This window comes from Pogona vitticeps, chromosome 3, assembly GCF_051106095.1.
Source record: "Pogona vitticeps strain Pit_001003342236 chromosome 3, PviZW2.1, whole genome shotgun sequence".
In the NCBI taxonomy this organism is placed as follows: Eukaryota; Metazoa; Chordata; class Lepidosauria; order Squamata; family Agamidae; genus Pogona; species Pogona vitticeps.
The window spans coordinates 238819542-238959873 of NC_135785.1; the positions used below are offsets into that span (position 1 = coordinate 238819542).

The 140332-nt window shown below is 40.3% G+C and overlaps 1 protein-coding gene across 1 annotated transcript; it reads right to left on the bottom strand.

The window, feature by feature from the left end:
- Positions 1–15596: 15596 nt before the first annotated feature.
- B3GLCT (beta 3-glucosyltransferase) lies at positions 15597–120848 on the bottom strand. The gene is made up of 15 exons (XM_072993761.2): positions 120623–120848; positions 105958–106016; positions 97380–97419; positions 92823–92932; positions 74706–74782; positions 72786–72897; positions 71062–71198; positions 68900–68963; positions 64359–64490; positions 55159–55228; positions 43943–44056; positions 38240–38339; positions 30305–30424; positions 28884–29028; positions 15597–16074 (listed from the first exon to the last, which is right to left on the bottom strand). Exons 1-15 carry the CDS (start codon positions 120705–120707, stop codon positions 15913–15915), a joined length of 1527 nt encoding a protein of 508 aa, XP_072849862.2. The 5' UTR covers positions 120708–120848; the 3' UTR covers positions 15597–15912.
- Positions 120849–140332: the final 19484 nt, after the last annotated feature.

The window sequence follows — 140332 nt, forward strand, 5'->3', positions numbered from 1 at the left end:
CGTGGCCAGAATGGGGCCACCAGGATGGCTGAGGCTTTGTGTTGAATTAGCCTGACTATGGTCCTTTGAATTAGAGGAATCAGCGGGAACAGGTAAATGAGATGTTTCTTCCAGGGAATCATGAAGGCGTCCCCCAGGGATGAGGGATCCTTCCCTGCTCTTGAGGCATAAGCGTGACATTTTCTGTTTTCGCTCGAAGCAAACATGTCTATGTGAGGATGGCCCCATCTGTGGCATAACTCTTGAAACATGAGTTGGTTTAGTTCCCACTCGTGGGACTGACCTTTTTGACGGCTTAGAGTGTCTGCTAGAGAGTTCTCTGTTGTCGCTATGTGAATGGCCATGGGATACACATGATGGACACAACACCATTCCCAGAGTAGTACAGCTAGGTAAAGTAAGGACAGAGACTTTGTTCCTCCCTGCTTGTTTATATAAAACAGGGTCGTGGTATTGTCTGTTACAACTTGCACACCACGACCCTGTATTATGGGGAGAAAAGCTTTGAAGGCCTTTATTACTGCTATCAGCTCTAGATGGTTTATGTGGAGGCCCTTTTGACGAGAGGTCCACAAGGCATTCACGGTATGGCCGTCGCAATGAGCCCCCCAACCCGTGGGGCTCGCATCCGTTGTAACTTGAGCCGATAGTCGTAGCGGTAGAAAAGGGCGCCCCATGAGAAGATGTGGCCGGAAGCCCCACCATAACAGTTGCCTCGCCAACTCTGGGGTGACTCTCAACTGCTTCTTTGGGTGGTCGTACAACGGGTTGAAGTGATGAAGGAGACATGCCTGTAGTGATCTCATTCTGAGCCTGGCGTGAGGCAAGGCAGCCATCGTTGATGCCATGAGGCCTAGCAGATGTTCGGCCTGATGTGCTGACACTAGGGCATGGGGTAGGAACCCCTGCAGGGCTATTTGAAGCTTTTGTATGCGGTCCACAGGCAGAAAAAGCCTTGCCTTTTTTGAGTCCAGAGTGGCTCCTATGTACGACATCACTTGAGAAGGAGTTAGCGTTGACTTGTCCCAGTTTATGGTGAGACCTAAACTTTGTAAAGTGTGTATGGTGAAGTTTGTGTCCTGAACTGCCCTTCTTCTGGAAGGTGACACCACTAGCCAGTCGTCGATGTAAGGAAAAATCTTTACACCTTGCAGACGGAGGAAGGCAGCAACCGGAGCCATACATTTTGTAAAAGTGCGTGGAGCCGTTGCTAAACCGAAGGGTAAGGCCATATACTGTAGAGCGGTTTTGTTTGTGATGAACCTGAGGTATTTTCTGTGACTGTGATGAATTGTAATATGAAAATATGCATCCTTTAGGTCTATGACTGTAAACCAATCTCCTTTCCTCAATAGGTGGACAATGGACTCCAGCGTTACCATCCGGAACCGACGAGGACGCAGGTAAGTGTTTAATTTTCTTAGATCTAGGATTGGGCGAAGTCCTCCGTCCTTCTTGGGGACGGTGAAATACCTGGAATAAAACCCTCTTGGGATTTTGTGATACGGGACCTGTTGGATGGCTTTCTTTTGGATCAGAGCCTGCACTTCCTCCTCCAGGACAGGGTTGGTAGCTGTGACTTTGAGGTATCCTAGGGGAGGAAGTTTGATGAACTCTAGACGGTATCCGAATTGTATGATGCTTAGGACCCAAGAGTCCTGAGTTATGAGTTGCCAATTTGACAGAAACGGGGAGAGTTGGGTTTGATGGTAAGAGCCGGTGATTGTCAGGAAGTCAAAGAAACTGTCTGGACTTCTTAGAAGGAGGACGGAAGGACTGGCGTTTAGTCTGCTGTTGTTGTCTGTATGCAGGTGTGAAAGAAGACTGCTGTGTGGATCTAGTACCAGATGTTCTGAACTGGCGGAAAGATTGCGATCCCTGTTGCTGGTATTGCGACTGAGGATACTGACGTTGCCATTGATGCTTTTGGAAACGTGGCTGCTGATGGATAGTGTATGCCTTGGCAGTTTTCTTACTTTCATGAATGGACTTTAAGGATTCATCAGTCTTTTCGTTAAATAAACCCTTTGTGTCAAATGGTTGGTCTTCTATTTGTTTTCTTACGTCCTCAACAATACCTGAGGCTCTAAGCCAAGCATGCCTCCTCAGCGTAATAGCAGAATTAAGAGATTTAGCTGCCACATCGGTGGCATGTCTGGCTGAAAGAGTCTGATGCTTTGAAAGAGTCATGGCCTCAGCATGTGCATTAAGACAATCCTGTCTTATATCAGGAGAAGCTGATTGTAGGGCTGGAAGAATCTTGTCCCATAAGTGCTTCTGATATGCACCCATCATGGCCTGATAGTTAAAAATCTTAAGCAAGAGAGACTGGAACGAATAAAGCTTCCTTCCCAAAACGTCCAGTTTCCTGCCTTCCTTGTTAGGAGGGGTCACATGAGGCCTCCCCGAGGCTTTGGATGCATTAGCATGAACTATAACGGAATTGGGGGCTGGATGTTTAGACAAAAAATTCACCTCCTCCCCATGAACTCTGTACATGTTCTCAGTCCTGCGTGTGACAGCAACCGGGTTGGCAGGTTGAGAACAGGCATCCATAAGCAAAGCGTAAAGTTTAGCAACAAAATTGACACTTAGAGGTTGAGCAGAATCCTTATCAATCTCACCAAAAATGGGATCTGCAGTAGGAGCAGGTGGAATGTTTGCCTGCATTGAAAGAGCCTTTGTCATTCTCTCTATCATTTGAGAATAAGAGGAGAAATCCTCAGTAGGGGATGATGGGTGAGGATTCCCAGTATCAGAATCAAACGAATCAGCTTCTATAGGAGACTGTCCTTGCGGAATCGCAAAATCCACTGCTTCTCCATTGGAGGACAGTTCCCCAACTTCCTCATCCTCCTCAGAAGGAATAGCGTGAACAGAGACCTCAGCGAGGGAAGGTTGAGGGCAAGTACCCTTTGCCTTCGACGTCGAAGAAGGAGGAACCTTCTTAGCAATATCAGCAGCCTGAGCAACATGGGTAGAATGAGGCTTACGACGTCGTACAGGCGAAGGAGAGGACGACGTCGAGGACGAGGAGGAGCAATGCCTCTTCCTGTGCCTGCAACAACTCGATGATGAAGTAGAAGTGTCATCCACGTCATAGTAACGACGTCGGTGCTTGACACGACCCCGTCGGGAGTGGGAGTGCTTAGTCTTCATATGCTTATGTCTTTTACGACGTGAGTCCTCCTCCACGTCGGAGCCACCATCGGGATCGGTGGAGAGATGTTTCTTCTTTGAGGTCCGTTTATGAGGGACCTCTGCCTCTTGAAACAGAGGAGGAGACTTCGACGTCTCAATCGCCCGGCCGGCAGGAGCAAGGCCAATAGGGGCAGAGTGAGGGCTGGATAATGCAGCCTCTTCAAGCCTAACTGGGCTCGGAGAATGCCCATGTCGACCGTCGTCTTCTCCACGTTGGGAAGGAGGCAATGAAGGGGCTGCCTCCGATAGGGAATCTCTATCCCTAGATGAATCCTCCAATATAGGGGAAGGAAGAGAGGCAGAGACAGGCTGCAAAGCCACAGTATCCTTAGTTTTTGCCTTTTTAGAGTGAGTAGGCTTCTTGGGCTTAGAGACCTCCTTCCCTGCGGTCGACGTGGAAGGCTTTTTGGCGGGAAAGGCAGTTGCCTTCTTTGAAGTTTTAACAGATTTAGAAGTGCCCGCCAGAGGAATTGAGCCTGTCGCCTCAGATCGAAGGGTGCTAGAAGGCTCAGAAACAGATTCCATAGCTGATGAATGGGTTGATGATAGGGATCTCTCCAAAAGGTGAAGTTTAAGCCTTTGCTGGCGCGTTTTAAGAGCCGCCTTAGTGAACTCTTTACAAAAAGAACAAACAGTCGTATTGTGCCCCTCTCCGAGACAAAAAAGACATTTAGAGTGCTTATCATAAAAGGGAATTTTCTTATTACATCCCTGGCATTGTTTAAAGGGACCGGATATTGGCATAAACACAATAATAAAGGGCTAGAAGCCCTAGTTCCCAGGACTATTAAGGTTAAGTGGATAATGAGCCTCCTGCTGAGGCGATAATAGGCCTCCCCGCTGAGGCGGGAAGCCTCCAATTAAGGTCGTAAAGACCTGTACCAAGCGACAAAACGAAGCCAAAGTCCGAAAAACAGAAGAATAGTCAACAGTCCGTGGTCAGGGGCAATAGAAAATCAGCAAGAAATACCGTATACCAATAGCCAAAGAGGAGCAAGCCGAAAACGTTCCGTGAGCGATGGCGGATGAAAAGGAACTGGAGGGAAAGGGAGGTTGCTCATGCGCAATAGGGGCAATGTATCTTTTTGATCTTTCAGATAAAGAGCTCTAGAATATTCCGAACGTTCCACGCAAGCGCGGACAAGACCCAAATGTGTGATTCACAGAGTTCACTTGGGAGAATAATTATTATTAGTGGAAAATAGGGCTCTATAGATTTGTGGTCTTGGACAACTGTCACAAATCCACAGCTAGTATGGCTGCTAGCAGTGGTGCCTGGGAAATTATGGGCATTATACTGCAAAAAACACGGACCTGCCTTGCATACCACTAGTGAAAACCAAGACATATCAGCACAGTTTTCACATATGGCGGGTGGATATGAGTATGTATTAACAGGCACAGACTGCCATGTTGGTAACAAGCTCTGAGATTCCTACCTCCAGTCTCCTACCAGTGTTGGTGAACATTTTGGGTTTACAGACATGCATATGTACAGGTTCTGTGGTAGTAATCTCCAGAACAGGTATCTTTTTGCCCGCAGTGGAAAAACCAGTCACTGGCATGCTCACTTATGTCAGGAGGCAGAGGATGCCCCTGAACCATGCAGTAGAAGCAGCCCACCCCATAGTACCATTGGAGACCATAGCAGGCAAGTGACCTAGTCCACAGAGCAAGTTGAGGAGAGGCAGCCAGCTAAGCAGAAAAGACACAGCTTTGAAGAGCATGGTGAGCACTTCCAGTATGGTACAGAATACGTGCTAGTACACAATGCAGCTAGTATGTGTGTGTATAATTATAACATTAATCAGTGACACCAAGGAGCATATTGTCTCTTTTCTCCAGTGCCCCTTTTTTGTCGTTGGATGTTACAATGGAATCATCCCATGTGCTAGGTGCCAAGAAAGTCACTAAAACTTCACCATCAGTCTTTCATCATTACTGTAGTTTCTTTCTTGCTTTCTTATTAGAGATAAATAAACTACAAAAGAAAAATCAGTAAGCAATTATTTGTAAATAAATTCCAATATAATAATGGAAAGTAATAAAGGACACAATAATAACTAATAATTAAGTTATCCACAATTAATGAATAATTAAAAATTGACAGATCCACACTGGCCGAGACACAGTTGCTAAAACCAGCTTCTCAGAACCAGCTTCTGATGTCTCCTGAGTGCATGGAATTTAGTGACACAGGAACAGGAAGTCACAATGTATTGGCTGAGGGCTTGGGGGTCAGGTGTGGGCAGATGTGGTATACTGGCACAGAGAACAAGAACCCTTACTATACCTATACTCCTAGTTACTTCTAGAAGAGTAAAATATGGGCAACTCCTACAGGGCATTTCCATAACTTCTGTTGTTGGAGTACCTCACTTCATAACCTGCTCCTGAGGCTCAGGGATTTTCCAGAAGAGCACTTACTGTGGGTACAGGGATCTGGGGTTGTGGTAAAGAGGCCAGTACCTCCCATTTGATTTAGACAAATGTTGTTTCCAAGCCTCAGTGCTAGATTTTTCTTGTATTTACACCTTCTGCCCCAAATCCTGTTGCTCTGCCTGCACAATGGGAATGCCATAATCAGCGGAAGATCGCCACTAATTAAATACTTTTTTCAACATCAGGGTACCTGTAATTTGGTCTCATTGTGTGTGAGGTATGTGCATCCTGAAATAGAAAAAGGACATCTTTAACCAGCAGCACTCTGCTGCTGATGATGTCATTCCTATTGCGCAGACACAACCTGCCCAACAAAATTTCCATTTCTGTTTCCACTTTTATGTAAGCTACTTGTGACTTTTTAAAAATCTGCCTGTAGGTTTGGTGGGGCAGCAGGTTTTAAAGCTATTATTTAAATAAAGTATATGTTCAGAATCTTTGAATGATGTATTTCTACGTTCCATACATGGGACTGTATTAGGTAGGTATAGGACTAGATATTTCTTTTGGACAAACCTTAATAGTACAGAATGTGAACAATGTTACTGTATTTAGTGATTAAAGCAACTTTTCTAATTTTCATAACTATTTCAATCCATACCCTGAATGAACAAAAGTATGTATTTGTTAATGTAATCTTTCTGCTAAAACTTCAATACATGTATTTTTAAAATCCGAATAGGAAAGAAAAATCTATGAAGTATCCAGCTGATCTTCATTTTTTGATTTTAGCATATAATTGTATGTACAAATAACAAGGGTAATACATGGCTGACTTGATCTAGCACTCATATCTGCACAAATAATTTGTATGCACATCAGGTCTCCCACTATATTATTCCCATCCATTCAAGCCGCTGTTTCCTACATAACGCCTTTTGAATTGTAGCTCTGTCCAGTTTCTATGCCCACTTGAAAGCACAGCAGTGAGATGTTGTATATGAACAACTAACACATTTCAGCTGTAATACAGGGAACTGAAAGGTCACTGGGCATTGCAGACCTCATTCTCTGCAGGAGCACCTTTTTGTCTGTAGGCAAAAAAGGGAATCTGCTGACAGAGATGTCCTCATATCCTCGGCGCTAGGAAGAAAGAAGGCGATGGGGGAAACAGGGAGTCTTTGGATCAGTTGGATTCAAAGCTCACTTGTTTCCCCAGTATGCTCTGAGAAAGGGAGGTAGAAGGAGAACACCAGCCCTGGAACTGATACACTTGTTTATCCTTCTACTGAACTTCATTATAGAGAGGGGAGAGGAGGGAGAAATGGCAGTAAAAGATAAGAAAAACTGAGGTAGAGTCTATTTCTGTTCTTGTCCACAAAGGCTTAGAGAATGGTGGCGTTCCACTATGGACTATGCATCCCACCTTATAGGATTTCTCTGTCAGCGATATGTGGGGGGGGGGGAACCCATATTATTTGGGGAATGGACATTGATCAAAATCCTATTGAGTTTTTGTACCAGTATAACACAAGTGGTGTAAATCTTGTTGGCAAGTTGTCACAAGTTAAGAAGTTAGTCTATGGTTGTTGTGGGTTTTTCGGGCTCTTTGGCCGTGTTCTGAAGGTTGTTCTTAACGTTTCGCTAGTCTCTGTGGCCGGCATCTTCAGAGGACAGGAGTAGCATTCTGTGCTCTGGACTTGAGTTAGTCTATGCGTTTGTTGTTGTGTGTCAGGTTCTGTAGTGAGCTACAAACAGCTACTTTGATTTCTTAGCTTATGACATTTCACCAACAACATGTACATCAAGTGCATTATGCCGGCAGGCATAACTAATAGGATTTTGGCCTTCTGCACTCGGACAAGGGCAAGTACAGAGTCTACTTTTACACAGGGTAGCTTTTAGAAATATATTCCTTCAATGCTGTGACTTGCCTGTGCATGGCTGTTACCTTTCATAAGTAAATAAGGACACCATGACAGCTGTGCTGAATCAGATCTAACATCTACTTAGGCCAATATTTTGTTCCCATAATGGCCAGCCAGATTATTTCAAAAAGGAAGACTTGAGTCACGTACATTCCTTCAGTCCCAGCAAATAGTATACACTGGTGGGATTATAGACACTGGTATCCAGTGTGGTGTTGTGGATAGAATAATGGACTACGGCAAGGTGTTGGAGCAGGTGGTGGCCGGGCAACTCCAGGCGCTGCTGGATGAAAATAGATTTTCTAGATCCATTTCAATCGGGTTTCAGGCTGGGTTTCAGCACAGAGACTGCCTTGGTCACCCTGTATGATGACCTTTGCCGGGAGAGAGACAGGGGGAGTGTGACCCTGTTGATACTCCTGGACCTCTCAGCGGTGTTCAACACCATCAACCATGCTGTCCTTCTGGATAGATTAGCTGGGTTGGGAGTTGGGGGCACTGTTTTATGGTGGTTCTGCTCCTTTCTGGCTGACTGTGGTGCTGGGGGACAATGGCTCAGCCCCATAGTAGTTATGCCATGGGGTTCCGCAGGGCTCAATATTGTCCCCCATGCTGTTTAACATCTACATGAAACTGCTGGGACAAGTCATCAGGAGGTTTGGGCTGAGGAGTCAGCAATATGCTGATGACACTCAGCTCTACCTCTCTTTCTCCACCAATCCAGGTGAGGCAGTCTCTAAGCTGAACTAGTGTCTCGACCTGTTAATGGACTGGCTGAGGATTAATAAATTCAAGCTTAATCCAGACAACATGGAAGTGCTGTTAGTGGGTGTTTCGCCAGACAGGTTAAAGGGCCCTTTCCCTGCCCTGAATGGGGTTATACTCCCCCTGAGGGACAGGGTCCATAGTCTGAGGGTGCTCCTGGAAGCCCAGGTGGACTCGGTGGCCAGGGATGCCTTCCTGCAACTGTGGAAACTGTTCCAGCTAAACGGCTTGAGCCCTGGATACCTGAAGGACCACCTCCTTCCATACGAAACTATCCAGCAACTGAGATCTAGCCAGAAAGCCCTCATGAAAGAGCCGTCCCTCAGTGAGGCGAGGGGGATGGCCTATAGGAGGAGGGCCTTTTCGACAGCAGCCCCCGGTCTTTGGAATGCCCTCCCAAACAACATCCGACTGGCGCCAATGTTACTGACATTTTGGCGCCAGGTTAAAACCTTCCTGTTCCGGAAGATTTTTAATTTAAGGTTTTAATTTTAATTGGTAGTTATGGATCTAGATTGTTTTTGTCTATTGGTTTTTAGTGTGTCTGTTTTAATTGAATTGTTTAAAATTGATGTTGGAAGCCGCCCGGAGACTCTTGCAGAGTGCGCGCAGCATACAAGTCAAATGGATAAATAAATAAGTGCTCAGGAGCCCTGGGTTTGAATCCCTCCTCAGTCATAGAAACTAACTGGTAGTGTGTAACTGGTAAAACACTCCTTAAATGTCTCACTTACCTTGAAAGCCCTATTAGGGTTGCTATAAGTTGGTTGCAACTGGACGGCACATAACAACAACTGAAGACATGATATAGCCAACAAAATTGATAGATATTGATAATCTTTGTGAATTTGTCTGATTCTTCTTAAAAGCTATCCAAATTAGTCAATTTGGTAGTGAATTTCTCAATTTAAATATGCATTATGTGAAGAAATACTTATTCTTTTACAATTTGCTGCCCTTTCATAAGGCCAATAATTGGTTGCCACTGGCATTACCTCATTCTGGTCATGGATGGCTCCTTTGTTAAAGGCATTTCAGGAGCAGAATAGGCTTTATATCACTAATGAGTACTTTTGGATCCAAACCAATGTTTGCAACAAAAAGCAAGGCAAATGCATGTAATAGGAATGCTCCTTGTTTTATAGTTAAATAATGTATATTCTTACTGTTCTTGGTTGCACACCTCTTCGCCAGGAACAGCTTTCAGATGTAGTAACTTAGACAGGACAATGCCAGCTTTCATGTTGCCAGATCCAACAGTTTTGCTGGAATATTTTGAGATTTGAAGCTTTGAAAATTTAAAACACCTGGGAGCCAGAGTTGTTTGATACATTAAACAATGCATGGGCCATTTTACCAAAATATGCTGATGTGTGAATTATTAAAGGCAGAGGTTTACAATACATGGTTTCTTTTTAATTCTAAGTAGTCTGTACTCAGTATAACACCTAGCATTTTCAAACTTGCAAAAATTGGAGGAGAGAGGGTCATTTTACTATAATTTCATTTCCTGATCATTTGTGTCTTTGGTACATCTTGAATGTATCATCTGAAGCTATTGGATGTTTAATAGTGCCTCCATCAATGTGACAGTAAATTTATAGATAGCTCAGCACATTGCATTCCCAATTAGATATTTATTTCTTAATGAGACTAAACTGCTTCTGCTAATTATTCTGTATACTGTTTATACAACAGCCAACATTGAAACACAATTGACAAACTAAGTGGCTGCATAGCGTTTATTCTCTGGCAGTATATACCAAATTCTGAATCATTAAATCACATCTTCCTTCCCTACACCTGCTTAATCAGATGTGTAGTATAATTTCAAATTTTGTGCTATTTATGTATTGGTTTGTTCCTTTATAATGATTTGTATGTAGAGTTGACCTTTCAGAAATAAAAGGACTTTAGCAGAGGTGGGGGAAAGCCAATTTTCACTGAGACCTTTTTTCCCCTACAGCCCTCTGAGATAGCTTCCACAGTTTTATGGGTCACAAAATGAATGCATAAACACTTCCCATCACTCCCCCTCCAATAAATCTTATCAAGTAAAGTTCCACAGATGGAAAATTTAGATTCCTGATCATTTGTGGCTGAATGCATGGTTTAAAAGTTATTGCATGTTTGTTTAATAGTGCCTGCCAACAGTGTGGCAGCAAAGACTGAATACCGCTCAGCCAATTACTTTATCCAATTGGATATTTATTTCTTAACAAGAGTAAACTACTTCTGGTGTTCAGTTTCATGAGGGGAAAGTGTTGTCCAAGACAAATAAAAGCTTTTACAACTTATGAGCCAGTAACATGTCACTCAAGTAAATGTTCTGAAGATTCTGTCCACAATCAGTAGTTCACAAGATTGGATCATTATTGTCATCACCTTTGAAGTGCAGAGCTGGAAGAGACCCTCATCGAGTCCATCCCCTGTCAAGGAAGCACACTGAGGCACTGAACGCCCATCCTCTGGCTCTGCAGCCAGATGCCTAAGCCACTGAATTATCCAGCTGTCCGTTGAAAGATAGCTGGTATACTGTGAGAACCATAGTGGGTCCAATGATTTAACTATTCAAAGTGAGTCCCACCTTAACATCAGCAATTTTTCTATTTTAAAAAAAGGTCACACAGATTATTGTCATGTTCACTCAATCACACTAGTATGCACCCACAGGAATTTGCTCAGAAAGGTATTTGCAAACCTGTAACATAATGGAAGATGTAACAGGTTACTTTCTAAAGTGCCTTTGACCCCAGACATGAGGAAGTGCTTTGCTTTTCATTACATTGCCATATCTTTTTAAATTGACACTTCTCTGGCATCCACAAGTTTTCTACACATCAGAGCAGCAGCCAAATGACTCTGCTTGGAAATTTTCAACAGGTAAATTAGCACCTGGTGGGCTGTGTCAGAGCTCAAAATGTTTCCCAACCCTCCAGACTCCGTTTTAGGGGCACACGTGGGCCTGCACTGAGGATGGGGTATTATATTGTTTGGCTACCAGAATGCCACCACGAGATAGTGTTCATCATTTGCAGAGGGAAGAGACCTTCAAAATAAATTTAGACTATCAAGATTATATATAACTTTGCCATTAGCAGTCAAAGCTGCTTGTAAAAAGAATACTGATTATACTATTGTTGAATATTAACACTTTAATATGCAATTACCAAATTAAATGAGTAATTTAACTGATCTATTTAAATCACTGATGATTAATGATGCTAAATTACACTGGTTAAAACAATGAGTGTTTTTTCCTCTACAGAAAAAACAGCATTATTTCTTACAATATTTCACATAGGGAAAAGGAGGATATAATCTTATTTAAAGGTTTTTATTGCTGTCCCAGCATTTGTTAATTGTCTGTTTTTGAAGAAAACTATCAGTTAGCAAGAGTGGATGCAGAATAAATTAATGCTCTTCCAGAAAGCAAATACTGTATACAACCATTATATGCAGAGAAATAGAAAGGCAAGCTGGCCTCAAACTGATATTCCAAATTTTGAAGACTGATGAAAATCACAAAATAATTGTTTTCAGTACATAAATTCTAAATTACTTATTAGTAGTCTAGATAAACTTAGAAAAGGGTTTCTCAGATGAAATTATGGGAAGTATCCCATGGAGTGGTCTGAGTACAGGATGTAGCCACCTAAATGAAACTAGCTAAGCATGGCTGACCCAGAACTGCATAAATGAATTAAAATACATTATTTCTGTTTATTTATTTCCAATAATTTTACCGACCTCGGAACAATAGAAGGCTGAGTCAACCCTGAGCTGGCTTCCTGAGATTGAACCCTAGGTCATGAGAACAGGTTTGACTGCAGTACAGCAGTTTTAACCACTGTGCCATGAGGCTCTCTAGAGACTGAAAACACATCCATTAGGGTTCTATGAGTCAAAACAATGCAACCTCTGTGAAGAAGAGGCAAATGGTGAATCCTGGCCATGGTCATCCTTCTGCAAGACTAGAATGTCTTTCCCGTGCCCAGGGAGTCTCCTTAAATGTGCAGAACACCTTAAATTTTCCACCCGGTTTCTTCATATAGTGAGATACAATGAGATTTAGTAATATCTGCAATGAATTACCATAGTCTAAATTGAAGATGAAAGCGAAATAAGGATTTTTGCCACTTACTTGGTTATTTTTTAACAAGCATATCCAGAATTTAATAAAAAAAGGGCAGATATAAAATTCAGCTGCATTAGCTGGGCCTATTATACTTGTCTCCACTTTGGTGAAAAACAGTTTGATAGAACTGTGAAGACTGCAGCAAAGATGAGTCTCTCCCGTCGTTCATCATCGCTGTCAGATGTTGCAAACATCAGGTTGTGTGAGGAGACTCTATATGAATACAGCTACAATTTACTTCATTTTAAAAGTTAAAAATTGATTACATTTAGGAGGCAGAGTATAGTTCTTTTCATAAAGTAGAGTCAACAGAATCTTTGCTGGCCTTGTAAGTGGGTTACAGGGGGCTGCCCATGCCTAACCTTTGGCTTTGTTAATACATACAGGAATAAACATCAAAGCAAGACACAATACCTGTATGTGTGTCAGGAGATGCACAAGCACATATATCATCAAGAAGTATTTTTAGTCTCAGTGCAGTAAAGGGGGGGGATAGGGTGATCACAGCCTCACCCTGTCACATAGCTTATCAAGTGACCCTGGGCCCATTATGATCTCTCAGCCTAGTTTAACCTGCAGGGTCATCCTCAGAGTGAACTGGGTTAGGGAGGGGAAAACATATGCCACCCTTGCCACAATGGAAAAGCATCATTTTAATTTAAAATAATTTCTAAGACAGCCCTCAATTTGAGTTTTTCTAGAATCATTGCTAGAAAATCTCCCTAAGAGAGTTTGGTAAAGATCAGCATGCTCTCCTGTTCCTAATCAGGATGTGAGGCAGATATTCTATGTTTACAAGATGTAAACATCAGATTCTCCTTGTGATATATTTAGAGGATGCTCTGAGGACACAGAGGGAACAACAGGAGGAGGGTTGGTAATGATTTAGTTATATATTTGGTAATGATTTAGTTATATATTTGCACACACCTGGCAATTTTAATAAAATATAACAGCAACAGAAGTTGGAAGATTGCAAAACATAAACTTTTTTTTTTCAGTTTGCGATAAAAAGCTGTCTTGTTTTTACATACAGAATATCCTCCTCACCTCTGTTCCGGCAACATCCAGTTCTCAATCCAAATCCTTCAGCAAAACCACCCTTTCCAGACCCCATTAGGTCTGCAATGCTAAGCATGTTTGGAAGGAAACCTTGTCAATTGCAGTGGTATTTAAATCTGTGTAAACAGGCACTGGATCAGATTGTAAAACTCAGCAATGGCTCCTGTTCAGTTGAAAACACAGAATAGCTGCAGGAGCTTCTTTGTTCATCACACTGGTACTAAAGAAAGCCCTACTGTGACACATAGTAGCATTTTAGGAAACTGTTTTATTTCACTTTTGATTTACAGGTTTAAACCAGTAACATAAATAATAACACACCATACAAAAACATAGAAGATCTGGGATCAGTAGAAATATTTATAGTTTAAGGCACTGAGAAAGGGAACAAGAGAAAAGCCTGTTAAGATGCTGTCTCCTCCGTTTCAAACGTTTGTCCACCCTAAATGTGCTTACTCACCACACACTTTAAAAATACTTGTTACATTCACTAGGGTGTGTGTGCACAACTCTACTTCAACAATTCCTGACAGAGGGATTCCATTCCCATTTTGTCCAAGGGTGAAAACTATATTACTTTGGAACACAATGATGTGCTCTACTGTAGAAAACAGCGTTGAAACATATATGGAGACAATTATGCCACATGGCTTTAAGATCTTATATAGTATAGTATGAGAATACTAACTAGACTCTTGTCAGCCTTCAATGGAATAAATTTTGTTTAAAGCTTCACAATGTAATGCTGATTTCTACACAATTCTATATTTGGGCCATGTTGATTTTTCACCCCCCAAGACTTGGAGGAGGAAAGCGAGAGTTTGAATTGATGGTGGTATTAAAAATTTCACCGTTTGCCTCTTTATGTGCAATGACACAATTTTTGCTTGAGCTGTAACTTCAGTACTATTCAGTGGTTTCTTCCTGATGCAATCTCAGCAGGAGTTCATGTGGGCCTTGTGCTAACACCATGTTATCACAGAGGCAATACATTTGGATACATTATGATGACATGAAGCCAAATCAGAAGGAGGGCAATGGTTTCCATTGTCACTCTAAATGGGCTGGCATTTTCTATCCATTTTACAGTTCCTACCTCAAACAAATGTTCAACAGGCTTTGTGTATGTTATTTTGCAGAGTGTGATTTTTTTTTTAAATGTGAAATGTTCCTTTGCCTTTGTGTCTCACTTTTACCCTTTAAGAAACTGAATTGCACAAAGGATGGTGGAGCAGAAAAATCAAATAGTTTTCAAAACATAGCATTTAAATGTATAGTATTGCCTTGGATAATAAAGACATAGCAGATGACTTTCAATTTGGGGTGTACACAAGATTGCAGTTTTGCAAAAGCATACACATTAACAGGCACACAAAGCAGATAAGCATCTCAATGGTAAGTTCCCTAGATTGATTAAGAGACATTTGTAAACCTAAAGGTAACAATGTTTTCCGAGTATCAGTAGTCAGTGACATCTTATAGCTGGTTTAATAACACCGAGTCCTTATGCTTTCAATATCTATACTTTCTTTTAAAAATGTGCAAGCTGATAAAGATAACACACAAATGCTCAAAGTATACACTCACACTAAGCTCCTTTCTCTTCACAAGACCAGATATCAAAAGATAGAAAACCACAAAATCCTTAACAATTCAAAGGAGCTCAACACACTTTATCTTTAGGCTCCTAAAATGCCACGAATAACCAGGGGAAGGAGTATGGAGAGAGACAAAGAAAGACCAGTTGCTGATGCTTGAGAACTGAGAAAGTAGGAGTTTATGACAGATGGCTGCAAATTCCAAAACCATTGTACAAACTCTAAAGTAATGTATATATATATATATATATATATATATATATATATATATATATATATATATATATATATATATATATATATATATATATATATATATATATATATATATATATATATATATATATATATATATATATATATATATATATATATATATATATACATACACACATGTACATACATACATGTACATAAGACACTGAAGGCATGAACCAGTACCACTCTTTCTGTGTATGTGATTGATTGATTGATTGATTGATTGATTGATTGATTGATTGAGAGAGAGAGAGAGTCCCATAAGGCTTGGTTTAAGTCTCTCTCACCCTTCCACTGGCTTATGCATGCAGTATGCAAAATGCATAATGACAGAGTGATATGGGGAGTAACAGATCTGTCCACATTTCCAATATCCCCATCCAGCTGTTACTAATTATGTAACACATGGTACTAGGGCTCTGGATAGAGAAAACAAGACAGTATCCAAAAGTGATACTAGAGGATGGCTTTAGTGTTCTGTACAATATGAATGGGATATGACTATAAATACAACAATAACATTCCATAGCTATTGTAATGGGAAGGTACACCAATAGTTAAATATTTATATCTTTATAGATTACAAGTCCTCCTTAACATGCTTACTTCCATCTTGCAAATGTGTCGCTTCTGGTGCTAGCCACTTGTAGTAGACTTTTACTGGATCAACATTCCAGTGTTTGTGAAAGGATATTGGAACCTGATGGGAAAGATATTCCTTTGGGTAGTCCATTGGCCGAGCCTAAATAACAAGAAGAGAGATGATGTGTTCCATGTGGCGTAAAAGCTTTTATGGCCTTAATATTTATTTATTTATTTATTTAAAATATTTTACCCTACCTTTCTCCTAAGAAAGGACCCACGGCAGCTTATATTATTAAAACACAATGCTAAAGCTAAAATCTGAATTATTCAAACATTAAATGAATTAGTAACATTATATTAAGAATGTTAGGTAAAGCATTATTGAAGCAGATTTAGAAGCAACATTATGGAAACCATCTCATTTTAAAACGTCTCCTAGACAGTTTGTCCCTAAGGAAAAGCCTGCCTGAGGAGAAAGGACAGGAACTGCTTGTAGAAGGACAACAACATTGGGGTCTGCCTGGCCTAAAGTGGAAGGGAGTTCCAGAGTCTGGGAGTAGCAACAGAGAAGGCCCTTCCCTGTGTACCCAAAAAACACACCTGTTAAGGAGGTGGGACCAAAAAAAAGCCTTCAATGATGATCTTAACAACTGGACAGATTCATAAAGAATAAGATTAAGTCATTGAGATAGCTTGGACCTAAGCTGTTTAGGGTTTCATAGGTTAACCTCCATAGGTTAAAGCCAGCACTTTCAAGTGCAGCTGGAAACAAATGGGTACCCAGTGGAGCTGCTACAACAGAGGGCTTATGTGATCCCTGTAACCAGTCCTAGTTGACAATCTGGCTGCAGCTTTTGGGGCTCACTGAGGTTTCCAAGCACTTTCCAAAGGAAGCCCTATGTAGAGCATGTCATAGTAATCCAGCTAGATATAACTAACGCATGTGCCACTGTGGCCAGATGAGACCTCTCCAGGAACATGTACAGCTGGCGTACTAGTTTTAATTGTGCAAAGGCACTCCTAGCCACAGCTGACATCTGGGCTCAGAGATGAATCCAGGAGTATGCATACAATTAAAAAAAGACAATCAATGAAAAAAGAATCTCAAATAACACTTCCATTGTTTGAGAAGGCTGAATATTCTCTTTCAATCTGTTATCACATGTAGGATGTGAATGACTGCATAAAACTAATGAAACTGCAATATCATTTCTTCTTTCTTGCATACCTGTCAAACCGTGCTTCGTGTACTCAGTGTATACACCACAATTTCTAGGATTGCAGTTACTAAATCCTAGTCATAAAATCATAAAACAAGGATTTTCACTGTCCTAAAAAAACGTTATGGTCTGAAATATAATGCGGGAAACAGCTAAGCACATTTGATAGCCAATGAGTAAAGTTAACACAACATAGATTTCTTTGCTGTTTAGAGAGGCCGAGAGTTGTGAAGCAGTGAAATTGCAAACACAATGAATGTAATTTTCCTTGCCTGAAACATACTTGATCTTGTCTGATTTTTGAAGCTAAAGAGGGTCAAGACTAGGTTAGTATTTCGGTGGAGGCCACTAAGTAATACCACTAAGCTCTCCAGGATGGGCAAGGAATATCATCTGTCTGAAACCGTAGAGAGTGGCTGCCAGTCAAAGTGGATACTTCTGGGTTAGACAGACCAATGGTCTCACTTGGTATAAGATAGTCTCCTATGTTCCTTTGTTCAAATAAGCAATGACTCTAACTAGATTAAATTGTTAGATTACTGGTTAAAAGAATACCCCAGACATAAAACGTCAGGTTTCCCTATTGGCTGAAATCCAGTAATAAGTTGCAACTAGAGTAGGCCCATTGAATCAGTGTGGATTTGCTGAGTCAACTCCTCCATAAGTTCCATTAATTATGTAGGCCTTCTCTAGTTGTGATTTACTATTGAAGCTAAACGAATTAGTAGAGTTCTTCTCCCCAGATTTTGGGGTTACAAAAAAACTAAGTTCTAGCTCCATGGTAAGCCCTATTACTAAGCCTCAGGGCTCCCTAGATATCAAATGATTTAGGAAGAATGGTAACACAGGGCATATTGCCAATGTTCACATGGTTAGACTTCCCATGCAATATATTCAAAATATGGTACCCCATGGACAGACTGGAATCTGTCTGAGAAGATACAGCTCACCAGTGTGTAAACAATTTCATTGGTTTCCAGACAATTTCTGATTACCCTTAAAGTTCTATGTGACTTTGGACCCACTTATTTGAACATAAGAATGTAAAATCAAAAGAAGAGCTATGGAGGATCAGATCGAAGGCTAATATAGCCTGGAATTTTGTTCAAAGAGTGGCCAACCAAGGGGAGCCCAGCAAGAAGAATGTGAGTGAAACAGCACCCTCCACATCATGTTCTTGATAAAATGCTTCTAATACTGGAGGTGCAGAAATGCCTGTTCTGAAAGCAAACTGTAGCAGGCTAGATTTGATTTAATTTAAATCATGATATACATTTTAAAAATCTTTTTTTTTACAATTTAAATTTAAAAATAATTTTTAATTTTAAATTCTGATTTAAATCAATTTGATTTTATAAAATCATTGATTTTTATCCACACAGCTATGTAGTAAGGTCATACGCAGAGACTGTCCTCCACGTACGCTCACAATCTGAACTAAGGAGGGCAGCAACAAGAAAACACGAAAATGTTTTTATTTTCCCAGGCTTTTTGGTGTATATATATTTTTTCTTTCAACAATACTTTATTACATTTTCATTTATGTACTTTATCTTACTTTTGTAAACAGTTCTGGAATCTCTGCTGAGGGGTACTATCTTCATCCTTTGAATAATTTCTTAGAAAATTAGCACTTTCCCAATTCTGCTCTGTTCAACTAGGAACTGGAGTTGCTGAAGAATAATTTTTTCTTATGTATATCTTTGCTTGAACTTCGTGAAATGATATTAACAGCCATTTGGGTTTTGCAGAGTATACTCTGCTTGCTAAAATCATTAATGGTGCTGAATGATCCAATAAGAGAAATTATTATCCATAGTGTAAGATCCTTGCAGATGTGCAAGCTCTATTGAGGATGAGGCTGACAGAATGAGACAATCAAAAACATTTTGTATATGAAAGTCTTATTCTAACAATAACACCAGGATTTACTTTTCATTGTCTCAGTACTCAACCATGCACATTAGTGAAGTATTTAAGCAGAAGAAAACATGTTTACACACAGTGGTTGCCATTAAATATTTAAATCTGCCTCTGAAAGTAGGTTTTAGTGAAGGAATTAGGAGGGAGTTTAAAGAACAGAAGAATTAATTATTCCTGAGCCATACTTTAGTACTGAAGTGGAATGTTCTCCTCTCGTCCCCTGGTTTTGTGTCTTATACATTTGAAACTTAAATAATTAATTTAACCCCAGGAAAGAAAAGTAAATGGGATTGGATAAAAATGAACAGGCTATTATTTCAGGCTGATATGCATTGTCATTTCATTAGAGAGAAACAGCTAGGGAATGCCTTTTTTCAACCTTATTATCAACTGAACAAGTGTCATTTGTGCTATGTCCTTGAGGCTGAAATCAGAATTCAAAGGGTCCTCATAATGACATTTCTAACCTGAACCTGACCTTACAGTAAGCACTTTGTTATATCCTAGCACCAATGTCTAAGATCAAATTTAGTTTTAGCTAGCAGTTGCATTTTTCCCCAGTGCCCAATGCTGTTTTGTTTGCTCATTTTTCTGTTATACATTGTGCTATAGCCAGCAATTCTAATGGTTGAGGCATGAGACTGGACTAACTCACACAGAACACCAAGAAGGGAGGGAGTTGGTCATCTTTGTGCATTTTGAAGGTTCTAAGTTCTATTATCACCTCTCCGGCTTGTTTTTTTAAGTAGCAGGTGATGTGAACAATATCTATTAGGGTCTTTATAACACTGTGCTGGATGGACTCCTTGATTTGGAATAATGCAGATTAATGTGTCTTGTTCTAATTTTCCCCCATGCCTCCATGAAACCTTAAAAATTACTGTGACCTTTTGTGCTTTCTGGAAATGACACTGTAGTACAGGAGGGAGGGAGGGTGCTGAGAAAATCTTAGATGGCTTCTGTTTCTAAGGAGGACAATTTCCCCCCCTAGCTGGTGCACTTCCCCTATTCATCCAATAATTAGAGGTAAAACACTTTAGTGTTGGAGGTCTGAAAGTTGAGTCATGGCAACAGAAGCCAAGAAGAGGGAAGATGGACATCTGAAGATAGCCCTTAAGGCCTGTGGATGTCCAAAATCGGCCTTTAATAAGGCAATGTCTCAACCCAGCAGGACAGTGGAACAGTCCAAGATCCAGAGCCGACGGAAGAACCTGGACATTCCTTACATGGCAGGACTGTCTGAAAAGCTCAAAAGGATTTTTGGAGAACACCACATACCCGTGCACTTCAAACTCACAAACATATTAAGGCAGAGACTCATCCACCGAAAAGACTGGACATCAAAACACAAAAGGAGCAATATAGTATATGAAGTCCAAGAGGAGAGTTTGGAGCTCTACATTGGAGAAACCAAACAGCCACTAAACAGGAGAATGGCTCAACACAGGGGGGGGGGGGCAATGACTCAGGACCACAATCAGCAGTGTTCCTTCAGTTGAAGGACAAAGGACACTCATTTGATGACCAAGATGTACTCTTTTTGGACGGAGAAGACAGGTGGTTTGAGAGAGGGGTCAGGGAGGCCATACATGTGTATATAGAAAATTCCTCAGTCAACAGGGATGGAGGCCTTAGATACAATCTGTCTCCTGTTTATCATGCTGCCCTTTCAGCCATTCCCAGGAAAATTAGGACCAGAAACAACCACTAATGACCCATGACAATGGGTGAAGCACTGCAAAAGTGGCATTTTCATTCACCCCCAGTCCTTGTCCTTATAAGGAGCCTATTCAGACCAGGGAGAAGTGAAACCAATGTGGAGGATATACTGTATCAGGAATCTCCTACCAACTCTCCTCAGACTGAAGAAGCTACTTGGATGACTAGCAAAATGTTTCAACCTAATAAGAAAGAAGCCCAATTGCCATGACTCAGCTTCCAGATAACTTCACATGGATTACTGAGAATCTTCACAGATATTAGAACAGTATTTGAGAGAGCTGATTAAGGCAGTCTTTCAGGTTTGCAAAACTAGACTTCAAGAGTCCCACACTTCAGTCCTAACAACCATGTAACAAACAGAGCATGCTGATTTGTATATTCCAGAACAGACGTTTCTGCTGTGACATGCAGAATGCTTTTATTATGTAAAGCCCTAAATGGTTTAGGACCTTGGAACCTATCAGAATGCCTGCTCCCAGCCAGATCTGTCCACAATAGTTATTCACAGCCAGGGTGGTTGAGGGCCTTGACCCTGAAGGAGGCCCGGAGGGAAAGAACAAGAAACTGGCCCTTCTCTGCGACCCCCCCCCCCCGTGGAACAATCTACCCATGGACACTGTCCAACCATCTTGTCCTCTGTTGTCCCCTTCTCCTCCTGCCTTCACACTTTCCCAACATCAGTGTATTTTCCAAGGAGTCTTCTCATGAGCTGGCCAAAGTATTGAAGCCTCAGCTTCAGGATCTGGCCTTCCAGTGAGCACTCAGGGTTGATTTCCTTTAGAATGAATAGGTTTGATCTGCTTGCAGTCCAGGGGGCTATCAAGAGTCTCCTCCAGCACCACAATTCAAGAACATCAGTTCTTCAGCGGCCATCCTTCTTTATGGTCCAGCTCTTACTTCCATACATTACTAGTGGAAAAACCATAGCTTTGACTATGCGGACCGTTGTCGGCAAGGTGATGTCTCTGCTTTTTAATATGATGTCTAGGTTTCTCCTCACTTTCCTCCCAAGAAGCAGGCATCTTTTAATTTTGTGGCTGTTGTCACCATCTGCAGTGATCATGAAGCCCAAGAAAGTAAAATCTGTCACTGCCACCATATCTTCCCCTTTTATTTGCTAGGAGGTGATGGGACCAGTGGCCATGATCTTAGTTTTTTTGATGTTGAACTTCAGACCATTTTTGGTGCTCTCCTCTTCCACCCTCATTAAGAGGTTCTTTAATTCCTCCTCACTTTCTGCCATCAGAGTGAGAGAGTGGTATCATCTGCATATCTGAGGTTGTTGATATTTCTTCCGGCAATCTTAATTCCAAACTTGCTGGCATATTGAGTGTAGTACCTTAAGAGTGTCATCTTTTAATATTTTAAATAGTTCAACTGGAATGCCATCACCTCCACTGGCCTTGTTGTTAGCCATGTTTTCTAAAGCCCACTTGACTTCACTTTCCAGGATGTCTGGCTCAAGGTCTGCAACCACATTATCTGGGTTGTCTGGGATATCCAAATCTTTCTGGTATAATTCCTTTGTGTATTCTTGCCACCTCTTCTTGATGTCTTCTGCTTCTGTTAGGTCCCTCCCATTTTTGTCCTTTATCATGTCCATCTTTGCACAAAAGGTTCCTTTAATATCTCCTATTTTATTGAACAGATCTCTGGTTTTTCCCTTTCTATTATTTTCATCTGTTTCTTTGCACTGTTTGTCTAAGAAGGCCCTCTTGTCTCTCCGTGCTATTCTTTGGAAGTCTGCATTCAATTTTCTGTTACTTTCCCTATCTCCCTTGCATTTTGTTTCCCTTCTCCTCTCTGCTATTTCTAAGGCTTCGTTGGACAGCCACTTTGCTTTCTTGCATTTCCTTTTCTTTGGAATGTTTTTGCTGCTGCCTCCTGTACAATGTTACGAGCTTCCATCCATAGTTCTTCGGGCACTCTGTCCACCAAATCGAGTTCCTTAAATCTGTTCTTCACTTCCACTGTGTATTTATAAGGGATTTGGTTTAGATTATACCTGACTAGCCCAGTGGTTTTCATACTTACTTCAGTTTAAGCTTAAGTTTTGCTATAAGAAGCTGATGATCAGAGCCACAATGAGCTCCAGGTCTTGTTTTTGCTGACTATATAGAGCTTCTCTATCTTTGGCTGCAGAGAATATAATCAATCTGATTTCAGTATTGCCCATCTGGTGATGTCCATGTGTAGAGTCACTTCTTGTGTTGTTGGAAAAGAGTGTTAGTGATGATCAGCTTGTTCTCTTGACAAAACTCTATTAGCCTTTGCCCTGCTTCGTTTTGAACTCCAAGGCCAAAATTACCTGTTGTTACTTTTATCTCTTGACTCCCTACTGTAGCATTCCAATGCCCTAGAATGAGAAGAACATCTTTCTTTGGTGTCAGTTCTAGAAGGTGTTGTAAGTCTTCATAGAACTGGTGAATTTCAGCGTCTTCAGCATTGATGCTTATTGCATAAACGTGGATTACTGTGATGTTGAAAGGTCTGCCTTGGATTCATATTGAAATCATTCTATCATTTTTGAGATTGTATCCCAGCACAGTTTTTCCCACTCTTTTGTTGACTATGAGGGCTACTCCATTTCTTCTATGGGATTTGTGTCCACAATAGTAGATATGACAGTCTAAATTGAATTCACTCATTCCCATCCATTTTAGTTCACTGATGCCCAGGATGTCAATGTTTATTTTTGCCATCTCCTATTTGACCACATCCAGCTTCCCAAGGTTCATAGATCTTACATTCCATGTTCCTATGCAGTACTTTTCTCTGCAGCATCGGACTTTCCTTTCACTTCCATCTTCATAGCCATCTGTTTTAATTTATCCCGCTGGTTATTGTATTTGTTTGAATGTATGTATTATTTTACTTTTATCATGTTTTGATATTGTGTTGTTTATCTTAATTTTATTTATTTATTTATTTATTATTTATTTATTTGATTTATATCCCACCCATCCAGAGTGGCCTGGTTGCCAGATGGTGCGGGATATAAATCTAATTAATTAATTAAAGATTTTCCTCTCCTAAAAACAGGGTATCCATAATGTCAGGTTTTGACCTATGAATATATGCGAATTCTTGAAAACCTCTCTCTCTTTCTCAAGGAAATATAAATTTAAATATTAATGGATCTCAGATGGTGTCTTACTTAGTCAATGGGATTAAACACATTTTACAAAACAGAAACGATGGCAAGTATGCTGGTACAGAAATAGAATTTTAAATATTATAAAAATTTTTATTTACAGCTTTAATTCTGTTGTTAGTCAATTTAAGATTTTTTTTTTTTAGGAAAGGCAAAATATGAATGTTTTCAGTAAGTAAATGAACATGCCCTTTGCCTTCATATTGCATTTACAATTCTGGTTCTAAATGTTTACAAATCTGTATTTAACCTGGAGAAGTACATCAATGTTTTCTTCATTCTGACAGGGCAATTTTTTTTCTGAGCAATTTTTTGTTGTTGAAGATGAGAAATCCATAAATATTTGTCACGTCTTTAGCTCAAATAGGCACATATTGTATTATCTTGGAGGTCTTACCTTTTATGAGATAACAAATACAGTTATTACCTGTTATGAGACAATAGTGGCCATAAAGAATAGTTTGGGAGAAAAAATTAAATGAGTCAATACAAATAGCAGCTAATCAAAGCAAGATATTAAAAGTATAACACTGTGAGTAGAAAATTTCTCTTATTTTTAAGCCATAATGTATGAAGCATTTTTATAACAACAATCTGAAAAGCAAGTAAACACCTTTGAAAAAGGAAAATTAAAAATTAAATCAAATTGGTTTACATGTCAATTTATATATAAGTGAAGGAAAGAAAGCCTAATGCATGGTGTTATATTATTAGTGTTATTTTAAAAGCAAGTGCTTGTGAAACAACCAGAATTTGAATCCAATTAGTTCATGTAACTAGCCACTTTTTGATGGTGATAACATAATGAAGTTACACCTGAAATGTAATGCAATGAAGAGGAACAATATTTTGTTGATGTAATGAGTAATGGTTGTTGTGGGTTTTTCGGGCTTCTTGGCCGTGTTCTGAAAGTGGTTCTTCCTAACGTTTCGCCAGTCTCTGTGGTCGGCATCTTCAGAGGACAGCAAACTGTGTGTCCTCTGAAGATGCCGGCCACAGAGACTGGCAAAACGTTAGGAAGAACCACTTTCAGAACATGGCCAAGAAGCCCGAAAAACCCACAACAACCATTAGATCCCGGCCGTGAAAGCCTTCGCGAATACGTAATGAGTAATGTTTACTAATTATTTTGAAACTTTATTTTTAGAGGCATTTTGACATAAATGTTCCAGTGCTATACTGCTATAGGTTATAAATGAATATATATACTATATTCTTATCAGTCTTCAGGCCTTCCCTTGCAATGGAGATTAACAACTACAACAAGATGTGCAACAAACTGCTTCTTCAATACTGTAAAGAGGAATGTGAAGCATCTAAAGAAACTGTGCTGGCTACATAAGAAGCTTTCAGATGAATAGAGAGGAAACCATAGGAAATGGAAGAAGGAATAAATAACCAAGGAAGAGTATAAAAGAACAATCAAAATGTTTAGGGGGATGTTCAAGAGGGCTAATGCTTAGAATGGGATTAGACTTAAAAAAAGAGGCTAAAAATAAAAAAAAAAAGAGGGGGGAGACTTCCTCTATGATACAAGCAAAGGTGCCTTGTCACTATCAGAGAAGTACTCCCAGAAGGACAAATACTCCAGAACCTAACAGAGAAGAATAACTGCCCATCCCTGCAGACCTTGGAGGCTCAGGAAGCCCAAGGCACAGGGCGTCTGTAAACGGCAAGAGCATAGAGGCTGAGTCAGAAGAGGAAGTGGAACACTTGCCCACTCAATGGGGATTGAAAAAGCTGAATGCACGATACTGGCTTGTAGTTTTAAAGCGAAGACTTCTTGGGAGAAAGAGCCTTCTCAGAAGTAGTGGGTCTCCTCAGGAAGAGGTTTTTTCCCCCCCTTCAAGGGAGCATCAAGGACCAAACATCTGCAGCTAAGTGCCAGTTGACATGCGAGAAGTCCATCTACAGAAAGAACTCAGGATTGCAAGCTCCTGGAGACAACATCTCTACTAGTTCCTGTATGTGTTTCCTATGTGTCTGGACCCCTGCTTCAAATTCCAGAACTGTGCCTGACTCCTGCAGTGCTTGGACTAGACCTCTGGATCTTCCTCCTGGATTGAGACGGATCTCTCACTTTTATACTGATACTCTGGCTTTGGATCTCCTTCCCTGGTTGACTTCCTTGGTGAGCTTTTCAGTACTTGCCCTCTTTGCCTTGCCTTTTCTGGATTTCTTTGGCTGGGAACCACACCTATCTTGCCCAGCACAGAACAAGATAAAAAAGAAAAATCAGGAAGTGGTAAGCCTGCTGCACAGAAAGGATGGGGAAATTCCAATGGATGATACAGAAAAGTCAGAATACAACATCTAGTTTGCCTCTATCTACTCCCCAAAACAAAACAAACTGATGAAAATTTAATCAGTACTGCCATGAAGGGAGTGCAGCTTCAGGGCGGTGGTAAAGGAACAGCCAGCTACTTTAAATGAACTCAGGTCTGCAGATTTAAAAGAGCTGCATCCAAAGGTATCAAAGGAACTTTTAGATGCAGTCTTAGAGCCTGGGCTTCTAATCTTTTAGAATTTTTGGTGAACAAGGGAGGTTTCCTGGAGGCTAGAAATGGGCAAATGTTGAAAAGAGTAACTATCAAGTCAATTCTGACTTATGGCAAGCCTTTCCAGAGGCTTTCTAGGTTTACCATGCTCTTCTGTAGGTAGTCTGGGACCATGTCACTTGCCCTGGATACATAGTAGCTCTTCTCCCAGGAAACACAATGGGAACCAAACTCCCAATCTCTGGATTCACAGCTAGCTACCCAGATTACTCAGCTATACGGCCAACTTGTCCTTATCTTTATAAAGAAAAAATACAGAATATAAGCAACTTTTGATTGGTCCCTGCCATCAGCTCTTAGAAAATAAGAGATTACTTTAAGCCAAGATAGGTTTTGCAGAAATAACTAATGCCTAACAAATGTTATGTTTAAAAAAACAAAAAACAAAGCCACAAGGTTTGGTAGATGAGTGGAATGTTGTATGTCTTAATTTTAGCAAGGTTATTGACTATGACAGTCTGGAAGCCAAGCTGGTAAAACAGGGGCTAGATGGATCTTTCTGCTAGGTGGATCTGCATCTGCAAGCATGATGGGCCAAAGCCAGAGAAGGCTCGTCAGTGGTTCTTCATCACAGTGTAGAGAAATGATAAGCTATGTTGTTCAACATGTTTATCAAACACACGTCGGGAAAAGAGAGAATGTTCACGAAATTTGCTGATGTCAAACTTGGACAAAATCAGCATTCAAGATGACAACAGATTGTGAAATTGGCCAAAACAAATGAGTTCCAACAGGGAAAACTGCAAAGTTATATACTTACGCAGAAAATTCAGAGGCAAATATACAGGATGGGCAACAACTGGCTTGACAGGAATACATGTGAAAAGGATCTAAAGATTTTAACAGATTGCAAGCTAAACATGAGTTAACGTTGTGATGTGGTTGTAAAACAAGTTAATGCAACACTAGGCGGCATCAGCAGAAGACTAAGGTTCCTAACGGGGATGGGTTAAAGGATTTGGGTAAATTTAACCTGCCGTGTGGAAGACAGAGAAAACTTGTTTTCTGCCACTCCAGTGGGTAGGACCAAAAGAAACAGATTCAAATTACAAGAAAGAAGATTCTGACTAAACATTAGGAAGAACTTCCAGGAAGTAAATCTATTTGATAATGGACTGGACTATGAGTAAAGGTGGTGCGCTCTCCTTCATTTGAAGTTTTTAAACAGAGGATGGTGTTTTTAGGGGTGTTTTAGCTGTGGATTTTGTGCATAAGCAGGGCTTAGACTCAATGAATCTTAGTATCTCTTTGAACTCAATGGATTGTATGAGATGACAATATTGAAATAGCAACCCTGTTATAAATTTTCCATTTGTCACATCGTCTATGTATTTATTTATTTATTTATTTATTTGATTTATACCCCGCCCATCTGGTCTGGTCGACCACTCTGGACGGCTTACAATAAAATATACAAAAAACCATAGAATATACAGGAAAAAAATACAATATACCATAAAGATTTAACAAACAAACTGTGGCACATACAATAATAAAACAAAAAATAAATAAGAAGAAAAAGAAATTAAGTATTGACAGGAGGGAAGGCCTGAACGTACAACCATGTCTTTAGTTGGCTCTTAAAGGTGCCCAGTGTAGGGGCCGCACGAATTGCCGGAGGAAGGCTATTCCAGAGGCGAGGAGCTACCGCTGAGAAGGCCCGGTTTCGTGTTCTTTCCTTCCGGGCCTCCCTTGGTGTTAGGCTCCTCAGCCTCACCTCCTAGCTCGTGCAGGTGATCCGAGTAGATCTCGGTGGGAGCAGGCGTTCCGCCAAGTATCGAGGCCCTAAACCGTTTAGGGCCTTATATGTAAGCATTAACACTTTGAAGTCAATGTGGAAATGGATGGGCAGCCAGTGCAGCATGGCCAGAGTAGGAGAAATATCATGGTACTTTCTCACTCCAGTAAGGAGTCTGGCCGCTGCATTCTGCACCACCTGAAGTTTCTGCATCAACCTCAAAGGAAGCCCCACGTAGAGCGCGTTACAGTGATCTAATCTAGAGATTACGAGCGCATGTACTAAGGTGGTGAGCGCCCCTGTGTCGAGGTAAGGTCGCAGCCGGGCAATCCGCCAAAGATGGAAAAAGGCGGTGCGGACTACCGACGCCACCTGCGTTTCCATGGTGAGCGTCGGGTCCAGGTGTACCCCTAGGCTGTGGACCCCACTCTTCGCGGCCAGGGCCGCCCCCCCAAACATGAGGGGGCCGCCGAAGCCACCATCCACAGGGCCGCCCACCCTCAGAACTTCCGTCTTGTCCGGGTTCAGCCTCAGCCCGTTCTCCCGCATCCATTGCAGTACGGCCTCCAGGCAGCACTATTTGTAGTATAAGACCTTTTAGCAGAAACAGAAACTATATAACATTTATTTTACACACTTCTCAGTACTCACTTGATGGAATAGAGGACTGTGCGTTACTGGAATTCCTAAACCACTGAAACACATTCCAATGACCATATCATCTGGAGCATCATTGCTATAACACCGGCATTTACTAGCAAATAATCTTTGGACTGCTTCTCTGCTGAAGACCATCCTTAAGTGAAAAAAATCAACAAGACATACTGTTTCACTACAAAAAAAAAAAAAAAAAAAAAATGACCTGGGCAATTATAAAGTTAAAGCGCTGAATACATTATATTGCTCCAAAATTCTCTAAATAATACTCAATGCCATAACGCAACTTGAAAAAAGGCTGATGGTGGACACATTTCCATACTGCTAGTGGTATAACATCATTAGCATTTATTTTACTTTATTAAAATATTATTAGTTACTTTATCTCATTCTATGCTTAAAACAAGTTACCAGAGTGAAGGCTTTATCTTATAACTATTCACAAATTCTGAAGGACTGCATTTATCAAAATCCAGTGATGTTCTGAAGAACATGTACCACAAAAGTTCAATGTGGATCGATGATCCATGAAGATCCTTTGGGATATAATTTTACATGTTTGTCTGCCTTTCCTGTAACTGCAAAACAATGCTCCAATATGAACAGCTACCACAACCACCACTGCTGCTGGGAATGCCACCTTTTCTTGGGAAGAGAGCACCCACACTAGACTGCTAGAGTTTGAAGGAGGTGCTAAGCCTTAGGGCACATTTCCAGCAAAAGGAAGTAGCAGCCTTGCAGCACTAGTAATGGAGGGAGCAGGTGAAGGAAGCATCTCTTTCCATCTGTATACAATATTTATCTACTGAAACTTTGCTCCATCTATCAGCAGAAGTTGGCTAAAAGGCCATGAAAGCTTATACCTAAGAAAGGTTTATGGTTTACAGTGCCATAAGCTTCTTTGCTGTTTTTATGTCTTTACATCATTTTTTCTTTCCCTCCTCTTCAAGAAACTTGTTCACTGTTTCCACAGTGGTATCCTCCTGCTATGCCTTGAAGAGAACTGACTGCAACCATAGCCTCCCTGTCTTAGGGAGGAGACTCCTCAGGACGCAGAGGGGGAAGCAACAGAGCAATCTCTGAAGCACCTGTAGCACAGCAGCTGAAAAGTGATCCCAAATTGCCTTCATGGCCCATTAAATCCCATTGTGATGCCGTTCTGTTATGTACCCAAATCACTGTATTAGCTTTTGAAAACAGAGTTAGCACATTTTTCCTCCTTTCAGACAGTGTGACTATATGAAATGTGTACCCTACAACTCTTTGTTTAATTTGTGAAACATAGCCATCTTCAAGACAAAAAGCTTGCCTACTGTTAACCGACACAACAGATTGCCTAATCCTGAGTTGTAATCCTGGGCTGTAGCTTTCAAATGTATTTTACCTGTCTGAAAAATCCAAATTAAATGACTTACCCTCCTCCACCAGTGATGTAACTATAGCCTCCTGACCCCAAGCCATAGCCATACCGTTCTCCAAGAATCACTGGTTCACTTGGATCATAGCAACTGAGCAATTTCTGGAGCCTAGATATGCTAAATTATAAAACAACACATTCAAATATGATTTGATACATTTAATTCATTTAAACAATTCTAAAGCCTTTAAGCTGTCAGCCTAATCAAACACATGTAGATTAACTGTTGACACTGAACATTAAACTGGATGTCTTTTGATTATTCTATGAATTTAAGTTTTCTTTCTTTTGTCTCTTCTTGAAAGCTTTCTGGTTTACTTCAAAGAAGGCTCAACACTAAACTATAGATTTCATGAAATATTACTTTAAAAGGAATATGTAAGTTAAAAAAATAAACTTCTATAGTTTTCTCCAGACTATTCCCTAAAGCTGGCAGATAAGAATTATTTCACAGTTTGAAAGTAAACACATTTTTATACAAATTGATTTCTTATGTTAGGCTTCATCATGTTCTCTATTTATATATTATGAATTAAGCAGGTGCAGGGCATTATAATGTTTGATATTTCAGTATTTATAACTATATTGCACCATTCTACCCTAGAAGCTGCTGTGCTAGCAAATCAAGGAGATGCTGTTTCTTCAGCAGCTGGAACAATTATCATAGAGGCAATAAATGACCATTATCCCACACAGCTGTAAAGCATGTTCAGTATTTTCAGAAACCTCCATCTGAGTCTCCCTAAACATGCAGGGATATTAAAATTTCAGGCATCATGTTGCTCCCAGGTTAGAGTGTAAAACACTTGAAGACTGTATCTGTGAATGTGTGCTATGGGTTAAAATAGATTACTCCAATTTATGTTTTAGATTGGGTTTATTAAAGCTACTTGGGCTGTAAACTGTACTGTTAATTTGATCCAAAAGGATGGAAGCCATAAAAAGTGCTTTAATAATGTAATGTTCAGAAAATCTGCAGTACTATTTAACACTGAATTCAGATGAATCAAGAAATCTCAAATGTTGCAGATGGAGAGTGGAAGGCTTTAATGTATATTTAGGTAATCAAGGTCTTTCTTCCTTGCCCATTCTTTTTTGCTCACCTGTAAGAATCCCTATGGTGCAATACATGACTAAATGCAAATTTAAAATGACTGTGCTTTCACTTTTTCATTCATTGCACAAGAGATGTTCTTATCTTATTTCCTACAGCTTTTATCATTTCTGTTTTTCATAGACATCAACTAGATGTTTTCCATATAGCGTTCAGGAAAAATATGTATCTAGCAAGTAATTACTATGGAAATAATGATTGGTTGTTTTTTAAAGATATATTAGGGCATTCACTTTTTCAGCAGATGCAAATTTTTATCATAAAATAAATGCAAAACAGGTATAAGAGTCCGCCTCCCCCCAAAAAGCCACCCTAAAGTCCTCTGGTGGTATAAATGTCTTTGAACTTTTGTGGTACATGTATCAGTTCTCTAGATGTGCAATGGAAAGGCTGAGAGTTTCAAGTCTATTTAAAACTCAGTTAATTTCATACTAATGACCAGAATCCCTAGTGGTATTTACATAATGTGTCTATAGCTTGCCACTGCTAACTGATGTGGTGGCAGGGTGAAGCCTGGTTGCACAAATGAGCTCTAGCATTTTGTCAATTACCCGCAGGAAGTTATGTAAACTTTACACAAACACTAACAGGATTCTGGGCATTATATCTATATTCAGAAAGACATAGTAAGGATGGTGTCAGAAAAGCTAAGTCCAGAATAAATTAATGACAAGCTGGGAAAAAACCCAAAAGGCTTCTTTGGTTGTATGTGTAGCTGAAAGAACAAGAAAGGTATGTTCCTTAGAAAGTTGATGAAACATTAGAAGTTATGGAGAAAATATAGAACAAGGCATTTCCTTTTTTACTTTGGTTTTCTCTTGCAAGATAAATGTATTTGACCAAGGAAAAGAAGAACAAATGATATTGCACTTGTAGCTGAGGAAAACACTTAGCTATTCTAAATGAGTTTAGGTCTGGAGGGCTACATCAGTTGCATCCTAGGATGATAAATGATCCTAAATACACTCTTCTAGAGCCAATGGCTGTAATCTTGGGAAATTCTTAGGGGGAAAAAATCTAAATATCTGAAGTCTGGGTACAGGCAAATATGGTTGAGATCCTCCAAAAATGGAAAAAGACAAATTTCACCACAGAACAATCAACCTGAAAGTGATACCTCATGAAATTATAAACAGCTCAGTCTGTCAGCAGAATTCATAGATTTCTAGATGCCAGCACAGATTTATCAAGAATAAATCCAAACTAGACCAGTGTATTTTCATGATGCTGATTGTGTTTTCCTGGGTGGTTTTGGAATTTTCTAGTCTGACGTCTCTTTAGTAGTAAGATCACCAGTAGTAAACAAACTTGTCACAGCTTCTTTTAATCCCCTTACAGTTTGAATAATCACAGAACACAGCAGTTTGCGTAAATCTGCTAATTGTTGATGATGCAATACATGCGATACAGTTCTAAAAGATATACTATGACTATAGCCAGTCAGTGTCTTTCTGGGGAGACATTATTACACATATTAAGTCTTGTATTGGAGCAATCTTTGAATTTTGTAGATGTGTATATTTTGTTAAACCATGGAAATTAACCAATGGTCAAAGAAGTGGATCCTTTGCACCTTTACAATGGCAAAACTGGAAGGACAAATGTCTTGCCTCCATTAATCAATGGACTGAGGACTATATATCTTGATTTTGAGAAAGCATTTGACGAACTCACCAATGTTATCCTTGCTGGCAAACTAGCAAAACATAGGTTTTCTATAATAATGCATGCACTTGTAAATTCAGGGAGTGCACATTCAAGATTTTGCATTCATGTGGAAGGGGCTTTCATGTGAAGTGCAACAAGGTCATCTTTGGTCCTTTCTTGGATGAAGGTGAAGAATGGATGCTTACCATATTTGCACGTGACAGGAAATTAGAAATATCTCCTAACACCAAAAAGGCAGAATTAAAATTTAAAATAATATTGATAAGACTAGAATCCTGGGCCAAAACCAACAAGAAGAAATTGAACAGATATAAATGGGGTGTGTGGGAGGAAATCTTATATTTAGTTGCCAAGGGAGAGAAAGGCACAGGTATAGAATGGCAACAGCATACAGGAGAAAAATCTAGATGTCTTAGTTAGTAAAGGTAAATGTTCCCCTTGACAAATGTCTAGTCATGTCTGACTCTAGGGGGCAGTGCTCATCCCCGTTTCCAAGCTGTAGAGCACGTGTTTTGTCCGTAGACAGTTTCCGTGGTCACGTGGTCAGCGCGACTAGACATGGAATGCCGTTACCTTCCCACCAAAGTGGTACCTATTTATCTACTCACATTTTTTCATGCTTTTGAACTGCTACATTGGTAGGAGCTGGGACAAGTGACGGGAGCTCACTCTGTCGCGTGGATTAGAACTGCTGATCTTTCGACCTTGCAGCCCAGAGGCTTTGTGGCACCACGTCCCTTATTTAACCACAAGCCAAATTTCAGGTAGAAGTGCGAGATAGCTACTTTTTAAAAAGGCAATGAATTAGGATGAATAAACAGAAGAAGTTTTCAGATCTTGAGTTTTGCTCTGGTCTGTCTTGGTCAAGGCACATTTTAAAAAATATACTGACTTCTTAAGCAAAAAATAAAATAAAATAAAATAAAAAAGGAATTTTAAAAAAATCAACTTCTATGATGAAAGGACTGGAATCCAAGTCCTAGCTTGGAGAAGATAAGATGTAAGGGAGATATTATAGTTGTCTTCAAATAATCAAGGTTGTTATGCACACTAGACTTGTTCTCAGTGAATCCCAAGAGCACGGCGAAAGAAATGGGAGGAAATGTTAGGGGCACAGATTTCAACCCAATATTGGGAAAAATGTCTAACTTGGGCCATTTGACAATAGAACAGATTGTCACTGGAGATGATAAGAACCTAAGAAGAGCACTGCTGGATCAGGCCAAGGGCCCATCTAGTCCAGCTTCCTGTATCTTACAGTGGCCCCACCAGATGCCTCTGGGAGCACACAAGACAACTAGATACGCATCTCCTGATACCCCTCCCCTGCACCTGGCATTTTGAAGTACCTTCCTTTTAAGCCTGGAGATTTTACATCCCCATCATGGCTTGTAACCTTCAATGGACTTTTCCTCCAGAAATCTGTCCAATCCCCTTTTAAAGGCATCTAGGCCAGATGCCATCACCACATCCTGTGGCAAGGAGTTCCACAGACTAACAACACAATGGGCAAAGAAATATTTTCTTTCATCTGTTCTCACTCTCCCAACACTCCATTGGAGTGGGTGTCCCTGGGTTCTGGTATTGTGTGAGAAGGAAAAGGAAAAGAGCTTCTCTCTATCCACTTTATCCATCCCCAGCATAATTTTATATGTCTCAATCATGTCCCCCCTCAGGTGCCTTTTCTCTAAACTAAAGAGTCCCAAACACTGTAGCCTTTCCTCATAATAGAGGTGCCCCAGCTCAGTCATCATTTTAATCACTCTCTCTTGCAGTGGCCCCACCAGATGCCTCTGGGAGCACACGAGACAACTAGATACCTGTCTCCTGCTACCAGTCCCCTGCATCTGGCATTTTGATGAGCTGTCCTTTGCTAGATGTATGTAAACTGATCCTGTGATGAGTAATGTCTTGTATGTACCAGATAACTGCCAGGTTCCAATCCAACTGAAAGGTTGGAATTTATCTGGACTCAAATACGATGCAAACCACAGTTTGGAAACGTAAAAAGTATCAAAAGTGGTAGCTACTCCTGATTTCTTAGAACTCGGGAATCCAGAATCTTTTTGGGGTGGGGGTGGGAGGATAGGAGGACAGAGATGGGGGTATTCATACTTGAATATGAATATCTCTCTGCAGGTGGAAATAACGAGGGTCCGGCCCCATGGAACTGGACCATCCATCCACTCACCATTTGGCCGCTGCTGCGGGAGCAGCAGGATCTTCCTATCGTGCTGTACTCTGCAGTGGATTAGCCACTCCTGGCTGGAGGTGGGATGACAAGCCTCTCTGCCAGGTCGCATAGTAGCTAATCCATTGTGGACAATAGCGCAATAGGAAGACACTCCTGTGCCCGCGGCAGTGGCCAAACGGGGAGTGGACGGTCCAGCTCTATGGGGCCAGACCTTCATTATTTCCACCTGAGGGGAGATATTCATATTCATCTACAAATATGAATACCCCCATCTCTAGTCATTAGAAATGGCTCCAGAATCTCTCTCAACTCCCATTTGACTTCTTTTTGTCGTTGCAATTGTTTTCCATAGAAGTGCTTGTTCTGTGACTAACTTCCAAGCGGCCATGCTGACACTATGAAGCATGGCCTATGAACTGTCACAATCTGACAGACAGCTATGTATGTCAACCACTGGGGGGGGGGAATTATGTTCTGATGTAATGCTGATTTCTAAGCCATCCCTCCGGCAGTAGCTAATGCCTCAATACACACTTGTGAGTAACATAATGCTGTTGTCTCCAGTGCTCATACTGGCAAATGCACATCTTTGATGCCAGAAAATCGTTCAGTGCTCTCTACAGTTCAACAAATGTGAGGTATGAAAGTAATGTATGCCTAGACAGGCAACTACTGTTGGCAACTGTAATACGTGTCCTGCTTCCTATGTCACATCCCATGTTAAGCACTCTTTCATAACAGCCTTTAAAGGCCAAGAAATAAAGCTATTAAAATAAAAAATGAACTAAAGAGGTAGAGATTATTTGATCTTTTTTCAGTAACAGTTTTCAAAGAGTGAGCATGATTTTTTCAGATGTACAACAGAGATGAGATAGGATAATATGTTGACATTTCTATAATACATCAAGTAGATTATATAAAAATAGCTCCTTGCACTAGAAGTGGATTAAATTAATAGCCACTAAAGAGTCTCACAGTAACTAGCCTACCAGGTATATCTTTTTGTGCTGCAATTTGTCCTTCATAGGCCATTGCTTCTGTTGTGAAGACTAACATTACTGAAAATGGAATCTTCAGTCTCAGTGTTTAGTGAATGTTAAAAAAGGGATTTGCATGTTAAAAATATATCACATATTTTCTGTTCACTGCTGTAATTCATTATTTATTTACATGAGAGGATGGAATAGAGAGCACAGAGTAAAACCAATAAATAAGAGGCAGTGTTGGTGGCTGGTTTCTTGGTTTAGATTAGTGGAATTCAACTTATTCGGAAGGTCACTGTATTTTTTACATTGAGATAGAGGCTGGCCCCTTTCAACTCCATTAATCTATGATTCCATGAAGTACGGTTTGTAACTTGAGAGTATTCTTGGGTCTATTAGTGGTTTAAATGGACTCTGTGCGATAGAATGCCTCTTTCTAATTTAGGCTGCTATAATGGCTACAATTATCTGTTGAGGGATTATTTAGTTGCAGGAATTAATGCTCTTCCAATCTCTCATCTGGATTCCTGTAATGTGTCGTACCTCAGACTGCTCAAAACGTTTATTACAAATGCTGATTCCAGCCTCTGAAGTTTTTCCTGGCCATGGAATTCAGTAGCTAATGGAAAACCTCTTCCCCTACCTGTGCCCTGATCTCAACTACAGAGGCTCCCAAAGTGCCTACTCATGTTGAAGCTTGGAGGGTGGCTGCTAGCAAAAGGGCATTCTCAATCTTGGCTCCCAGATCTTTAATGATCTCTCTTGGGAAAACTGACTGGCATCATCAGCATTTTCTTCCTCTCACAAGACTAAGACACTTTCATTTCTTAAATCTTTGCTATTTTAATTCTTATACAATGGGAGTTTTATTTCCTACCTGGTTTTATCTCCTCACACTTTATTATACTTTGGGTTTGTATTTTTATCATGTTGACTCTGTACTTTCCTCTAAAGTTTTATCATTTTATTTTCCTAATGTGTTTTTACATTTGCATTGCATTATTGATCTATTTTGAAGCTGTACAATGCCTAGAGAATTTGTTTTACATTTGGCTTATTGATGTACTGGCTGAAATTCTGTTGGAATAACTACACCTGTGGAAGGCTAATAATATCACCAGCACAGGTGATTTTTAAAGAAATTAAACACCTCCTACTTCTGTCCTGCAGCTCTCATGTAATCCCTTTTGCCACTGGGAAGCTGTGACAGCTGCAGGACAAGAGGGGCAAGTCTTTAATTACTAAAAATTGCAGCTGCCAGGAGGACAATACAAAATTAACAAACAAAAATACAAAGCAAAAGTCAATGTAAGAAAAAGTCAGTGGTTTGTACCCAAACTTTCAAGTAAACGTGTTTATGCCACATCATGCATTGTTCCTCTGATCACCGCTTGGAAAGGCTTGGGGTATCAAAGAAGGAGAGGAGAGGAGCAAGATGTTGCTTGAGCAGTCTTCCATTTGTACATTTATAGAGTTCACCCATTGGCAACAAGCCTATTTCTTGCATACAGCAGTGTAAATCCAATGGCATGAATCTCAGTGGCAAATTGCTACCACTTAAAAACTGAAAGTTCATATTACTTGTCATGCACCAAGTCACACGACTGGTATGTCACAAGAAATACAAGCACAGACTTCTTAAATGACAGTAATTCACCATTTAGATAGATCTTCTGTGTACCTTCTCTTGCCCAAATGATGCTACTAGTTTTCCAGCTTTCAAGATTCTGTTTAATTTCCTGCCACAGCATCCAACTTTATATTTAATTTAACATATGAGGTGTGCTTTTAATTTGCTGTAAATTCCTTTGAGTTTCTGTCTGATGAGAAAAATTGAACTGGATCATAAATTTCCATATTTCACACTTCACTTGGGATTGCATTATTGCATGTTAGTTCTGCAATAATGGTTTCCAAATAAACTGTTCTTAAGGCTATATGTGATTTAACTTCACCTGATTCAGAAATTCATACCTTATTAAAGTGTCATCATCCACAATGACTAACCAAGGTGTTCTAGCGGGACCACGGTTTAAAAATCTTTCCAAAATGGCAAAAGTCTTTCCACAGTGACCTGGATATGGAGCAAAAGTAAGTAATGGAATCCATTGAGATTTTCAGTTCAATGATGGTTTAAAAATTCTCAATACTTTTCCAAATAATGCACGTCTACCAATCACACGTGTTCAGACTGGGGGGTGTAAGTGGAACTTCTCATTCAGATCTATAATCATTTGGATTCGCTGGATCAATAACAACAGGACATGAAGGTACAGTGGTGCCTCGCATTACAAAGTTAATTCGTTCCAGCGAAATCGCTGTAGAACAAAAACGTCGTAATGCGATTTTTAAAAGCCCATAGAAACGCATTAAAACCAGATTAATGTGTTCCTAGGGGCTTGAAACTCACCGCCCAGCGAAGATCCTCCATAGCACGGCCATTTTTGCTGCTTGTGCAGCGAGGAATCCGTGCGAAAACACGGCGGGCGGCCATTTTGTTTGCCCGGTGGCCATTTTGAAGCCGCCAATCAGCTGTTAAAAAATCATCGCTTTGCGATGATCAGTTCCCGAAACAAGGAACCGATCATCGCAAAGCGAAATTCCCCCATAGGGAACATTGTTTTGCGATCGCTTTTGCGATTGCAAAAACATCAACGTCAAGCGATTTCATCATTAAACGGAGCGCCCGTCTTGCGGGGCACCACTGTATTCTGGCCTGCACAATGTTCACAGCTTAGGTCATGGCCTGAACTTTTAGTAGAGATTAACAAAAACAGTGAAGTATTTAAGATGGAAAACAATCAGACTATTGGTCAGGTTTTTTTTGTAAAGTAACTTGCCAGGCTCACAATTCTCAAGAGATTGTTATTTATTTTATTGCATTTTTAAGCCTAAATGTAAGTGAAAGATATGACTGAAGATGGGATTAACATGAGTTCCAAAGGCTGCAGAATCACAACACAAGTAAATATGTCTAAAACCTCAAGCTCTGCAATTCTCATGAGACATTTCAAATCTGATTCAAGTAAACGATTCCAGCACATGCTGTAAAATTAAAGCAGCACATTTGTTCCCCCATGATCTAGTAAGTGATTATAACATTGAAGCAATTACGCAAAACTCATGATCAATGTACCTACACTCTGAAGTATTGTAATGCAATGGGTCTTCTTTTCAAATTAATGTGTAAAAGATTGCACCAGGAACAGAAGGAAGCTGCTTAGCCATCCCAAATCTACAATCTATATTGCTAACTTGGCAATAATATCTAGGATGCCTTGAACCAGCTATGCCAACAGCCTTAAATCAATTGAAAGTAATAACAATTAAGAATATAACTCTCCTTACAAAATGTAAACTGAAAGATACCACTGAGGTTGAAATTGTGGTGAAAGTGGTATCAGGCTGTGCAGAATTTATAACTTCCCACTTGGGAAAAAAATCCCTTGTAATACCCCTTCCCATTTGGGAAAACAAAGGAAGGCTAAGAATCCAGGCTTCTGTGACTCTGTGGGATTAGCTGTCAATACTCAAGTGCAGAAATAGGCAGTAGTTTGAGATAAGGTGGAAGAGGAGTCAGCAGACAAGAAGTAGAAGGCTCTGAGGAAGGAAGAAGCTAGTACTAAGGAAACATGTTTGAAAAAGATTTTAGTAAAGAGGATGATTTGGAGGACATGGGAAGTGTTTAGGCAGATAAAGAGATAGCTATATTCATATTATAGTGGCTCAGGAGGAGTACAAAAGCAAAAGCAGACTGAGATGAACAGATTGCTTATCTATAACTGTAGTTCTTTGAGTAATCATCTGTGAATTCACATACTGTATATGTTTTTGCGCTTGCACAGAAGCCAGCCTCAGAACTTTCCAGAGCTTCAGGAAAAACGTCCCCCTCTCCAAGTGCTACTGTGCATATGACCAGACACACTCTAACAGTTCTCCCTCAATTCTCCTCCATTTGCCACCCATGACAGAGGTTGAGCATGACAGAGGGGAGGAGGGAGGGATGTGTGCACTTACAGATGACCCCTTGAAGAAATAGTTACAGGTAAGCAACTTGTCCTTCTTTATCATGGTCTCTGTGAATCACACATATGGGTGACTAGCAAGTTGACTTACTAGCAGTGGGATGTCCCATCATGAGAGAAGAAAGCACTGCCCAAACGAAGGAAGCATCTTGTTGGGCTCAAACATCTAGCCAACAATGTTTCATAAAGGTGAATGGCTGCAATCATGTGGCAACTCTATAGATGTCAGGCAAGGTTAGACATCTGTGGAAAGCAGTAGAGGCTGCAATATTTCCTGTAGAATGGCTCTTGACACCATCACATTAAGGTTGGTTGGCCATCTCATATGCTAGCCGGATGGTCTCTACAACCCACTGGGCTTACTTCTACGAATTCTATTGTACTGTATTGTATTATAATTTTACCCTCACTTTACTTTATGATTTTTGATTTTCACACCTATGTATTAATGTTGCTATTTGCTTTTTTGTTACTCTGTTGCTTTTTTATTTGTTGCCAAGAGATATGAAATTCAGAAACAACTTTAGGCCAAAAGGTCGTGTCTGGGTACAAAGTAACTTTGCCCTTGTGAAACTGCAGGAACAGAGTATTGAATGCAGTACACACAGATGACTCGGAAATCTTGCTGACATGACTGCGACAAGAAAGACAGTCTTCAGCATGAGAAGGCAAATGTTGGTTGTTGCTGTGGGCTCAAAGGAAGGTTTCATCGACTGCACAAGAACTAAAGAAAGAACCCATGATGTCGGTGCTTGCTGCACATCAGGATAAGTACGAATCCTTTCAAAAATTTCTTGACTGATCTGTGAACAGCCAAGCAGAAGGATGTCTGTGAGGTAGCCATGAAACTATTGTTTTTAGGCAGACACACAAGGAAGAATGGGCAAGTCCTTTCTGTTTTAAAGGTAACAAAAATGCATCACTGTCTCCTTGGTGACAGGTATGCTTGGTTCTCGAATTCAGCAAATTCACGCAATCTGGTCCACATGTATTTATTTCTGTGTAGACAGTTTAGTTGATGCTGCCAAGATCTGTGCTATTTGAGGCAAACTCTCCACACCATCAGTCTGGGAATATCTGGATGCCTGACTTTTATCTGTATTGTGAGTTAATAAATCTGCTGTGTGTGGTAGGTTGATTGTTTCTGTTGTCATCAGCAACATGGTGGCCAACTAAATTTGCCTTGGCCACCATGGGGCTATTAAGATCACATATGTTTCATCCTGTTTGACCTTAATGATTGCCCTGTGAACCAATGGATAAGAGAGAGAGGGAACACTGTCCAGTGCAAAGTGAATATTGTACATCTCCTAGAGACTTGTCACCCTGCCTTGCCCAGGAACATAACCTCTGGCATTTGCAATTGTTTCTGGTGGCAAAAAGGTCTTTGTGGAAGGTACCTCTGCATTCCATTATAAGAATGAAAAATGCTTGAAACAGCTCCCATTTGTATAGCTGGTTGTTCTCTTCTGAAGTATGAATTGCTGTCAGGTAAATGTGGCGTAGTATGCACCACTCCCAGAAGTGATTAATAAGTAGGAGTGAAAGAGAATGGTCATTCCCTCTGTTTGTTTATATAATACATTGCTGTTGTGTTGTTGGTGGCTATCTAGACAACATGACACATCAGCTGTGGTTCAAATGCTCTGAAAGCATTAGGAGCCCCATGGCGCTGTGTTTAAAGTGCTGTATAGCCAAAGTCTGCTCACAAACTGGAGATCAATCCTGGTAAGCCAGCTCAAGATTTACTCAGCCTTCCATCCTTCTGAGGTCAGTAAAATGGGTACTCAGCTTGCTGTGGGAGACAATATATAGCCTGCTTAATTAAATTGTAAACCATCCAGAGAATGGTTTAAGCACTATGAGGTGGTATATAAGCAACACACTTTGCTTTTTTCGGTGCAGTGCACTAGATTGGTAATTCTGATACCAAGGAATGCTGCAGAACAGATTTTTGTGTCCCAAAAAGTCTAACTTGTCATCGTCCTTGTTGAAGGGGTAGAGACCGACCAAGATCTAGCCTTCAACTGAGTGGTCTCTACAATTATTGAGTTAGTTGAGGGTGCCGAAAAAGGAAATTCACACCTACCTCCTGCACCTTGTATAGAGTCTCGAGACATCTGGAAGTGGATAGAATGCAGGACGATTTGTTTCATTAACATTTCATAAGTTCCATAAATGTAGGTAGGAAGGAGAGCTGCACTGGAATGGTTTCATTTCTACTAATGCTGTAAAAGACCAGGCCTGCCACTAGCCATGGAAGCTTTTGAACCCCAATGTGTAGATTCTGAGCCATGTGGATAATTAGATCAGCATAGGCCCTGAGATCCTCCAAGGGAGAAAGGACATGTCTACAACTGAATCAGGAATAGACAAAGTTTGAGAAGGAGACAGCTAAGATGATCGATGAATGTCCTCCAAATAAGAATCAGATGCCTCTACTTGTGGAGAATGCAACCCTTCAGAAGTCTGTTCCAAGAGAAGTGCTTGTTTTGATGTATAGGATGATTTGGCAGGTGAATAGGTCAGTTTTGGCACCTGCTTTGTCTTGCTTATGTAAAGTGGCAGTAGACTACTTTATTTTCATTGGAATCAATGCCAAAGGAGGCTTTGATAGCAATGTTGAGACCAGTGTTGAAACTGAGGTGGAAACCGAGGCTAGAATATGTAAGTCTGAGTTGGAGGTTTCAAAGTTTTTCACAGGCTCCATGGTTTCTTTGGGTGTCAGTGGAGTTTTGTGCACTGCTTGTGGGTTAATAGGAGACCAAGGAACAGAGTCTAATGATTTTGCTGATTTCTCCTAAAGGTAGGACTGAAGCCTTGTTAGGTGTTTTTTCAGGGCTACCCAAGTAAAGCCTTTACAAATCCTACATTTTTGAGTGGTATATTCCTTGCCAAGGCAAAAATAGTCAATTTTTGGGTCCATCAGGATGCAGCATTTTACCCTTACAAACAACACACTTTTTGAAGACAGTCCCAGAGGCCATAAACAACTAGGTGGGAAGAATGAAAGTTAGATGATAGTGCTAAGCACTTCTCCACCCCAAAGAAAATGATGGATAGAGGAATAAAAATGAAGAAAAGCGAAGAATCAATTATTTACAGTTAGAAGAAATAGAAATCCAGGTTAAGAAAAACTCCAATGTTCTCTCAAGAAACTGTTTGTACAGCAAACAAAAGGGAGCTGAGGGAGAACTGTTAGGGTGCATCTCTAGTCAAGCACAGTAGCACAGGAGAAGGGGAACATTTCTCCTGAAGTTCTCGAAGGCTTCTGTGCGGGCACAGAACCTTTATGTGTGATTCACAGAGACCATGATATGTTATCCTCTGCTGAAGGAAACCAAAATATGGAGCAGCTGCTCATGCCTCCAAGTTCAGCCAGCTACAAAAGAGCGCTCACTGACAGCTCTGCAACTGTATTACAGGAAACAGACAAACAACTCTCAAGTCCACCAGTACTGGCAAAAGGAAGGATATGCTGCTTCTCTTCTTTGACACTGAGTCTACTCTCCAAACCCAAACTTGGAGGCAGGAGCAAGAAAAGCCCCCAACCTAGAGCTGAGCTAGTCTATGTCATCTCATCATCACACATTTTGGTACAAGACTTCTCTATTACTCATGCAAAATAATACCAGAGAATATTAGAACTCACCTCTCTCAGTATTTGGCACTCCTAAATCAACAGTGGGTATGGAACTTTCTGCAGAATCACTATAGTACTCAATAAGAGTGGCTTCTCTTTCCCAAGTCTGTTTAACAATGGGTACTGAAAAATAAGACAGCACATTGAGATGCAGGTGTGACAATGTCCATTCAAATATCTGAGACACTGTTGGCCTTAAGCCCACACATTCGTATGCCATCTCTTCACACCTCGGCATGCCACAGCTGAGGAAGTCCTGATGTACTTATAGTTTCTGCCCGTATTTGAACAAGAAAATCAGATAGGGATCTGAAACCAGAGTCAAAGTTCAAATGTAATAAGATGGATATAACAGGAGATGATGTTTACACAACCTAGAGAGTCTTCAACTGTAGCACTTCTAAAGGAAAGGAGGGAACAGGCAACACATACACACAAAATGTGTGAGCCTAACACATATATCTTATTTTAATAAGCTATTATATATATTTGTCCCAACTAGATTGCGAAAAAAAGAAATGGGACTATAGTTAGAACTGGTGGTGGTGGGATTCTGGAAGTAGTTCAAAAAATAGTAATAACACTGCAAAGCTGTACTTCATATAGTGTATGAAAGGAGAAAAGAAAAGCTGTCATCCTAAATAATCAAACATATAGAGTTACTGTATTATTTCTTCCTACAAGGTGACATTTCCTTGTAATCCTCTGCTGAAAGGGAACAAGCTGATGTTCCTGAGACATTTTTATTTTCAGGATTCTAATCTTTTCTTCCTACCTAACTATATACCATGCATTTCTGCTCAAGAAGACCTAGGTAGCTTACAATATTAAAACATATTTAAAAACTTTTGTTTAAAAGCAGCAGCCCCAGTTTTAGGAACCCCTTCTCAGGCAGCCAGTTACTGAAAAAAGGCTGCATGAAGAGAAAAGTCTTTGTCTGCTTGCAGAAGGACAGCAAAGAGGGGTCTGGCCTGAACTTCTCTGGGAGTGAGTTCCATAGCTTGAGAGTGATAGAGAAGGCCCTCTTTCATGTCTCCACCAAATGCTACTGAGCATGTGGTAGGACCAAGAGAAAGGTCTCCACTGGTGATTTTAAAACCTGGGCAGCCTCATAGCGGTTTCTGGATGAGATGGATTATCTAGATTAGAGGTTCCCAACCTGGGGTGCCCAGATGTTCTTGGACTATAACTCCCAGAAAGACGTCTAAGAATTTTAGTCCAAGAACATCTGGGGACCTAAGATTGGGAACCACTGATCTAGATTAATTTCAATCTGACTTCAGGCCTGTTTATGAGATGGAGACTTTCTTGGTGGATGATCTATGGCAGGAATTGGACAGGAGACTGTGTCCCTATTGGTACTGCTGGACCTCTAAGGGCTTTCCATACTGTTGACCATACTATCCTTCTGGGCCATTTCTCTGGGATGGGACTTGGAGGTACTGTTTTATGGTGGCTCCAGTCCTTCCTGGAAGGAAAAACTCAGAAGGTGGAGGTTGGGGGACTCATTTGCTGTTGGCCTAAGGTGTTCCTCAGGGTTCTGTTTTGCCCCCCAAGTTATTGAACATCTACATGAAACCACTAGGAGAGGCTATTTTGGGATTTGGTGTCACCAGTATGTGGTTGACACCCAGCTCTATCTTTGCTTTCCATCTAAATCCAAGGAAGTTGTTTCAGTTCTAGATATGTGTGTAGTGTTCAGTAGTGTTCAGTAATGGAGAGTAAATGAACTGAAACTTAATTCAGACAAGACAGAGATGCTCCTGGTCAGTTGAAAAGCAAATCAAGCAAGAGATGCAGCTTGTGCTGGATCTCTCTAAAAGCACAGATATGCAGATTGGGTGTGTGTCTCAATTTGTCTCTGAGCCTGGCTTTTGGCATTGGCAAAGAGTGCCTTTGCACAAGTAAACTAGTGCACCAGCTCTCCCTGTCCCTGGAGAGGTCTGATCTGGCCACGGTGACACATGCCTTAGTTACAAGTACATTCTGGTTGGATTACTGTAACACGCTCTATGTGAGGCTGCCTTTGGAAAATGTTTGAAAACTTAAATGAGTCCAAAATGTAGATGCCTGATTGTTAACTGGGGTTGGTCACATCATCACATAATTCCTCCCTCTCCCTGTTACAGTGGTTCCACTGGCTGCCATTCCGTTTCCAAACACAATCCAAAGTGCTGGTTTTAGTCTATAAAGCACTAAATGGCTTGGGTCAAAGTTATCTTAAAGACTGTATCGCCCTTTATGAGCTGCCTGGGTGTTAAGATAATCAGGAAAGGTCTTTCTCTTAGTTCCACCACCTCCACAGGTGCACTTGGTGGGGGCAGGGGAGAGCACCCTCTCTGTCACTATACCCAGACTTTGGAACTCCCTCCCACTGTATGCGAGGCTGACCCCACTATTGCTGTCCTTTCTCTTCAGGCAGTGATTAGCTGTCTAAAGGGGGTTTTGAAATTGGGATGGTTAGCATTTTGTTGCTTTTAATCATGCTTTTATTTAATACTTTTAACGTTTATTTAATTCTTTTAAAACATTTGAATAATTTATTGTTTTTAGCTTTCTATTTTAATGATGTAAGTCACCCTGAGTCTTTTTATGCAGAAAGATGTGATAAAATGTTTTAAACAAACAAATAAATAAAGGAAAATTGAATCTGTCAGATAGCTTGGATTCAAATTGTTTATTAGGTCCAATACTATAGTATTGCAAGTTGAAGAAAGGAGGAGGAGAATATGAAAATCAAGGCAGCACTGTAAAGACAAAGCCAGATGTTACAACATGGATGGCTGCTTCTGAAAACTACAGTTCTCCTTTCCTTTTGTCTTACATAACATTTTAGGAATACAAACTGTGAGATATGTTGCAACCATATCACAAGCTATGGTTACAGGAGATAGAAAACTGCAATGCAATCATCACATCATGCATTTTGTACTGCTGTGTCACAGAGGAAAGAAAAGGAGGAGATAAGGTTTGGGTTGCAGCCAGTCTTGTGCTGTAATGTGCAATTCCAGTCTTAGGCAATGAAAATGGGCCATACTCCATCTTCTCTGTCCCTAAAGGCTTGTTTTTTCTTCTTCTAGGAAGCTGTTGAAAAGTGATACTAAGGACATGAGCTAGTTTAATTACTGTGAAACAAATGTTTAAAGTTTTTTTTAAAACTTTCTTTTTTCCTCTAAACCGAGACTCTAAACACTTAAGATTCCAATGCCACATTAAGATCTTTGAACATATTTCTTCTACTTTTGGGGGGATGGTAGAGCAACAGTAATAAATGGTTCTGGCAAATATGTTCTTACCAATTATCTTTCAAATTATACAAAAATTGCACTTGATTTTAAGTAATTTATTTTTGGAAGCATCATAATGGACATACTGTACATATTTTTTTTACATAAGAACCAGGTACAAACAATGTGGCCTCTTACTTTCTTTCTCAGCCTTAATTGAATCAAAACTGCTGGAATCCATGAAATATTGGAACACTGGACATCCTCCTGGCTACCAAGCTGTCACTTCAACAAAACAACCAAACAAAATACCGTTAAATGTACCAATGTAGCTGTTTGGTAGGAAACACAGATCAGTTCTAAAGAGCTTCCACAAAGCAGCAAATTTGAACTACTTTCCCTGGCACTCTCAGATTGACTTCTATAATGTTTAATCATCATAGGCATCCTTCAGGATAAAGCAGCATGGTTGTAGCAGGAAAATACTATACAACTCTCCTCTTCCAAGATGAGTTATATGTTCAAAATATATTTCATGAGACACCGTGATCACACTTGTGTGATCATCTAAACATGGTGATCATAAATGTCCACCTTACCCCCCATTAATGAAGACTATAAATCACATCAACTGTCAAAAATTTAAGGTGAAACACACTATGTTCAATAAAAAGTGCGTCAGTAGATAACAAGCTGTTATATCAAACCAGATAACTAACTAGGGAAGGTCAAGGTTAAGTGGTCAAAATCAAATCCTATGTCCTTCAACAAATCCTTCCTACAGTTAGATTTAGGCATCCTCCAGTCTCGAGAGACTATGGTAACGAGCTCTGTATGGAGGGCTTGGAACGGAGTCTAGTGTTTTGACGCTGTACGCGAAGCTGGAGTAGTAAAGTAGAGAGGAAAGTCCTTGATATCCCTTCTCATTTTCCCATTGGTGGAACTACTGAGCTATTCCATTCTGAGCCTGTCCAGAGTCCTTATCCTTAATTCCCTCTGGGGTTTCTGTTGCCCACTCTAAACAATCAAGCAATAAAAGAGATTTAAAGCTGAAAAAAATAACATGCTATAATGGGTTCAGCAGACCATGAAAGGCCATCAAAGTCACTGTTATTCATTTATAAGCTGAAAAAAGTAAGGTAGATTTCAACTTTCAGTTGTATTTTGGCAAAGATGATGCCAGGGAAACAGAGCTAATGTGGTATAATGGCCAGTGGTACCGAACCTAAAACCAGGAGTGACCTTGGAACAGTGGCTTTCTCTCAGATTTATGTATTTCCCAGGCTTCTGGTGTGAAAAGGTTACAGTGTGTAGGGTCAGCCTTGCAAAGAACCATATTTTTCCATGTATAAGATGCCCCATGTATAAGACGCCCCCCCTTCTAACCCAAAATTTCTTTCTTTGCAAGAAAGTGGAGGGGGGAGGCAAGGATCAAAGCGCTTTGATTCCTGTTTTCCCCCTCCACTTTCTTGGAAAGAAAGTGCTTTCCCCTTCCACTTTTTGCAAAGAAAGTGGAGGGGGAAAGCTTTCTTGCGAGGCAAGTGGAGGGTGAAAGCAGGAATCGCTTTCCCCTCCACTTTTTGTGAGGGGGAAAGCAGCTTTTTGCAAAGAAAGTAGATGGGGAAAGCACTTTCCTCTCAAGAAAATTGAAGGGGAAAGAAGGAAAGCGCTTTGATCCCTCCCCCCTTACTACCATGTATAAAACAGCTCTCAAATTTTCCTCTAATTATTTTAGGAAAAAGTGTCATTTTATACACGGAAAAATACAGTATTCCCTTGAAACTGCCAGTAGCAAAGTGTGGAATAGTTGAACAGTAAGGATGTAGGGGCACAGATGCTGGTGCCCCGATTGTACTAAGAAAGGGGGGAAGGAGGTGGAAGGCTAAGAACTCAAGTTGTGGGTAGTAAAGCAGATCTGGATGCAGCTGCCATAGTTCTTCCTCCTCACTAATGCGCAGGTGAGCAACTGAAGAGTGAGGGAAGAAGATGGAAAGGAAATTGGAGGGTATCGCCTATGCAATAAACATGTTACCTGTACACAATAAAATTAATGACAAAAGTAAGATCAATACATTTAGTTGTCATTTGAAGGCAGAGAAAAAAAAGCTGAAGGCTGTTTCTCTTTAACACAGGACACGGCTGGATTAGTTTGCCTTACAACCTATCAAACTACTTGCTGCTTGACATCATAAAATACAAGACAAATGCAGCCTGAGGGGAAAAAAATTAACATTTCAGACAGCTTCCATTAGTAAAAATATAATATGTAATCCACAACCTTTCAAACCTGACTAAACCCAGGTAAAATTAAACCTCTATTTTTTCACAACTTGATCCTACACTATGCTGCTGCATAGGAGTATGTCATCTTACTCTATTGTCATCCATGAATGTGAAAGAAAAAATATTTCAACTAACAGTACAGTGTCAGTAGTAAATATTTCCCCAAAATCTTTATCGAAATAATGCATTAATTTTTTTCCATGAAGGACGGCAATAAGAAACCAATAATAGACTGAGAATAAATAAATAGTAGTGGGAAACCTAGCACATTTATTCCATCTCACGCGCTCAGTGGAAAGCTGTCCCATTTTATAATTCATTCTGCCGTTCACATATAATCTGTCAAATGTGCTCCCCACATTTCCTGATAGAGTTAAACAGCTAATTTTATGACACAGATTGACGCTTTAGTGGTCCAAAACTGTCTCTCTTTCTTTGCATAACTAATTGTGATTTTGACAGGATCCTTAACAGGCTGGGGGGAGAGGGAAGAAGTTTGCTTCATTTCTAAGCAACAGGAATCAAGTATTTTGTTGTTATGGCTATGCAGAGCCATGTTGCCTGAAACTTATGAGAAAGATAAATTAATATTACAGTATAAGTTAATGACCTAGAGATGGGCAAGAACCGCCAGTTTGGAGTTCATACTGTTTTGGTTTGCAGCTGAACAGGTGTTCTCCAGTTCGGCACCCCACCCTGTCTGGCAGGCGCCCACTCAGGCAGAGGTAGTGCCCGGAGAGGCAGAGCAGGGAAACTGGGATGCTACTTCCGAGTGGGAGCCTGCTGGAGGGGGTGGGGTGCCGAACTGTGGAATATCTGTGCTTCCAAGGATGAGATCAGTGAGCCAAGTGACTATAATTTAGCAGGTAACAATTATAAATTGCAAGCATAAACATGACTAAAATAAAAGACTGGGACAAAGATCCAGTGGTGCACAGTAGTATTCAAAGACAGCAAAATTCTAACTTTCTCAAATTTCCTTTTTCAATAGCCTTCTGTGGCATTAAAAACCTACATCAGATAGTTTTCCCAGTTCTCCATACAGTGTTTCCCCGAAAATAAGACAGGGTCTTATATTAATTTTTGCTCCACAAAATGCAGTAGGGCTTATTTTCAGGGGATGTTTAGATTTTTTCATGTACAACAATCTACATTTATTCAAAGACAATCGTGTCATGTTCTTCTGGTTGCTCCACAATGGTGGAGGGTGGGGATTCACTTAACTAGGGCTTATTTTTGGGGTAGGGCTTATACTACGAGCATCCTGAAAAATCATACTAGGGCTTATTTTACGGTTAGGTCTTATTTTTGGGGAAACAGGCTATTAGGTTTTAGAGTACACGAGGGGATGCAAGAGGGAAAGATGATTGCTGATTCTGGGGGAAGTACAGAGATCCATACAGTTGGATCCTGGTCTAAATTTAGCTCAACTGTTATCATTTATAAAGTATTATTTTTAAATCAATAAATACAAAAAAAATCACTATACAGCTTTTGGCTTCATTACTCATTCTTTTTTCTAAAGAAATGCACAGTTTATATACTACACAGATGAATACTTGGGAAAAGATTGAATAGGATTGCCATTTTGATTTCTTAGGGCAGTGATTCCCAGCCTTGGGTAACCCCAGTATTCTTGGACTGCAACTCCCAGAAACCCCAGCCAGCATAACTGCTGGTGAAGCCTTCTTGAAACTGCAGTCCAAGAACACATGGGTAATCCAAGGTTGGGAACCACTGGTCTAGGGGGTTGGTGTACATAAAGTGGATGTCTTTGGTGCTATATTACCTTATTTCATTCATTATTTGCTAGCACCTCTTGATATACTTCTGGAGAGGCAGTGTCAGCAAAATAACTGACTTTTTCAATGGTGGTAGGTTTCTGGTGCAGTGGGAATCCTGATTTTTCTTACCTCTGCTTCAACAGTTCACTGCCTTGGATACTATGGTGAAAATGCCCTGCATGTGTTTTCCATACCAGCAAAGCACCTCAAACTACTAGGCTACAAATGTGGGCAAAAAACTGCACCTCTTTCATCTTCTCAGTCTGCAGTACTGCCACAATATTTGCCTCCTTGTCTGTGACAAACAGACCATGCCTTTCTGTATCTAGACTTCACCCTAACCCTAACCCTGGGCCTGTTGAATGTTGTGAGCTATGTGGCTGCTCTCCATCACAGCCAAATGCAACAGGACCCACCTGTATCCTGCTCTTGTGTGTTGCCTTATGCCTGAGGCTTCTACCTCCCACCAGCTTCCTGTCAGATATGTTTTGCACCCTGGCTACTCCAGATGTCATTTGTAAAATGTACCCTGCTGTTGTACCAGGTGCCTGACACCCCAATATAAATCTAGCACCACCCTGAGGCTATGAGTCATTCAGGACAGCAATTGGTAATGGGGTGCCAGTTCTGCCACAAACCTACAGAAACCAATGTTCTCCACCAGAGATAATTGGTGGTCATTGAGGGCTTTCACTTCCCTTAAGTGACAAGTAAGCCTGGCATTTTTAAGTTTGGAGAAGTCTTTAGGAGGATGAGCATGCAACTGCTGAAGAGGTGGCTCAAATCCCACCCACATTTGAGCATCTTCTTGTAGTGCAAGTATTAAGCTAAGGGAGCATCTATTGCACATACAGGCATACCTTGGTTTACGAATTTAATGCGTTCTCCAGGACATTACATAATGTAAAGAATTTGTAAACCGAAACGCAGTTTGCCATAGGAATGGGGGCAGCGCTATAAACCTCCAGGCACAATGCATCCTGGGAAAACAGTTGCTTCGTACTGCAGAAAAAAAATTATAAACTGAAGCATTATTTTCAATGGATTTCCGTTCATAAACCGGAAATTACGTTAACCGAGGCGTTCATAAACAGAGGTAACTACTGTAGCTGGAAAAGTTTCTGGATTATTGACTTTGTGGGAGCTCCGGTTTTTGACTGCATGTCCTTAACAGAGAACATGAACTTGTATCACTACTAGTTCTGGTAGCCAGTGGGACCAGAATTATGTCACTGTCACATTGTTAGAACCTGAGAAGGATGCCTGATGTGCCCCCCCCCCCAGGAGTCCTACAGAGATTTGTTCAGTATGCCTTCCTTAGTTATGGTTGCTATATTCTATTTTCCCAATAGATAAAGCACAATAGAAGTACTGAGGGAGCCAATGCTGTGTGACAGGACTTAGTATAGGGAGACCCAGAGACCTCTGGGTAGAGTGGGCGGCATGTAAGTTGAATGAATGAATGAATGAATGAATGAATGAATGAATGAATGAATGAATGAATGAATGAATGAATGAATGAATGAATGAATGAATGAATCTCTGCTCAGTCATGAAACTCCAGGGTTTCCGTTACAAATCCTGTTACTGAAGATAGAGAAGGGCAGCAAGAAATAAACATACAAATGTAATTCCATGTGCTTAAGCTTTATGATGGCTAAGACTGGAATTCTATGTAGTGGACACCTATACATGTTCACCCAGAACTAAATACTACTATTTTCAATTCCAACTAGGCATGGGTAGGATTACAAAATATTTCAAGAGGCAAGGAAGCAGCTAATTTCAAAATGAATCCTCTGGAATTGGAAAACAGATTTTTTTAGTTAAAGTGGCTTTTTAAAGTTAAAGGTACACAATACCAAAAGATTTCAATCAAAATCTTTAAATTGTGCCAACTGTCACAAAAATAATCTCATATAAACCCATATTTCCACACACACATTATTAGTTCACAGAAGTATAATTCAAACAGCTAATTGTTTTTTTCTTTTACAGGTCAAAATAGCCATTATTAAAAGACCCTGTGTAGACAGAGCTAAAAATCCAGATCAACTTACTGTGGAAATGCCTTGAATGCCAAGTAAAACATCTAATAGAGCAATATGACAATGACATCCTTAACGTTTCAAGGCAATTATGTCTCTACAGGACTTAAAATGTAGAGCTTCTTTCTAGCCTCTGTTTTAAAAAGTACCGTATTTTTTGCTCCATAAGATGAACTCCCCCCCCCCCAAAATGTAGGTGGGAAAGTCCGTGCGTCTTATGGAGCGAAGGCAGGAATTTCGTCCCCGCTGGCCCCGTTGGGGGGGAGCGTCGCAAGGGTTAGGGTGAGCCTTCCAGGACCCTTGCGACGCTCCCCCCCACCTCCCACGGGGCCAGCGCGGGTGAAATCGCCAGCTTCCAGGTGGGGGGAGCTTTGCAAGGGTCCTGGAAGGCTCACTCGGTACCTTGTGACGCTCCTCCCACACCCGCATGGATCCAGCACTTGCGAAATCGCCAGTTTCTGGGAGTCTTTTGAGGCTCCCCAAGAGATTTCACACCCCCTGGCCCCATGGGGGGTGGGGTCGGGAGCATCGCAAGGGTCTGGGTGAGCCTTCCAGGACCCTTGCCACTCTGGCCCCCCCACGGATCCAGCACTGGCGAAATCGCCAGTTTCTGGGAGTCTTTTGAGGCTTCCCAAGCCTCAAAAGACTCCCAGATGCTGGCGATTTCACCCCCCTGGCCCCGTGGGGGGCAGGGTGAGTCTCTAAAGGGTCCTGGAACACTCCCTAGGACCCTTTGGAGGCTCACCCTTCCCCCCCGCCAGGCCAGAGGGGGCAAAATCACCACCTTCTGGGACACTTTTGAGGCTTGGGAAGCTTCAGAAGAGTCCCAGGTGGCGATTTCGTCCCCTCTGACCCCTGGGGGAGCATGGTGAGCCTCCAAAGGGTCCTAGGGTGTGTTCCATAAGATGGACCTCTCCATAAGTCTCCCATTTTTTAGGAGAAGAAAACAGATTATTTTTTCCTGTTTTCTTCTCCTAAAAATTTGGTGCGTCTTATGGAGAAATGCATCTTATGGAGCAAAAAATAGGGTACATAGCATTTTCAAGTTTGCAAGGGCATTGCAAACATCATCTCAATGGCCATTAATATTACTAAATAAATTCCCCTCAAGAACACCCAGTTAGTTTCTGGAGGTAATCTGAAAGTAGAGCCACAATTCAAGAGCCAATATTGAACAGTGATTATTTTCTCACTCTCACTTAAGTAAAATATTTGGAATAGACCAGTGGTTCAAGTTGTGACCCTCTTTTGTAGTAGCCAAGTAACCTATGACTCCTGCCAAATTTGCATAAAAGGGCATTTTAATTAGGTTAAAAAACATTAAAAATAGTTTTTTCAGAATTTAATTCTAATCTAATATTTAATGCAGTGGTTGTACTTGTATCGGAATAATAAATAAGTGTTTAAAACCTTCATGGCGAAATTTCCTATAAAAATAATTGCAGCTAAAAAATAACGAAGACAACCCCTTGAAAACAAGGGGGTCACAACCCACAGGTCGGGAACCCATGAAATAGACCAAGAAAATGAATGGAAGCTGATAACCGCTGTTTTTGGAAGGGAAACCCATTCTTTTTTCACTGGAATGTAGAACTACTACAAGACAGAATTAAAGCCATTTTTATTTATTTATTATTTATTTATTTAATTTATATGCCGCCCACACTACCCAGAGGTAAGTCTTCACTGATTGCCAATGTCAATAGAAGTCACTCACTTGTTTCAGACTCCCTTATCTACATAATTCTCTCATAAACTATTTTCAGTATGAAAAGTTCAGTATTAAAATGAAAAGGACATTCAGCTACAGTTTTCAATATTTACAACAATTAACACAAGCTTATAAGTTATTATATAAATATACTCTTAAAACTAGAACTCACTTCTGTCTCCATGGAATTTCTTGCATGTTTTTACAGCAACAAAGATGTCCGTTTTCTTCACTGGATCTCCCTAAAAATAAAATACCATTTATTTCTCTCCAATCATTTTTGCATTGCATGAATAAGTCTTTATAAATAAGGGGCTTCAGAATATATCTCCATATTTCATGACATATCAAAAAGCAATTTAAAGTAGTATAACAAGATCCATTTTCTACGTCTCAAAATTTAAATTATTTAAAATGTCAATGCTGGCTGGCAGCATTTTCTACTAAAACTGAAATTCTGATTGAAGTTAGTTACAACACACTAGAGAAGCAATAAAAAAGAAAGTATCTGACAGTAACATTATAAATACTGAAAAAAATATTCTAGCCAAGAAGTTAAGCATTGTGAAGTCTCATTGATTTCAATGCAAAGTACTCAATCATGTACGTAACTGTGCTACTGAATTTTAGTTGGATAAGACAATATTCAGTTTCTAAACATAGAATACATTTTTGACCATGGATAGAATCCAAATAACTACTTTTATAGCTGGGCAAACCAAGGGGGATTTCCTTTTTTTCCATTTGATTAGCAATCACTCATGCTACATAACAGCTTATAAAAGTCTACTAGTTTCAAAAGAGGTTTGTCATGTTGTAGCCCTCAGGGTTTGGCTTACAGTTTCAAGAAATCAACTCCATCTCCAAGAAAATGAATACCATTCTGCAGAGTTGAAAAACCACTGTGGCTGTCTCACATTAGCGAGAGCCATTATTAATCAGTTGAGCTTTTAGGAGAAGGCCACCACTGCATAGGCTATGGCCAGGGCAGAAAAAAAAGCTGATCTAGGTAACTCACTACATGGCAGTCATGGGATCTCAACAAGAAGCTAACAAGAGAAACAAGAGGGTAGAGGTTAGTCATTAAAAAGAAGGAAAACATATGGAAAACACTGCTGAGTAAATGGTTGTTGTGGTTTTTTGGGACTGTTAAACTGTGTTCTGTAGGTTTTTCTTCCTAACGTTTCACCAGTCTCTGTAGCTCCAGAACATGGCCAAACAGCTTGAAAAAAATCCACAACAATCATCGGATCCTGGCCATGAAAGCCTTTGAGAACACACCACTGAGTAAACTTTCCAAAATGGAATTAAGAAAATAGAAGAGCTAATGTTCATAGACTACAATCAAGCTGTTTGCTGTAACATGAAGAGCTTTGGATCATTCTAAAACACATGTGTGCACCTCAACATTTGGTAGTCCCTGATGCATAACCTACACTCTGGAGAAGAAGCCGCTATTAGGTCAGAGTACAGAGAAACAGGATAGTTTTCTGTTGGCAGGGTGTAAGACAAAGGTGCATGTTTTCTTGTTATCTGTTCAAACTGTATATAGACTATGCCACACAAAAAGCTAGGTTAGATACAGATGGAAACCTGATTAGATTCAGAGTAAAAATTTGGTGGGAGAAAATATCAATAATTTAAGAAATACGATGACACAGAACTGAATAATGAGGAAGATTAAAGAAGAAAGTGAAAAAGCAGGATTACAGCTGAAAATTCAGAAGACATAATGCAGAAAATTGCATAACTTTAAAGTTACTGATGAAGATATTAAAATTGTTGAAGATTTTCTGTACTTTGCTTCAATCATGAAACCAAATGGAAACTGCAGCCAAGAAATCAACAAGAATGAGGCTAGGAAGAGCAGCTATGAAGGAACAAGGAACAATCGTTATATGTAGGGATGTATCACTGGAAACCAAGGCCAAGATCATTCAATTACTATGTATAGATGTGAAATCTGGGCATTAAAGAAAGGTGACAACAAGAAAATCCATTCATTTGAAAAGTGATCTTGGAGGACAGCTTTATGGGGAACATGAATCACCAGAAACACAAGTTTGTTGGTTTTAGATCAGATAAAGCCTGAACTCTCATTAGAAGCTAACATTATTAAACTCAGACTACTCTGAACACATGAGAAAACAAGACTCACTGGAAAAGGCAGTAATGTTAGGAAATGTTGAAAGTGGTAGGAGAAGAGGATGATCTAACATGAAATAGAATGATTCAACAAAGGGAGCCCTGGGCAAGGCTGCTAATGAAAGAACCTTCTGAAGGTCAGAAGATGATTTGAGAACAACAACAACAACAACAACAACACAACAACAACAACAACAACAACAACAGAGATCACTTAGTATAAGTAGCTTGAAAAAGTCATGTACTGACTCAAACATAAGGTTTTCAGTTTTCATGCAGAAACACTTCTCAAAATATACTGTGAATTGTTTTCCATGACCAAGAAGATAGAATCTGTTTCATGATTTTCTGAGTTTAAATAAATGTGAGGTGTTCTGACATGTACCTGTTAATGAACATGTATTACAAGGCCAGGCAGTACTGGGTACATATGTCTTGTGAGAATGAGAAGAAGAATGTGTGAGGGCAGCATTGACTTAAGAAAAGCACAAATCCTCCTCTTTGATACATTTACTTTCTGCACAACCTGATGGGAATTTTGTAGGATGTTCTGAGGAAACCAGAATGTAACAACATCACCTGCACAGAATTCCATGGTGTTGTGAAAGACCAGTGTTCAAAAACTGAAGAAATGCTAAGAAGAAAATCACAAGATTTCTCATAGCTGACAAAAGAAAATTCAGAGAGAAGCAAATAAGACATGATGAGAAAAATTGTTGAGATATTCTACAATAAAAACTGTAAGATATTGAAATATTGTCGTGCCGAAGGGGCTTGAGTAATTCAGAGAAGCTATGGGCTATGCCGTGCAAGGACACCCAAGATGGACAGGTCATAGTGGAGAGCTCTGACTAAATGCGATCCACCTGGAGCAGGAACTGGCAAGCCACTCCAGCATCTTTGCCAAGAAAACTCCATGGGCAGAAATAAAAGGCTAAAAGATATGACACTGAAAGATGAGCCCCTCGGGTAGGAAGGCGTCAAACATACTACTGAGGAAGAGCGGAGGACAAGTAGAAGTTCCAGAGCTAATGAAGTGTTTGGGCCAAAGCCAAAAGGATGCTCAGCTGCGGACACACCTGGAAGTGAAAGGAAAGTCTGAGGCTGCAAAGAAAAACACTGCATAAGAACCTGGAATGCAAGATCTATGAACCTTGGTAAGTGGATGTGGTCAAACAGGAGATCACAGGAATAAACATTGACATCCTCGGCGTCAGTGAACTAAAATGGACGGGGATGGGTGAATTCAATTCAGACGATTATCATATCTACTATTGTGGGCAAGAATCCCGTAGAAGGAATGGAGTAGCCCTCATAGTCAACAAAAGAGTGGGAAAAGCTGTGCTGGGATACAATCTCAAAAATGAGAGAATGATTTCAATAAGAATTCAAGGCAGGCCTTTCAACATCACATAATCCAAGTTTATGTACCAATCACCAATGCTGAAGAGGCTGAAATTGATCACTTCTATGAACACTTACAACACCTCCTAGAACTGACACCAAAGAAAGATGTTCTCATTATAGAGGACTGGAATGCTAAAGTAGGGAGTCAAGGAACAACAGGTAAGTTTGGCCTTGGAGTTCAAAATGAAGCAAGGAAAGGCTAATAAAGTTTTGTCTAGAGAACAAGCTGGTCATCACAAACACTCTTTCCCAACAACACAAGAGGCGACTCTACACGTGGACATCACCAGACAGGCAATGCTGAAATCAGATTGATTATGTTCTCTGCAGCCAAAGATGGAGAAGCTCAATACAGTCAGCAAAAACAAGACCTACAGCTGATTGTGGCTCTGATCATCAGCTTCTTATAGCAAAACTCAAGCTTAAACTGAAGAAAGTAGGAAAAACCACTGGGCTAGTCAGGTATAATCTAAACCAAATCCCTTATGAATACACAGTGGAAATGAAAAACAGATTTAAGGAACTCAATTTGGTGGACAGAGTGCCTGAAGAACTATGGATGGAGGCTTGTAACATTGTAGAGGAGGCAGCAGCAAAAACCATTCCAAAGAAAAGGAAATGCAAGAAAGCAAAGTGGCTGTCCAATGAGGCCTTACAAATAGCAGAGAAGAGAAGCAAAAGAAAATGCAAGGGAGATAAGGAAAGTTACAAAAATAGAATGCAAGATTAGCAAAGCGAGACAAGAGGGCCTTCTTAAATGAACAGTGCAAAAATATAGAGGAAAATAATACAAAGGGGAAAAAACAGAGATCTGTTCAAGAAAATAGGAGATATTAAAGGAATATTTTGTGCAAAGATAGACATGATAAAGGACAAAAATGGGAGGGACCTCACAGAAGCAGAAGACATCAAGAAGAGGTGGCAAGAATACACAGAAGAATTATATCAGAAAGATTTGAATATCCCAGACAACCCAGATAATGTGGTTGCAGACCTTGAGCCAGACATCTTGGAGAGTGAAGTCAAGTGGGCCTTAGAAAGCTTGTCTAACAACAAGACCAGTGGAGGTGATGGCATTCCAGTGCAACTATTTAAAATCTTAAAGGATGGTGCTGTGAATGTGCTATACCCTATATGCCAGCAAGTTTGGAAAACTCAGCAGTGCCCAGAGGATTGGAAAAGATCAGTCTACAACCCAATCCCAAAGAATGGCAGTGCCAAAGAATGCTCCAACTACCGTATAATTGCATTCATTTCACACACTAGCAAGGTTATACTATAAATCCTCCAAGGTAGGCTTCAGTAGTATGTAGACCAAGAGCTCCCAGAAGTACAAGCTGGATTTCGAAGGGGCAGAGGAACTAGAGACCAAATTGCTAACATGCACTGGATTATAGAGAAAGCCAGAGAGTTCCAGAAAAATATCTACCTCTGCTTCATTGACTATGGAAAAGCCTTTGACTGTGTGGACCACATCTACTTCTGCTTCAATGAGTACACAAAAGCCATAGCAAATGGCAAGTCTTTAAAGAAATGGGAGTGCCTGACCACCTTATCTATCTCCTGAGAAATCTATATGTGGGACTTGAAGCAACAGTTAGAACTGGATATAGAACAACTGATTGGTTCAAAATTCAGAAAGGAGTACCACAAGGCTGCATATTGTCTCCCTGCTTGTTTAACTTATATGCAGAATACATCATGTGAAAGGCCGGACTGGTTGAATCCCAAACTGGAATTAAGATTGCCGGAAGAAATATTAACAACCTCAGATGTGCAGATGATCCCACTCTGATGGCAGAAAGTGAGGAGGAATTAAAGAACCTTGTAATGAGGGTGAAAGAGGAGAGTGCAAAAAATGGTCGGAAGCTCAACATAAAAAAACCCCTAAGATCATGGCCACTGGCCCCATCACCTCCTGGCAAATAGAAGGGGAAGATATAGAGGCTGTGACAGATTTTACTTTCTTGGGCTCCATGATCACTGCAGATGGGGACAGCAGCCACCAAATTAAGGGACACCTGCTTCTTGGGAGAAAAGTGATGACAAACATAGACAGCATCTTAAAGAAGCAGATACATCACCTTGCTGACAAAGGTCTGCATAGTCAAAGCTATGGGTTTTCCAGTAGCAGTGTATGGAAGTGAGAGCTGGACCACAAAGAAGGCTGACTGCCGAAGAATTGATGCAGTTGAACTGTGGTGCTGGAAGAGACTCTTGAGAGTCCCCTGGACTACAAAGAGAACAAACCTATCCATTTTGAAGGAAATCCTAAAGCTGAAGCTCCAATACTTTGGCTATCTCAAGAGAAGACTCCCTGGAAAAGACCCTGATGTTGGGAAAGTGTGAAGGCAAGAGGAGAAGGAGATGACAGAGGATGAGACGGTTGGAAAGTGTCATCGAAGCTACCAACGTGAATCGGACCCAACTCCGGGAGGCAGTGGAAACAGGAGGGCCTGGCGTGCTCCGGTTCATGGGGTCACGAAGAGTTGGACATGACTTGACGACTAAACAACAACATGGTCTCACACATCTCAACCATGTGAAATGGGCAGACATAGACAAAGACCCAAGATGTGGCTGTTTGTATTGTGTCTCCCACCAGGACAAGATACTGTCTGGATCATCTGGAAGTCACTTAATAGACTTTGCGGCAAAGCAGGAAGATTAAATAATTATCAAATAAAATGGGGCTATGGAAATACAGGACAAATTTTCTGTGAATGCAGAGAAATTAAATCAATGTAGCATTATCTATATTTAATATATGTCCATAATTTTAAACTGTGCAATGCTTTGACACGAATAAAGCATTTTGCTTTGAGATTGACACTGACAAGGAGTATGACAACTACTGTGATTAACAATCAACAAGGGAAAAGACTGTCCCCAAGCAGCAGAAAACAAATCAGAGATGAGTAAAGATTTTCAGAGAAATGTCAGAGGATACCAGCAATTCAATGAAGAAATGGTCAGTATCCATTCCTAAATTTTAGTTTAATAACGCAACTGTGGGCTAAGTACAGAAACAGGCAAGCATCATGAAGGCTAAACTGCACATGCAAGTGAGCAAAGTTTCTTTAAAAAATACATTAGAAACAGTAAGAAGCCAACTCAAATACAAACATTAGAGGAAGGAAGTCAAAGGCAAGATAATTGAGTAAACACTGTCATGTTACACACTGTCGTGTTTAATTTAAAGTATATCATTGTGAAGGCGTAATGTCAGCCATCTAGCTGTAGGGAGGGAAGACAAGTTCCAGATGGTTACGGAAACTGCTTCAGTGTGTGGGCTGAAGCAGACCACCACTCTCTCCGAGGTTTACTAGTTGAAAATAAACTGAAGGTGTAAACTTGAATCTGCGAATTCTACCCAGCATTTAGAGGGGTAAAGTATCATGTCTTGGTTTAAAGAAAATCTCCAGGAATTTCCTTAACCAAAACTGGCAGTGCTACATCAGAACTGCTGATGGAGAATCACAGTGAACTAACTTCATGGCCATTTTTTTTCTAGACAGTAATGTAATAAGTCTCCATAGAACCACACAGAAAAAATATTAAAGAGAAAGACAGCGAACAGTTAAGGCATGGTGAGACTACCTGTCCCTGGGGAAAGTGGATACAGTACTTCTCTATTACTGACCCTGTGTTTTTAGTTGTAGAGCCTTTTGATGTGTTTCCCCTTGATTTAAAGCAACTTTACATAATCTAATTATAAATGTGTCCTCAACAAGACATCCCTAATCTTTACATTACAATTATCCCTTCCTGTCCTTGGCTTTGCTTTTTTTTTTAAAACCGTGTGCATTGAGGCTTTTCATTTCTTTCATTGAGAATAGTGAGATTTACACCAAATATTCACCATTCTCTTATAGACACATATCTGATTAAGATACAATGTGCATCCATTAAGAAAGAACAGTTGTCAGCACGGGGGAATATTGTTATTAAAAACCTATGCTCCTCACTTCCCAGCCTCCATTAGATCACAGATTAAACAGAAGACATGGACTGCACAGCTAGTGACATCAGAAACAACTTGACATTAGTGCCAATGGTATTTCTACTAAAGTTCCATGGGAAAAACCCTGCATTGTGGCTCTACATAATTTATTAATACAAATGAAGACATATCTCTGATTTTTTTTTAAAGAACGGGGAATCCTTCAATGCTTGAAGAAATTCTGTTGCCATTCCTTTCATACCTACCTGACTCTGTGCAGCTTCCTGGAAATTGTCACCCAAAACTCTGTGCACATGCATGCAGAAGTGTATGATTTGTACTGTACAGTCCTTGGTCTTCAGGACAAAGTAACCATTTCTTATTTCTACAGTTGCTCTATGGCACACTGGTGCAAATAAACTTTTCTTTAAAAAGATAATAGCCCAAAAGAATTTTTGTGTAGCAGACCAGCATCAATCCTTAAAGCACCTTTAATGAACAAGTTTATCACCCTGTCATGTCTCATTTGGCTAACAAACACAGCAATGGGTGTTTCCCAATGAATTTTTTTTTGAACAATCATTAATCATTCACAGAATTTTTAAAATGGTTTAGACAATATTGCAATCTATAATTAACCTTTATTTTCCCACTATCATGCCCATCTTTTTTCTAAGTACAAAAAACTAGCTGAGGGTGGCTGGAAGATCAGGGATAACTTTTCAATAGGTGGACAGGAAAACACATGATTGAGGCACTGTAGGTGCAACTATCATGGGAAGGCATATGAAATATTGGGTATGCCCCCGCTTTTTTATTGCTCAGAGTGCAACATTTGTTAGAAGGCGATTTTGTGCCTGCAAAGAAGTCCTCTTCCTTTCCTGAGAGTTCCCCAGCTTATAAAATTCTCAGTGAATTTAACCCTGGTTATATCTGAGTTAACATGTGTGTAAACTGGCTGCAGGGTATTATTGACAACTCATTGGAAATTGTAGGATGGTAGAATAGAGGCATTCTGATGCCGACACAACAGGGAAGAAGGGAGGCAAAATGGCCAAACTGTCCATAGGTTTCAGTTGCTGTTTTCCTTCTCCCTTTGAAAAACAATGTTGGGAAATAATCAATGAAATGAGCCCCCTTCAAGTGTCCAAAGAAGCTGAAGGTGGGATGCTCCAGATGTAAGAGTAATCTGTAGGTTTCCAGCCACTTTATGAAAATGAATCCCCTGAGCACCCCATAAACAAAGGGTTTCAAACAAGTTTGAAATAAACTTTAAAAACTCCAACCAGGTCTCTTCCTAGTCTGGTTGTAAAACAGACCAGAAATGTCAAGATTTGCAGATCCATCATGTCCAGATTTAGTTAGGTTGCAATTCACCCACCTCGTGCTACATGTATATTAAAAAAAAAACATAAAAATAATGTACTGTATTAGAAATTGTGCTACATATTAGCTGCTTCACAATGACAAGGAAAGTGTGGTGTGGCAACCAACCATAAGGAAACAGGAAAATGGGAAGAAGAGATGAGTCATGGCTAGTCGTCCGCTACTACATGAAGGTACCAGATCTCCTGACGTGAGGACAGCCCAGATGAATTTTACTTTTAGCTTACAGCAGGCAAGCAGTGATTTGGGAACACTAGGAGCCCTCTGTTTGGAAACACCCAGTAATGATATCTGATCTAAATGCATTTATTTTGCCTCTTCACAGTAAATATTCTCCTAGTCATTTTCATTTTTATTTATTTTAACCTAACTATCTGTGTCTCAATCATCATGCAGAATTTTTAGGCCTGGGCAATTTTAAAGAGGTTAAAATAAAATAAAATTATATCTACTTTTCTCTTCCCATAAGAAAAATGCCTGGTAATACTTACACAAAATGGAAGGAAATGAGCAAACGTAGTCGCACAGTGAGCTGTACTGGAAGAGTTAAAGTCTTCTGTACAAAACTCAGGCACTGGGGTGAGATGTGGACCATTTCCTTTCTCCCAGATGTACAGTGCAATCTTTCCAAATATAATGTAAAATATGCATTAAATAGCAATTAGTACTAAGTATGATCATACATGAAAATACACAAATACAATTCAAACAGCTTGTGTATGAGTAGAGTAGACTGGAAAAGAGACAGAGATATTACACCAAGAGCTAAGATGTACAAAAGAAATGCCAAATTCTGAACCAGAGATTATATTGATGATTCCAGGTGTGGAGCCACAAATAATAGCGATTGTATGCTGTCAAGTCAATTTCGACTTATGGGAAACCTTTCCAGGATTTCTTAAGAATAGATTATTCAGAAATTGTTTATTATTCCTTTCTTCTGGGGGTGTCCTAAGACTGTGCAGCTTGCTCGAGGCCACGCAGGCTGGCTCTTCTCTCAGGACGCACAATGGAGGATCAAGCAGCCTCTGGTTCCACAGCCAGATACCTACTTTACTGAGCTATCCCAGCAACTTTTACACTACTGAAAATGACTAGCTCTCTTCCTTATAGACCAGATACATTTTCTGTAACGATAGAAAATTTTTCGTTAGCATTCTCCAAAATTCTAAAAAGCAAAATATCCAAATTCTCTCATGTTTTTCTAGGAAAACTTGCAAAGGGATCTTGCAAAAGCCCCAGCAAAACAAGAATAAATGTTTGCTCGAGAAGTGTAAGAGCCATAGCACAACAAAGGCTGAACACATGCTTGAAAAACAGAAGCTCTCGAGGTTTGCCCCTGGATAATAGAGCTGGAAGTGACACCAGCGTGCAACACTGGAAAGTCACTGCTTATCAGTGTAGTCTATATACTATAGAAACAATACTGCTCCAATTTGGTACAGGGCTGCTTCCTGTACTCCAAATAGGGGGCAGAGAATAACTCAGGAAGGGTTATTAGAGGGGGAAAATGCAGCTGGAAGAATGGAATTTGTAATTTCTTCCTTGGTATATAATTGCACCTCTGAGCATGCTCAAGATTATCATATAGAGTAAAGCTCTGCAGAGTTATCAGTTACTTTATCCTCTTACCAAAGGTAAGGCTTTTTGCTTGGGAGAAAGAACTCAGAGGGAGAAGGGATGACTAGTGCTGGGACAGAAGAAATTTCCATCTTGAACTGGACCCTTCTCCTGCAAGATCTGGGCCTAGTTTAAAAAGGCAGTAGGGCTTTTCAAGCTGGAAGACTTTATATTTTTCAGATTCTCCTGGTTATTAATTTATCCCCATCAATTATCTTTCCCACATATACCTGGCTCTAACTAATGTATATGATGACTCAGGAGACTGCACATATGTTCAGTGACAACTGTTTATTCCAACAGAAGAAGAAAATGCAAACTGAAATGATGTTTAGCTAAAGCTTGAAAGAACAGATGGCTGGGAAGGTTAATAAATGTTCACACAGCTGCGTAGACACACACTGTCATTCCTCCCTGTAGCTACTCAATGTTTGAATAGATTTGTTCCTGGATAGATAGAAAATTAATTCAGTGGCAAAAAATTGTTCTTGAAGAGGACCTATTTTAAATTCTTTATTTTGACAATTAGAACAGCATGCTTTCATTATATGGGAATATAACATAACAAAATCTTACAAAGTAAGTAGGGGGTGCAATCATGGTTTTTGCCAGTGGAACACTTAAAAAACTGAAGTGTTTACGTCATGATTTTTTTAATTGCCTGATGATGCTGTCCCACATATGTCCTAGATCATTTTTATACTTCTTACAGGAAAAAGAAATTTGATTTCTCCAATGAAGCACCTTATAAAGTTTGCATGCTTGTTAAGGATTATAAGCCAAAAGGAGAAAGTTGTTTCAGGAGCTTTCCTAAAACCAAGTAGCCAGAGAAGAAAAGAAAAACCCTGGGAGAATTAGCTGTTAAGAAATCCACAATAGGATTTCAGTATGTGCCATGAAAAGGGGAGAAAAAGAATTAATACACCTGAAAGATAGGTTGTAACAGCGCACAGTAAAAAATTAATCATATTCCACATGGAAACACACAGTAGCACTGAATTTAGGTGAGAGAGACAGAAAAGAAATAATGACCTGAGGCATCCAATGCTTTTTAGTGCATAGAACAAATCACAATTCCCTTCATTTCAGCAGTACTTAGCATTACTATAAATTGAAAAAACGGGGGGAGGACATGGCACCCTTTAAATGTATATCAAATTTCTGAAAAAAAACAGTTTGTAGTGTACAAGCATGCATTTCCAATTGCCACTAGAAACCCCGTCATCCTCAATATGCATATTATTAAAAAGGAAGAAGAGCTACGTATCTGTGGATTGCCAATTTCTCCACACATTTTCTTGGCTATCCATGAAACACTGCCCCACCCAACTCTGCCAACTGGAGGGTGTAGAAAATGGAAGCTCTGTTTTCCAAACTCCATCACATCTGAACTATATGTGGTTGTGGGGCAGAATTCTTGTTTTACATTTTTGAGTGAGATAAATTAAAGTGTCTCATATTTAGAACTTCAAAAATATCACATGTTGGATTAAGCACGTACCAAGATACACACTGTGGCTGCTGTGAAGCAACTTTAACAAATGTAAGCCTATTCTGTCCTTCCTGTTTTGATGCACAGCTGGAGTTGAATCAGTACAGTAAATGAAGGTTAAGTTCTGGAGGGTTTTAGTATGAAACCTTGAGCATTAACCTGTTACCTTTCCTATGAGGTTTGTCAATACTGACATATATATATAGATTGGAGCTTCTGAAAGGATTTGAATTAGCTTTTCAGTCCACCAGTGGCACAGAAGTTAATTAAGTTCATCTGCTTCGATGCATTATATTCACTGCACCTTTGAAAAGTTTATGAATAAGGTATTACACCTAAATGGGTTCCTGACTGGCATCCTGCAGAGAAGAGTACATATGGATTATACAGTATTTATGACCCCTCTGCCTGCTACCAGCAATTATTCTTCAGATGACTACAGCAGATCATTCCTGCAATACTGCATCATGAGCCTGTGGGAAAACTTGACATATTCAGAATTTATAGATTCTCTTTCCACTCTTAGCAGACTGCATTTTAGAGCAAGTAAACAGTGTAAACTCTTGGGTTTCTTGAATGTACTACAGCTATATTTCTGGCAACTTCATTTTAAATTTTGGTGTGACCTGGAATGCTGCAGGAGTTTATAATGCTTTTGTACATAGTCAAGCATGTGGTACAAAGAACCAAGCAATTAGTCTAGTTCCAAGCAACCAAGATTGCTTTCGGGTTTATTTTTTCTCAGCCACACATGTGCTACATGCTCAATTCACAGTGAAACTTAAGTGGGATTTTTAAAAAAGTGATGTGGGGTATGAGGGCTTAAAAGAGAAGAGCAGAGTAAAAAGTATCAGTACTAATTCTCCTTAGGGGAACCTAGATAGTTTTTGGAGCCTATAGGAATCCTTTACCTATGTATTCTGAAACATATTGGTAACCAGATCCTTAACAAATGGGAAATTTGTTATGTATCTGGCCGCACTGCATTGGCTGCCCATCCGATTCCGCATCGACTTCAAAGTGTTGATGCTTACCTATAAAGCCCTAAACGGTTTAGGACCTCGATACTTGGTGGAACGCCTTCTCCCACCAAGATCTACCCGTGTCACTCGTGCGAGCCAGGAGGTGAGGCTGAGGAGCCTAACGCCGAGAGAGGCCTGGAAGGAGAAGACCAGAAATCGGGCCTTCTCGGCGGTGGCTCCTCGTCTCTGGAACAACTTACCTCCTGAGATTCGCGTGGCTCCCTCGCTGGACATTTTTAAGAAACAACTAAAAACATTGATGTATAGGCAGGCTTTCCCAACAGAAAACTCCTGACGATTTTTCTTTTCTTATATCTTTCTTTGATTTCTATCTTAGTCTAGGTGCAATGTTTTAAAATTATATTGTTTCTTTTATTGTAAGCCGCCTAGAGTGGGCTAATATGTCCAGATAGGCGGGATAGAAATAAAATAAATAAATAAATAAATAAATAAATGAAAAAACATATTAATAGTGTAGAGTTCCACGATTCCTGTTGGCCAGCCATACCCTTTTCCAGAATACACCCCCCTGCCATTCCTGAGCACTCAGTTAATCATTCTATATCCAATGAGCACACTCTGCCTGCAAAGATTGTTCTGGCACTGTCCTCATTCATCAAGGGTTTTCCCTTCTAAATTGTTGTTGTTTTGAAGAACATGGGTTTCCCCAGTCTGTTGATAATCCTCTCTCATACATGGATGGTGCTGTTTGCTGACATAAAGATCAAATAGTTAAAGAATAAATTTGCTATTAATATGCTTACCTTCACCACTTATTATCAATGAAAAGTAAAGGATGGAAATACCTAATGGTCAGTTCAGCTTCCCTGCTCCTGTATCACAGAGCCAAGAGCAGCTAGGGCAAAACAAGTCTTCCAGAATAACACAATAGACTTACCTCATATTTTAAATCTATTGTGAAGTCTGACTTCAGAGGTTCATTCTTCAGTCTGTTTGCAAGCCTGTGCAATACGGATAATAAAAATACAATCAATTATATGCTATGTATTTTATATGTGGAAATAAAATTGAGTTTTCTTATTTCAAGCTGTCATATCACCACCTGCTAGCATTATGTTTCTGCAACTCTATCCTTGAACTACATTTACACATTTACTGTTGAGATGACTGGCCCCAAGCATCCTCTTTGGCACTCATTTTCATGGTTTACTATGGACCTGTGAGCTATGAAACAGACAACAGGAATATAGACAGTGCAATTTCACAATGAATGTGACCCCATGCAATTGAGATTATATTCTCATGCCTACTTTGAGGCAGTATGGGAGGCAAAGTAGTCATACCTCCATCTTCTTTACATGTTCAAGCAGCCATCTCTGAGCAGTGAATTAAGCTGATAAAATCTGGCTCAGAACCATACAATGACAAGTTAACCGCCCAGAGAATGAAAACAATAATGAGATGGCATAGAAGTGAAATGAACGAATGAATGAATGAATAAGGCTGCAACCAACATTCTCTCCAATTTTTCATCTTCCTGAGTGGGGCTCTGCACTCCATGCCTGTACCCCTGGCACCAAAGGGGCAGAAACACTGGCTGTGGGTGTGCGCACCTGGTGCAGCACTGTGCAGCTGCACAGTTTAGAGGGCACATTGGTTCCAATCCATTTTGACAATCAAGGCACTCTTACACACTTTGAACATGATCGTTGGAGTTTGGATAATAACAGCTCCAAAGGATGTGTCCAGAGTTCTGCACTGCATGAGATCAGTTTTATGTCACAGTCTGTGGACAAAGATACTTCGAAGGGTGCAGCCAACTACCTATATTCTTGATTCTTGCTCAGCTTCGTTATAAACAAGTAGCAGGAGAGGGTATGTAATAGCTGCTTCGAGGAGCAAGTTAAGGTTTGTTTATGGAAGGGGACCAGGCACCTGTTTCCTTAATAGGGAGAATTAGGACATTGAGGTTCATGCTCTGGCACCCTCCCAATTAAATTACTATAACACATTATGCATGTAACTGCACTTGAAGAAGCTTCAGGTAGTACAGAATGAAAGAGCCAGAATCATCAGACTGAATGGCATTACATTAATGTTAAAGGATTTAAACACTCTGTTTAAGAGTACTTTAATAATAAAAATACATGTTCCAGCATTTCTTTTTACTTGAATGGCTAGATAGCTCAGCGAATTAGATACTGTATATGGCTGCAGAGTTAGAGGCTGGGAATTTAATTCCCCACTGCGCCTCCTTGGAACTGAACCAGCCTGTGCAACCTTGGGCAGGCTGCACGATCCCAGAACAACCGCAGAGGAGGGCAACAGTGAATCACTTCTGAGTACAGTACTCTATACCTAGAAAACCCTGGAAGGGTTCATTATAAGCCATAATCAGCTTGAAGGAGCATCATTAATATTACTGTTTACTTGTTCAAGAACAGTGGGCAGCTATGTTGGTTAACTAGAAAGAATGGAAATATAATATAATACCAATTAAAGACAATAAACACATGTTTAGTTTCAATAAAGTTCTTAATCAGATTGGATATTAAGCCTCCATGTCTGTTGCTTCCTTTAAATACTGTTCAGAAAATGCTATTCTATTGGGTTTTTTTCCATTTAGCTCCTAAATTTAATTTCCTCCCCAGTATCTTATCTGGCAAAGAGGCCTGATAAAACTAAAACCTTTTCTTTTTTGAGACTATACAATTATTCCAATAAACATAATCCATTTTTGTTGAGATTTTTAGTTATAGTACTATTTTTCAACAAAAGCTGGTATTTCTGATACACTTCAGAGCTTCTGCTTCTTTTCCTGTACAATAATACCACCAATTCAGATGTATTTTTTTCCTAACATGTACACTTACTAAATTTTAATTGCTATTTGTTTTGTTATAAATAGTTAATTAACTAACTCAGCTACTCAATGCTGGATGGAATCCCACTTGTGATGAAAAAGTCTCATTTTCTATATAGACACACAGAAGATGTGAAGAAACAAATACTTTATGTTTAGCATTCTTTACTTCTGCAAAATATTTTACAAATGTTTAGTAGTCAAATTTTCAAAAGATTATAAATCTGAATTCTTACTTTTTTACAAGGGGAATGCTAACAGCCCAGCCGGCAGCAAAATCTGGATATTTAAAAACTGTAGGGTTTTCAGCAAAAGCATAATGGTGAATTATTGTAGATTCATCATCATGTAAGGGTTTGCCTAAAAAAAGTTCCTGCAGGAGAAAAGAGATACTGTTGAACTCATCTTGCTCATAGGGATATAAAGAATACTTGATAATTCTTTTTCGTTATTCCAGGCCAGTGGTGGTGAACCTTTTTGGGCTTCCGTGCCCAAACTGGGGAAGAAGAAAAAACAGCGGGCGTGGCGGAACCGGAAGTTCCAGTTCTCTCTGGGCACTGCTTGAAGACTTGCGCCTTGCAAAGACTACGAGGTGGTAAGTGGGGGAAAGAGGGCAAGAGAGGGCAGTGGGAGCAGCCTTCCCTTCCCCAAAGAACTTCTGTTCAGGTCGTCCAGGGCGAGTTCATGCTTTTGTTCTCACGGGGGTCTCTGTTTTACTACTGGAAGCGCGGAGCGTGAGCCGACAGAGCTGCCAAGATGAGCATGAATGGCGGCAGATCCCTCCCGAGGCTCAACACCTTGGGCATGGGAGGGCGGATGATCAGAACCGAATCCAGCACAGATATGCGCTATGAAATGAACTTGCACATGATGGGGGGGATGTGGCGGTGGCAGAAGGGGGAATCCCGGAACGGAGGTGCCTCAAGACCCCACTCTGGATCTGCTGCCAGCACCAGCAGTTTGGATCTGAATGCCGAAGCACCAGCACGGCGGCTCTGCAGCTGCCTTCTCAGGTTTGGCTGCGCAAGGGAGGGGAGTAGCGATCTGGCTCGCATGCTGGCAGAAAGGGCTCCACGTGCCAGCAGTGGCATGCATGCCATAGGTTCACCATCGCTGTTCTAGGCTGTTCAACTTGACAAGACACTTCAACAAGGAATTTTCAAATATCACTGAGATTTTTCACCTCCAGGTGAAGAAAATGTGAACTAACTCTATAACTTCTTTATATTTTCTGTGCCTTGTCTTTGACAAGTCTCTCTCTCTCTCTCTCTCTCTCTCTCTCTCTCTCTCACACACACACACACACACACACACACACACACACACACACACACACACACTTCAAGACTCACAAGGACCCCAGAAGACAACACATTCATGCTCTTTGTTTACAGAACGCCACACATTATTGTATTTATCAGTTCTACACTGCTTTCTCTAAAGGTAAACATACATATAAATAGACAGTGCTTTGACAGGAAAACTACCTGAGAAGTAAATAAGAGGTGTCAATACACCATTGAATGAGGTTCTCTCCATCATATATATGCAGGTGGAATAATAATTAACTTTAGACATGCTTGCACAAACAATGCATGGTTGTCAATAGCTTGGGAATGCCACGTCCCTTGCCATACCACTCAAAATAGTGGCAAAATGTTTCATACATCAACTTGAGGAATAGCCACTAAGATTCATCAAGCAACTCTTAAAATCTTGAAACCATATTGCACCAGAATATAATGCAGTTTCCTTGACATCTTGGTATATATAACCATGGACTAATTTCAACTTCTGTTAAGTACCTTAAAGCCAGAAGTGAAACTTGCCTTACTCATTAAAGCATCCTTTGTGTTTACAGCACTGTATAAATGCAAAGTTATCAAAATCTCATTTTCTTCTCCACATTTTAGTACTTCAAAATTTACTTCAAAACTAAGTAACCATCTCAAAAAATCACCTTGGACTTGTCATATCTTCTAAGTGTTTTCAGTAGTTTTGCAATATGTATTCTTGTATCTTCTTCACAGAAAAAAATCCACGAAGAGTTTCTGCTGTATGCAACAGAAAAACTGACAGAAGAAAGAGTTGGGTATATTAGAAGATGGGATACTAAACAGGAGGGAATTACAAAAATTTAAAGAATAATACGAACTGATTTTCATCAAAAGACTAATTCATGAATCTCTGCAACCCTGTTTATTTTTCTATGACGTAGCCATGTTAGTCCATTGCAACAAACCAACAAGAAGTCCTGCAATCCATTAAAAAAACAAATTTAATTTGGCTTTAATTTTTTTTAATTTTTTGTGGAATGCAGTTCGTTGCATAAATTCTGATGAATCCCCCAACCTTGAAGTGAATTAGGTTTGACTAAGCTGAGTCGCTTTCCCAAAATATCAGGAAATACTCTGGCTTAATCTAATTTGTAATTTATTTATTAATCACAAAATAATTCTAACAATGGGTATTAATTAACCAAAATCAGGAAATGCTCTTCCTTCATCTAATTTGGAATTCATTAGTCCCAACACAATCTTAATTATGGGTCTTGACTCATGGATATGATAGTTTCTAAATTAGTTTAAGACAGGGTATTACAGTCAACCCTCGACTTACGAACGACGCTAGTTACGAACATTTCGACTTACGAACCGCTCTGTTGGAAAAAATTGCCATTGACTTGCAAATGGAGCCTTGACCTACGAACGAGGCTCTGTTCGCAAGTCGATGCCAATGGAGCGATCGGCGCCTTCAGAGCTCTCAAAGGGCTTTCCCCTCAACATCGGAGGAAGCCCTTTGAGAGCTCTGAAGGCAAAAAGGCAGGGCGAAATGGCGGGAAATTTAAAGGGCTTCCTCCGATGTGGGGGGGAACCCTTTGAGAGCTCAGGAGGCACCAATCGTGGCAGCGGGGACCCCCCGTGAGGTCTTCAATGGCGGTGGGGAAGCTCCCAGGGCTTCTCTGCCGCCATCAGAGACCTCCCGGGGGTCGGCCGCCACCGCGATCGGCACTTTCAGGCTTTCCCAGGGAATAGACTGGGCCTACCAGGGGAAGCCCTCCCATTCCCAATGGGTCTTGGGAGGTTTTCTTGATTTTTTGCCCCCCCCCATTTCCAATGGGTCTTGCACGATCTGCTTGCTTTTTGCTTTGCTTTCTTTGCATTCCGATGGGTCTTGCTTTTCTTTTCTAAATAAAACTTTTCCAAATAAGGAACATACTCTAGCCATGCAGCAGTTAAAACTTCAAGCCAGTTTAAACCAGCTCAGAAAAAAAATTCTGTACACAAAAGAAAACATTAAGGTTCATTTCAGACTAACAGGTTTATATTTGAAGTTTTGAAGTGTCTAAATAAGTACAATCTACTTATTTAGACACTTGAAATGTCTGAAGACATGGACTGTGATCCAGAAAAACTGATACTGAAATAAACCTGTTGGGCTGAAAGGTACCCTCACATTTTTGTTTTCGTTAGTCTTCAAGCTGCCACAACAGCAGTATGCTGTACATATTGAAGCAGACTAAATACCTCTTTGAAAACTCAACAAAATTGAAGATGGTTGTTCTGGGTTTTTCGGGCTCTTTGGCCGTGTTCTGAAGATGCCGGCCACAGAGACTGGCAAAACGTCAGGAAGAACAATCTTCAGAACACGTCCAAAGAGCTCGAAAAACCCAGAACAACCATTAGATCCCGGCCATGAAAGCCTTCGCGAATAAAATTGAAGATGTTTGGCATCAACACAGAACGTCATCTATTGTCAGCAGTATATAAACGACCTCTTTTGCCATATTTCCACTGGACATTACTGTTCTATTTGTAACACACATGTGACCTGAACCAAAAAATGCTGCTCAAAACTCATATCTGAGTTTTGCACTTACTCATGCATCAAAGATAAAATTGTCCATGCACCCTCATGCTTGTTCATCTGATGAATAAGCAACACTGTGGGCATCTCCTTTAGGAAAAACACAAAAACATTTTGATCAATATACAATATACTTATTAATGAAAAATCCAAGCAAAATCAAATTGTGTTTCTACACTGTCATAACACAACTGGCATCAATCTTGGTGGCAAACCTACACAAATTAAGAAGTCAGTGTAGACATTTGCTGTTGTGCACTTACTTGTGTGACCTGGCATGCAACATGGCATGTCTTATGCCTACTTTTTAACTTGCAGCAATTTGCCACCAAGGTTTATGCCAAACAGGTTACATCAGTGGGTGTAACGCATAAGATTTGGCCCTCTGTTTTAAAACTACAGACCGTGTTGACATCAGTTATTTCCACAAAATGTTTGCTTGCAAACATATTTATAAATATTCTGAATTATTAGAAACAAAGCTTAACGTCACAAAGCTCACTGAAGTACACAACAAACAAGTTAACAAAAAACTTATTATCAAGTTAGTCTTTTTTTAAAATTCCAGATCTACTGGTACCTAGAAAAATGGCATCAAAAAGAATGCACAAAATGAATAAAATGGAAAATGCTGGACAAGTTTTCAAGTATGTATCAATTTATGAACCCAAAGGCTGCATTTGTCATTTTTTTTGTCTGTGAAAATGGCTGTGAGATACCATTTACTTAGATTAAGATACCGGTACTTGAGGTAGATTATCCTTTTAATCGAAAATTAAACAATTAAAGAACAGCTAAAATGCTCTCACAACACTTAATAAAAACTATATTTCCCCAAAGCAGGTGAAAGAAACAGGGCCATATTTATTATCTACTATCACAGAGAAGAATAGTACAGTATTGTATTTTAATTTTCTTGGAGAAGCAGTCTAAATCAGACATATACAAGGCATAGATCTCCTTTTGATAAAACACACATTTTCTCAGATTCTTTCCTCCCAATTTTTTATTCTAAGACAAATAATGTCATTTCTGTAAAACAGATTATGCTTTGAATATCATTTGGAAGCTATAGTTAGCAGCCTTATAGCTATGCTTTGATCTAACTGAGACTGGATGTTTGGATCTTATTTCACTCAGACTTAAATAATTCCCAGTCTGGCTTCTATTCCTTTTTAAAGCTCCAATCAAAGTGGTAGAACTTACTTTTAAAGCCTCACATGACTGATGGCCTAGGACGGACCATTGTCACTCATACTAGTGTGCCCAATTACTGAGAGACAATAGTCTGAGGCCCTCTCCCCAGAAAACTCACCTGGCACCTACACAGTTGTCACTTCAAGACAAAGGAAGAAAACTTTTATTCTCCTAGGATTTTAAAGCTTTGAAAATCTTTAATTCACTATGAAGGGACGTGGCGGCGCTGCGGGTTAAACCGCTGAAGCCTCTGTGCTGCAAGGTCAGAAGACCTCCATTTGTAAGATCGAATCCACACGACGGAGTGAGCCCCCATCTCTTGTCCCAGCTCCCGCCAACCTAGCAGTTCGAAAGCATGCAAAATGCAAAAATGCAAGTAGATAAATAGGTACCACCTCGGTGGGAAGGTAAACGGCGTTCCGTGTTCAGTCACGCTGGCCACGTGACCATGGATGATTGTCTGCGGACAAATGCTATCTCTATGGGTTGGAAACAGAGATGAGCACAGCCGCCTAGAGTCGGACATGACTGGACAAACTGTCAAGGGAAACCTTTACCTTTACCTTTTAATCCACTATGAACATCATATTTAATGTCATTTATGTTTTCCTATTTTGTCAGTTTAGAAACTGATTGTACTGTTTACTCATTTTACTGTTAAGTAGTCCTAAAGCCACTGTATAATTCAATATTACACAGCTGATTAACAGTATGAAACTGATACCAAAACAACAAAATTCCAGTCATTTTGTTTCTTTTTCTTTATTGTACAATTAGTGAGTTCCAGTTCAGCTTTTCCATGATGGATTTTCTCTGAACTGTAAGTTATCTGAAAGTTCAATTGCATTCTGAATGGAAATGGTAATTTCCTTTATCACTGCTAATGCAGTGGGAATCTATCTATCTATCTATCTATCTATCTATCTATCTATCTATCTATCTATCTATCTATCTATCTATCTGTCTGTCTGTCTGTCTGTCTGTCTGTCTGTCTGTCTGTCTGTCTGTCTGTCTGTCTGTCTGTCTGTCTGTCTGTCTGCCCGTCCGTCCGTCCGTCCGTCCCCATAGAGCACCCAAGGCAGCTCACAATAGCTAAAACTATAAAACAATAGTTTAAAAAATACTATATAAATATAATAAATACATTTAAACAAATAGTAAGAATAAAAACCTTGATTAAATCCAATTTTAAAATGTTTAAAATCTGTAAGTTAATACACAAGCATTCCTGAGACACTGCAGAGCTGTAGCTACGGCAAGTGGGCCTTTGATACAGGTTACTGAAACTGAAAAGAAGCAAAACCAACAACTAAGCAAAACCACCAACCCAGGAGCCTATTTATTTCTTGCCATTGGGCATCTTGCTTTTATAAACCTTGCATCTCCACTAATTTTCAGGAAACCATATAGCTACACATGTTTAGTCTACATCTTGGGCTCCCAAATCCCAATGTCATAGCTCCCCACATCCTGTTTCCATTCCGTATCAGGCCAGGATACTGTAGGCATTGGTGCAACATGCTGGCAGTGGGCAGTGGAAAGCTGGCAATAGAGCAAGGAAGACTGCCAGGGATGCAGCAGTGAGCCAAAAAGGAAAATGACATTCACTTGCTTTCTACATTGCTCTGACTGCTCTCCATGTGGCTCTTGCGATGGGCCGAGAGATCTGGCAAAGATCCCTGTATGCTACATGGGCTGGGGGCAGGGTCTGATAGACACATTTCGTGCTGCTTGTCCTGAGTTCCAGCATTGCTGGTTATAGCTCTGATTATCCCAGAATCAGTGAGGAGAGGGAGAAGGAATCCACGGACAACAGTAAAAAGATAGGGGCTTGATTTCATATCCTGGAGATTGAATTTTGATTAAGCCAGTTTCCCAGTTTTGAGTGTAAGAGCAAACTGTTTTAGACTAATCACAGCAAAAACACTGACGCTGCACACAAGAAGGGAATGCTTGTTCTCACTTTTATCAACTTATTAGTTTTAAAAAACACGTCTGAAGTAGACCATTATAGTTTGCTAAATAATAAAGGCACAGTCAAGATATTAGCTCTATACACTTTTATAAAGAAATAATTCTCAGTGTAACCTATATAACCACTTTGCAACCTAGCATCAGTCTCAACATCTCGGACAACCACCAGTCCGAGATGTTGAGACTGATGGGAGTTGCAATTCAAAATATCTGGAGACCACCAAGGCAGAGAAGGTTGCTATTTGATCAGCACTGAGGAAGAGATGAACATATAGTATATGTCTGGACTCTGTGCTTTTGATTTAGTCATCAAGGGAACCTACTGAAACAGTATTCTATAAATTCCTATAAAGAAAGACACAAGGCATCTATCATTCAGTCACATATAAACTTCGATATTTATTTCACTTATTATACTTAGGGGTAGGGAATTCTTAAATCATTCACACTTTGGCAGGTCTCATTAAATACCCCCATTTCTACCACCAGTCTGGTTTGATTTTTTTTTTTAACTAGGATCAATGTGAAAATAAAAAGCTATTTATAGCTAAGAAGACATGCATGTGATGGCTCCATGTCAAACATTTTCTTTTAAGCAGAGGAGGCTGTGCTTCTCATCTCAATAGCCTTTTAAGAGAGGAAAAATGGAGAACTGCATGAGAAACTTCCAACAAATGCTTTGATTTTGTTTGAAAGGATCTGGCTGAATCCTGGCTTAAAAAAAAAAAAAAAGAAGAAGCTATTTCAAATATATCTGCTTCAACTGTGGCCTCAGCATTCAAAAATTTTCTTTTCAATGTTACTATTATGACAGCTAAAATTACATGCTCTTGCCATTTTATCCAGTTGTTTTATAATTTCACAATCCTCTTCATGAGAATATTTTTCACTAGATGGAAATCCATTACATATGCATGCATATTATATTTGCTCATTTTTGAAAATTTATTTTTGAGCTTGCTGCCAATAAGTGGTATTCAAGCCTGTGGGCAGTGGTAAAATTACAGAAAAAGAAATACAATTAAATCTTTAAAAACAAATTGACCACCCAATTAAAAATCTACCAAGAGGGCATCACCACCCAAGTACTGTAGTCAGAGTCTCTCTTAACAATAGCCTAATGCAGTAGCTCCCAACTTTGAGTAACCCTGGTGTCCTTGGACTGCAACTCCCAGAAACCCTGGCTAGCACAGCTGGTGGTGAAGGCTTCTGGGAATTGCAGTCCAAGAACACCTGGGTTATCCAAGGTTGGGAACCATTGGCCTAATAGAATAAAAAGATCTTCACCTGCTGGCAAAAGGATAGGAGGACATGGGGAGGGGGAGGGAAGGCTAAACTTCCTCAACAGAAAATTCCAGAACCTGGAAACAAGTCACTTAGAAAGCTCTTGGCGTTCATTTCTACATTTACACTGCTCCATTTGTGCAAAAATTTTGATAGTGTACATACTATTCCCCAATACTCCCTCAGTTAGAAAGCTTGTATGGTGAGACATCATTAGTCTCAGACCATGGAACTGCACAATACACCTTCCAATGATTAATCCGTCCTTCTAAAAAAGGAATTCTGTGCCTCCTTCCCAAAGACTGCACTCTGCCAGAGAGCAAACCAGGAGACAGGAAAGCCATTCTCTTTTTTGGCCATTTAGACCTGACCAGGATTCTGAACAATCAACATCAATTATTATCTTCCCAATAAGGTTTTTAGATGTGCTGTTTCCCTTGCCACCTCAAAAAATGGAAGGTGGGGAATCTGGCTACAAGATTTCTCACGGAACTTATTCAGTGAGCATCTTTGGACAACCACAGATTTTTTTAACAGTATGTAATTGTTATAGTGTCACCATGTTACTGACATATTTATTGTATGTCCTGTATTGCATTCCCTTCGTACATTCGATGATCCATATGGTCCCTTCTAGCTTCGCAGTTCAAAAGTGTTGTTGTTGTTGTTGTTGTTGTTGTTGTTGTTGTTGTTGTTGTTGTTGTTGTTGTTGTTGTTGTTGTTGTTGTTGTTGTTGTTGTATTGCTTTTCTGTGCAGTTTTTTAAACAATCAGTAAGATTTGGCTGATCTCATTACATCAGTGATGGGTCGGCTCATGAGCGGGGGGGCAAATGCCCCCAAACGGCTATTTTCACAGGAATCACCCAAATGGACTGGGCAGGAGCTTTAGGGACCCCTGCTCAGGAAGTAAAAAATCGCTAGTCCTAAAGCCTTATACCTGTGCTACATTCACCCATCCCTACATCATATGCTACAAGCAAACACCTGTAACTGAACCCTAATCTTATTATGTTTTAAAGTGAGCTGGGCCAAATGAAGCTGTCTATATAATATTAAAGGTTTTCACTGCACCCCAAAGGCTTCCCCGGGGGGAAAAGGTATCTCTGGGGAGCCTCAGAACCTGAAAGAGGGCATAGGAAGCTTTCAGTTAATGTAAAGTAACTATTTCCATTGCTGAATGATGATGTCCAATATGTAATAAGTCTTTTAGCTGATAATGAACAACATTACAACTTGCATGTTACTCTTCATTTCCGATTTGACCATTCAACATCATTTTTTGTCATTTTCTTTTTTAAAATGTACATGCTTTTCCATCATGCACTTATCCTAATGATGCATTATTTATTCAGAAGCAGAGCTACAGGAGATAACACTACATTCACAATCTGTTTTCATAAATGAAAATATTGGATTTGGTTAAATATTGTATATAAGGTTTTATGACTGTGTTGGAGCTTTAAAATATGAAAATCTTCCATATGTAGAAAATATAGGGTTGTCAACTACATGCTATTTTGGAAGAGGCAGAATTCCATTAGAATATATTTCTAATAACAGATTCTATATTCAAAACAGCAAAAACAGAAATGCATTTGGTCCTTCCAACTATACCCTGAATTTAAATGAACAGCATAATTGCAGGCATGCTGCCAAATTGTCTGTACAGCCTGCAGCAAACAGCAAGTAATAAGTGGAATTTATAGCAACCTAATCATTTTATATTCCTTGTCACTGGCTTTAATCCAATGATAATCTGAGCTTCCTAAAGGAGCCTAAGAGAATTAGCCAAAGCTTCCAAAATCAAAATGAGTCTCGTATGCCTGGGGCAACTAATTCACATAGATCTTTTAGATAATTTTACAATTTTACTATCTTGATTATTTAGATGTTTTCAATATAGAAGAACTAGAAGTATTTGAAGTCATAGATATTGTAGTTTAAGCAATTTAAGAGTTTCCTTTTAATTTCACATGAATACTAAGTCTTAGATTGTGGCAGCCAGGGCACCATCACCACACTGATAACTCTGAGACCTGTTACTACAATGTGTTCTATGTGTCCTTAAGTCTGTTTCAGGAGTTGCAGCTATAGCAAAATGTGAAGGCTAGGTTATTGACTGGTAGTTAGTCAAGTATACATTACAACTGCGCTAAAGGACTGGTGGCCACACAGCCAATAAACTGGGTTTAACTTGCTAGTGAAGCATTATACAACTCAGAACTCAAGTTACATCAAAGATCATCTGCCCCTATACCAACCCCTCAGGTCACTGTGATTTTCAGGGGAGGCACTATTGTACATGTTATAACCTGTAGCAGCAACCTTTTGGAATGATCTTCTTTCTGCAGTATGTGAGACCTCAAAACTAGAATGTTTAAAATGTTTACTGAAAGCTTTTAATTTTACTTTGGCTTTCTCACAGACAGTTTGGAAATCCCATATGCTATATTATTGTGTTTCTGTTGGGTTGTTTCACCATTTACCACTTCAGGATCTGTGCAATTAAGAAGTGGTACAGATATATTTCTAATAAATGAACAAGGCAACATTCAGCCATTTTCTTAAAAGATTAACAAGAATAAGATTTATGATTAAAACAGTGGAATGATATGCACATCTCTGATTATGAGCCACAGTTAATAGACAGGGTTCAGGAATATACTGTCCATCAGCTGAACTCCTCTGTTTCTTCAGTGGCACAATAACTTTGGTCTCTTTCCCCTGCAGCCCTTTGTTTTGGCAAAAAACAAACAAACAAACAAACTCAAACGAAGAAAAGCCCTGTTCTATAGGACAGGCGTCCCAAACCCCCAGACCATGGACCGGGACTGGTCCGTGGCCTTGGAAGGACCGGGCTGCTGGGATAGATGAGCAGCCAGCAGGAGGTGAGTGGCAAGCAAAGCTCCGCCTTCTGTCAGCGTGCTCCTATTAGGTTCTAAACTGCTGCTGATCTCACAGGAGGCAGGGCTTCAACTGCAGCTCACCTCCTGCTCTCCATTTCCTTTATGAGCTCCATTCAAAGGTATCCTCCAACAACCTACTGCATAAAAAGTACCGCCCGCCCCCCAGTCCTTGGGAGATTGGTCTTAAATTAAACCAGTCCCTGGTGTCAAAAAGGTTGGAGACCACTGCTATAGGGTTTTCTAACATTCTGAAGAAGGTTTTTAGGATACATAGGGAACTGAAGGAAAAGCTGGGAAGGTTCCCTCCCAATTCCAGTGCAAGAAGCAGTGCAATCCAGGAAAATATACTGTTGGATCCAGACTAGAGTCACATAACCCTATAGATATGGATAATTTTCACAGGAAACAGAATACTGGAACTACAATGGTACCTCAGCACAACAAAAGAACTTACATATTCTCCAAGCTTACTTGCCAGCTGCAATTCTATCGCATTCATATGGGATTCCTTTTCTGCTAACACACCTTTAGGAAGCTACAAAGATGAGCATCAAAAGTCCCATTAGGTCCCTCATATGTCCCTCCAACTGACAATTCTACACCACATAATGTGTGCAGTGTGAATACTAGACTTTAGCACTAGCAGCGGTGGCTTGTTCTTCAGTTTTCCCTGTTTTTTCACCCCCTCTCTGCACTAACTTCTGTGCAGAAAGTACAGTGGTGCCTCGCGCAACGATCGCTCTGTAGAGCGACGAATCCGCGCAACGATGCCGTTTTTGCGATTGCAAATGCGATCGCAAAACGACACCTAGATAGGGGAAAATTCACAGAGCAAAGGTCGGTAAGCAGTTCGCTTACTGACCTTCGCTTTGCGACCCGCCGATCAGCTGTTCCGTGGCTTCAAAATGGCCGCCGGAACAGCCGAAAGGGCCGGGCGCAGCGTTTTCGCGCCCTCCCCTCGCTTACCAAGGGCACGAAAACGCTGCGCCCGGCCATTTCGGCTGTTGCGGTGGCCATTTTGGACCCGCCGGACAGCTGATCGCAGCGTTTTCGCACCCTCGTTCAGTGAGGGGAGGGCGCGAAAATGGCTGCCGGCCATCCAGGAACATCGCACAACAGTGAGTATTCGGCCGAATTGGAACCATGTTTAATGCGTTCCAATGGCTTTTTACTTTCCGTTGAGCGATGTTTCACACAGCGAGGGTTAATCCGGAATGGATTAACCTCGCTGTGCGAGGCACCACTGTATGTATTTTATTAAGCAAGAATGCAATGTCACATCCAAATTGGGTCCTTTTTAGAAGAAAGGCAGACATGAAGATTTCAAATAAATGAATAAATCTATCCTAAAGTGAATTAACAATCCAGGATACCAGGCTAGGATCCAATCTTGTTTTGTTTTAAACTACTGGGCTATGCTTCAAATACTGTATTATAGGATTTACTGAGTTAATGAATTGTATTTGATTTTTATCTTGATCTAAGCCACCCCGACAGCATTGTTAAGAGTGTATATAAATAAACAGAATTACTGTAAAGTGTCTAGGAACTAGCGCAAGTTAACCACAAAATGGCACATTACTGTGCTCTCACAGCTCGTTTTATGATGTAAAAATATAATTAACCTAGGGCAAGATGGTAATCAACAAGCTTGTATTTGTGCTTGAAATCTGCAATGAGGATTTACCCCAACACATAACTTCCTCACTCTCCCACATTATGAATTATGTGCAGCAGCTCATTCTTGGATCAATATTTGTTACTCAGACTGTACAAGCACTCACAGCCAGATGGCAAACACAGGAACCTGTCTTGAAGATGGTTAGCCTATCCATCCTAGCCTGCCTACCCTGAAAAGCTACACTTCGAAGCCTCAGGCAGAAGTTATTCTCATTGCTTCCTATACTATCCTTTTGATTAGAAATGTCAGGGATTGAGTGTACAAACCTCTATCCCCGAGTCATGATCCCTTGTATATAAGTGCAAAGTTGGCAACTGTAAGGTTTGGAGAGCAATTCACCCCATCAACCTTGATGGGCTGGACAGCTCTGCACCAGCCATTCCACCCTATCCAAAATATTGGGGGGGGGGGAGGGAGGAACAGAGATAAGAAATAGGGAGCTGCACTCCCAAAGTCATCTGGGGGCCTTCTGGCCCATTTGGCAGCCACCTGGGAATTCTTTTAGATCTAAGAAGAGCTTTTAAAAAACCTACAGAAATATCACTTACAATGTTGGAAACAGGTCTGGGGGAATGAAAATGCACCACAATGGCCAATCATGCCACCCTTAGTGCAAATGGAGGCATATTTAGCACTTCAATGGTCATTATTTTCAGGGTGGATGGTCTGAATCAAAGGGAACATGGGCCTATGGGATGCACTTTGCTAGGGACACGATGGCTGGAATCTCGTTTGTTGCCACATAATGTAAAATTACTTAGAGGTAACTTTGCTAAGCATTACACCCAGGCAAGGCAGACTGCACAATCAGTCATGCGATTCCCGTTAAGGCCAACTGCACAATATGCCGCAGAACTATTTTGTGGACAGCATTTCCGCCTTGGTGTTATTGTTGCTCCCATGGCTATGGAGACATAACTTATCAAGTTATGTCTCCATAGCTATGCAACAGAATTCAGGCCAATGTCTTAAATTTTTTTGTCTGGAAGCACCAACTTTTTCTGCAGAAAAACATGCCTGTAGATTGGGCACTGGAGGGCAGAATCCTATGGAAGCTTATTCCAGCATATTTACAACAACTCCTGTCAGAAGCAGTGATTTGCCTAGTATAAAAAAATTGCTGTCCTCTTCTTAAAGGATGTTCTTCTTTAACAAAGGAATAATAATGCCTCATATTTTTCTTCTGCAATGAACTACATTTTGTATGCCGATTAACATCTCCAAACACTAGAAGGAAACAGGATGTTTTATTGCTACTACTTCACATCAAAATAAATGTGAACATGTTGTAGTAAAAAAAAATGAATGTAGAAAAATTAACAATCCACTACAGACAGATGGGAACTGCATAACATATCCTGTAATTATGTTTTTGGCAAGCCTAATAAACCAAAATGGAAACGCTCAATAAGATGGATAATAAAATCTAATTCAAAGGAAATATTCACCTGTAACATTGCTTGTCATATAACTCTATAAACTGACCTCCCTCTCAGAAAATTCTGATGTTTGTTATCACTTATTTTCTATGTATTTTTTGTTTCATTTGGTACTGTTGTTTATGTGCCACCAAGTCACCTCCCACTTACAATGAACATATTAATTAATGATATTGCAAAGGTCCTTTCATTAATGTTTCTGGTCAGGTCTTCCAAACTTAAGGCTATGGCATTTTAAATGGATCAATCTAGTTCATGTTCAGTTTCCATTTTTCAACAGCATTCAACTTCTCCCAGTGGTACTTACTTTTCTAGTGAATTTCACTTTCTCATTATATAGCCACAGTAGTCATGTTAGTTTCACATGAGAGTTCAGGCTTGATTTGAACTAAAACTCACTCAGTTGTCTTTCTGGGGTCCAACATTTCTATAAAGAATTCCTTCAACATTACATTTCCAATTAATCAATTCAACGCCGCCACACCCTGTCACCTTTCTTCATTGTACACAGATATTGGGAATACCATGGTATGGATGATGCATAGCCTCCAGTCACATCTTTTAGTGGTAAGGCATGATATAAATGCAATAAATATGAATGAATGAAAACTTGGTCTCCAGAAGCACATCCTTACTTATAAGGATCTTTCTCAGTTCTTTCACAGATACCCTTTATAGTGTCACTCTTTTGGTTTCTTGGCTACAGTGTTCATTTGGATTGACAGTTGCATGAAGATACAGAAAACCTTTTAACTATTTCAGTTTCATTGCCAACATTAAAGTTTGCAATTATTCTGTCATCATGTTTTTGTCTTTTTAATGTTCAACTGTTATCTCGATTTTGCATCAGAAGTCATTTCATTAGAAGTCATTTCAAGTCACTGCTCCTTTCTCTCAATACAAGATAATCTGCATGCCTTGAATTGCTCATATTTCTTCCATCAATATTCATTCCATCTGAATCTAATCCAGTTTCTTGTATAATGGATTTCACATATAGATTGAATAGACAGGGAGAGAAAAAGCAACCTTCTCTTATATCTTTGCCAATGGAAATTATTCTGTTCCTCCATGCACTATCCTAACAGTATCTTCTTGCCAAAAGTATAGGTCACATCAGGTTATGCATCAGTGGTTTTGGCATACCCTTTTTAAAAAGCACAAAACATAGCTTTTCATTATCAATATGTTCAATGGTTTTTCTGTAATATACAAAGCAGATATATTTTTCTGAAATTCTTTGGTATATGCCAACATAATTTTACAACATAATCCTTGTTGGATTTTAATCACACAGCAATCCTGTGAAGAAGGTTACAGAAGTACCTTTTCTAAGACTATCACAAGTTTAAAGGTTGAGTACCAATTTAAATCTGACTCTCTCCAGGACTCTTTTCTGCCATACCACACTGACTTGGTTATTGCTCTTTATTGATGAACTTATTACTTGCATTGCTCAACAAAACAACTGTAAGTTCAAATAAGTCTCTTTAATTCTAATTTACCATTCAGTTCAAAAGCTTAATTCTCTCTCCTTGCTATTTGACATGGATTTTTCAGAAGCACTGCCCAAAAGCAGTGGCTCAGCTGAAGTTATGTTTAAGAGCTACAACAAATAACTAAATTTGTTTCTCTCCTATGCAAGCTGTGTCTATTCAGTTTTCAGTGATTTCCCACTCATGTGACAGAGCACTGACCTACATCACTTCAGGAAAGCACAGAGGGCTGCAATTGAAAGAGAGGTGTGAGTAATTTCTCCTGCCTGCCTTATGCTGGATAACACCTGTGATCTACTTGGCACTGGAATGACTGCTTCTCCTAACTGTTTCAAATGACAATTGGATACTCTATTTGGAAATTCTGTCTTTCTTTTATATCTAAATTGCTCCACACAAAAAACACTGTATTCCCTTCTCAAAAATAAAATAAAAAAAAAGGAAGGAAACAATGAAATAGTAGGATAGGTAAGAAAACAGATGTATCTCAATATTCCTTCTGCAAGTTGGGGCTCAATTCAGAAACTACAGCAATTTACAAGTTATCACTTACAAAGGTGAATATATGACATTTACATGGAGTGTTGACAAATGAAAATCAAACACATTTGAAGAAGATTCGAATAAGGATTCAAAACTGTTATCAGAAATATATTTCTAGGAAGTATAAAAGGCTGTATAAAGAGGGAAACTAGATTTTGTTCTTTTCAATGTGAAAGTGCCCAGCAAAGTAATGGTGGAAGCTCAAAGACAGTTGGAAGGATCAAATCCAACTGTTAGTCCTCACTAAAGTAAAGCCACTGATTCAGTGGGAAAATGTAAGTCTTGTTTAATAATACTGTATGCTTTCCAAGTTCTCTTAATTTGATGGCTGTTTCAATATGATAATATGTTTAATTAGGTTTGAATAATATATCTTACTATGTTTTAGGTACATCTACATTTTTAATCATTTTGTCAGGTGCCCTGGCTCTTAGTATAAGAAGAAAGATGGTAATAAATAAATTAATGAACAGTAAGTCAACACTTAGCACAAATCCCAGTGATCCAGGGGGGCTACTTTACTTAGAACTAAGTGTTGGATTTAGGCCTAAGTAAGCAGTCCTGCTGCTGGCTACAGAGACCAATGAGGTGGCTGTAGAGTGAGAGGCTGCAAGCTTGATTCTGCATTGCATCTCTTGGGGAAAAAACCCAGCCTATGTAGCCTTGGACAAGCTGTGCAATCCCCAGAACACCCTGAGAATGGTTAATAACTAGAGATGTTGTTAACTAGAGATGTGGAGATTACTCACTGTTCCACTGTTGCCGCAGGCTCCGCGCTCCCTTCCTATCGCTCTGGAGCTCGCGGTGGATTAACAATTCCTGACAGGAGGCAGGATGATGAGCCTCTCTGCCAGGTCGAAGAGTGGCTAATCCACCGCGAGCTCCAGAGCAATAGGAAGGGAGCATGGAGGCCGCAGCAGAACGGTGAGTGCAGTCTGGCCCCAGGGGGACGGACCCTCATTATCTCCACCTGTGGGGGGGGGATTCGTATTTGTATACGAATACCCCCATCTCTATTAACAATTTCTGAGTACTCTACACCTAGAAAATGCTGGAAAAGCCACCATAAACGGGAATTACATACTTGATGACATGCAATTATCAATGAAGTCGTGCTGCAAACATATTGTTTTTTCTTATCCTGTAGAAAATATGGCCAATGCTTTATCTCGAATTGGCCTTCTCAGCCACACTAGATGCTGTTCCAAGTCCTCTATTCAGAGCACGTTACCATAGCCTCTTGAGACTCAAGGATGCCTACTGACTGGGAAAACATGATACAAATATGATACTCCCACAAAAATGCCCTATATGAAACTTAAGTTCACAATGAGCAACAAGGAGTTGTATCTCATGATGACAATAAAGACACAAGAATAGGAACGCAGAACTCATTAGTAATTCTGAGAAATTCTAGGATACTGTATATCAAAACAGAAAAAGCTGAGCTCACAGAAAGCTTGGTATACCTTTCTATCAGCAGGCTGATACAATTAAAAATCTATACCAATTATGTTTCCAAGCATTACCAGAAATCATTTTAAACATAATTAATAAGAAGCTTGGCCAACATCCAGGCATTGTAAAGTCTACTGATCTTACTCATTCTGCTAAGACTCTGGCACCCAAAAGAGCCAATATGTACTAAAGTCACAGCATGGGGTTGAGAAAAGTTGCTTAACTCCACTATATTGGGCCAGCATCATAGTATCAGAACAGAACAGGAAAACTCAACTTCAAAACCCCAAAGAACCCATGGAGCTCCTTAGATGAAGTTGGACCAACAGTTTGTATAAAAATTGTAAATTAATTGCCTCCCAACCCTGATTATGTTTAACTATAAACATAACACTGATATCTAGTGGTAATCTGGTGATTCTTAAATTACCAATTCAGGGTGCAATATACCCCACTGAGTTGGCACAGTTAAAATTGAAGTATTTACTAGAAATTGTATGACATAAAGCTAAGTGCAGGGAAGTCCATTCTTTCTCTAAGGGGAACTGTTTCTTTTTGTTCAGTTGGCGGGGTAGTGGTTTATTTTGCGCTGATTCACCTGTCACTACTTTTCTCTATTTCTTGGCATGTGTAATCACCTATCCTGCTGCAAAGGGGAAGTCACAGATGTTGGTGATGTTGTCAGTGGGGCACAAAATTAATGCTCAATTATTTCCCTCAACTAGCACCTGCTGTCTCCCCCTCTCAACAATTTTTTTTAATTTTATGCTTGTCAAATTTAGCACTGCAGCAGAGAAGTGCTATGTCACTTCTGGAAAATAAAAAAATAAAAAATTATAAAATGAAGATGAAGGGAAGGAGTGGGGAAGAGGGCAGCATTAATAGGTTCTGCTTCCAATAGAACTAGAAACAACTGGAAAGCACAGCACAGATCACAACTCTTTGTGTGCACACTGGCTTTGAAAAAATTAAAAAAATCAAAGTAGAGAGAATGGAGAATGGCTTCTTTTCCTCTCATGAAACCAGATGGCAGTGGTGAATGATTCCTCTGTTACACAGTTCAGCTGCTCTTTTGCTTGCCTCAGCAGCAGCAGCCACAGCAACAAGAGCAGGGAGTCAGTAGAGTGCCTCACCTCTACACAGGAGCCCAAGCCAGGAAACAGGTGGCCAATTTTTAAAATTGGGACTCACTTTGCCTCCGCATGCTGTCATCCAGGGAACCAGTACACCCACCACGTTAAGCTGTGGGAGGGAGCAAGGTGAGCAAAGATTCACCCCACCCCATTCCCCTTAGCTCTAGACAAGCACCAGGCTCCTTCCCCCCACCACTACTATTTGTTTTACATGAGCTCTCCATAGAACACAAATCTCCCCCTCTCTCATGATGTTGGTTCTTACATTTCTGATAATGTCTCTATTAAAATACTTACAGAAATAGTAAGGCACTCTTGCCAACACAGGAAATTCTACCACTTCCCAAAGCAGCTGATTGAACTAAACAGCTTGTACTATAAGGAAGCTGTAAGCTTCCTGATAGCTTCCAAGGGCAGCCCCAGCCCCCCTATAGAGGACATTAGAGAAATGTAATCAAGAGGAACTTAACATGAATACTGTGGCCAAATCCTCCTTCGCTAGGAGGAGGTCAGCTGGCCCACCTGCCGAAGCTAGGTAAGACACTTCTGGCCACAATACCCACATGGTTTTTCAAGAGGAACGCTGAGACCAAGAGCACACACAAACTGCACATCTGGTTCTTTAAAGAGACAGCAACCACACTTGGCACCAGCTGTAACCCCAATCCAAGGCTGACAAGGAGAACTTCTATCTTGTTTGGATTGAGCTTCAATTTATTAACTCACACCCAGTTCTTTACTAAAGTCAGAAAGCAGGACTTTCACTGCCTCTTTGTCATCAGATGAGAAGGAACAATGGCTGGGCATCATTACTACAGTTGAAGATGTATACTGTATCTTATCAGTAGTTTAACGGTCTCTTCTCCAGACTAGATGAGCAGGTATGTACTGCACACCTTGATTCGAGACTGAACAGCCCAATTTCTTTAACATTTATTTCTTCATAGGACTTTACATCATCTTGATGTAAAGTAGAGAAGGGTGACAAAGATGTACCTCTGCATCTTTGTCACCCTTCTCCACACATGTCAATCTCTCATTTTCCACACAATTTTTTCCAGTTCATTTAGAGAATATTATTCACTGCCTCTGTCTTTTCTTGCTAAATCGCTATTATTTGGAACAATCTGTCAGTTCAGAAGCCTTGTGGTTCAGTGGTTAAACTGTAGTACTGCAGTGAAGACTCTGCTCACAACCTGAGTTCGATCCTGGGCTTTTCGGGGGGGGGGGCAATGTGTAGCTTGCACAATTACATTGTAAACTGCCCAGAGATAGATTTGAACACCATAGGGCTGCATATAAACAGATATTTTACTGTTCTTGAGCTAATTTTCCTGTTTTTGTTAAAGTCCAGTGAAAAACCCAATGTGCACCATTACTCTGCAAAGATTTTGTATTTCCACTTTCTTCAAGCAGCTTTTTCTTGTCATTGAATGTTCTTCTTCACAAAGTTCACATGTATTTGTGAACAAGAACATTCAATAACAAGCACAATAATCAGCTTTCCAGAACTTAAAAGTCTATTTTAACAATGGATTTAATGTATTTAATACATGGTGTTAATAAATTGTTTCATTCCCATTTTCTTTTTAAAATCAATTTCCACCCACATAAACACCTTTTCATTTTACATACATTACATACATTATACTGAAATGTGTGCAAGTCAAGATGTGTGTAAATCTCTGCTGCATATCAGACAGTTTTGACAATGTTCTTCTGACTAACTAAATAGGTAATGTGAATATATTGGCGAAGATGCATCCCTTTTCTTCAGAAATTAATGGCTGTTATTAGCAGGGGAGTGGGGGAAACTACTGTTCCAGCAGAGACTGGGTAGATAAATTCTTAAAGGGCAACAGCAGTAGTGGAAGGTGATACTGGTGGAGGCTCTTTCATTACATAGTGGCAGTGACACGCAAGCTAATATTTATTACTGCTGTACGGAAGGCAGTGGTAAACCACTTTTGAATATTTTATAGTTTGAAAAGCATATGATGAGATAATCCTTAAGGTTCAGGGAAAAATAAAAACAGATTCAGGATCCCACATATGCTCGAATCCCACAGCAAGTCTTTCCAATATTCTTGTTTCATTTTTAAGCTGGTCAGGGTGGACTTGATTTAAATCAAATCAATTTAAATCCTGATTCGAATTAAAAATTCTTTTTTTGATAATTTTTTTCAAAATGATTTTTAAAAATTTAAAGTGTGATTTAAATATTTTTTTAAAAAAATCATTGCTTTTTATTCACTATGCTTGTCTGTTTCACATGTCTGTTCTGCTGTCCACCAAAAGTGCAAGTTTCTAAATCATCAAATGTTCCTAATAAAAATAATAATTAATATCTAATGGAAAATTTGCAAATTTTAATTTTAAGATTTTAAGAATGAGATGTGCCAAAAGAAGCTGACAGTTCCTGAAGAACATGATTTTCATTCAGTTCATGCAGGCTCTCCCTTCATAACAGGAGATACAAGTGTACAAAAGTAAGCCACTTAGTGGCTCCTCTCCATTTCCCGAAAACTCTTGAGCACACATATATGTACTTCATTTTTTTTAATATTACAGTCTCTACATCTGTCTAACAAAAGGGAATTCTGGCCTAAACACCACATCATGGTAGCAAAGTGAAAAAAAAAATACTGGCACAGTCAACCAGATTACACTGCTGTACAAAAGATTATGCAAGAAGTCAGATGGTAGTTTACACAACAGAACTATATGGGCTACATCTCCTGTGCTAACTGCAAAAATGCACAACTTGCAACAAAATAGGCTTGAGCTATCATAACTGATACCACTAGTTACAAATCAATACACAACAGTATACAGTAATTAGGTTGGCACCCTAATACCAACAGAATGTTAATATATTGTATAGATAACTGGAAGTAAGAAGGCAGAATATCTTGAAAGGATGTCCATGTTTTGACAAAATACATCCAATGAATTGTAAAACTGTAATTCAAAACATGAAGATGTAGTAAACTGATTTATATCTATAGGTACCCATACCTCTCCAAGAGCTGCAGCCTGTTTCAAAATATTCTGTTTTAGTTCATCTGCTTTCTTCATATGAAAAGAATTCCGTTGACTCTGGATAACAAACACTATTTCTGAGAGTTCTGTGAATAAAAGTAAACAAATAAATGAAAGGGAATAAAAGCGAACCAGACATCAGTAGTACTGCATGCAATGGCCAGAAGCCAATTGGCAATTTACTCTTGTGCAGGTGAAAAGGCATAAATCATGGCAGCAAAATGCCATTAATGAATGAGGTGCAGGATCTGTTTTTAGGCACATGCCTGACTGCATGCAGAGGAAATAAACAGCATCTGTTAATTAGAAGCATTTTGCTACCACAACTTATCTCATTTCACCTACATACGTTTAAATTGCCAAATGATTTTTGACCAGCACATTAAGAGACTTTCAGTCAAATAATTGCCTCAAAGAAATATCGGCAGACATACTAAAACTTGTGAAGAACAGCATAAAAGAAGAAAAGTTTCAGGTTTTAATGAAGGACTGATACTGTCTCTTTGTGATTGTACATACAGTCATGGCCAAAAATATTGGCACCTTTGCATTTCTGTCAGAAAATGCAACCCTTCTCTCTGAAAACTGTTGTAGTTGCAAATGTTTTGGTGCTCACATGTTCATTTCTTCAGTTTGCGTTGGAACAACACAAAAAAACAAAGAAGAAAAGTCAAATCTGATACAATCTCACATAGAAACCCCAAAATGCACTGGCCAAAATTATTGGCATCCTTAACTTAATATTTGGTGGCACTCCCTTCCGAAAAAATAACTGGAATCAATCACTTCCTGTAACCATGAATCACTTTTTGTAACCATGGGTGAGTTTCTTACACTTCTCTACTGGAATTTTGGACCAGTCAAGGCACCCAGTGCCAGAAGCAGCAAAGCAACCCAAAAATATCTTTGAACCTCCACCATGTTTGACTGTGGAGACTGTGTTCTTTTCTTTGAATGCCTCATTTCTTTTTCTGTAAACAGTGCCATGATGTCCTTGCCCACACGTCTTGCCCACACCTCCATGACAATTATGTCTAAATACAAATTAAAGAAGCATCACATGCTTGAAAAGCAATTATTTTTTACAACTTAGACAGGGTGCCAATAATTTTGGCCAGTGCATTTTTGGGTTTCTCAGTGGGATTGTATCAGATTTGCTTTTTCTTCTTTGATTTTTTGTGTTGTTCCAATGCAAACCAAAGAAATGAACATGTGAGTACCAAAGCATTTGCAACTGCAACAATTTTCTGAGAGAAGGGCTGCATTTTTCTGACAGAATTGCAAGGGTGTCAATATTTTTGGCCATGACTGTAGCTATAAATACTCATTATCAAGCCAGAAAGATTTCAGTTCCTAAATACTGTGGTGTGAGAAATCAGATTCAGTAAAAGCACAAACAGTTCACACCACATGTATAAGGAAAGTCAGTTCGCAAACTGCTTCTATACTGTAGCCAAAATAAACAATTTTCATCAGTTACCCAGTTCTGTAGCAAATACATTGTGAAAACAAATATAAAATTGAAAACAAATCTAAAATTCTCTAGTTGCTGCAAAACAAGTTCATATGTTCCTACAGTCTCTCAAGATCTATTTCACATACCTAATAAAATCTATCAGACTTTTTAAACAATCGCCCATCTCCTAACTGCCAGATGTTCATCGAGTATAATCCATAAATGTGTTGAGCAAAAAACACTACCAGCATCTAACTGAAAAGTTGTATAGTGATATATTATTCATTGTGTCAGCTGGTTGTTTTCTTATTCCTTGTAGCACATAAGTTTTAACGTCCATGCAGCTACAGATGGCACTGCGTATGAGTTTCTATATAAACCTGCTTTGTATCCAGACTCTGTTTCCATCAATAAAAACATTCTCTGAGCAAAGAAGGGTGTATTCCTGCAGATGGAAAACTGGAAGGGCGAATTTTGTCAGTTCCTTGTAGGCCCGTGCATACTCCAAAAGTATGCTCAAGCAGCCTGATGCAGAGGGTGCTGCTGAAGTGGAGAACATCAGCCAATGTTGTTTCCTTCCACTTCTAACAGAAGATGAAAGCCTTCTGCATTGGAAAGATGAAACATTCTGGCTGGCTTCTAGGAACATGTTTGTAGAAGCAGTTACAATGTATGCTAATATAATGGTGACTACACTTCTTATTCATGACAGTGCTCAAGCTGATGAACTGCCGTATTTTTTGCTCCATAAGACACACCTCTCCATAAGGCGCACCAAATTTTTAGGAGAAGAAAACAGGAAAAAATAATCTGTTTTCTTCTCCTAAAAATTGGTGAGCCTTATGGAGAGGTCCGTCTTATGGAACACACCCTAGTACCCTTTGGAGGCTCACTCAGCCCCCCCCCCGAGGCCAGAGGGGGTGAAATCGCCACCTTCTGGGACTCTTCTGAAGCATCCCAAGCCTCAAAAGAGTCCCAGAAGGTGGCGATTTCACCCGCACAGGCCTTGTGGGGGGTGGGGGGAGCCTCGCAAGGGTCCTGGAAGGCTTACTCGGACCCCTGCGAGGCTCCCCCCACCCCCCCACGGGGCCAGCGGGGGCGAAATCACCAGCTTCTAGGACTTTTTCTGAAGCTTGAAAGGATCAGAAAAGGTCCTAGAAGGTAGCGATTTTGCCCGCGCTGGCCCCGTGGGGGGGTGGGGGGAGCCTCGCAAGGGCCCTGGAAGGCTAACTTGGACCCTTGCGAGGCTCCCCTCCCCACGGGGCCAGCGGGAGCGAAATCACCACCTTCGCTCCAGAAGACGCACAGACTCCCCCCCCCCCACATTTGGAGGGGGGAGTGCGTCTTATGGAGCAAAAAATACAGTAAATAACCCAGTGCAAAATCCACCAAAAATAATATTGAGATTAAAGGACGTATATAAAAGATGAATTTGACTGTGAAAAGTATGCAAATCAATTAGAGGGCCTGAAGAACTGGACAGGGCAATTTTAGCTTATCATTCTTATGTTTCATCAGTTATTTAGTTGACAACACTGCACACAATGATTTATATACATTACCAAATGAGTGGAATTTAAAAAATAAGGCACGTGCCCAGGGGTTAACATAACCATGCTGAATTAAAGTAGAGTAGTATCCTTTTTCAGGATTCATAAATTCACGACTGGAGGAAAAGAACAAAGAATGGGAGGGAGGCACAGTACAGAACAAGCTTTACATGGGAATTTTAGGTTCATTCATTGGCACATTTAGCTAAAAGGGTCAGATTGCAAATGAATGGAGAGAACTTTCCCCCAAATCACTGCCACTTAGAGCAGGCAACACTCAGCTCCAAAAATGACTATTTAAAAAGAAAGCTAGAAAATACATCTTCAGCATTATGATGCTCTTATACAAATCTATGAAAGTGCAACAATAAGAATACTGCATAAAGTTCTTTTTTAAATTTTAACTTACAGGTTAGGTGTAGGGATATGGGACAGGGGGATTGAACAGGGGTTGTAAATCAACACGAACATTTTACAATACTCATTCTTATCTATTACATTTCAAAGATACATAACTATCTGGATAAACGATCAGAATAGCTAGATTCAACAAGAAAGATGAATCATGAAGATTGTTGCCATAAATTTTATGATTGGCTCAGAAACAGAATACAAATTAATATTTGATCATAGAAAGCCTAAGATTAATTTAGAAATAGAATTAATCTAAATAGATTAATTTAGAAATAGAATGTATTATAAATAAAGTTCTGATCATCAAATCTCAAAAAAAAAATCCCTTAGGTCCCTGTATTTGCAGAAAGGTGGCCTATTAATAAAACAATGATGCTGAACACTGATGCTAAAGTGAGAAGCTTGTTGAAAAAAATGCACACAGCATCACAGAAGTAGTTTGTGCCTTCTGACAGGGAATCCATGAAGTGAGTGGTCAAGCATTGGTTGTAAAATGAATCATGCAAAGAACTGAACTGCCCAAAGAACTTGGGAAAGGGTTCAAGCCTTCTGATTGAGCCATAGCTCAGAGAGGATGTGAGACCAGTAGTGTTACCCAGAGCACTGGGACCCGAGTCAGGTTGCTTTGGAACACAGTCCTAATGTATATCTGAGGCTAAATATCAGCATGAGACCAATAGTCAACAACTCAAAAAGAACTTTGAAGAGAGAGTTTGAGAGGACCTCCTGCAAAAGAGCATAAACTGCCTATGCAACTACGATTCAAGCCAAAGCATGTAAAAGAAAAAAATGCCTGTGAGATTTACAAAATTATGTATCGTGTGGAGAAGAAAGTCAGACAGAAGTGTTTCTCCCACTCAGTTAAATGAATTGACTGAAAATTTAGAACAAACAAATAAGATCCCTCTTTATATAGCATTTTATTTATAGATTCCCCTCCCTGCCAGATACAATGGTTACTACTCATGTGTCTTTTAAAAGTATACAAAAAAAATCAAGCAAATTCTGGTTCAAATTCATATAATACAGGGTAACCTATCAATTTATGAAATATACATTATGAGTTCTTAAGACTATGTATGATAGAGTGGAATATCAGAACAGTTCACTTACCCTTTCTTATTTGACTTGAGTTTCCACTTGTATCAGATGCCTATATTAAGAAACCAAAGGCTAAATCACAATGGAAATATAACTGCATACATATAACAAAAGCATTCAAGCAATTACTCCATTATCATGATTGAAAGTTAACTTCTAAGGTTAAGATGTCAGCACAGTTTAACATGCTAGGCAGCCACAGCTAGTGTAGACATAATCTTCTGCCCTTACACTGTACAAAAAAGTTATGCATTATCAGTATTTAGAGCATTACAACTGTTTAACAAGCTACATAGATATCATCTCAATAATCCTCTCAAAAGCCCTGTAAAGTTAGGTCAATATAATTATCCCCATATTTAATGTAGATGCAGGTTTGGAGCTAGAGAAACACATCCTATGTAAGGCCACCTACTGAGTCTGTGGCTAAAGTAAGATTTTAATACCATGTTCATTTTCTCTGCTATCACTTTACACCATCTCCAGCTTACTGGGGCTTATGTGATGGAAAATGAATATAAATTATTCATTTGGGTTTATTGGAAATTTAACTATAAAAATATATTATCAGGATCCAGGCCACCATTTTAAATCACAGTTTGTTACAATCAATCTGGACATTTAAAAAACACATACACACACACAAGTGGATTACTCAAAATACCAAATCCAAAATATTCTTCAATTGGAATAAATATGAAAAAGTTGCTGCAGAGGCCAAAATAAAAATCTAGGAATTCAATGTTTTGTACATTTGTGTCAGAATTTAAGCAGTGTGTTTAAGAGCCAAGAGTTCACAGTGCAATCACCGAGGAAACCAACTTCTAAAAATATCTCAGTTGCTATTTAGTAGTAGCTAAACAAACTGAAATGGTGTGAGCACTCATTGAGATTGCCTATGCCCTGTGGCAACAAGCTGGCTCTGTAGCTAAAGCCATGATGAAGCATTTCCTGAATGCAACCCATAAATACATAAAAGAATGCCCAACAAAATAACTTTAAAAAGTCTAAGTCCTTGCCCTATGGTCATTCTGCACACATCCCAGAGATTAGGAAAGTTAATGTCTTGAACAACAGTTCCCAGAATCCTTCAGCCAGTACAAACAGAGACCCAGCTGGCTGAGTGTTTCTGGGAACTGCAAACCAAAAGAGTAACTTCTCTAATTTTAAAGACATGGCCCATGAAAAAAGTGCAGATAGATGAGTGTCTCCGGTTGGGTTGAAACCACTCTGTGTTCTTCTGTCACTTCCCTGAATTTCTCCTTTCCCTTCCCTTCTCCATTTTAATCCTAAATCAGAAACTACAAGTGGCATCTACTTTTCCAAATTTGTCCATAATACCAGATTATCAAAGAGATATAAAACAGATACACCATGTAACCTAACACAGAAATATGGAGAGACCAAGGGCTTGGTCACATTATTGAAATGAATCAGGAGCTAAATCAGGGGTTTTGAATTTGGTTTAAAATCATGCGGCTTTGGGGTTGGTGTATGCATCCTCTTCGGACAATTTTTAATCTGGTAATAAGCTGTCTGGTGCTGATGGTGGGAGGAGAGTGGGGAAGGGCAAGGAAGCAGCAAAGGAGCTACTGCTACCGGCTCCTCCTTCTCCCTTTCTTTCCCCTTCTCATTTTGGGGATGTAGGTGTTGCCTCGATCAAAGCACAGCAACAGCTGCCCTCCCTTCTTCTCCTACCCTCCATGGACAGAAGCTAGCTGCCCCAGCTACTCCACTTCCCTGGAGGAAGAAAGAAAGAGCAGGCAGGCCAGAAAGGGTTGAAGTGATTTTTCCATCATGTTATAATATTTGTTTCCCCCTCCCCCAGGGAGATTTGTTCTAAATCAGTGCCACAGATGGGGGAAAAACTCAGATTGGACTGCAAGGTTACTCTGCAGCTTGGAAATCCATGATCCTGATATCCAGTCCATGACAGATCCCATAGACACAAATGACTCCAACACAGGTCAGCATATGCAAAAACAATAAAAAACAAATCATGTTCATAAACGAGTTAAAATAAACAAGCCCTTAGTGTGTGTTTTTAAAAAAACATGGCTTCTGACCAAAAAAATATGCTTCCTGGAGAAAAACAATCAGGCTTAGCTGCAAGGTGGATTTGATCTATATCAAATAGTTGAATCATAATTTAAATCTTAAACATCAGATTTTTTTGACAATTTAAATTTTAAAAATTTAAATCATGATTTAAATCACTTTGATTTTTTAAATCATTGATTTTAATCCACCCTGCTTAATTGTATGTCATGTAGATTGATATTTTAAATCAGTTTCAAGCACACTAATCCCAATGCAAAACCAGGAGTATTATGATTAGAGATGGGGGTATTCGTATTCATACAATACAGGTGGACAATAATGAGCGTCTGGCCCCATGGGGCAGGATCATCCACTCACCTGTCCACTGCTGCCATGAGCTCTGTGCTCCCTTCCAATCACTCTGGAGCTCATGGTCGACTAACCACTCATCAGCCTGCCAGGGAGGCTTGTCTTCCCTCCTTCTGCCAGGAATGGCTAATCGATGGTGAGCTCCAGAGCAATTGGAAGTGAGAGCAGAGCCGGCTGCAGCAGCAGACAGGTGATTGAACAGACCCTCATTATGTCCACCCGTGTGGACATAATGATGTATCAAGCCTGAAGTCTAAATATTAGAAATATAGCAGAAGGAGGTGTTCGCAGTCTTAAATGTTCTAAATGGGAAGCTTATTCAGTTTTTTAAACAGAAAAAAAAGGTATAAATGAAATATAACAACTGGGAAAGATGATTCTTCTTTAAAAGAACGGTCGTTCTTAGAAAGAAAGAAAGAAAGAAAGAAAGAAAGAAAGAAAGAAAGAAAGAAAGAAAGAAAGAAAGAAAGAAAGAAAGAAAGAAAGAAAGAAAGAAAGAAAGAGGTACCCTGTGATTACAGTACTTTGGCTTTAAATCACTGAACTATTTATGAAAAAGGTAGAAACAAATCTGACATACATATGAGAAAGAAAGCAAAAGAGAAAGAAAATTGCTCACTTTCCATTGTGACGACAAAGAGAATTCTCAATATAAGTGGGCAAGGTTTTGTCAACTTAAAGTAGCAAGTACTGTATCAAATATGTGACATTATAACATCACAGTACAAAACAGGAGAAATGAGACCACAGCAAAATGGGGAAAATGCAGACTGCAGGCCATCACTCTTGTCCCCAATTCAATTTTTGTTTGAAAAAATTGTCCAGATAATTCCTTTGTGCCTTCTGGGTTATGGGAGACAATTTTACTACATTGGGGGTGGCTTCAATACCTCTGGACCCCCCGCATCCTTCCCCAAATTGCACTGATGGTTTATGGCATTGGTATACAATTCAAGATCCAGGTTCTTAGTAAAATCATTAACAGCCTATGTAGGATCATCTTCATTATGATTCCACTTCTATTGAAGTCATCAGGAAAGGCATCATTCTGCATTTACCATGAACTAATCAGAAAGTATGTACATAAATGGCCTTTCCTGAAAAGGGTGGATATTCTCCTTCAGCTGCCACTGAAAAATTCAATATTTTAGTTCTTACTTGCTTTTATCAGATTCTGCAGTGTGTACTGGGTTGCTTTATTGCTGTAATTACTAGTGGCAGGTTTATTGCGTTTATATAGTGGTTGCTTATAAATTGCTTATAAATCTTTCTGAGCACCTTCTTGTTGCAAAGACTAATACATTTTATAAATAAGTGGCCAGAATTCTACTTTTGATGTACAGTATAATGAAGTGCAGATGCAATGGCAAATTGCTGCTAGTTAAGGAGTTGATGCTTGTATTCCTCATCACGAGTCATTTACACGACTTAGCATGCAATAAGGAATACAAGCAATGACTCTTCAATTAGCAGCAATTTACACTATTGCATCTATGCTGACATTAATAATAACAGGATTCTAGTCAACAAAATAGCAACAGTAAACAAGTCCTTGAATATCTGTAACTGTGCCTATGTGGCAATCACCTTTCAAGGGGTAAGGACAGGATGAATGACCTCAGCAGGAGAGAATATGGACAGAAGAGGGGCTCATGGTCTTAGCTGAAAAATGTTTCACAGAAATGCAGTAGACCAAAGCAGACTCTCACCTTTCTGGATATCATGGCCAGATAAATATAGATGAAGCTCAAAACAAGGTCACTGGTCAATATTTTTACCTCGCCCACTCTTTGTTCTTGTCCTCGGCTTTCAGCAATCCTTGCATACTATCTGACAGATGTCCTGTTGACCCGACTTGGACAACTTAATTTGTGCCTACAGCAAATTTAAAATTATGGATTTTACATTTAAAATTATTCAGGGGATGGATATAGTGGATAGAGAGAAGCTCTTTTCCCTCTCACACAGTACTACCGTGTTTCTCTGAAAATAAGACAGGGTCTTATTTTAATTTTTGTTCCAAAAATGCAGTAGGACTTATTTTCAGGGGATGTTTTATTTTTTCCATGGACAACAATCTACATTTATTCAAATACAGTCATGTCATCTTCTTCTGGTGGCTGCACAATGGGGTTTCACTTAACTAGGGCTTATTTTTGGGATAGGGCTTATATTACGAGCATTCCGAAAAATCATACTAGGGCTTATTTTCAGGTTAGGTCTTAGGGAGCAGGGATCTATTATCATGGTCCGCCCTCGAAGGCTACTGGATCCGATTGGATTCCAGGATGCCATGAGAGGGGTTACGGCTGACCTGGCTGGCGCTCCTGTCGAGGCCCTGGTTGACGGCTGGCTCACCGCCGCGACTAGTGCCATTGACACGATCGCACCTAAACGCCCTCTCCGCCGCAGAGATCGCCCGGCGCCCTGGTTTAACCAGGATCTTCGGGTGTCGAAGCGGGTCAGGAGACGGCTGGAGCGCAAATGGAGAAAGGACCCGACGGTTTTCAATCGTATAGCTGTTAAGGTCGCAACTAACCTTTACCAGTCTAAGGTAAAGGCTGCCAGTAGAACTTACCTCGCTAACCGGATAAGTGAGGCATCCAACCAGCAGGCGGAACTATTCCGTATAGTACGTGACCTATCCGGAGTTGGCCCGGGAGATAGGCCTCCCCCTAGTCTTACCCCGGACCAATTTGCAGCATTTTTTAAATCCAAAGTGGAGGCCATCCGCCGGGATCTCGCTCCTTTTTTGAATACAGTGAGTCAAGTTGGGATGTCCAGCGCTCCGTCTTGCCCGGTGTCTTTTGACTCTTTTCAGCCCGTATCGCCCGACACTGTGGCCAGGACGCTTGATCGCTGTCGTGCCACCACCTCCTCTTTGGACCCCTGCCCGGCCTGGCTAATCAAGGCAGCCAGGCCCTCAACAACGGAATGGGCTACTGTAATAATTAATGGGTCTTTCCTTGAGGGTAGATTTCCTTCTGCCCTCAAGGAAACACTCATTAGGCCCATAAGAAAGAAACCCAGTTTGGCGGCGGACGAAATTGGCAACTATAGGCCCGTCGCCAATGTTTCTTTCTTAAGCAAGGTAGTCGAGAGGGTGGTGGCCGATCAGCTCCAGGCGTTCCTGGATGAAACAGATGCCCTGGATCCATTCCAGTCGGGCTTCAGGCCGCGCCATGGGACAGAAACGGCATTGGTCGCCCTGTGTGATGACTTATTGAGGGAGGCCGACAGGGGCAAAGTGTCTCTGTTGGTACTCCTCGATATCTCAGCGGCCTTTGATACCATTGACCATGGTATCCTCCTGGGGAGGCTCGCCGAGTTGGGGATAGGTGGCCGGGCCTTTGCTTGGCTCCGTTCCTTCTTGGAGGACCGTCCCCAGAGAGTACAGCTTGGGGAGAATGTTTCGGCCCCGTGGTGCCTTAATTGTGGGGTCCCACAGGGGTCGATCATCTCCCCAATGCTGTTTAATATCTACATGAGGCCGCTGGGAGGGGTCATCAGGAGGTGTGGAGCGCAGTGCCATCAATATGCGGATGACACACAGCTCTACATCTCCTTTTTTCCAACTGCAGGAGATGCCGTTCTGTCCCTTCAGCGTTGCCTGGAGGCTGTACAGGAATGGATGCAGGAGAACGGGCTGAGGCTGAACCCGGACAAGACAGAGGTACTGAGGGTGGGCGCCCCCACACCTGGGGACATGGGAAACTCCCTCATTTTTGGGGGGGTGACCCTGCCCGCCAGGGATGGGGTCCGTAGCTTGGGTGTCCATCTTGACCCGGCGCTCACCATGGAGACCCAGGTGGCGTCCGTGGTCCGTTCCGCTTTTTTCCATCTCAGGCGGATAGCCCAGCTGCGGCCCTACCTTGATGTGGGGTCTCTCACCACTCTGGTGCATGCGCTTGTAGTCTCGAGATTAGACCACTGTAATGCGCTCTACGTGGGGCTACCTTTGAGATTGCTGCGGAAACTACAGGTGGTGCAGAATGCGGCGGCCAGACTACTCAGTGGGCTGAGAAGATACCAACATATCTCCCCCACTCTGGCCGCATTGCATTGGCTGCCAATCCGATTCCGCATTGATTTCAAAGTGTTAACGCTTACTTACAAAGCCCTAAACGGTTTAGGACCTCGATACTTGGCGGAACGCCTTCTCCCATCTAGATCTACCCGTGTCACTCGCGCGAGCCAGGAGATAAGGCTGAGGAGCCTAACGCCGAGAGAGGCCCGAAAGGAAAAGACCAGAATCCGGGCCTTCTCGGCGGTGGCTCCTCGCCTTTGGAACAACTTGCCCCCTGAGATTCGCGCGGCTCCCTCGCTGGGCATTTTTAAGAAACAACTAAAAACATTGATGTATAGGCGGGCCTTCCCAACAGAAAACCCTTGACGATCTTTTTTCTTATTCTGTTCTTTATTATTATTATTTTTTTTATTTAAGTTTCTGCTGTAAAGTTTTAAAATTACATTGTTGTTTTTACTGTAAGCCGCCTAGAGTGGTCTAATATGATCAGATAGGCGGGATAGAAATAAAATAAATAAATAAATAAATAAATAAATTTTCTACCACAAGGTAGAATCAGGGGACATCTACTGAAATTGAGTGTTGGGAAGAGTGAGAATAGAGAAAAGAAAATAGTTCTTGACCCAGTGTGTTGTTAGTCTGTGGAACGCCTTGCCACAGGATGTGGTGATGGCATCTGGCTTACATGCCCTTAAAAGGGGATTAGACAGATTTCTGGAGGATAGGTCCCTTGCAGGTTACAAGCCATAATGTGGATGTATAGTCTCCAATCTTAAAAGGAAGGTACTGTACATCAAAATGCCAGATGCAGGGGAGTGGTGTCAGGAGACAGGTATCTAGTTGTCTCCTGTGCTCCTAGAGGCATTTGAGGGGGCCACTGTGAGATACAGGAAGCTGGACTAGATGAGCCCTTGGCCTGATCCAGCAGGGCTCAGGTTCTTATGCAATTTGGACTGTCACCTGGATAAATAAGAAATTTACGAGTGGCTATGGCTCTTGACTCTGCACAGTCCCTGAATTCTCATATGTGTAGTATGGGCCTTGACTTGGACTAGCCTTGGACTTCCTTTATGGATCTCAGCTTCCATCTTGTTGGCAACCATAGTCCAGGACATTTACAATAAAAACAGATAATAATACCTTATTTAATAGAAATAGTATAAGTGAGAAAAGGTGGATATACAGGCCATAATATTTGTGTCTGTGGCTAAATCCAATTGTTAGTCCCAGATACAGTTAAATGAATGGAACCTGCTAAGTCAACACTTTTCTCAGTGTAATTGATTTAGTGGATTTACTCTAGCTGGGACTAATGAACTTAGGCTAAGGAATGGGAGCATTTATAAATGGAACTTTTAAGGTTTTAGAGCAAATGCCCGTAGAAAGAATAAATAAGAAAAAATACACAATATACATGTAAAAAATACAAGCAGCACAAATATATCAATCATGATTAAAAGAATAAAGATAGATAACCATAAAAATTACTACAGCACTACAATTACCAGACTGAGGACCAGCTCTTTTACAATAGAATATAGTTGCTGCTTGCTCATAAATCCATCCCACATTGTCCCACTGATACTAAGCTGTATCAGACACCACACAAGGCACTGGTGATATGAGATCACTGCACTCCTGAGGACAATCATTGCATGGGAAATAATCATATAAGAAGCCCTCCCACATGATCAGCCAGTTGTAACATAGACAAAGCAGTGAAAAAAGAAGACACAGAGAATAACATCCATGCTACTTCTAAAAAGGCATTCTGTGTCACAATGGAAGCATATCACAGGAAAAGATAAGGCAACTCACAAAACAAAACATATGAGACATAATCCAACAAGCAGAATAGTGACACATCTCTTTCACTTCAAGGTCACTGACTACTGGCAAAACTTTGAAGATATTGGCCAAAATTCTGTTTTGTGGCTACACTTCAAAACATGAAGTTGTTCAATTTGTTACTAAATTTGCACCAGGGTGGAAATCATATGAAATAAGTCATTTTACAGACACAATTGTGCAAGTAGCTATGCAATCAGACACACAAACCATCAACAAACTTTATGCCTGTAGTAACAGGATTTCAGTCACTATGAACAATCTCGATTCAAGAGCTTCCTGGAAATGAGGCATTGGTTTTAATACCTGTAATAGCAGTTTGGCCTGGCCTTGTGCATCTTCAATAGCATCATTAAGGGTTAAGCCTGAAAATGAGAAGAAAAAAATTAGCTACTTTTTCTGCCATACCATGTATGATTCTCAAATCTGACAAGTTATGTCTAAATAAGATGAAAAGAAGCAATTCAGATAAAAGTATCTCTTATTTGCACAGAGTGTCTGTAATAATTTTATTAAACTCAAAGACAGTTCTGCTGCTTTTAAAGTAGTATCATTTGCTATGGTCTGACAATTTTACTCTCATGCATCTCTGGAAAGAAAATCATTCCCTGATGTGGAGCCAATTTAGTTTGGCTTGAAGTCAAAACAAATCCTATTTAAAATAATAATAATAATAATATCTAGCCACTGTTTCACTTCAGTTTACTGAGCAATCTGTGGCACACAGGAAATCTAAAATTTTAACCTTAAAGTTTGTCATGGTTAGAGAAAACGTCCTTCCACTCGAGGGTAAGAAAGAGTTCGTGTTCCAGTTTTCCTGAATAATGACAGGCAGGTGTCAAGCATTACTAAATTTGGAGAGCAACCAACTTCTTATTTACAAACCATGAAGGTAGTACAACTAGTGTTAACATGTCAAGGTCATGCAATGAAACAACTATTGTAGCTAAGGGTAGATAACTACAGATCAGAGTCAAGACTTAACATACAGTAATCTCATGTCAATTGAAAATGGATTTGCCATCTAACCAAAACAACAAACTGTGTTCTAGTCAATCCTTCCTGCCAATATTCAGGGCACTGGAATGGAAAGAATTATACTGAACCACAAGCAAAATAGATGGTGTCATTGGAAAAAGCTTGATTTAGTGAATAGCACCAACACAAATGACTTCCTGAGACTTATGGGGTGTGTCTCATGATAAGGGAAAAGGAGACATGTCAGATTGGCACAGACTCCTCTATCAAAGAACTGGCACCACATTTGAGCAGCATAGTGCTGAGGTTTAAAACTTCATTGCAGCTAGAGAGCAAAGAAGACTTGCAGGCAGATAATGGAGGAGGCAACCAGGCAAGTGAGACAGATCAGTGAGTGTCAAAATGTAAGTGACACTCAGCTTGATAATCTCAAGGCCCTACAATTTCACACTGACACAAGTAAAGCAAGCAGGGAAAGAGATCTGGGCATTTAGCTAAAATGAACACCATTTCCAGAGTGCTGAAGTACCAAAAGGTGACCAAGACTCAGAGTTGAGTTACTTCAGTGAAACAAGAAGGAAATGATTGGAAATGACTGGACTACACTGAAAAACAAAGATTTAAAAATAAAATTAAAGTTAAGCAAAGAAGGTTGCAGGAAGGATTATTCAATGGCCGAAAGAGGATGGCACTCAGAGATGTTCAGGACGGGAAATCCCTGCAACTGGAGATCAACCTTTAGAGACACATGCAGTCCACCAAACTATGGCTAATGTTTTCAAATCCTCTAGTGCTGCTAATAGGTCTTGGTATAGCTGGGAAAAGCTATTGGTGCTGCTCTTGGAAGGAGCAGGCCTCCAGTTCTTCAGCGTGGCTTGGCTTCTGCTTCTTCAATAGAACCTCCTGTACCTTCTTCACCAACACATTCTGCCAGTTGCCGAAGGTGCTGGGTCTGAGAAGCTGCTCTTGATCCCAGGGCCACATGCATGGTATCTAGAATGATATGGCTATTGTTCTAGAAAATACATGGTATGATGATGATACTGATGATGATTATTGACACTACAATGATCTCTGACATTGCAATTCCAGAAGATGCCAGAATTGAAACTAAAGAACTGGGGAAATTAACAAAATACAGAGATCTGGCAATCGAAACATCTCACTCACAGATGAAACATACAGTACCTCAGTGGTCCCCATGGCCATTGGGGCTGACCTGATTCAACAGTACCCTTATGTATTCCCCAGCCAGAATGCCCACATCAGACAGTTCCTTAGACAGCTCCACAGTCAACATGTTACTGTTTTTGTCTCCCAAATCAACCACGGGAGCTATCAATGCAACATTCAGAGCCACCTTCTGCCTTCTCCTCCTAGAGTATGCTGGATCAAACAGCAGCACCCTCAAAGCAAAGGAGAATTTGTTTATGTTGCACACTCCAATTTCTCTTCTTGCAACTAAAGTATTTAAGCTTTGGTGGGAACTCACCTGGTTATGGGTAGCCATTCTGCCATCTCTGGCCTAGGAACAGTGATCTACACTGTGTAATCTGCTTCATGAAGCAGCTCATGCCATTGAGCTGATTATCAGAGTGGTATAGTGACTGAAATGGTGAACTAAGGCTCAAGAGATCTGAAATACCTTGGACCAGTCCCAACATTCCTTCTAAGCTGCACAGCTGTGCAGCACTGCATTGGGACTGCACAGCCAAGCCAGCGTTGCCACCCATTTCCTTCCGGTCATGGCCAGAACCCTGCATGCACAGTGCGGGCCTCTCCACCCAATGCTTTGGAAAATTAGCGGAAATGCTCTTTCTGTCCCAAAATCACCCTGGAGCACAGAAAAATGGCAGGAGGAAGAGCAGCACACCAAACTGAACTCATTAAAGGAAAGGTACAATAGAAATATAAGAAACAATAACAAAATACAAAATCTTATTAAGTTTTTTAATAAAAGGTTCAAATAAAATATATACAACATTGTGTGAATACAAATACAAAAATATGAAGAACAAAAAAGGAGAAAGAAATGTATTCTAGTAGTCAAGGACTAAAAACATACAGCTCTAAACAAACACTATGCATACATAAATGAAATTAAACCTAGAAGGTTATATATAATTGCTAGCAAGAACAATCAATGAAGATAAATTCAAATAAACAATAGAAAGAAAAATACTAAAATGTGGATTTTACTACATGACTGAATGGGGGGAAGGGATTTTGTCAAAGGATCAGTTGGAATGAGGGAAGAAAATGTTTTGGAAATATAGGATATTCATTGTACGGTACTAGTACAAAGCAAGCCAAAAATCTCCTAAAATGTCACAACAAGCCTTCAGTTTTTGTGCTTGGAAGAGACAAAAATAGCTAAGGCAAACATGAGAACTACTGTAAACCAATATATTTATACAACATCCTGCTCTGAAAGCACTTATGACTGGGGAATCCTGGTAATATCATTTCTAGGATTAGAAGATCGATAATTTACGTTCCCTCGCTTTTCCCACCCTGCTATTTTCCTTAAGGAAAACATCAGGAAAAATGCTGCAAATTTTGTAGATACATTATCTCCCCACCCCTCCGTTTGTCTCTGGATCACTCACAAACCTTTGAGAAACCCTAGATTTACTTCATGGCAATTCAGAGAACTCTTGCCTCATTTCACATGAATCTGTTTATCAGTGGACCAACACAGCAGTTTTAAAGTCAATTTTCAAATGAAGCCACACTGCTACAAAAGATCACACACATATTTCTCAAAAACATCATGGCATTACTCTGTATGAATTACCTAATGGATTTGAGAGTTGAGAAATTATGCTTAACTAGGGCAAGAAAATGATTTAGATAATAGAAGCATGGGAACAAAGCACAGGGAACAATTTGGAAAGCCTCCAAGTCACATCAATTACCAACTAATTACATTTGTAAAAATACATATTCAGTTGAAATACTATTTTGGAATCCAAAGCCACAGTTTTAGGTACATTAAATGGGACATACTTTTCAATAAGTGACCACAATCCTATTGCCTATGTACACTGGCATAAGTACACCAGCATAAATTGCAATACTGTAGTAAACTAACGCTAGGTAACAAGGTGTCACTTGTATTCCTGTTGTCCATCGATCACATGACTTGGCACACAGTACAGAATACAAAGAGCAACTTATTAACTACTGACAATTCACTGTCTCAGTTTACACCATTTCATTTATAGCAGCATAAATTATCAATAGAATTCTGGCCATTATGTTTTGGATCAGGGTGCAAAAAACTGCATTTTCAGTTTCAGTTTCAGTGAACAGATACTTTACATAAGCAAACTGTAAGCCTCCAACATTAGAACTGCATATACAGGGTCAGTACTCAAGCAATGATCTGATTAATTTCTTTATTTATCTAGAGAAACATGTATTACCTGATAAAATGCATTCTTTTAGAAAACTTTTACATAACCATAGTATTCAGTATTTGTTGCTTTTGCCTGCAGGTGAGAGGAAATATGAACTTAATATGCAGCTGGGACTGCAGAAATGCTGCCTGCCTCATCAAAACTTTTAAATATCTCACACTGTGCAGATCTGATCAAATATTAATATATGTGAACCCTGAAACAAATAAAGGATTGCTATCTAGCCTGATTAAAAGACCAACTATTTTTAACTCCAACACTACAGAAGAAATCCTAAAGAAATTGTCTATAAAACTCACTCATAGCACAATCCTAAACATGGCAGTTTTAAATCTGAAAAGATATACAGAACTTTTTCCCTTTGTGTAAGTTAGCACTTCTGTCTCTCATTCCCTCACTATCTGCTCCATTGGCTCAATCCATAAAGTTGAGTCCAAATGGTTATTATTGATCATATACATGCTTTCTTCCTCTATCTCCCATTCTTCCAATGATTCTATTCACCAAATTACACATCTCAGTAACCATCTATTTTCAATGCAAGACAACACTGAGCGAATTACTTAATTGAAAAAAGCATTTCCAAATCATCATTCTTCTGACAGGTGAGATGGAAGCTTCAATCCACCTACCAAGAAACTTGCATTATGAATGTAAAACAATATTTAAAATATTTCACTAGCAGTACAAGGCTTCACAGAAGTCCCAGAAAGTTCAAGGTGGAGTTTACTTTCAGGAGAGAATGTACAGCAAGGAAGAGGAAAATGCCATTCTCTAAATGTTACAGGGGCTCAACTCCATCAACCCCAGTCTGCGCAGTTGCTGTAGCCCAACATTGTCAAGAAGCCTACAGATTTCCCACTCGTGTTATACTGTACAGAAATACAATCAAAAGGGGCATCCAGATGTCGCTGGACAGCAGTTCTCATCAGCCCCTCAACTGGCTCAATGATAATAAATGATGCGAGTTGCAAATCAGTAACATTTAGAAGGCCAAACATTCCCAATCTCTACATTAGTGACTCAAGCACAAATATTGTAGGATCTGTAACAGAGATTCTAACGTAATTTGTTGCTCTCTCTATTTATATAGATTGTTTAAAACAATAAAAGCTACTTTTTACTGTAATTCAGATGATACTGCTGAAGATGATACATAACTTCAGGAGTTGAGCTCTGAGTTTGTTTGCTTTCTTCTCTCTCCCAGATCTTGCTGTTCCTTTTTTCATAAACATTTCTCTATTAAAGATTGTGTATCTAGAGGGAACATCTTATCTTTTAATCTCCTTGTACAGGAGTTGGGGGGAAAGGTGCTTCCTAAATAGTAAGTAAAAATACCATTATCCCCATTACTATCAGCGATCAACAAGTGATGAAGGACAATCTGCTGCTCTTTATTCACCATATGCAGCCTTTTTTAAAAGCACATCAATAACCATCTCTTCAACTTTCCTTTACTTGGAGATCTTTCAGCACTTGACTTCACAGAATATTATAACTATTTCCTCAGTCTTAATATATACAGTACTTGGGAGCAAGTCTTCAGATACAGTGAATTATAGCTTTTATTACTTATCTCCATATTTGCAATTTCTCTAGTAGATGTAATATAGACTGCATCAGTTTGCTAACATATTTAACTTGCTTGACATAGCAAACCATATAATAGCTAAGTATCTATTCCCAGGGAGAAATCTGTACTCTGACTAGCAAAACATCAGCAGTTATTTTGCGCTACTGTAGAAAATCATGTTGAAGGTAAAGGAAAGCTTCTCTTAGAGATATGCTCAAATTTAACCTCTCTCTGCTTTTTCTCACTTGTAAGACATCTGTTTCCCTAGATAACAGAAATAGAAGTAAGAATCAAAAGAAGAGATCAGACTTGCCAATTTTCACCAACAGCCTGATAACATTTCATGCTCACGCATTTTCAGTATGAGTTTTTCCCCTTTTTATGTTTAAACTCTCTTCAATGCACAAACTTGGAGAGGAAATGCCACTATGACGAGGAAAAGGAAAATTTCTTTTCAGCAGTCAGTAAGTGAAAAGCCATTTTAAATATGCCAGCAGAAGGCTACTATAAGCCTCGTTCTGCAGTAACAGGTGAAAGCTGATTTAAAGTGTACAGTATTTTGAAACAAATAAGCTGCTGCCAAACCAGTGGAATATTTGAAATCCTTTCTGTTAAATTCTTATTTAATATACTGTACTGTAAAAAAGATATTTTATTTAATCTGTTGCAAGTCTGCAGCATCTTAGCAGTACTCTTGCAGTTTTGTCCATTTCAGTCTGACATATACGTATCAGCTTAGTTTTTAATAGCATCACATCTTTCAGTTGTTCTCTAGTATACTTGAAATGCTGAAGCTACAAAACTTTTTGCTTTCCAATTCAGGTACAACACAACTCTAACATAAATACAATATCAGGCAAGCCAATCCTCCATCTCATACTGCATTTAGGTATTAGGTATCACCTGTTCAGTGTTCAAGCAGCCAACAGCAAAATGATGCACCAGAAGAATTAATGCAATAGAATAGAATGAGAAAGGCATGTTGCATCAATGCCATCTCAGGTATGCCATTAAGCCTAGGAGGCAGTTGCATGATACTGAGCTAGTTTGTATCCATCTGTTGAACAAAATGGAGCTCTGATTTATATCCCAAAACTGAGTTCCAGCAGTGAAGCAAGATGTTACATGGAACTGAGTTCTGGTTTGTAGTCCCGGAAGCTGTTGCATAAAAGTGGCTTGTGCTTTGTAACTTATAAAGATGCTATGCTGGGGTTTAGTCCTCCATGACACATGGTTGGTATCAACTATGATTCATGTACATGAAGGAAATATGTCCAAAAACCAAGAATTAAATATGACCCAACCTCCTTGCTTTGCAATATCAGCTGCTGGAATATGGCCTCTGAAAGACTTCCCTAATTGTAACCTGGCCCCTGGCTGAAGAAAGATTCAACACCCCTGATAAATTGCAACCAATTTTATTCCCTTGGTATACCTGGTGTCCAGCGTTTCAAGTTAAATGTCAGTGAGCTCCTGGGTTTCTCTGTCCAAAAAGTCTGCTTGCCTAGGCCTCTCAACTGAATTCTGCATGTTAAACCTCTGCTTCCGATGCCCTTACTACTTCCTCTCCAAAATGACTCTCAAAAAGATGGTCAATGAATTCAGGAACTCTCAACACTCTCACCCAAGGTTGTTGTGAGGATAAACTACAAGGAAGAAGAACCATGTACACCACCCAGAGTTCACTGGCGGAATGGCAGGATGTAAATTTAACAAATGACAGCTATCCCTTCACATCACTTTTTCTTGTTTTGTCGTTAAATCGTGTCCGACTCTTCGTGACCCCATGGACTGGAGCACACCAGGCCCTCCTGTTTTCCACTGCCTCCCGGAGTTGGGTCAAATTTATGTTGGTAGCTTCAGTGACACTGTCCAACTATCTTATCCTCTGTCATCCCCTTCTCCTCTTGCCGTCACACTTTCCCAACTTCAGGGTCTTTTCAAGAGAGTCTTCTCTTCTCATCAGATGGCCAAAGTATTGGAGCCTCGGCTTCAGGATCTGTCCTTCCAGTGAGCACCCAGGGTTGATTTCCTTCAGAATGGATAGGTTTGTTCTCATTGCAGTCCAGGGGACTCTCAAGAGTCTCCTCCAGCACCCTCAATTCAAAAGCATAAATTCTTCAACAGTCAGCCTTCTGTATGGTCCAGCTCTCACTTCCATACATCACTATTAGAAAAACCATCGCTTTGACTATGCGAACCTTTGTCAGCAATGTGATGTCTCTGCTTTTTAAGATGCTGTCTATGTTTGTCATTGCTTTCCTCCCAAGAAGCAGGCGTCTTTTAATTTCATGGCTGCTATCTCCATGTGCAGTGATCATGGATCCCAAGAAAGTAAAATCTGTCACTGCCTCCATAGCTTCCCCTTCTATTTGCCAGGATGTGATGGGACCAGTGGGCATGATCTTAGTTTTTTTTTTGATGTTGAGCTTCAGACCATTTTTGCACTCTCCTCTTTCACCCTCGTTAAGAGGTTCTTTAATTCCTCCTCCCTTTCTCCCATCAGAGTGGTATCATCTGCATATCTGATCACATCACTTACACTGAAAAAATTACTACTCACACTTTATTTATTTGATTTTTATACCGTCCATCTAACCATTGGTCAATTTAATTTCTTGCTACTATCAAGATTTTTTATTTTTAAATTTTATTTTTTTCTTGTTATTACTCAGAAAGTTCATGATCTGTAATATGGAGGGAGCTAGATGTAGTAAAACTGCACAATAAACCAGTATTTTCCATTGTGATGTTTTTAAAAACAATGTTCTTAACTGAAACTGCACGTAACAGTGACAGCCAATGACCTAGACAAATTATATTTGGTAGTATCAAAACTGAGTTTGTAGAATAAAAAAATATTATTGAATCATGATATTTATATTACAGTTTTGTTGTTGTTGTTGATATGTGCTATCAAGTTGTCTCTGATTTATAGCAACCTTATGAATGAGCAATGTTCTGTCCTCAACAAAAACCCTGCAGCTTTCCAGTAGGGAGTCAGTCCATCTTGTAATTGGGTGTTCCTCTTTTCCTGCTGCCTTCAACCTTTCCTAGGATTGTCTTTTCTAGAGAATCCTACCTTCTTATGATGTGGCCAAAGCAGGATAGCTTTAGTTTCAACAGTTTTGCTGCCAGAGATAGTACAGCCCTGATCTAATCTAGGACCGACCTTTTTGTCTTTCTGACAGTCCAGGGTATCTGCAAAGCTCTCTTTCAGCACCACATTTCAAACAAATCATTTTTTCCTGTCAGCTTTCTTTATTGTCTAGCTTTCATACCCATATACATTGATCGGAAATATAAGAGTGTGGATGATCTTGGTCTTGGCCAGTGACACATCCTTAAACTTGATTATCTTTTCTAATTCCTGATTGTTGCCCTTCTGAGTCTCAGTCTTCTGATTTCTTGGCTGCAATCTCCATCTGGATTGATGACTGAACCAAGGTATACAAAATCTCTATTTCAATTTCTTTATTGCCAATAATAAAGTTATGTAGTTCTTCTGTAGTCAGATTTTGTCTTCTTAATGTTCAGCTGCAGTCCTGTTTTGACACTTTCTTCTTTAATTTTTCCTAAAAGTCATTTCTGCCACTAAGATGGTGTTATCTGTGTATCTTATTGATGTTTCTTCCACCAATTTTCAATCCACTTTTATCTGAATCTAGTCTGGATGTCTGGATATGTTCTGCATACAGACTGAAGTTAAAGGAGTAATATGCACCTTTGTCTGACACCTTTGCCTATAAGAAACCATTGTGTTTCTCCATATATTGTCCTAACAATAGTTGATTGTTTAAAATACAGGCTACACATCAGGCAAGGTTCCCTCTAAGTTGAACATGTGCAGGTGTGCCCCTGCCTCCCTCCACACAGCTATCTTCCTCCTCCATGCAGCGATCGCATTAGGTTCTGGTTGCAACGGAACCTTGTGTGCGGGGGGGTGGAGTCACACACACAGGGGCAAAGTTGTGCAAGAGAGAGGTGGAACCTCGCCCAGCAGAACTGAAAGTTAGAGGGTATGTTGATATGTGTGCTGAAATGAAGTGCTGAGGCAAAGTGCTGAAAACAACAAATGATTTACAGTCAAAGGATTTGCTGTACATTACACTTTTAAATGACATTACACAATACAAATGTAGAATAATAATTTTTTGCGGTATAATAAAGGTGTTGCATTCTTCTACATTTGTATTGACTAAGAAAAGGTTTCTTTGCCATTTGGTTTCCCCCTTATACATTAACTCCCTGTACCAGAGAAAGTAAGATATTTCACTGACAATGGTGAATTAACATGCTGCCAAGTAAAATGCAAAAGGATCAAGCAGCATGATTGTAGCAGGAAAATACTATACAACTCTCCTCTTCCAAGATGAGTTATATGTTCAAAATATATTTCATGAGACACCATGATCACACTTGTGTGATCATCTAGACATGGTGGTCATAAATGTCCACCCTGCCCCCCCCATTAATGAAGACTATAAATCACATCAACTGTCAAAAATTTAAGGTGAAACACACTATGTTCAATAAAAAGTGCATCAGTAGATAACAAGCTGTTATATCAAACCAGATAACTAACTAGGGAAGGTGAAGGTTAAGTGGTCAAAATCAAATCCTAACTACAGTATGTCCTTCAACAAATCCTTCCTACAGTTAGATTTAGGCGTCCTCCAGTCTCGAGAGACTATGGTAATGTGCTCTGTATGGAGGACTTGGAACAGCGTCTAGTGTGGCTGAGAAGGCCAGATCGAGAGTGACAATCCCTTCCACACTGAAGACAAATACAATCTGTCCACTGTCCAGCTCCCTGATTTTGCTGCTTTCGGGACTGCCTCTTTACCTTGGCCTGCTGGACAAGGGTCTCTTCAAATTGGGAGAGGCCATGAGGCACCGCCTGCCCCCAGGCTGAATGCTCAGATGTCAAGGTTTCCCACCTGTTGAGGTCCATTCCTAAGGCCTTCAGATCCCGCTTGCACATATCCTTGTACTGCAGCTGTGGTCTCCCTCTGGGGTGATTTCCCTACAGTAGGAGCCACTGAAACATTGATCTGGCATTTTTTAAACTAGTGTTTTCAAACTTTGATCCTTCAAATGAGTCAATTCCTAGAAACCCAAGAACAAGGATTCTGGGAGGTTCAAAACAGCTAGAGGACTGGAAATTGGAAGTCCCTGCCTTAAATGCTCCCTTGTTCTAGCAACACTTCTATAAGTTGAATCAGTATCATGGTTCTTACACCAGGGATATAGAAATGGGCATGAACCAGGAAAAATAGCAGTTCATCTCAGTTCATGGTTCGTTGATGTCCATGAAATTCTGAACTTTTCTGGAATGAACCATGGATCAGTTGCTTGGCCCTATAAAATAGCCACTGCCTCTAAAAAAATTTTTCTTCCCCACTGCCCCCACTGCCTTCCTACCTTTTGCTACTACCACCTCCGCCACCACTGCCATCTTGAGAGGCAGTTTGAGCATATGCCCACCTCTCAGCTAGGAGGTGGGAGCATATGCAGAGGCAGCCCCAGTCTGCCTCTAATTATTTTTAATTGGAAAAAAATGAGAGGCAGTCCCGGGTTGCCTCTGTACATGCGCAGAGGCAGCCACAGTCTGACTCTACAAATTTTTAAATTAAATTTATAGATTTCTTTCTTATATTTCTTTCCAGAAGCAGCTTGGCTGGCTCCCACAGGCTGGGATGCATCTGCAGATGCATCCAGCTTTAAATTTTTGGAGATGTCGCCTGGCCTGTGGGAGCTGGCTGGGCTGCCTCTCAACAACAACAACAAAAAAACTGTGGGAGCCACTGGGCAGCCTCTCAAGATGGTGGCAGAGGAAGAGGCAGCAGCTGCAAAAGTTAAGAAGGTGATGGGGGCAGTGGGAAGGGAGAGGGGCAGGCTGTGGGGAGGGGAACAAACCAGGGAGTCCAAGGAAACATAATAAAGTTTCTGGTTTGGGCTCTCCAGTTTGGAACTGACCCGAAGCTTCAATTTCCCATGAAGTTCCTGGTTCATTTTTTCGTTCATGCTTATCTCTACCAAGGAACCATCTTTAGCCCTAAAATGATTATTACACCTTCTACTTAATTTTACAATATAACAATTATTCTGTTACTGATAATGCTCAATTTAACGCTAAAGGATCATTATAGGGCCTGATTATTGGTTTGTTGTCATAAGATGTCCACTGGAGGTGCTTTTTCTGGTATATTAACTTCTAAGCTTTTCCACAGAACGCAGGGCTGACTAATTGACATATCAAAAGAGCTTTGAGTCAAAAAGGGATCTCCATCTCTCTAAAATGGTGATAAAATACCCACTGTTTCACACTTCCTGTTGGTCACAGTACTTCCCTTGGCCAAATGCGGTTCCAAGCATTCAATCTCAAGGGATAGGTTTTCACAGCTAGCCCATCTCAAAGAACTTCTTCATTCAAAAAGAGAACAAAGGTTTCCAGAGGTTTAAAGGAAAGAACTTGAACACTGACAAAGAGACGACTCTCACCAGCATGCTGCCTGGAGACACAGGGCAAGAACTGAGTGAAGTCCTAAGGGGAGATCATTTTTAACATGGAGAGGGACAGAGCAGAAAGGCCTAATAGCCAGCTTCAAAGTGAGAGGCCTCCAGAATCAAGTAAGCTTAGACTGTCATGGGAAATGCCATTGACAGTTATGTTTAGAAATCCAGTAAGTTAGCTTGTTGCATTGCCTGATTACCTATTCCATGTGATTTTCCCTTTAGTTGTCCTTGCAACCTTATAGCTTTTTCCTATTTTTGTCTTCTACCTTTTACTTCTTCTTAATAAAGCTTTTTTGGTTAGACTTTCTTTCTGATACCATTGTAAAACACTCCGAGGTTAAGAGCCTCATGGCACAGTAGTTAAACTGCAATACTGCAGCCAAAACTTTGCTCATGACCCAGGGTTCAGTCCCAGGTAGCCTGCTTGACTCTGACTCAGCCTTCCATCCTTCTGAGGTAGGTAAAATGAGCACCCAGCTGGCGGGGAGGGGCAATGTATAGCCTGCGTAATAAAAAATTTAAACCCCATCTCAAGAGCGCTTTAAGTGCTATGGGGTGGTATATAAGCAGCATGCATTTTTGTTTCTTCACTTTAAACTAAATCCACCAGCCAGGTCAATCATGACCACAATCACCTTGTAGTTGCCTATGTGTGTGCTCTGAGTGCAAAAGGATTCTAACCGGAAAACTGGAGGAAGGTGGCAGCCCTGCCAAAGAGTGAAGAAAGGGCGGTGAGGGGTCTCTGAAGTTCAGTGGAGTGCTTTCTGCTCATTGGGTCACCCAGCAGCTTTTCCCCCACCTGGCAGAAAGGGCAGTGGCAGCTGGAGTAAGGCTCAGAGGAATATACCCCTCATCTGCCCTATTGCCACATTTGTGCAGGTCCTTCAGAACTTGGAAAGCTAGTTTTTTAAAGAAAAAAATGCCACTCAAAAATTACCCATAACTGAAAAATAGTAGGAAGCTTTTTTAAGGACTACAGCACTTCACCTGTAAAAATCCCACCCAAGAAATTAGTACCTTGCCAAGGAAGTGCTAAATTCCATGAGTTTTAGTTATGTATAAAATACACATTTTCCCTCTTATAATCCTACTTTGGGGATCCAGAGAAATACATAACCAGGCTGAGAAAAAAAAAAGGCAGGTTGTGAACCAACTGAGGGTCCTCCTGACCCATCTAAGCAACCCACAGTTTAAATGACCCACACTTACTGTACTCAACACTGCAATGCCTGCCCGTAGACAAATGTGAAGGTATTTCTGCAGTAAATTCCTGCATGATCAGGTCATGCTGATGTTGGGCTCCACCAATGTGGTTGATCACCAAAATATTCTTGGCTGGATGGAATTGTTAATAGGAAAGGAGGTACAGTACAGCTATGTTTAATAAGATCCTTGTAGATGAATCCTCAGATTACTTAAAACAGGCTAATCACCCCTTTTTAAAAACCCTGCTCGCTGCAAGCCTACCCATGCTTATTTAGAAACACCATATGAACTCTATTCAATGGACTCGCTCCCTAATAAATATATTCCAGTTTACAGCCTTGAGTGGGATCCAGGTTTTGCCCTATTGACATCGACCCAGCCAAATCACTTGTCATGACTTACATGCCTCGAATTTCACTGGAAAGACTGAATTTGAATCCAAAACACAATCAGTGATGAAGAGCGCCCAGAAAATTGTATTTCCTTAACTCTCTTGGTAAATGCAATGCAATGCGATGGGATGGGAAGATCTAACCTAGGCTGTGTCCTAAGAACCCAGGCTGAAACTGACAAGGGCTCGGCGGTCGCTGTTCTGAGGTCGTGAAGCAGAAGGTGGCGTGTCCGCGGTGCTCGTGTGAATGAATGCCCAACCTCTCAAAGAGAACAACAGGGACTTGTGTGGCAGAAAAGGCTTTCGAGCGATTCAGAAGCCGCTCCCTCCCATTCAACGTCTTAGGAAGCGGAGTCGCAAGTCTTCGAAAGCCTCCGTCCCACAATACATTCATTCATCTTTAAAAGCTTTCCCCGCCACCCACCGGCAGAGTTTGGGCGAAAAGCTCGCCGCCACTTCAGCCTAGGCGCTCCGCCCGCCGCCTTCCCGCGAAGCGAGAGCGCCTAGGCTCTCCGCGACGGCACCCCGCTTTTGCCCGGCGGTCTGAAACCCTGAGGGGGGAAAGAAACCAGCCGGAGAGAGGAAGCCGACGCCAAAGGGGAGGCGACCGGCTCCTCCGCTCTCCGCCAAGCCAGTCCATCCCACGAACAAACTTCAGGGAAAGGAGGGAACCGTCCTCCATATCCGGTTCTCCTCACGGACGGGCAGAAGGCGGGAGACTGGCCGCTGGGCTTCAGTCGCTTTTTCGGCTTCTTGGTGCTTTTTTATTTTCCCCCGTCCGAGTAGGAGGGGAGGAGGAGAAAAAGAAGCGACGCGCTGCCTCCCGCTTCTTCCAGCAAACGCGAACAACAAAATGTCCCCGGTCCGCTTCCTCTTACTCACCTCGGGTGCAGAGCGACAGGAGGAAAAGGCAGGCGGCCAAGGCGGGAGGCGTCGCGAAAGAGCCGCGCTCCTCCTCGCGCGGCATTTTGGCGGCGGCGGCCCTTCTCCTCCTCCTCCTCCCCGCCTTCCCGCCCCTGCCGACTTCGCAACTGCGAGGAAGGGAAACGGCACGTCCTGGTCGCTCTCCGCCTCTGCTGCAAAAGCAGAGAGCCTCTTCCAAGCGGCCTCTGGATGGGTATCGCCGCCCAAACAGCAACCGGGAAGCCGAGGAAGGGAGAGGAAGAGTTGGGGGGCATCGGCGCCATCTAGTGGGGCAGACGTTTGCTGGGGCCTCTGGTCGTGTTTCGGCCCAAGTTCTCTGGAGCAACCTCGCGCGCCACAAATGAAGGACTTCGTAAATGGCTACGGGTTCCTTTAACTTTGACTCTTTGGAGGGCCACAACCCTCAGAGCCACGGGCGCGACGCACTGAAGTGCTGCCTTTGTGGTGGAGTTTATTTTCACTGCTCTCCCCCCCTCCTCACGAACTTACACAACAGCTAGAAGAAATGGAGGAAAATCTCTTTTCTCCTCAACCTACACATGTCTGTCAGTGTTCAATGAAGCTTATAGAACATGACATAGAAACAGAATTAAGATGTATCTAACTACTGTAGCTGACTTCAGCCTTGCGTGAGCTGCTTGGCTTAAATCAGAGTCCTTGAGGTCCGCTTCATAGTGATTTTTAAGGTAGACAGAAAAGTGTGTATTCATAAGGTGGATGATTGATCTGGACTTGTAAGAAAGCAAAGGGCAAGCTGTAGGGCGGCCAACTAAAAATCTGGCCACTGGTTTCCTATGCTTTCCTGACTTTCCTCACGCCTGATCAAACGCATAAGGACAGTTCTGCCCTTATTTTTCAGCTTTTTATCCTTTCTCTCCCCAAACCTGCTCTCAAAAACTAGGCAAAATCCTGTGAAACTCAATGGATTTTATGGTTTAAAATGGCAACATACACACCACCATATACTTTTGTTTTGAGGAATTACTAAATCAACAAGAAACCAGTTAACTGTATCCCTTAGTTAAAGAGACACAGCCTGTGCCAAACTTCATTAATATTTATCTCTAGTCCATTCAAACACAATCTACAGATGCCTCCTGTCTACCTGCATTTTCAGCATAAGCAATTTTAAAAGTTACTTTTTTTCACCTACTTCCTTAATGTACATGCCCAACGTCATACAGTATATTAATAGTTATCACTCAATTACCTTTTAGTCAAATGTGGTCAGGTGGTAAAGATTCTCTTCTATGCTTGATGATGCAGCTCATTACTCAAACCCATTGTTATCTGGTTCAATATCTCAAAATACGTTCATCTCATAATACTAATTGAATTACACAGAGAGAGTTATCATAATAATTTCTTCAGCCCATACCTTTAAAACTGAATTTTGAATAACATGATCAGTATTCAGCACACAAACATCCAAAGCTAGCTACTTCGCAGGAAAACATGCAAACGTTAATTTCCTCTAATCTCAGTTTCTCACTGATTGCAGTTAAATTGTATGAGTTTGAAGAGGAGCTTCTATATATAGACAGAAACGCAGACATTTATTAACACTTGCTGCCTTGGTACCAATTAAATACAGTACTCTCATTTGGCCTATAAAGCTTGAACAATCATATTGTAAAACATGGCTCGGACCTTGGTAACCGAACTACCAGTATTGTCTCTTTTTTTCATTACCTATCCTGTTTCCCCAAAAATAAGACCTAACCTGAAAATAAGCCCTAGTATGATTTTTCAGGATGCTTGTAATATCAACCCTACTTCGAAAATAAGCCCCAGTTAAGTTAAACCCCACTCTCCAGCATTGTGCAGCAACCAGAAGAAGATGATATGACTGTAAAATAAAGCATCCCCTGAAAATAAGCCCTAATGCAGTTTTTTTTTTTTTTGGAGAAAAATTAATATAAGACCCTGTTTTATTTTCGGGAAAACACGGTACCAAAATACTTAAGACGAGTAGGTGGCTGTGAAAGAAACAATCATCTTATCTGATGGGAAATAAGAGAAGGTTCAGCTTACTTGAAACTTATTAGCAATCTAATAAAAGTACTGCCTAACCTTGAACTTTATTTCTACCAACACATCATATAGACCCTTTTTACACTTGCCTTTAGAAATACCATGATTCGCCATTAGAGAGAAATTCTGCCTTGAAAAGAGGCTTTTCCATGAGACTGAACCTCAGTAAGAATTCTATATCCTAACCCCCTAGGTATGGCAATCAGTTTGGCTGGAATTTACTTTTTAACCTGGTGTGATAACAAAATTTATTCTCCCATTTTGCTGCCTGGGACTTTGCTTTGTATTTTTCTGTTTCAAGACAACCAGAGAAGTTTGTGCCGGATCTGTTTGGGAGAGCATGCTAGGCTTTTGTCTACATATGACTCGTAAGAGGAGAAAGACTGTAAATTTATATCTTTGTCAACTCTATCTCATGTGAAATCTAGACTTCTTCTTTTAGACTAGATTTTATGCTATCTATACCTGAAGAGACTTCTGAAGAACTTGAAAGCTTGTCTTATTTCTACCTTTTTGGTGATCTGATAAAAATACTGCCTGACCTTCAATGTTGTTTCCATTAATGGATCACACTGTCACTTTTTGTACAACCTTCTCAGTAGTGGTGGTCTGCAGCTGTCGAGTGTCCTCCCCGGGAGACTCTTCTGGCATGTTGTCTTTCCAGCCTAACTGCAGAGATGCAACATTACAAATGCTTATCCTGCAATAATAAGAACAATTAACATTTTCACACAATAGAAAAGCTTTTCCTGAACCCCATCAAGACAATTTGCAAACTCTGAGCCATTTCCATATCAAGTCATAGGGGGTTTGTGCAACACAAGTAATTAATTTAATCAACTCAGTCTATGACCAAAAAAAATCCCTAATTACACAACGTCTTATCCTTACATCTGAGTGAGGAGTAGTTCTGTTGAAGGACACTCTTGCTAAAAGGGTTTTTTGTAGCTTGTCTTCATTATTATTCACATGCCATGTCAGTCTCCCAGATCTGGCAATACTCCAGGTAATCCAGAACCAAAAATCAATGAGACTAGGCACTCGCAAGCCAGTGGATCAGCCTGGTGAAGATAGCTGCCTCCACACCTACAGAAAACAACCCAGAATCTAGGTAGCTGGTACTTCTGGCCCTCTCAGTCAAAAATCCAGGCAACTGCTTGAAAGTATTTTTGTAATTTATTTAAAAAGAAAGGAAAGGTTGGTGTGCGGCAGGTGGTAGGCCCAAGAATGCCCCTGCAAGAGTACCGTCCATTTCACCAGGGAAGGGAGATAAACTGGTTAAACCCCAGCCTAGGTGAAGCTGGACAGAGTGGAAAGTGACCACCTCCGCAAGGGAGAGGACAGAGGAGGATACAACAGGAATAGGACTGAAGTCAGGGCTTGAGCAATTAAAGGTGGGTGAAGTGGTGGAGGAGCTATCAGAGCAGTTAGAAAAGGTGGGAATGGAAGAGGGGGAAGAAGAAGGATATAAATAGGCCCTGCCTCTCAAGAAGAGGACTAGTACTGTAGAGGAAGGAGAAGTGGATGCAGAGAAAAGGAAGAAATCTCGCCAGTGTGGGTATGGATTGAACTAGAAAATCCTGGACCCATAGGTAGGAGAGACTGATGGTGCCCTAAGGAGGAGGCAGAGAGGAGAAAGTGTGAGGTTGTTGCCCAAAATACATTATATTAGGGAGATGGTGTATAAGAGAGGAGAGGGCTAAGACAGAAAGGGAGAAGAGTGAGTAAGACCGATGGCAGAAGCTAGCCGAGAATGAGAGTGGTGGGAGCCGGAGCCATGAATGGTCCAGAAGCCGGGAGACAGAGGGTCCTGGTTTAAGGGGACATTCTCGAGTAACATGGTTGCATTGCCAGTACCACTAGGCAGGGCATTGATAGACACTGACCTGGATCTGAGTCAAGAGCAGTTTGGTTTTGTTGTGGAATCTTTGTTGGAGACTCAAGATTACAACTCCTTTCTGACCGTTCCGGTTGATGTTAATAGTTTCTACTGTGTTTCCCAGAAAATAAGACAGGGTCTTATATTAATTTTTGCTCCAAAAACCGCATTAGTGCATATTTTCAGGGGATGTTTTTTCCAAGTACAACAATCATTTATTCAAACACAGTCATATCATCTTCTGGTTGCTGCACAATGGTGGAAGGTGGGGTTTCACTTAACTGGGGCTTATTTTTGGGCTAGGTCTTACTGTATATTAGGAGCATCCTGAAAAATCATCCTAGGGATTTATTTTCAGGTTAGGTCTTATTTTCTGAGAAACAGAGTAGATGTTCCCACAATAAATGTTGAAGGTTTGAAGCAAGAATTACATGTAATGTAATTCAATGAGGCAAAGGGGAACCTGGAGATGATTTGACCCGAAAAGAAGCTGAACCCTCATAGTGAGAGAGAACATTTTAAAATGATAAATGTTCTAAATGGTTACAAGAAAAGGTTTCTCGAAGCACAGAGCAAATTGTGACTGCAGGTTTATAGCATTCAAGGCACCTGAAAAAAATCTCTGTGTCTCATATTAATGCCTAAACAAAGAGAGAAATAATAGTTCTAGGTCTCCTCTGCTAGGCTATACCTGGCATAGCTTCATACATGGCTCATGGACACAATCTCTCCCTCCCAAGACCAAGCCAAAAAACAAGTTTTCTTCTATGTATGTCAACAGGCCATTTTCATACCTGGTGCCCACAATCTCTTAATAGTATTTAATCCCCTTTGATCATTCCACAAACAAAAGACATCTTTCTGCTTCACTCCAACTCTCAGCTCTGAAATCTGCATAACCTGGAGGAAGGAAGCAGGCTGATTAGATTCCCTTTTGAAGCTTCAAACAACCAAGCATTTCTATGAGGAAAGGCATTAGCCTTGCTTTTATTCATGCAATTGCACCTGACAGTATGAAAGGTGTATGTGTGTGCATGTGTTCAAATGTATGGGGGGAAAGTATGTGTACAACTGAATAGTGACTTTTTACTGAAAATAAACAACACAAGTTTTAGAATGTTTCCATAGATGATCCATAGGATCCCTTCCAGCTCTTCGGTTCTAACATGATGATGATAAAGAGGAATGTGCAGAACCCTGCCAACCATGCCTGAATAAAGGGAGCACAAGATTGGGATTGACCTGCCCTATACCCTTTCAGCAATCCTCTGGCTGAATCCTTATCTGGTTCCAAGATAACATTTGGACATTTCTGATTCTACATGAAGACCCCATTCCTACAAATGAATAAACAAAACTGCAAATCCAAGTCATAGACTAAATGGTGCAGACAAAACAGAAGAGGACCTGGTCATGACAGCGATAGCTGACGAGCTGGGCACTCTGTTGTATTTCTATTTTCCACGTTTTTCCAGTCAAGAAAATAAAGCTGCCAGCTGCTTCCTAAGGCAGTCACCAGGAGAGAAATGAGTAAAGGACAACAGATAGACTTCACTTTGATTCCCTCTTAAAATTGTCTCTGACTTCTGTTCTTCCCTGGATATGAAATTAGTGGTGCTGTAGGTACAAGATTTTGATTATATGGTCAATGAAAGGCAAGAACGGTTAATTTCAAAGGTGAAGAACACACTTGTCTGCATGTTCCTTAGTTTCCTGTCTTCTAAGCATGATGTGTGAATGCTGGATTTAACATGTGAGATCCATGAGTGCTGTACAATCCATTAACACCTTTAGGTTCTTTTCTCTGTACTGTGATCACCTCAGAAACACTCAAAGACTCCAGTTTGTTTTGTTTCTGCACATTTGTCTGAAGGCAGTGCAACGTGTCTAAATGAAATTATGTTGCTTCTACAAATATTTTGTAGACATGTTTCTCACAATGCTAACAATTATGACTGCAGGAGGCCCAGGAAAAATAGCAGTTCTGTCAACATGCAAAGAACTGCTCTTAAATGAAAGTTACAACTGCTCAGAGAACATAGAGTAATAGTTACTCCAAAGTAATTAATTTCAGAAAATATTTGATATGTACACTAGAATTCAAGATGTTCTGATATACGCACCAAGCCTAGGAAAAGCACTAGTGAGAGCAGATCTTGCCAGGTGATCTTTAGGAAAAACAATTGAAAATTATCCATATTATCATCACTTAAGAGAAAATAATTCAGAGATCCTAAATACTATTATCAATCCACCAAAAGCTCAGAAAATTAAAGAGAAGACAATTTTGTTTAATATCAATCAAAGGAAAAGCACAGTTGACAATTTTCTAATTTGGAAAAGTATACAGTACAGTAAGCAGATTATATTTCCCTTTCAAACAACGTACTGTATACAAAAAAAGAGTACGATATTAATGCCATTTTTTTTGTACTGTTGTGCAATGAGGGCTATAATAATATGCAAACTTCCCTAGGAACTAGTCCCATAGAAAACAGTATGATTACATATCCATATACAATATGTAAATTACTGGTATGTATAAAAAGAATAAACAACTTCAGAAGGCCCAGGGCCAATTTTCTGCTTTGGAATCCTCTAGTCACCCAGTGGTCCCCAACCTTGGGCCTCCAGATGTTCTTGGACTACAACTCCCAGAAGCCTTCACCACCACGTCTGCTGGCCAGGATTTCTGGGAGCTGAAGTCCAAGAACACCTGGAGGTCCAAGTGTTGGGGACCACTGCTTTAGTGGATACACAGACTTCAAAAATGCAAAAAAATAAAATGAAAAGTAGCAGGAAGAGTGGTCATGGTAACATTAGTTTACCTGAGAGGTTAAAGGATGTGAATGTTTCTCCACTGTATGTGGAGACTTACTTGCACCTTTGCTTCATCATTTCATTAGGTCCAAAATAGCCCTTCAAAATATTTTGGCAGAAAGGGGTTACACCCATATCCCAACTGTTCTTGCTTCTGTCCTCTCCCAGCAACCGTAGTACTGATCAAGTGTTCATTTTCTGGAATTCTCTAGCATATGAGGGAAGCTTCTGTTGGAATCTGTGTGTAATATATACTTAATCTTACATTTTAAAAAGCAAGGAAATTAAATTCTTCAAAACACCTCCAGTATATGAATATGGGATGGTCTACAGCAGCGGTCCCCAACCTCCGGTCCGCGGCCTGTGCCATTCCGTGGGCTTGCTGGAACTGGGCTGCGAAGACGGATCTCTGCACCCGTCACCCCGCACAGTAGGCGTGTCATGCTCATGCAGGGGCACAAGCACGACACCCCCCGTGAGCACGGGGCTGCCCCTGCCCCCCTCGTACATGGAGACCAGTCCGTGGTCTCAAAAAGGTTGGGGACCGCTGGTCTACAGGATACCCTCCTGTACTCATTACCATTCACACTTGTTGAGAAACAGTCCTGACAATTGCTTCATGTTTGGGTGAGAATGGTTATCTAATGAAAGAGGAGTCAGCTTACAGGATTTTCCATTGCTTAATGCCACTTTGTGAATGGTAGTAAGCATAAGAGGGTGTGCTGTACCAGTGGTCCCCAAACTTTCTCCCACTGCAGACCGGGTTAAGCGTACAGTGGGGCAGCACCTGTGCCTGAGGCGTCCGTGTGGAGGGGCGTGCATCTGTGCATGGGTGTGCACACACAGCCCACCCACATGCACACATGCATGGGCCGTGCATGCATCTGTGGGCAAAGCGTGCTAGCATCCATGTGTGTATGTGGGGGACGTACTGTATGTGCGTACATAGGGGGCATGTGTGCAGGGGGTGGGAGATCTGTCTCTGCGGCCCAGTCCTGCCAAGACCACCTCCCAGTACTAAGCTGCAGACCGGGGGTTGGGGACCCCTGCTGTAGACCATCTTGATTGCTGTCATTGGCATTGTCAACATTCAGATTGGTCTTTGGTGTGTAAAGCTTGGCATCCTTTTTCCTACTGGCAATGTGGCCCATATCAGGCCATTTCCTGGTGTTTTGAATCATGGATACAGAAGTACAATATTGCACATTCATAAATGGGAGGAGGTTGTGTTTTGTTTTGTTTTTACAGAATTGAATATTCTACTTGGGCAACTGAATTAATGTCTTTGTCGTTTATATTTTTGTTGAAAACATATTTTGACTGTAAAGCAAAAAAAGAAAAAAGTGAAGTGTGTTGCTCACCCCATAGCACTTAAAGCACTCTTTGGGCAGTTTACAAGTTAATTTTGCAGCCTACACATTGCTCCCCCCAAGTGAGTTGGGTACTAATTTTACCAACCTTGGAAGGGTAGAAAGCTGACTCACCCTTCAGCTGGCTACCTGGGATTGAACCCTGGGTTGTGAGCACAGTTTTGGCTGCAGTACAGAATTTTATCCACTCTACCAACAAGGCAGTAAAATACCATAGAAGAAAACTGACATCTTCCAAAAAGTAGGTATTTTAAAGTTTGCAATTCATATGCAAACTACAACTACTACTGAATTAAGTGGAACTTCCTCCAAAGTAACAATATTTTGTGCTCAGCTAAGTCCTATTAATTGCAGTGGGAGACATTTAAATACATTTAACTCTCTCACTAAATTTAAAGAGAAGTGCAATACTTTGGCTGGATCGTGACCATAGTTTGATGAAAGCAATACAGTATATCTTCAACGTGTGTATTAGTAAGCACACAGAATATAGGAAGTACAGTATATTATTTTTCCTGTTCCTTTTGTTGGAATTACATATGGGAATATCATGCATAAGCTACGCCCAATCAGTATGCTTTGTGTTAAAAAAAAAAACCTTTCACTGTTACCTGTAATTTTAAATAGAATTAAAACTAAGGTAAGCTGCCACTTGTCTGGTCCTTTTCTCTCTGCAACAGTTTGTTTACAGTTTAAATTTGTACATGATTTTTAAAACCATAAATAAGATCAACTTTTGGTTTCATTGGATTACAAACTGGAAGTTAATGATGTTAAGAAATGTGACAATGTTCATCCTTCTTCTCCTTACGTGTTCCCACTTGGCAGCAGGAAACTAGGCAGCAGCAAATGGCATCTTTTGATTCTTACAACCAAGCTTCTCAGCCCCTCCTCTGTCCAGTCTGCATGGGAATACCTCTAGACAGGGAGGACAAGGGCTAAAAGAGAGGGCGATCTGGCAAAAAGCTGGATCAATAGACATATCACAACACTGGTATCTCTTTCTGCAATACAACATTCTGTCTGGAATCCAGGCAGTCACCTCCAGCAATCAGATCCGATTTTAATGTTCTCTGTCTTTGAAGAGTATATCCCATTTGATATCATTGTACTCGTTACCATTTTAAAAGAATAAGCTATTTTTATTAAGTTTGAAATCAAGCAAAGAAAAACAATGTAATATTACAATCATAATTTTGTCACCATGATTTAACACCACACATGCTGCCTTGCATTTCACAATAGAAGAAAAGCAGGATATACATATACATGTAATACACAAAATAAAAAGATTTTTTGCACCTTTCCAACATGCTATGGTCAACGCTTACCTTCCAAGCAGTTGTTTGGATTGCATAATGGTAGTGGATCATTCATTTTACAAAATGCAAGAAGCATCATACTGCATTTTTAGTTTTAATTTTAATTCTAGTACCAGTATCCCATGTGGACAAAAAACAAACAAACACCAAGCTTTTATCTACTAGCAGTAAATGTCTGTCTGACATTATATAGCTTTATATTTTATTGTAAAAACCTCTGCTTGTAAATTATTCATATGCCCTATTCGTAATACAAAGAAAACAAGATACAAGATAAACCCTTCTAGAATATATGGCTGCAGACAAGTACTGCTTTAAAAATTATTTTTCATAAATGCCGATGATGCCAGTGACGGCTTGGACATCACATCCAAGTATGGCCAAGGCAAGGTACTTTTTGAATGCATTAAAGTGTAAATTCCCAATCAAGAAATAATGATATAGACAAAGTTTAAAAGATACCAGGAAAAGATGTTTGCTCCAATTAGAAGCATCTGTAGAACATTTCTCACTTGATGAAAAAATACTTTGATACAGAAAGGAACAGATTCGGCTAAAAGTTAAATCACAAAGTCTCAGGTTAAGGCTGAGGCAATGTAGACTTCAGTCTTACTCTACAGAAAAACATATTGGACCTTCTACCAATCAAAACAGTGAGCTACATGGACCATACTCTGACATTATTATCCGCTCCATATTTTCATATGATGCCTGCCTAAGGAAAGCCTATGTTTGCCAATAAACCACAACATTGATTTTCAGAGTAGTTGCCATTTTAATCCTAAAATCCCTGATAATGTAGGTTTCTGTTCTCATTACAAATTCATAACTAGTTTAAGAATATATTGACAAGTACATAAGAATAGATTATCTGAACTGTTTCCAAGAGTTCTGTACAGATATCTTTCTTCACTTTCTTCTAACCTTTCTCCCACACATCAATTAGAAATCAATGAGAAGTATAATTAATTAGCTGAATTTACAACTGAGCAGAAAAATACAAGGACATTGAAAGCAAATCAAGCAAATTTAGTTAATTGAATTTCTTTTGTCTGTTCTGAAAGAAAGGCAGTGGCTTTTTCCCCTTCTGGTACAAAGGAACATATACATTTTGAAAGGGTCTCTCAATACAGCAGATGAGGTGAAGAATACCAAGGCCACATTTTCAGACTTTTCCATAACTGGAGAATTTTGAATGACATCATGCATATATTTCAAAACTCTAGCATCAAAATGTTAATTTTATTTTAAAAATACAGTATTATAAGAATTACACTGCCTCATGCATCTGAATAAGTAGGCTACAATCCATTAAACCTTACGCAAATAAAACTTATTAGACTTGAAGTGCCACAGAACTCCTGTCATAAAAAATTGGACATTCCGGAAAGAGAGAAAAGCTGAGAGAGTCAAACATCATTACATATGTAAGGAATTGATGTTATCATATGATACAACAGAGATGGCTGGTGCATGAAGAAGAGAGATTATCTCTGCTGGTTAATCTCGGCTCCCATTAGTCTGAGATCTACAAAGATGTTGCAAGGGTGGTCTGGCAGACAAAATGCATCTGCATTTTGTAAAGTCTGGACATGATGGTGTCATGATGATGGGATATGTAGTCAGTGAAATGTAAGATGTAAGATCATCTGTGTGAAGATGATTTGAGAGACATTGGAATGTGTTTTTCTAAGTCGTTGAGAATGTTTTTCTGAAGACCATTACAGCATGGTTCCAGATAGAGCTGAAGGTCAAATCAAGGGGCTGTGGAAGACTCAACATTCCAAGCTAATTGGAGAAGAGATAAAACACCCGGACCTTCATGGGAATTAAGGGAGGAGGAAGGTGTTACAGCTCCTTGAGGCTAATTAGTTAACAGCCAGAATTGTTAAGGAGTTAGAGAGTGTTAGAGGAGTGTTAAGGAGTTAGAGAGTATAGAAAATGGACAATGGGTTATGTGAGAGAAAGGCGATCCTGTCTTGTTCTGGGATTTGATTCCATGATGATGGGACAGAGAAAGAACTTGATGGTTTGAGTATGTGGCTTGAAGGAGAGAGGGTGTAAGTAAAAAGAAAGGAGGAGGTCGGCCTAGCCCACTATAGCTCACCTTAGTAGTGTTTATTATTTTAATGGGGATTAGTTATTTTAATTAACTGTAATAATCATTGAATATGTTGTTTATGCTAAAGCTTGTGCAATATAAACTGATTCTATGAAACTCTATTTTTCTAATAAAAATTAATTATAAAAATCCTTATAAAAGAACTGGTTTCTTGAACAGCAGGGTCTGGCTAAATCCAGGAGGTGGAGAGGGCCACAAACTAGCTATCTTTAAGAGTCCTACCTAACTGAGCTGTTGTGAGTTCTTAGGAATCGCAAAGCCCATGTGTCTGTACTTGCAAAGTACTGGGTAAAAGCAAAGTGTTCTTTTAAAGTCAGACTTGTTCAAAGGGCTTACGCTACGCACTGCTGAGGTCTTAGGACTTGCCTTAGCACAGAGGTGGTAGTTAAGTGGCCTGTCGAACTCTATGACAGAATGCTAAGCGCTCCTTAGGGAGACTAGAGCATCAGAGATGGGACTCTCTTTATACCTCTATTACTGGCAAAAGATCTGCATTCTGATCATAGGAGTCTATCCTAGATTTTCCGCACCATAGTTGCCCAACTGTTTGTCATGTGAGACAAGCATGCTATCATGTATTTAGGAGACTGGAGAAGATAACCAGTAGCTAATATGTATTCTGCTTTCTAAAACAAAAGCTTGTGCAATTTCAAAAAAGGAAAAATGTATCCAACAAATCTACTATATTTTTCCATGTATAAGACTATACTTTTGTCTAAAATCTTTAGACTAAAAATTGAGGGTCATCTTATACACGGAAGTAAGCTGAGGAGAGAACAAAAACAAATGGAGGAGAAGGCAGCTTTGTTCCATTTCCCCCTGCACTTGCTAAGCCCCACTTAGATTTCTTAATTTTAGATTAGAAAAGGGGGCGTCTTATACATGGGGGCATCTTATACATGGAAAAATACGGTACACTTGGATTTACCCATTTCATGAAATACTAGCATATTATTTTCTGTGGCAATCAAGCTCTCTTACTTTAAGTACCTTCTCTACTTGTCTCTAGCTACAAAAGATAAACATTTTATATTATTTGTAAACAGAATGTTTTCTGCAATTTGCTTACCCGGCAGTCTGTGAATGACCCAAAATCAAGGGCAAAGGCATATATTATACACCTGCAGAGATGCTTATATTGGGAAGGAAGAGACCAGTGAAGGACCAAGCCTTGTCCTTCACTTAGTCCTAGACAATTTGGCTTGGAATTGTGTTCAGAATAAACCAAGCTGTTTTTCAGGTTCTAAGGAAAATTCTTGGGTTTTCACATCCTGACTAGAAGAATTGGTCTCATCTCAAATACCTTGTGTAAAGTAAGAAACTTGAGAAAATTATTTGCATGGAAATTGTAAGACCAAAACCACACATTACAGAAAAACATGTATCAAATCAATAGTGACTTCTGTCATAGCATGCAATGACAAGCCCTACTGTAGTTCAAAATGTCCCCCAATCCAATTATTCTCTGCTTTGGTTTTTATGGGTTTGGGTAGTACAGAACAAACTCTTCCCCCCCACCTGCTGCTCCCTCTCTGCCTCCTCTGTCCACTACCCCCTTGCTTGACTCTCACCATTTTTAAAAAAAATTCTTTTGTACACGGGAAGATGTTAAATTGCTTTTCTTTTACCTGAATTAAAGTTGTGCATCTGAAAATGCATATGACCACCTCAATGAATGAATGAATGAATGAATGAATAAGGGCAAGAGTGGATGTCACAGGGTTCTCCTGGGCCCGGGGGGGCACTGGTGGTGAAGGCGGGAAAGAGACTCGGAGGCCCATCATCATTTTCAACACAACTGTGTTTATTAACAAGTGAACTCAACGCGTCAGAATCGAAAGCATCTTGCAAACATTCTTCGGGTAATAAACGATATTTCTTGGGGCGCACGGATAACGGGTTCTCAAAACCTTCTAATAGGGTGCCGGTCTGAACCGTTCCCGGTCTGTCATAGGACGGAGGGGGGCACTCCGTACTGCACATACCGTGCCACAGCACAGGTGCCTCGCCCAATCTCCCTCGGGGGGATTCTGCTGAAATTCTGGCCCAGGACGGATAACTCTCCTTCCCCCAGGGTAGTTCCGTGGGTGAACTGTTACAGTCCATTCTAGGGGCTCGTACTTAACTCCTCTCCCTCCAGGGAAAAAGGGATCCGGGAGCAGACCTCCTCCTGTTGCTAAATTTGGAAAGCCTGCGGTATTTTCCAGTGTAGTCCCTATTCCGAGCATGGGCTCCGTCTGCACCCCTCGGCTCACCAACTTGTCCGGATTTGTGTCGGTCCAAACACTAAAAACGCGCGCGCTTTCTCCCTCCTTTATCTCCTCCCACATTATAAGGTCCAACTCCTCCCCCCCTTCGTCAGCAAGACACACCTCCGTAGACCTTTTTTCTACTACATCAGCCTGTTCTATCTCAATCAACACCCCTTCTATGCATCCTTTCTCCTCTTTGGTAATTTCTTTTGTGGAGGATGGCGCACTCCGTGTCTCTCCTTCACAGTGGAGCATAACATTCTTGTCATGTGACATTATACCCAGCCCCTGACATGCCCACAGCAACAGTGTACTGTACACATATTAAAACAAAGAAAAAAACATTGTAATTAGGGCAGTCCTGCAGCCAATACACTTTATCTGATTTATCACAAATGTGTAGTCACTGTGGATCCAATCCATTTTTTCTGGAGCGTGTGGTTTCAATATATGTTACAAATTTTCTATATGTTTGCTACACGCGTATTGTTATGCATTCACATCAAATATTGTGTGATCAATGCACAAAATATGTACATTCATTCTCTCTCACATACACACCATAGAATTACAGGATTGCCGATATGCATCGGTTGTGTAATACAAACCCATACTAGTACACATGGAAATTATATGTTGAAAGAATTCTTCATGGGTGCCACCTAAATATTTTCTGCAGAAATTATCACTCTTGATATTGTAATATTGACTGTACAAGGAATGAACTTTGGAGTGCAAGACTAGGGCTCCACAGCCCAGGGCCTTCACAAAAAATTGCCAAAGGAGAAAACAGCAACAGAAAATGGTGCATAGCAGTAGCAGGCAATGAACAGCTGAATGTCAGGAATACTGTCACACACAAACTTATTTTAAATTATATACTGTACATTTATTCTGGTAAGTGCACCTCCCACCTTCATTTCCCCAGAGTAACGTTTAGGTTAATGAGGCAAGAAGTTTATCAGCAGTCACCTCACCTCCATAGTGCATCAAACTGTTAAAAAGGGGGTGTTTTTTTGACAACTGGGATGGGAAAGGAGAATGAAGCTGCAGGGGTGGGGGAGAGCAGAGCATAAGGGGAAGAAAGAGAAATGGAAGCAGCAGAGCACAGGGAAGGATAAAAGATGCTGCAAAGCTCCCAAGTGGCAACATCTCACCTTCAGCTCTCTCAGACCTGGTAGATCCTCTGTCATAGCAAGACACAGAGTATTAGATAGAAATGGATAGTCACGTAGTTCAAATTTATGGCACATCTATAACCAGAGATGTTGGCAAGACTTTGGGTCTGAGTTGCAAGTTTGAGACTTTGGGTCCAAATCCCAAGCCTCAAGTCTTAGTCCCATTGCCCTATTAAAAAGCGTTTACTTATTTAAAAGCTTATTTTAATTAAAAAGCTTTTGAGCTCATCTCCTCCTCCCAACAAGCCCATTTTTTGTCTCCCCCCTCCTTTATCCCTCCAGGGGAGCCCAAAGGACCAACCTTACATCAAGGGCCCCCGATGAGGAGTTGGGAGAAGGAAGGCTGAAAGCAGTAAAACATCACAGAACATGCTTGTTCTCACAAGAGGAGGGAAGGAGCTCGTTCTCACAAGAGGAAACCAAGATAGCCATCTTGCAAAGGGGCCACCAGTCGAGCTTTCCTCCCTGTAATGAACCCGTCTTCCTTTTTAAAAATTTGAACTTGACTTGTGACTTGGAGCCATTTTTCCAAGTCACAAGTTCAAGTCCCTATTATTTTAATGGAGACCTGCAGATCCCAGATCTGTGTGCATTTGCAATGGCTATTCAGTGGCAGAACAAGGATACATGCCTTGGTACACGATTAATGACATTCATCATTATATCTCATGTCCCAGGGCTAAAAACAAATTCAAATTAAGCTCTACAGGAGCGTGGCTGTCTATCTCAGGAATTCTTTATGTTCTGCACAAAGCTTAGGAAGCAAGGACATAACTCGTAATTCCAGCCACTCGTATTGTAAAAAGGAATAGTAGTGTTTTTCATGTGGTTAGAGCTCCCTCTAGTATTCTAGTCATGCCTAGAAATATTTGTGTCTGTAGATTTTTCAATTGCGCTATTGAACAATGTTTGCTTTTTAAAACAAAATTTTAGAAACAACAGCACAGTGGGGTGGGGAGGAAGTTACATTCAAAATTTTTCCTGCAGATTTCATTAATCCTTGGTAATCAAGGTCATAATTCTGAAAAAAATTAGAACTTGAGCTTGTTAAGAAAAGAATTTGCAAAAATAATGTTTTCCACTGTTTTTATCTTCTCTTCAGCAAAAATACATTCCTTATTTTTAAAGTTCACATTATCAGTTCCATTTGTGAAGGAAATTGTGCTGGTAGAGGTCTGGTATGCCATTTGTTGTGATCCTTGCATACAAATGGCACATGCAACTCAAACAACCCTATTTGGTCTGAACCCTTTAAGACAAGTCCCCCCCCCCCAATTTTCTGTAAGTAGTGCAGCACATCAGCAGTGCACTAGTTGGTTTACTTTTTTCCCCAATGAGAACAGGAATTTTTTTTGGCTTACTCCTTTTCTCAGGATTGTTGAAAGAAGAAAAGGGGAAACTGTGCACTGCAGTCTTGATTTATGGTGTCATCAGATGGTAGGAAAGGCATGTGATCAATTGCAGGGAAAGTGACCCTTCCATCTGTTGGGGAATCTGGCCCCAAAAGAGGTCCGGCTTGGGCATGGATCAAGGTCAGGCTGGAGTCCAAATTCCCTATGTGTCATGTAGTCCCTGAGAAATTGATTACACTCCACAAGCAGTCCACAATGTGATCTATTTCCCCATGAGATCACACCCTTAGTAAAGCGAATAAGACATAAATGTGATTTTTTAAAGTATTACTGTAATTTAAATGCAAATGACAGAGATTTCAACAGCAAAACGCTATAAAGCCACAAAGGTTTTCATAATATAATTGGGAGAATTGTAACTTTATGTGGGGAAAACAGAAAGTCCAATACGTCTGTATCATACCCTGCCCCAGAATCTCTACACATCAACCTACTATCCATTAACTTCCATATTGCAGAATACAATGCAGCAAAAGTAACCGTGATGGAAGACAATAAGGAAACTAAGACTGTGCACAACTACAAGACATTCTGCGTCATTCATCAGGGTGATAATGCATGCTTAGAAGTCATAAGCAATTTAAAATAGCTGTTCTTGTGCCTTCAGAATATTAGTCATACATCCAATTCTTGCAGTTCCTTAAAACCGACTTATGCCATACTGTATTTTGCTTTTGTATGTTCTTGCATTCAACCTCTTTAGGTACAGTATTTGTGTCTAAGATAAGAACTTGCATTTTGACAATTTAAACAAAAAAGACAAATTATCATATATTTTCATGTCCACATTTACTATAATTGGTAGCTAGTATGATTTTAGAAACTCACACTGCACATAGACTTCTAAGGACACAAATAAAAAACAGCTTTGTAGAGCTTCAAGTAACTGCAAATACCAGCAGTGATCACAAGGGAACAGATCAAATGGATGTGTGTATTAGAGCTGTATTCAAGGCAGTAATGTCTAACTTTAGATGTGTGGTGACTAGCTCTGGTTACTAAAAGTAAACTGCTGTGCATGCTCAGCAGAAGCAACAACATGAATTAGTCCTTTGACAGTCATGGGTAATGCCACCCAGTCCATCAAGAGATTCTCTTTATGTGCTCTAGAACAAAAGGAGCTCAAATGCAAATCAAGGTAACTGTGAGACACAGGGCAAGAGAGTAGAAGATCTCACCGGAGTGTCGTCCTTTCTCAGAAAGGAACAAGAGGTACAGACTGATCCCACCTACACCACCCATCAAGACTAGGAGTTGATATCCGTGAGTTAAAGCGGGAACTGTCAATGATGACAGTGGCCACTTAGACCGGGAGAGAATTGGCGGGAAGAAAGAGGGAGGTCCATCATGGAGGCAGAATGGGGGATATAAAAGGAGAGGAGGATGTGATACCGGGTGTGTGTGTTGGGGGTTGGGGATTAATCTGGGTGGAAGACCGGAAAATGGGAAAAGGTACGGGTCCTTAGGGAAGAGGCAGATTACCGGAGGAGGTCTGCCTCCCCGCCCTTCCTATTGGGGGGAATCGGAAGCCCGGGAGTGGCAGCGAAAACTCCAGGAGGAAAAGGAAGCCGTAGAGAGGGAAGAAAGAGAGAGACAGTCATGGCGTCTAGAAGAAGCCCGGAGGAGGGGATTCTTGATGGACAATGGGCTTCCAACCGAGGAGAACCCCTCTGAACCCGAGGGGAGAGATGAGGAGACCACCCCATTATTAGAGACAGAGGTTGAATCGGTGGACTTGGAGAACAGTAACGCCTTTTTTGAAAGGACCTTGGAATAATTTGAATTACAATCTGTTTGAAAGAGACGTTTGGATGCCCTCATGGGACCTCTGCTGGTCACGAGAGACAATATTGAAGCAGAGACTGATGACGCAGACCAGTTGTCCTGTTACAATAAAACCTAGTTCTCATTTTCAAAAATGAATATCTCCCATGTCTCTGTTGAAACCTGAGGAGGCAAAGTTTGAACCCTCACAGTCAAACAAACAGCAATGGTGTGTGGGTGCACATTTCTGTTGTAGCAGCCTGCCTTTGGCTTTCTTTCCTCACCCCCCTTCAGAATGACAGCTAATGACACTGATAATGTTTCAGGGCGTTGGGAGAACATACTTATGTGGACAGGCAGTTGCTGAACTTAATATCTAGCTGGCTGTACCTTGTTTTTGTCTTATTGTGGATGTTTTGCTCTGTTTTTAATTGATTTAGTGAATAGTAGCCACATTTTGATTTTATTGCAGATTCTTATACTGTATTTCGTTTTACTGTATTTTGATCACCCCCCCACAAATTTTGATGGTGAAAGGCAGTGTACATATTTGAATATATAAAATTAAAAAGGAAATGATGTATCTGGAGTGTGCCATCAAAACTGAAACTCATACAAAAGTGTCTGTTCCTTCAAAAAAAACACATCCCCTTCAAAAAACAAAATTGGTTAAAGCAAAAGCAAAGCGTGCTGCTTATATACCGCCCTCTAGTGCTTCAAGCACTCTCTGGGCGGTTTACAATTTATTTATGCAGGCTACACATTGCCCCCCCAGCAAGCTGGGTCCTCATTTTACCGACCTCAGAAGGATAGAAGGCTGAGTCAACCTTGAGCCGGCTACCTGGGATTTGAACCCCAGGTCGTGAGCACAGTTTTAGCTGCAGTTCAGCGATTTAACCACTGCCCTACAAGGCTCCTCAATGAGAATCTTGGAACAGACTTGTATACCTATTAAAGAAAAGATATGGGAATTTTATTACCAACAAGATTTGAATGTAGTTATATCATTATTCACTCCATAACTGTGGTTTTTGGATTTTTGAATTATTTACATGAGTGGTCAGTCCCTTTGCTTAGAAAAGCTTTTTAAAAGCAAGATATCAAACTATGCCTTTTCTATTCCCAGACACCAATAGCACAGAATCCTTGTATCTGCAGATCTTTAGCAAAGGGTTTACAATATTATTTACTACACTGCTGTTTACCTTCTGAACCTAGAGCAAAATTCACTTCAAATTTGCTAGATGATATTTTGGATCAAAGTTACCAAAAATCATCTATTTGTTGTCTAACATTAAGATGTTAACAGAGTATAATTTTTCAGTAACTACCCAAAAGTCGAAGAGACATTTTGTAAAGATTGTTTAATTGTAAGGACTTAATTTAATATGTTTATAATTGTTTGTATTTTAAATTTAGTTCTACTTGGTTTTTAATCAAGTATTTTATGAATATTTGTATTTGTATCTGTAAACCTGTTAGTGAGGCATTCCGGCTTGAGGAACTGCTGAGTTT

What these genes read in the sequence shown, in the direction of transcription:
- B3GLCT (XM_072993761.2), bottom strand. Translation starts at nt 120,707, where the DNA reads ATGCCGCGCGAGGAGGAGCGCGGCTCTTTCGCGACGCCTCCCGCCTTG. An exon ending in CTCAAGTCAAATAAGAAAGG is followed by an intron (nt 92,933 to 97,379) that starts GTAAGTGAACTG and finishes TTTTATTCACAG; the next exon opens with AACTCTCAGAAATAGTGTTT. An exon ending in CTCATTTCCTTCCATTTTGT is followed by an intron (nt 55,229 to 64,358) that starts GTAAGTATTACC and finishes TTTTATTTTTAG; the next exon opens with GGAGATCCAGTGAAGAAAAC.